General features: G+C 47.2%; 1 protein-coding gene and 1 long non-coding RNA gene across 4 annotated transcripts; one reads left to right on the forward strand and one right to left on the reverse strand.

Moving 5' to 3' along the window:
* The first annotated feature begins 10707 nt into the window (after positions 1 to 10707).
* Positions 10708 to 120065, forward strand: LOC142006900 (uncharacterized). Of its 3 annotated transcripts, none has more exons than XR_012643851.1 (4): positions 10708 to 10767; positions 107713 to 107839; positions 111898 to 112014; positions 119399 to 120065. It is a non-coding gene; the product is annotated as an uncharacterized LOC142006900 (long non-coding RNA). The 3 variants fall into 3 exon arrangements; XR_012643852.1 differs by having other exon boundaries at positions 111929 to 112014; XR_012643853.1 differs by lacking the exon at positions 107713 to 107839 and having other exon boundaries at positions 10725 to 10767.
* CRYAA (crystallin alpha A) lies at positions 95726 to 98556 on the reverse strand. Its single transcript, XM_074983407.1, has 3 exons — positions 98368 to 98556; positions 97076 to 97198; positions 95726 to 95935 (listed from the first exon to the last, which is right to left on the reverse strand). The coding sequence occupies exons 1-3, from the start codon at positions 98554 to 98556 to the stop codon at positions 95726 to 95728; spliced, it is 522 nt and encodes a 173-aa protein (XP_074839508.1).
* Positions 120066 to 121896: the final 1831 nt, after the last annotated feature.

Here is a 121896-nt window from a genome sequence, read left to right on the forward strand (position 1 = left end):
TTGGCAGGATAGCTCATAGGACAAATTTTGTTTCTTAGTGGGATACCCACCACCAAAGCTAGCAATGCAAAGCAAGAGCACCTGCTCCCAAATAACTTTCTCTAAATTTAACTCAGCTGTCTATTGTTCAGCCAGATCTTCTTTTTCAGAAGAATCTTTGGAAATAGATCCCTAACTGGTCAGTCATGGTGTTCACCTCCTTCAAATCCCTGTACATTGTTGGTGATATTTCCTACGGAAATGAAAACAGAGACTGAGCTGCACATTGCAACCCGGTTGAACACAAGAAGGTCAGCAAAATAGTGAAACTCTAGAACTTTATTCATGCAATATCCACCATTATATCATGCATTGGTGAACGGAAAAATGGCTTGCACATGAGAAAATTCCAGAAGAAATAGGCTGGGCACGACTTACCAGTGGGGAAACATGGGAAGAGGTGAAGGTAAAGCAGAGGTATGAGTCTTGTGTTGTAACACAGAGACAGGAAATCCAGGGTAAAAATCTGTACAAGCAAATGCTGAGCCACTCAGTCTGCACCCTGACCAGTAATGCTCAGACTTTTGAAAACTGAACACTCCTTCAGGAAAAAGAAACCAACCAGGCTCACCCAGTAATCCTGTTATTTGGCTTTAAAGGCCAACACCTGTTAATTTATACAACATGCATGCCTCTCTCCCTGAATAGTCCTTCATGCTCTCACCCCAGTGTTAAGAAACCAAAGACCCATAGAAGGCTAGGGTTGGAAGAGAGACTCAGGAGGTCATCTAGTAGGTCCCCTGCTCAAAACAGGACCAACCCCAAATAAATCATTCTGTATTGGGTCTTGTCAAGTTTAAAAAGCCTCTCAGGATGGCTATTTCACCAATCCCTTGGCAATCCATTCCTATTAAATAGTTTTTCCTAATAGAACTCCCACACTGCAATTTGAGAGCATTGCTTCTTGTTCTGTCATCTGCCACCACTGGAAATAGCCTGGCTCCATCATCTTTGGGACCCTCCCTCTTCATTCAGTGGTTGAAGGCTGCAATCAACTCCTCTCCCCTACTCCTTCATTCTTCTCTTCTGCAGAGCTTGTTCTCTTTTCATAAGTCATGTACCTCAACCACCCAATCATTTTCATTTCCCATCGCTGGGCTCCCTCATTCTTGTGTTGATCTTCATAATGCTATTCTGGCAAGAGTTAGTAGGTGATGCCAGTACAGATAGTCTTGCAACTTCTTTGTCTTAGCATCTGATCAGGTTACAGACTTTGAGGAACTGCTGCTTTGTTAGTTTTGTGATGCATTTTTTTCTGGGGGAATCAACTGCAAAGAGAAAGTGGCTTGCTTTCTTCCTTTAAGTCTCTAATTAACATCAATTGTTGGGGCAGATGTGCTTTTAGGGAATTGAACACTAGAGCAGAGATTTCTGAGAGAAGTGTTTGCCTGCATGCTGTTGTGATCGTCTCTGTTCGAGGGCTGTTACTTATAGTACAAATTAATAAAATACACTAAGAAACATTGATTTCTCTTCCTACTGGAAACTGACTTCTACTGAAACTATTGAAATCAGCTGCCACTCAGAAGAGGGTAAACAATTAATAGTTGCTCTTCTGTCTTACATACTTTGATGAGCAGAGGAATGATAAACCACAGTACCACTTAAAGTATCCTCAGGGGCATCTTTGTTAGCAAGTATGAAAATGAATGAGAAAGTACACGCCTCACAGCTCTTGTTTTGGGCTCTCTGAAAATTCAGACTGAGGTCTCCATTTAATTTTATACTCTGAAGATTTGCTCCACAAGGATAACAGCTATAGACTTAGGGATTGTCTGTATGGGAAAATTGGCAGGCACAGCTACTCTGGAATAATTGTTCTACTGAAGTTATTCTGTAACTTCTCATGAGGATACATTACTCTGAAAAAGTGACTTTATGCCAGCAGGGTGTATGCACCAGGAAGAGTTATACAAGACTAGCAAAATTATAGAGCACTAGTGGAATATTTATACTAGTCAGTTTCCCCCATGTAGACAATGCCATGGGGCCTGATTCTTATTTACACTGGAGACATTTTACATCACTTTGGCAGGGTAAAGGGACCTCAGAGTAGATGTTACAATAATTCTTCACTCACTCTTTAAGGCTGCTTTGCCATGCCAGAGTGGTCATTAGTGCTAAGATTCAAGCCACACTTAAAAAGAGAACAACAAAAGCAGTCAAGTAGCACTTTAAAAACTGACAAAATAATTTATTAGGTGAGCTTTCGTGGGACAGACCCACTTCTTCAGACCATAGCCAGACCAGAACAGACTCAATATTTAAGGCACAGAGAACCAAAAATTAATCAAGGTTGACAAATCAGAAAAAATTTATCATGGTGAGCAAATCAGAAGGTAGAGGGGCGGGGTGGGGGGAGTCAAGAATTAGATTAAACCAAGTATGCAAAAGACCCCTATAATGACCCAGAAAATTCACATCTTCGTTCAAACAACATGTTAATGTGTCGAATTTGAATATAAAAGAGAATTCAGAAGCCTCTCTTTGCAGACTGTTGTGAAAATTCCTCTTCATTAAAATGCAGACTTTTAAGTCATTAACAGAATGACCCACTCTACTAAAATGTTGCAAAGTAACAGAGAGGAAGCCGTGCTAGTCTATACACTATCAAAACAAAAAGCAGTCAAGTAGCACTTTAAAGACTAGCAAAAGAGTTTATTGGACGAGCTTTCATGGGACGGACCCACTTCTTCAGACCATAGGCAGACCAGAACAGACTCAATATTTAAGGCACAGAGAACCAAAAACAGTAAGCAAGGAGTAGTAGTAGTAGACATCCTTCAGTCTCCATAGACTGTGGATCGCGCCCTTTATAGTTTCAACTGAGGACTTCATTTACAGCGTCTACTGTGACTATGAAGACCCACACGAGAGTGACAGTCCTTGCTGCATCTCTTGCAGATGTGGTGGGTGTCTGGCAAGTCCTTACTGTGCTTTCTGTGCGCTCGCTTCTCCTCTGCTAGCTGTCTGATCCTCATCTCACCCTTCTGAAGGCCCTTGTGTAACCCCTGCCTCCATCTGCTGCGGTCGTCTGCTAGTTCTTCCCAGTTGTCCAGCTCGATGTCTACCTCTCTGAGGTCTCTCTTGCAGACATCTTTGTAGCGCAACTGGGGGCATCCGGGAGGTCTTTTGCCAGAGGCTAGCTCACCATAAAGGATGTCTTTTGGAATCCTTCCATCATTCATCCTGTGGACGTGGCCAAGCCAGCAGAGCCGACGCTGCCTGAGGAGGGTGTGCATGGTTGGGATTCCAGCTTGCTCGAGGACGGCTGTGTTGGTCACTCTGTCCTTCCATGATATTCCAAGGATGCGCCTGAGGCAGCGCAAGTGGAAGACGTTCAGCCTCTTTTCCTGGCAGTCATACAGGGTCCAAGTCTCGCTGCCATAAAGGAGGGTGCTGAGGATGCAGGCTCTGTAGACTTGCATTTTGGTGTGAACGTACAGCTTGTTGCTATTCCTCACTCTCTTGCTGAGTCTGGACAGAGTTGTGGCCGCTTTTCCGATCCTCCTATTTAGTTCAGTGTCCAATGACAGGGTGTCAGTGATGGTGGACCCGAGGTAAACGAACTCGTGGAAGACCTCTAACATATAGTTGTCAATGCTGATTGATGGGGATTCAGCAACATCCTGACCGAGTACGTTTGTCTTCTTTAGGCTGATGGTAAGCCCAAAGTCCTTGCACGCTTTGGAGAACTGATCCAGCAGTTTTTGAAGCTGGTCCAAGGAGGACAAATCAGAAAAAGATAATCAAGGTGAGCAAATCAGAGAGTGGAGGGGTGCGGGGGAAGTCAAGAATTAGATAAACACAAGTATGCAGACGAGCCCCTATAGTGACTCAGAAAGTTCCCATCCCGGTTTAAACCATGTGTTAATGTGCTGAATTTGAATATAAAAGCCAGCTCGGCTGCTTCCCTTTGAAGAATGGTGCAAAAGTTCTTTTTCAGTAACACACATACCTTTAGGTCATTGACAGAATGCCCCATTCCATTGAAATGTTGACTAACTGGTTTGTGGATCTGGAGTGTTTTGATGTCTGTTTTGTGCCCACTAACCCTTTGTCTAAGGGAGTTAGAAGTCTGTCCAATATATAAAGCATCTGGGCATTGTTGGCACATGATGGCGTATACGATGTTAGCTGAGGAACATGAGAAAGTTCCCGTGATTCTGTGAATAACCTGGTTAGGTCCAGTGATGGTATCCCCAGAATAGATATGTGGATAAAGCTGGCAACGGACTTTGTTGCAAGGAAAAGTTCCAGGACTGGTGCTCCTGCGGTATAGACTGTGGTTGTGGGTGAGAATCCTTATAAGGTTGGGAGGTTGTTTAAAAAGAGAGCGAGAGAGCGAGCGCAAGAGAGAGAGAGACTCTGGACAATGACTGACAGGCCTGTCCATGCCCTTCTGACTAGTACATAGGGGGTACACCCTCCATTTGAACAAACCTTGTCCTATACAGTTTTCTGTACAATGTCTCTTTGGAAGTGGGCTAGTAGCTTCTGAAGCTGATGGGGCAGCTGTCACTTGTAGTCATGCCATTGATAAGACTGAAGAGCAAGTGGCTTCAGTGCTTTGACAGCATAGGTACATGTCCCCTTCCACCAGGCAGTGGAACCACACCAGACCACATGCTGCCTGTGCAACTTCATCTGTGCATTTCCTAAGTTCTTCCAAACAGATTCCCTCACTCCACCACCACCCCTGCTGCCACTAGTTAAATCGATTCTTTTTGTATTCCATGAGTTTGGCTAACTGTAATACAAGTTGAACCTCTCTAGTCCAGCATCCTTGTGATCTGACTGGTACCAAACCAGAGAATTTGCTGAAAGATGGAAGGTCATATTTCTTAGCACATTACCAACACTTCCACTGCTTATTGGGCTCTTAGAAGACATTTAAGGTAAATTACATCTAGATAACAGCACAGAACACTGAGAGCCAGGACTGGTGGCTGTGAACAAACTTTATGGGAGATGGGAAACTTGCCCACCTCCGTGATAAGTGGTCATCCAGACAACTAAAATCGTGCTGGATGATGTATTTTGCTGGATGAGAGAGTGCTGGACTAGAGAGGTTCAACCTGTATTTCATTTCTTTTTTCTCCTTGCATAGGATATTTTTTCCCCGAAGGAGGGAAAGTTGTATCCCAAAGGGGATATTTAAAATGAAAAGCCAGTGTTTGTGCCAGGAGAGAGATTATGCAGCACAGCCATGTCTTTTCATGAAAAGATGGCCTGAGACAAGGTGTCCATTCTTTGAAAGGCCATAGAAAAGCAGAGCTAATTACAGTTCCGCTAATTTGTTTCATTTTGCAAAGAATGGAAGCCATCTGAAGCTGTTAGTTTTTCTTAGTTTCCTGAAATATGGCAGGCAGCCTCCAAATGAAAACCCCGCTTCTGAGACTGTTCTCAAATAGTAAGCATCAAAACAGAATGCCTGTAAGGATGCTGAAAAAATGTGTTACGTCATAGGCAGGCCCAGCCCATGCAAGTTTTCCACAAGAATCACATTTTACCATAGAGCCTTTGTGGTCATGATTTTTAAAAATATCCCTGTAACAGGGTAGCAAGTCCTTGGGCCAGAGAGCCTGAGTTTCAGCCAGCTCTGACAACATAATGAAATCAATCATTGCTAAGTAAAAAGGCAGCAAGAAAGGCTGCGGGTGTGACTGAGACTACCAGAAGTGGGTAAAAGCTCTCCAGGCAAAGAGGCTTGTGAGAGACTGAGGCCAGCCCCTCAGGGAGGGGGTGGGTCTTCACAGCTGAAACTGGAGCAAAGAATGTAGATGTTTCTGTTTTGTTTTCAGAGACTTGGTACCAAACTCCTGGGACAGAGATGCTGAACTAGTGCTGGGGGCTGGAGGGTCCAAGAGAAACTGAGGAGTAAATAAACAGGAGCCCTTCTGGGGATAATTTGGTGAATGGTGAGTTTTTAAGGGGCCCCTGCAGAGACAGACTGGTCATGGAGGTAGCGTACCAAACAGCAACAATGTTCCCTCTAATTTTTTTCCTCCATGGGCAGAATACGTTGTGTTATGTGCACCGAGGCATGTGGGGTTGTGCATACCCAGGAGAAACACATGCTGCCCGCTGTGGGTGCTCTGCTAATCAGCTGGGCAGCATTTGAATCTCTCCTGGGTGGAGCGCCCAAGTGCCCAGCTTGCAGGGAACACTGTATAGCAACCTCTGTTCCCAAGAGGGCATTTTAGAGGCAGCAAGTGGCCTGGCCACTATAACCCGCAGCAGATCTTTTCCTCTCTTTCTCCCCATTCATTTTAATATATCCTACTAGGGAAAGCAAATTCTATCCATAAAAAATGAAAGACAGGTGCTTAGTCACTGGTTCATTAACCACTCCTGACACGCAAATTTCCCTTTTTTTCTTTTCTTCACCTTCATTACTGTTTTTAAGTCGTTTCCATATGAACTCATTAACATCACTTTCCATCTGACCCACTTAGAGATCTGCGTCACTAGTGATGTCTGTACAGTAAGCAATCTCCCTGCATTGTCCTGCTTTTATGAAGGGGCTTGGTGCATGTGTGTTTGGCTGTGCTGCAAGCATGTGCGTGTGTGTGTGTGCTTAGCCCTGCAGGAGTTGTCTAAAATTAACTGCACAGCATTTTTTGTCATCACCTAATAGGTCCTTTCCATCTCCAAAGTCTGTGATTTGGTGAATCTATAGCAATTCCCTCCCTGCACAGTTTAACAACGAGGCTTTTTTTAGACTGACAACCTGTAATACTGGTGGTGCTGTAGAGAAATGATAAAGGTAACGTTTCACTTTGCCAGTCAGAAACTGCCTCTCAGGATAACTTAGGGTGGGGGGAGGGAGAAAAGAAAGAAAAACACAAAGCAGAATGCGCAATTGTTAGTAGTGATGACGTCCATAGTCACATAATCTCTCCTGAGCTATGTTTCAAGTAGGAGTGGATGACAGGGTTTGAGAAAAATAAGAACCAGCCCTGGAAAGATGTCAAAATCCTAGTAATATAGTCCATCAGTCCTCCTCGTCTTCAGAACTTTCACTATATTTCAAATCCCTCAAAGCCAAAGTACTATTGTACGAATTGCAAAAAACTATTAAAATATTTTGCAGCACTGACAAGCAGCAAAAAATGACAGTTGGATATGTAGTTTTATTTGTGATGATGGCATCATGAAGTCGTACACAGATTGTGTCTGAATGATTTCCAAATGTAATTGGTTTGCTGCAAGTCTAAAAAATGGGGGAGAGAAGGTTTTCTTTTGCTGATAGCTCTGTAAACTCACCCGAGGCTCTGACAGGCAAATTGAGATCATTCTATTTTTTACATGAAAACCCCCAATGATTGATCTACAGACCAAATTAACTCTCAAGGACATCCACACCAGCATAGTATCTTCCAGTTATGTCTTCCATTGTATTTGTATAAACCCACAGGATGTTACTGAGGTTACCCTGGTGTGACTGAGAGATTTTTCAGGGCTGGTAACTATATAAGAAAATATATTGTCGTATTTTTTAACTTGTAAACTAAACATATTTGCTATGGAAACTATGAATTGGTAAATAAACAAAACTCTCCTGTGCAATACTCCAGGTAGAAACCCACCCTAAAGGTCTCAGCCATTCCTTATCTGAGTAAGCCTAGGGTTCATTGAAACAGCTTGTGTCAGGAAGAGGCTCTCAAGTCATAGAGATATTACATTATAAAAGGTTTCTGAGTACTTTTTATTATTGCTGTAAAATGAACAATGTACTGTAAATGCTGATGAAACTATAAGCAAGAGGACAAGCTGTCAGGTAGGGCATTTTAAAAGACCAGTTTAAATACTGCATTTGTATCTTGTATTGGAGGGGCAGCCGAGTTAGTCTGTATCTTCAAAAACAGCAAGAAGTCCTGTGGCACCTTATAAACTAACAGATATTTTGGAGCATAAGTTTTCAGCGGCAAAGACCCACTTCATGCATCTGACGAAGTGGGTCTTTGCCCACGGAAGTTTATGCTCCAAAATATCTGGTAGTCTACAAGGTGCCACAGGACTTCTTGCTGTTTTTGTGTCTTGTGTCACTCTGAGACGGTTGTACAAACTCACTCTGCACTGGAAGGCCATTGCTTGATGCTCGTCTGGCCCTTTCCGGTGCTAGTGGCTTGCAAAGCACTGATCCTTCTGCTTGTGGCTCAGGTGTAAAAGTGCCATTGCACAGGCTGGCTGTTGTTTCTGAATGAACATGATATTTGATCTGCTAGTGGACAGCTGAAGTGGTTTCTCAGGGCAGGCAGAAGAGGCATTTTGAGTGAGGTGTAATGTGCCCTTTACCTGTGCTATAAATTGACCCTTGGTGGCCCCTTAAGTCTCTACTTACTCTACTTACTTTCAGACATCATCTGTCTCTACTACTGGGCAAAAGGGCAAAACTCAGTGGAAGATCTGGAAATACATTGGCTTTTCACATCTGGTAGACTTTCCATGTGCTTTGTGCTTTCTTTCTGGCTAGATTTCAGTTCTTTGTGTTATAAATATTTCTTAGAATCATAAAATCCTAGAGCTGGAAGGGGCCTCGAGAGGTCATTGAGTCCAGCCCCTTGTCTAAAACAGAATCAACCACAAATGAATCATCCCAGCCAGGATTTTGCCAAGTCAAGACTTAAAAACCTCGAGGGATGGAGAATCCACCAGCTCTCTAGGCGATGAATTCCAGTGCTTCACCACCCTCTTGGTAAAATAGTTGTTTCCTAATATCCAGCCTTCACCTCTCCCTCTGTAACTTCAGACCATTGCTCCTTGTTCTGCCATTTGTTACCAATGAGAACAGTCTCCATCCTCTTAAGAGCCCTCTCTTAGAACGTTGAAGACTGCTATCAAATCTCCTCTCAGTCTTCTCTTCTGCAAGCTAAATAATCCCAAATCTCTCAGTCTCTCCTCATAGGCCAGGTTCTTTTCTGCTACACTGCTACTTAGCCAGTCGGTCCCCAGCCTGTAACAGTGCTTGGGATTCTTTCATCCCAAGTCCTGGACTCTGCACTTCTCCTTGTTGAACCTCTTCATATTTCTTTTGACCCATCCCTCCAATTTGTCTGAGTCACTCTGGGCCCTATCCTTTGTCTCCAAAGTATCTACCTGACCCCCAGCTTAGCGTCATCTGCAAATTTGCTGAGGATGCAATCCACCCCGTCATCCAGATCATTAATAAATATGTTGAACAATACTGGCCCTACAACCAATCCTTGGGGCACTTCACTTGAAACTGACTGCCAAACAGACATTGAGCAATTGATCACTACCTGTTGGGCCTGTCTGTCAGGTCAGCTTTCTATCCATCTTACAGTCCATGTATCTAATCCATACTTCCTCTATTTATGGGCAAGAATGTTGTGGGAGACTGTATCAAAAGCTTTGCTAAGATCAAGATACATCACATCCACTGACTTCCCCATGTCCACAGAACCAGTTACCTCACCACAAAAGCTAATCAGATTGGTCAGGCATGACTTGCTATTGGTGAATCCATGTTGACTACTCTTGATGACTTTCCCCTCTTCCAAGTGCTCCAAAATGGATTCCTTGAGGATCCCCTCCATTTTTCTGGGGCTGAGGTAAGATTTGTTTGCAGTGAGACTGCACCTGGTTGCAAATCAACTTCTCCTAATTTATTCTAGCACAGAGCAGTTCAAGTACAATTTTTATGGCCCACAAATACTCTTCAAAAGGTCAGTTCTATAATAGAGATATTTTGCGTAGGTTACGATATGCATGACAGGCTTTGCAATCCTAGTGTTATGTATAAAAAAAAGAACAATAACATGAGCATTACCCCTCCATCAGTAAAACGAGGCTCTCAGTCCTGCATAACCAGAGATGCATTGGATACACGTGAGGTAGCTTGGTGCTATATGACATGTCAGTCAGACTCAGGCCTTCAGTTGAGCTGAATCAAGTGCATGGGTATAGCATTCCCTATCTACTGGTAACCGTGGAGGGTGGGTGCACCTTCTGTTTAGGGAGGCAGTAGCGCACCAGCCTGCCTCTTGTTCCAATGGTCATGCCCGAGTCGCACCCCTGTCCACTGTCTCTCTCTTTCTCCTCTCGGTACTTACCCCCTCCAGACAAATCTCTGAGCCCAAGCAAAGGCTATTTGGGTGGGACGAAAAAGAAGAAAACTCCAACGCTCTTTCTAAAGAAAACGGAGAATGTTTTCCAGTGTGTGCGAGATGGTGTTTGGGACGACTGGATATGCAGAAGATACCTAATTAAAAGCACTGAATTTGGGAACAAAAAATGGCAGTCGGATGTCTCCCTGGATATCTGAGACCTGTGGCCATTAATAAACCCCAGCTCTGCTTTCAAACACCAAGCCATGCGTCTTCCCTTAAATAGTAAATCCTCCGGTTACATGGGGGTTGTATTCCTGCAATCCCCACATAACTCACATTTTTGCACAAGTTGAGGGGTTCCCTTCTCTCCGTCACGTACAGGACCTGGAACACTGACCGGGAAATCGCTCCTGTCAGAGGTGTAAGAGTCAGGTTGCCGCCACTGACAGGAGCAGTTTCCCATTCCTGTCAGGGGCAGCAGTTGTGTTGGTTGCGCATATCTCCAGGGTTACCTAATTTTACTCTCCATTTCCCTTATCTGTAAAAAGAATGAGTCTCTTTGAAGGGACTCGTACGTCATTGCTGAACAGGGTGCGCATGCAGGAGCGTTGTATTTGTGGCACAGTAGAGCTCATAGAAGAAACATCCAACTGTGAGTTCAACGATTTCAAAGTGGGACTGTGGGAAGAGTGTCTGGGGAGGAGAAGAGAACCCAGAGCATTGGGCTTTGCAGCAGCTGGGCTGGGAGAAGGAAACCAAACCCACCCCCACCCCCCACACTAGCAAGTGAGGGGACTGGGGAGAGGTTGGGCAGGGAGAAGGCAAGGGGAGCGCTCAGCAGAATCTGGGCTGGGGCAATTGAGGGCAGTCCAGCCGGGGAGGGAGGGGAGATGGAACTCCGCAGAGGCCAACAAGGCAGGCTCAACGCAGCAGGATAGAGAACTCTCCGGAGCCAGCTGAGCAGGGAGAGGGCAAAGGGGGAGAGGACAGCAAGGAGGAATCCGCTTTGCCCACCCGGGGCTGAGGTGCAGGGAGGAGGAGGAGACGGGGTGAGGCTTCAAGCAGGGAGTCAGGGAGAAACCGGTCAGCAAACAGCAGCAGGACAGCGAGCTGAGTGGGGTGGTCTCTTGAGAGCAGGGCTGGCCCCCCTTTTGGAGAAGGAGCGTTGAACAAACCTGAACCTGAAGGCCGTGGGGGTGGGGGTGGGAGGGAGGGAGGCCTGCGGGACTGTAAGTCAAGCCCTGCGTAAGTTTCATGCAGGTTCAGGGGGCAAGCAGCTGAGGAGGCTGCCTGCTGCGTTGCCTTCCCAAACGCCCTGCCCCATCTATAAGAAACACATTCCACGGCACCACCTCAGAGAGAGGAGTGATAGCGCCAGCACAGGCCCGGTGTTCCCCTGCACGTCGGTGGCTTCTGTGTGGGAAGGCAGAGCCTTCCCCTGCCTGACTGAGGAGCCACCCATGCTAGTAACTGAGTAACAGCACAGTCAGAGATTCACAATTTGCAACCCGCAGAATGAACATCCGACAGGAAAAGCAAGGGACTCTTGTGGTAAACGGAGTGTTCGCATGACATGGGGGGGGAGAATTTCTACTCCTTGAAAGCGATGGAAAGCTGCTATGTCTTGTGTATCTACAAACTGTTGCTGTGGTGAAAGAATATAATATTAGGCAGCATTATGAGACAATGCGCAGCACACAGTATCCTCAGTATGTAGGGAAATCATGGACGGATATTTTGATGGACCTAAAAAGCTATCAGGAACAAAAGGAAGCGGTGTTTAAGTGTGGAAAGCCTCACACTGCAAGCCTTACATCTTATGAATAGTAACAGAGGTAGCTGTGTTAGTCTGTATTCTAATACAAGAAAACAGCAGTCATGTAGCACTTTAAAGACTAACAAAATGATTTATGAGGTAATGAGCTTTCCTGGGACAGATCCACTTTGAAGTGGGTCTGTCCCACGAAAGCTCATCACTTCATAAATCATGTTGTTGGTCTTTATAGTGCCACATGACTGCTGGTTTGCTTTGCATCGTATGAAGTTGCTTTGATGCTTGTGAAAAAAAAGAATAAGTTATTTTGGCTACATTTAGACAGCAGTTGTATCTTGAAATAACGTATGAAATTTTTGCAATGTAAATTGCATGAATTATTTCAAAATAAGGGCTTATTTCAAAGGTTCTGTTGCCCCTCGCACAACGACGGGTAGCAGAACTGGAATACCAGACTTGAAATAGCGCTCCTATTTTGAGCATGGGGAAAAGCCACAGAGTTCCTATTTTGGGATACAAAAGTATCCCGAAACAGCAACCACAGTCTAAATGTTGCCTTAGAGATGGAGAATTGATAAAGAAATGTGCAGTGAAGGTGGCACAAGCGTTTGAGGAGGATAAAGTGGCCAGAAAATTTTAAAGTGTGTCTTTGTCTCAGATGGTTGCATGAAGGGTAAGTGAACTTAATGAGCATGTTTCTTTCAAACTGAAAGGTATAATGAAGGAATGTAAATACTTTCCAAGGGCTTTGGCTGAAAGCAGAGACATCAGTGACATAAGCCACATGCTCATATTCACATGTACTGTAAATGAGGATTTTGTGGTACATGAAGAGCTAATCAGAATGCAACCCTGGGACGGTAATTCAAAACATTCACGCATTTGTGCAGCTGTTGATTCTGCTGTTGGTGAATATGGAGGGTTTCAAAAGTATTTCTCTATTGTAACTGGCGGCACAAGAGCCATGGCTGGTAGTGAAGTGTTGTTAGTTGGTTTGCTGAAGGAAAATGGAGTGGATTGAATCACACTACAATGCATTATTCACCAACAGGTGTTATGTGGCAAGATCTTATAGATGAGTGATGTCATGCACAGTGTTGTAAGCGTATTGAACTCAGTTAGAAGCAGCAACATGTTTCAGAAACATAGGAAATTCATCTCTTTCCTTGAAGAACTGAATGCAGAATTTAGTGACCTACCATTGCACTCAAATATCAGGTGGCTGAGTGCTCGGAAGAGTCTTCAGCCTTTCTCTGCTCTTTGGAAAGAGATCCTTTTCTTTCTTCAAACTGAGCAACTTGGCAACACACGTGAATATCAAAATCAAATGCAAGATGAAGATTTTGTTTCCTCCGTAGCAGACTTGGCAACTCGCTTGGATGTACTGAACCTGAGCTTACAAGGTAGTCAACAGAATGTTTCCCAGCTCATTGAACACATTGAAGCTTTCCACAAGAAGCTTCAGCTGTTCAGCGTGTGTTTATGGAAGAATGATCTTGCATACTTTTGCTTCTTGCCATGAACTGATAGCAGATGACATCGTGGCAGATTTTTCAAGCTTTGCAGAAAAAATTGAAACTCTGTCTGGTGAGTTGGACAAGAATTTTTCAGACTTTGACAAATCGAAGCCCATTCTCCATTATTTAATAATCCGAGGGAAGCTACAGTGGAGATAAAGTCACCAGCTCTTCGGTTTGAATTGTGTGAACTGTTACTGTTGCTACTGTTGAATAGTAACAGTGAGGTAGCCATATTAGTCTGTAAAGACTAACAAAATAATTTATTAGGTGATGAGTTTTCTTGGGGCAGACCCACTTCTTCAGAGCTGGAGACAGTGCTGTTTTTCTATTTGTATTCATTCCATATAGTTATCAGATTTTTTTTCATGCATTTTTCATGGATCTTTGGAGGAAATAAATTTATATATTCCCCCACTCCCATCCCTTACCCTGCCAAAAATGGTATTAATAAAATTATTCATTGCATAAGAAAGCTGCTCTGTTACAGCCCTATGATATCCACAAAAAGTATTAGTGGCAAATCTTTCAGGCTTCATAAGGTAAGAATCTTTACATACCATTACCATCATCTAGTCTTACAAGGTCTTACAAAATAAAATTCTTATGTTTGGCCTGCAACCTTTAGATCTTGTGTCCGTGTGGCCCGCAATGTTGTCTTAGTCTGCTCTGGAAGGAGAGGGGATGGCTCATTCACCTGGGCTGCCTAGGTTCCTGAGCTGCCATCCCTCCTTCAAGAGCAGAGAGTCACTTCTGGGGAATTGTTGTTTTGTACTTGAGTGGTCCAAAACTCAGCTGAAAATGGCTTTAAACCCAAATAATAGCTTTTGTGGAACCCAGGGCAATTTAGGTTAAAAGTTAGTATAATGAAGGGCCTTAGTTATATGCGGTAGGCCCTGATCCTGCACCAGGATCCATTCAGACAGATTTCCCCTCGCTCAGCCTATGGTTACACTAGCAAGTTTTGCCAGCAAAATCCCAGTTTTGTCAACAAAACTCGTGGCACGTGCACACACAAAATGCATTTTGTTGACAGAATCTGTACAATATACAGCACTTTTGCCGGCAGTGTTCTGCCTCAAAGCTTTGAGGCAGAACGCTGCTGTCGACAGACTCTATCAACAAAAAGCTGTGCGGCCACTCTTGAGGGGACCTTCTTTCCACAGACAGGGCATCCACAACAGTGGGCAGCCCCGTGCCTGTTTTGTCAAGAGCCCAGGAGCTTTCTCCACAGAGCTGAGCGCTCTCCCAATGAGCTTGTGTGTGTGGCTGCACTCTGTCGACAGAAGTTTTATTGGGAAAACTCTCCCAACAGTGAGCTCTGTTGACAGAGCACTGTAGTGTAACTGTAGCCATACAGAGACTAGCACTCTTACAGATTCAGCTGTCCACAACTGTTAATCCAGTAACAGGATCGCAGTCTTCAGATGTAAGCCTCCTGGGTCCAGATCTGTCTTTTCTTTTTCATTCCAGTGCCAGGCACATTGACCTCACAGTAAATGTAAAAAATAATAATCCTGCACATTAATGCCACGGTTGCTTTTGTAACGCTGGCTAGCAGGATGCCTTCAGGGTATTTTTCATATCCTTTACAATAATTCTTTGGTCAGTGTTCTGAACATCATAATAATTCTTCTGACAGCTGAAAATAAACAAAATCTGTTATCCATTTCTTTCCTTGAATGCACTGGTTTATTTGTAAGTGCTGGCTTATTCCCTCCGCTGTGCATTGCCCCCAAAATTTATTGAAGCAAATTTAATGAGGATGAAAGGTGCCATAATGCCATTTTAGGAATCCTCTGTTTACCCAGAGACTGGGTCAAGGGACAGTGCAAGTTTTCCTACATTCATCTTCCCTTCGTACTTTTCCCTGGGCAAGAAGGAAGGCAGAAGAGAGTGTAACTCACTCTCCCTGACCATTTGTGGTAGATCACAGCTAGAGGAAAGACGTGTGATAGCTAGCACGTTGTACAGTCCTAACATAGATGGGCAACAGATGTGCTAATTCTACCTCAGTTTAGCTAGTTCAGGGGAACTGCAGGCAATCAGCTCATTGGAGGTAAAATTACAACTTGCCCTGTCTACGCTTAGAAGGCTTTTTCCAGTATAGTTATAGCTGTACACTATGGCTAGGTCTACACAGGCTTTTTCTGGCAAAACCAAGCTTTTGTGCAGGGTGTCTACATGCAAAATGAGCTTTGTCAGCAGTTTGTCAGCAAAACATGGCACGTCTACTGGCAGCATGATACCCCTCCCTGCTCAGGTATAACACCTCTCTCTACAGTGGGTCTGTCAAAAAAACAGCTTGGTAGATGCTCCATGGGCCCTTTTGTCAACAGAGCGGTCCTCCATGGCACTGGCCAGCTGGAGCTGGGAGGCGGCCTGCCCACTGCAATCATAGCTCTATGGTCTGTGCCTCTGGACACTTTTAAAGGCACAGGAAGCCCCAGAATCCCTGTGCAGGAAGGGGGAGGCATGTCTGCAGAGTGCCAGCACCACACCCCAGCAGCCACTGCCTACAAACAAAAACATGTCCCAAGCTGCCTGAGACCCGCTCCCCAGCCCCTCACAAGACACTGGTGAGGGGTCTCAGGCATCACCCTGGTGCACCAGAAAGCAGGCCCTCTCCTGGTCTGGCTTCAAGCTCCAGAACCTGCTGTCCCTACTGGGTGATGAACTGGTCCTGCTGGACCCCACCCCAAAGCACCACAATGCCCCGGGCTACGCCCGCCTCGCTGAAGCTCTGTCAGACCACGGCCACCCTGCCCACATCCTGGAGCAGGCGCAGGCCAAGGTGAGTGAGCTCCGCCAGGGCTACATGCATGCCTGGGATGCACGGCAGAGGTGAGGGATGGCCCCTGCCCCAATTATGAGGAGCTGGATCACCTCCACGGGGGCGATGACGGTGCACCCAGGCAGGAGACAGTGGACGTCATGGAGGAGGCCTCCCCAATGCAGGTGGTGCCCCAGGACCCAGGAACTCCACCGGACCCATCCCAGGACTTGCCCTTGGACTCTGAATCCAGCCTGGGGACCCTAACTATCACCCTGGAGTTGGGCCCCTCCAGTGACAAGACTTGGTACAGGCTTCTCCAGGCCTGTTTGTGGGACATCCAGTAAGTACCCCACAGTCACACACCCCTGCGCTGGCGGTGGGTAGGCAGGGCATGCCACAGGCCTCACCAGGACGGCTCAGCCAGGAACCCACGTCATGCCCCAGTGACCATGGCAGCACATCCCACCCGGACCCAGCAGGCAGCCCCAGGCACAAGGGCTGGCCTGTTGTCAGCCACACAGGGGGCTGCATGAACAGCCTTCCCCTGCCATGCCTGGGAACGGACGAGCCACGTACATCACCAGGAAGTGCAGTTCTCCACTCATAGGCTTGCCCACCGGCGACAGGCAGCACCCACCCTTATGGACATGCATGTGGGTGGGCCCCAGGGAGGGCCAGGTTGTGCCAGGCTCTTCCACCATCCAAGCAAGGGCTTCTCCGTTGCTGCCCCCTCCCCTGAACCACTAGTCTGTCAGGCTGAGTGGGGCTGCCATCAGGCCAGTCCTTGTGACACGACAGGGCCCGCTGTGCATGGGGCATGGGCATGCACACCCAGGACAGCCCCGTCTCATGGCCTGGGGGTGGGGGGCTGCTACTTGTGGGGGGTGGGGGTGGGGCCTCGGGGGCTGTGCTGTGGAAGGACTCACCATCCCCCTCCCTCCTTACAGCTGCACTGTCTGAGGCCAGACCAGCCCCCCTGTGCAGCCCGGCAGCCCCAGGGAGGAGCTGGAGCTGGTGGAACCAGGTGTGGTGCCCCCAAGAGCTGGCACCCCACCCCCACCTCAGCCTCCTCACAGCCAGAGGGGCCATTGCTGCCCCGACGACGACAGCCTTTGGGCCTACACAGTCACCCTCCGGCGGCAAAATGACGTTGTGGAGTAGTGTCTGCGGCAGGAAGAGGAGCGGCAGCGGGCACAGGCCTCAGACCAGCGGCTGCTCCAGGTGGAGCGCCTCCTGGACATCCTAGAGGCCTGGGTGGCCCAGGTCACCATTCCCATGGCTCTCGCCACTCCCCTTCCCCCTGCCATTGCACCCCCTTCCACCCCACCCCTCCTGCCCCTGCTCCCCCGACTCCATGCCCCAAGTGTTGCTGCAGGCCCTGCAGTGGGCAATGGCCATGGCCAGCACTCCTGCCCCCACAGGCACCTCCTGCCCTCCTTGCCCCCCCCCCAAGCCCACCCTGCTCCCCCTGCTGAGCCCAAACCCACCAAACCCCTCCCACCACTGCACCTCCCCATGATCCCAGCACCAGTCGGGACCCCGAACCCGGGACAGGAGGGGATTCTGCAGCCAACATGGCTCACGGCTCTCTACCCCCTCCCTGGAGTAATACCCCCGCCCAGCTGAGCTGCTTCTCACACCCTGTCCCAAGCTCCCCTCCCCCCAACTGTAGACAGACATGCAAGTTGCATATTGTAAATAGTTCTGTCTCAAAAGTTTATTTTTTTACACAGCTCTATTTTGTTGAGTAAAAGGGTCGTTTTAAGCACCAGCCTGCATCCCTCCTTGGGGAGGTGGGCAAAGGGAGGGGTGGTGATAGGGAATGGGGAGGGCTGCAGGCCCAGGGCGCTCCCTGGGGTGCCCTGGGGAGGGTCATTGGGGGCCATGTGAAGCTCTCCCACAGGGCCTCCCAGATGCACACCCCCTTCCTGCGCAATCCTGGAGGAAGTCCTGCCCTTTCAGCTCCACCAGGTCATGGAAGGTTCAACAGAGGCAGCCACAATATGGGGGACATTCTGCTCCCCCACGTCCAGCTGGCTCAGGAAGGTGCACTCACATTGGCTCCATGCCTGGCTGAGGTGGATATTGAACAGTTCCTGGGTGGGGTCCAGGTGCCTGGTGTATGGCCTCATCAGCCCTGGCATAAGTGGGTTGGCCGCATCCCCCACCATGCACAAAGGCATCTGTGTGTCCCCAACAGCCAGCTCCTGGCAGGGGACACAAGTTCCCGCCTTCATCCTCTGGAACAGGATGGAGCTCCTGAACACCCTGGCATTGTGGGTCTGGCCCAACCATCCAACATGCGTGTCCAGGCATTGTCTAGGATGGTCCACCAGGGCCTGCATGACCATGGAGTGAAAGCCCTTCCTATTAATGTGGCATGTGGTGCTGTGTTCTGTGTCCCAGATGGTGATGTGTGTCCCATCCAGCGCCCTGAAAAAACTGGAGAAACTGAGGGCATCGAAGCCAGCCAGGAGGGCATTCACGTCAGTGGTGTGGACAAGCATCCAGAGCAGGATCATGTTGGTGGCCCCCACCACCTATGAAGAGAGGAGACCAGACACACCCATGAGAGACTAGGGAGATAGGGCCCCTGGGCCCCAGTGAGCTCCACAGTCCCCTCCCATCTTCCCATTTCCCCCTCTCCCCCTGTTGGGGGTGGCCAGCTTCCACCAGGCAACAGCAACCTGCTTCTTGAGGGGGATGGCGGGCTGCATGCTGGTGTCCTGTCGTTGGAGGGCAGGGGCAAGCCAGGTGAGCAACTCGAGAAAGGTCTCCTTGCACACCTGGAAGTTCTGTGTCCACAGGAGGTCTTCCCCTTGCCCTGCACCCACGGGGTGATGGTGGGCGGGGCACTGAGGCACCCTGGGCATGCTCCATGGGCTGCCTATTGGGGTCATCCCCCCACATTCAGTGAAACACACCCATTGGGACCAGCGGCAGGGCCAGCAGCAGCTGAGCCTCAGTTCAATGCAAGCCCAGGGGCTCCTCTGGCATGGTAACAATCTGGGAAGAAATGCTTCTCACATAAATGGCAAGGGAATCCTGCAAGGGCTTTGCTTTCCCTCAACGAAGTTTGCAAGCCTCAGCATGGACAGGAAGCGTGGGTCTGGGGGGGCCTTTAAGGGTACAGGGGGCCAGTGGTCCAGGAAGGTCTTGCCCTCCATGTGAGCCTCTCTTCTGGGGTTTTGGGGCTGGTTCTTTCGACAGAGCAGCCAGAGCATGTAGCCACATTCTGTCAATAGAGCGGATCAAAAGAGCAATTCGCTTTTATGTTGAGACACAATCTGTTGACAGAAATTTTGCCAGGGAATCCCTTGTGACAGTGATCTCGACAGATATAGGCTTCTTATGTAGACGTAGCCTATGGCTTATAATATTAGCTATTAAGTTGTAGAAAGATCCTTTTTTTCTTAGACGGTGTCTACACTGCCATGTTTGTTGATCAAGGACGTGATAAAACACACCCCCAACTGACATAAGATTCACGAGCAAAAGTTTTGGGGTGGATGTTGGCAGGAAAGGTTCTCTCATCTACACAATTAATGCCATTTGCTGGAGGTGGCTTAATTAGACTGGCAAGAGAGCTCTCTAACTGGCAAACGGCAGCTATGCAGGAGACCTTATAGTGGTACAGTTGTGCCGCTCCAAGGACCATAGCGTAGATACAGCCCTATTGTAGACACAACTGTAAACCTTTGAGACTTCCAAATAAAAATAATTAATAATTAATTCATTATAATTAATGCTTTTGCCAGTGGCTGTTTTGTTGTGTACACTGGCATCCTAAGGAACTCTCTTGAGAACCGTGAATTGTTTTTCATAGCCCCATAAATAATTGTTTGCAAGGAATTTCACCCACTACTTGCCTGAGGTGAAGTTGAGTTAGTAACTTTTTAGATGAAAGACTGTACAGGCAATGTCCAGTCTCCTGAGCCATCCAGTCCCTGCCTCCCTCCTTATTTTGGAAAGGTGGAGGTGGGGAAGAGGAACAACTGCACAGACCAGCCTTTAAAAACAGGAGTAGGATGGGGAGGAAATAGGATTGTAGTTCAAAGTCTGGCTTTGTGCTCTATAACTGTGGCCCCTGATGAGTCATCTCACTTCAGACACAAAAGAATGGACTATGCTAGTGGCAAGGTTGGAGTCTCTGGAGAACTGTGAATAAAAAAGTAAATGCTGTCTATGTAAGTGAACAAACAAGTGAGTAATTTGCATAATTACGAAGACACTATTAAATTAATTGTCTTAGTGAAAATAGCTGACTTGAAAAAGAACCTACTATGGCATCCTGATAGATTTTTTTCCCCTCGTCAGCAGTGATGCTCTTCTACGATCTGCAGAAGTTTGGCAGAGGTTTCTTTTCAAATTGAATTTCTCTTGCCCCCTTGTTTTGAATGTTACGGCCATGTACCCTCGCAAACACAGAGGAGGGTCATTTATTTTTAAAATGGTTCTGAGTGGTTCGACTTTACTTTGCCACTCAGATGAAACTTCCCTTGATTCTCAATTGCCTGAGCAAGGAGCTTAAAATGAAGAGCTGGGTAAAGCTATGGGTTCGTGCAAAAGTGTGGATCACCTGAATGTCACCCCTTTCTACGGCTCCACACAGGACTGGGTTCTGCAGAGGATCTGTAGGAGGCTTGGGTCAGAGAAGCTGGGCCTGAGGAGGGAAGGAAACAGTAGGTGGGAGCAGGGTGTATCATGCTCCTTACCTGGTGTAAGAGGCAGCTGTATGGCAGTGGTTAGGAACTGCAGCACTGCCCAGCCCACTGCCCACTCAGGTCCAGCCGCTCCATACAATGTGGCAGTGGGGGGCAGAGGGCAGTCAAAATTGAACACGTGGCCTTATAACCTGGTGCACAGTGCTCAGGCAGGAGTGCCGAAACCCCGACATGCCTTCCACTAAGCAGTGCTACAACACCCTTTCCTTCAACAGCTGCTTACAGAGACTCACCTCCCCTTTGTGACAAACCCCCGCAGTGCAGTTGTGTGCCGGGGGGCAGGCAGCTGCTGTATTTTCAACACTTGTGATCTTATTTAAATGGCAGGAGTGGAGACACGGCCACATCCTACATTGGACACAGAAAGTTTTAATGCTCGATATCCCAGTGTATTGGCAAAATAGTGCAAATATTTAGCCCCGTGTCAGGAGATTAAATTATTTTTCTAACAACTAGCAAATCCATACAACAACTGGCCAGGCCAGCCTACCACTGGCCCAGTAGTAATCTTATGCTCAGGTCATGACAGAGGGGTGATGGAATCAAACCTGAGAAGGCCTGATACCTTCACTCCCCCCTGCATCAGGTCATGCCATTTGCTCAGTTTTGACCCTTCCTCCAACTGGCAACCTTCTCCTCCTCCATGGTGGAGAAGCCACTGAATCAAACCTGATTGGGCAGTGGGTCTGCCAACACTGCTCCTCCTCACAGCTGCCCTGTCACTGCCAGGGACTGGGCAGTCAGACCTGGTAGTCAGGGCTGGTGCCAAAGTCCAATGGCTTAGGCTGGGTGTCTGAAATGGGGCTGTGCGTTCACAGGCTCAGGAACCGAGTCAGAATTCAAAGGGCAAAGCCAGGGTCTGAAGCCAGAGACAGAGTTCAAGTGCCCAAGCTGGAATCAGAGCCCAGGAACAAAAACCTGGGATCAGAAGCTGGAGTCAGAGGCCCAGTACTGAAGTCACTAGGGTGGGCCTGGAGTCAGAGGTCGAGGGTGGGAGCAGGCCAAGATGCAGGTCTGCCATGCTGAATGGTAAGGGGCCCTCCTCATTGCACAGGCACTTCTGGAGCTCCTCCTGGGCTTAAATAGATTTCCTGGACCAATCAGAGGCCATGAAGTAAGCTTATAAGTCTGGCCTTCTGAGGCAGTACTCTCTGTGGTGTTTGTCTCCGCACCATCTGCGTTGTAATGCCTACATCTCGCCTGCGGCTGCTGGTAGACACTGGAGTGGAGCCACTGGCCGCCTCACAGAACCAGGTTCGAGTCACAACACTGCAGATCCTTACACTGCTGTTGAACCAGTTCTAGTGCTGCCAATATTATGGACTGAACATGGGGCTGTGGGTGATACAGACACAAAAATTCCATGTTGTTGCTTAATACTTGATTAGGGGTGGGACCAGACTAGAACATCTGATCTCAACTTGTCTGAATTTTTGGAAGGTTCACATCCAGATACAGATCTAAATACTAGATTCCCTGACACCTGGGGCGGTGCAGTATAAATAGACTAAATAGCTACTTTTGATGCTAACTTCTAACATTATGGCAGAGAAAATAAACTCTAGCGATAGAACTTTAAAAAAAAATCTACTGTTTATCACCAACCAGTTACAAGCATTAGTTATAGCCATTTCGTGGGGAATGGGCAAATGACTTCCTTAATTTGGAAATTTGGTGAAGACCTCTGATTTACAGAGGTTGACAAACTACTATCAGATGAAATACCCGGTAGACTTAGGTAAAAGTTTTTAGTGAACAGCAAGTTCACTAAAAAATGCATTCTTCAGGGCACTGAAATGATGAGCAAATTTTGGTCAAATCTGGCAAATAGTTGCAACTGAAAAAAATAGGAAAAATGGAAATGTATTTCAATATTTAAAGATAAAATTTTTCAACAAACTAACTTTTCAACAAAAAAGTTAGTTTGACCATTTCAAAATAAAACGTTTTTACCTTCAGTTTTAAAAAACAGCTTTAATTGAAATGTGTTAATTTCAGAAAGAGGGTTAAAAAATCCAACAAACAACCCGAAATGAAACCAAAAAAACATGTACTTTTGTTTCAAGTTCGATGTTTTCTTAGACTCAAAACTTGTTGGGTGTTTTTTTTATGAGGGAAGACAAATTATACTGCAATTTCAATTTGAACTGAACAGATTTTTATTTTTCACATTTCCCAGTTTCCCAAAGCAAACAATCTTTTATTGCCTCAGTTTAAATCGTGCCACTAACAAGAAACATCACCGCAGTAGTAATCCTGCTATATCTGCGGTAGAGTTAAGTGCTAATGATTAATTCCAGGAGCCTTTTACTGGTTTTGAAGGATGTAACAGATGCTTTGTTTCTTACCTGATTATCTTTCTGAAATGGAATACATGTATGTGCATATTAAGGGACCATACATTGAACAAATACACTGAAAAGAGTGTTCCGTAGTGAATTATTCTGGGCAGTATATAGCAAAAATGTCACATCAAAATATAGGCTGACAGTAAGCAGTGGGGAAGTTGCCTGTAATAGCATATTAAAGATTTCACAGTATTAAGCATTGAGGGCTCTAAGGGGCTTGCACAGATATTGCCATGAAAGCAATGTAGTGCCCTATGTTTTCAACACTGAATAATTAGAATGGATCAGAACACTAAATAATTCAGTGAAACAGGAAAACTCCTTGCGAAGTTTTGCCATGTGCATGTCAGTTAAGGGAACAGCATGTCACACATGCTTTTTGACTGTGATAAATCACCTGGGAGGTCAAACCTGTAATCAGTCAGACTATGTTGCACAATGCATCTCAAAAGCACATCACATAAAGGCACGAAACCCCTTATGATGTTCTATGGGACTGGGTGTTGCTGGAGAAGAGATATGACACTGCAGAGGTCTGTTCTGATACGGTATTTTTTATTTGTATCCAATACAGAATGCGGTCAGAGGTCCCCATGAGCTCACCTTATTTATTGTCCGTCTGCACTAGGGAGTTGTGTAGACAAAACTGGGGTTGTGTAGACAAAATTTGTGGAGCGGCTACACAGAAAATGCGTTTTGTCGACAGAAATGGTGGACAAAAAAACTGTGTAGACGCTCCAGGGGGCCCTTTTGTCAAGAGAGTGGACCTCATTGGGTACAGAACTGCTAATCTGTGCAACTCCCACTCCTTGCTTTAGCAGAGGCTGAGCGCATAGCAGAGGTTGTTCCACTTTTGTAACACACTCTACTGGCTAATGAGTACAGTGGTACCTTGGCAGATGGAGTCCTGGCAACTCTGTGGAAAGCGGTGAAGGTAAGTGTGTTCTTGTTGGGCAAGAAAAGCCAGGGAAAGGGGTGGGACACAAAGGGAAAATGGGGAAGAAAATATTTTTGGCTCTGTTTTACGCAACTAGTTTTGTAATTATGGGCCTGTTGTTCCAACTGTTAGTACAGACCTAGCTTCAGGGCTGCAGATCAAGCTGTTTACTTATCCCTTTGCTCTTACTGCCAGTCCTGAGACCAGCAATTGCGTCTCGTGAGTGACTATATTGGTAGCATGTGGAGAGGCTGAGTTGGAGGGTGTAGCAGAGACAGCAAATATCTCTTAACTTTTCTAGCATGAAGTTCCTTTTCTTCTGCTTCGTCTCACTTCTTCCCATACCCTCCAGTCCCCTCCCACACTGTTTTCTTTTCCTGCAGTTCTGACATATACCACAGCCTAGCTGTCACTCGCATAAAGCAGCAAAGCTAAAATATGATAGAAAGGTCATAACACTCACAGCCTCACCAAACATCTCTTTTAAGTCACCCTAAAGGAGAACCTCCTTCAGATAACGTGCCTCATCGCCAGAATGTAAGGCATAAATGGGGTGCCCAGAACCAGGAAGGGTAAATTTCAGGAGCAGTTTGTTACTCAAGCCTCAAGTGATGTAGATGAATCTTCAGTTCTGTCTGGCATTCAGACCCCCCAGTACCTAAAGACTTCAATGGGGGGAGTCAACATTCAAGAGGCAGCTCTGAGGGTGGAGCTTGTAACTAGTAACTTTTCCATCTGTCTCCATGAGAATTAGAGACTGTGATTGATTATTTTGGAAATGCCATTCCCTTGTGATTGTGGTACACATTATGCAAAACACAAGCACTCAGGATGTTGTGCTGAGCTCTTGATGAAGATACTCCTGCAGAATGACCTACCATGTCCAAACCCTGTTGGCTGAACAGCGCTTAAAATCTCTAGTCTGGCGTGTTCTTGCCCGGTTGGCAGAGAGTGTCTACCACTACTTGATGCACTGAAAAAATTCATTGTAGTCGATTATTTCAGGCTACGGCCAGGTTTATTATGAGGCTCAGAATCAGATGGCCACCAGTGGAATAGAATTAAATAAGTCTTGTAAATCGAATTGGACTTTCCCATGGAACTAGAGTTTGGTCCCTGGCAACTCGCTCCACCTGCTCTGATTGTGCTGCTCTCCTCTCTCTTAAAATACAAGTGTCTGAAACATCATGGACGGGAAGCTTTGTAGAATTTGTGGGGTGCCCAGAACCAGAGAGGGTAAATTTCAGGAGCTGTTGCTCAAGCCTAGAGTGGTCTAGATGGTGTTGCTAGGACACCAGGAGCATTGACTTCTCCACTGTTTGCGTGTCAGTGAGAGGACTGGCAGGGAAGAGCGTGGCTGCTGAGAAAGGCTGCAGCTGAGATGGCTTTGATGCCTGGCAGGAGCTTTGGAATGCTGATCGCTTGAGGGTGCGGGAGACCGGCAGCAAAGTGACTCCCACTCTATCACCCCCTTGTCACTAGAGGGGAGGATTTGGGGACACATGGCGGACAGCCTGTTCCAGGAGGCCTGTGAGAGCCGTGGAGCTAGGACAGCAGGGAGAGACAGAGGGATTCTGACTGCAAGGATGTGCCACTTGGAGCTGGTGGATGAGTAGCAATTTTGGCACTAGACAGGCAGGGTCAGGTTGAGAGGACATTGGTGAGTTTTGCTCTTGTCTTTCTCCTACCCCACTAGCCCTGCAGTCTTAGGACCTTGACTCTTTCTTGCCCTGCCCAGTGCATCATTTTCCCTGTTATAAACTTGAAGTCCAGCTGGATTTGGCTTCTGGATAAGATGCTGATGAGCTCTATAGAAATGGGTTTTAATAAATGTGTGCTGGGCCCCAGTTCGGCCAGAGGATTGTTTGGCCTCTTGACAGATAATGGACTCTTGGGCACTCTGGAGTCACATCTCATGCACGTGGCTTGGCAGCCACAGGATTTCAAAGGGAAGATGCCACAGAGATGTATGCGAGGCCCAGCTTTGGTGGGGGCTTTTGACAGGGATATAGATAGCTGGGGGTGGGGGCTGGGGGAGGGGAATGACCAACACTGAAAGAAAATGGAACAATTCAATTATTTTATAGTTTTGCTGGGACAAACAAGGACATTTACAGTAAAGTAATACCTCACTTTGCACCAGTGGATATCAAAGCACTTTGCAAAGTATTTCAGTATCAGGGTCCACATTTTATTTGTGGAGAAACCGAGGCATGGAGAGGGGCAGTGATTCACCCACGTTCAAGCAGCAGGCCAGTAGCAGAGCTGGGAATAGAGGCCGGGCCTCCTGAGTTCCACTCCCATGCTTCAGACCACTGTGTCTTCCCTGTGCAAATCCTGTCTCCGTTTTCCTTTTTATCTAAATAAAACAAGCACAGCCCTAAAACCATGGACCCTAAACAGTTCCCTTGTCTGTGCCCCGCAAAGCTTTTGCACCATCTGTAAATGATGAGCTCTGGGACTTTCCACCAATCAGTCTTGCAAAATCCATTTCTGCAAACTATTTGGATACTAAATAATAAACCAACATATATTTGTCTGTCCTGTCTTTCTGCCTCAATGAACTGGAAAAATGCATGCTTCCTTTTCTAACAAACAACAAGCACTGTAAGAAATGTGAGATTACGTCCAGACTGGGGTTCTCTTCTTTGTTTCAATTTACATTTTGCCACCCAAATTGGGTCTATTCAAAAATGTTCCACTTTTCAGTAATAGCATGGTCCTTTTTTCAGTGTGTTATTGGCACTTGTATTTTTTGGTGCTCATTGCAAAGAACTGCAAGATAAAGGCTTTTAAACACACACACACACAGAGATTGTTAATGTAGACTGAATGATTCAAGAACACTGCCTTTGCAGGGCCTTACTGACGTAACTGTCAGGAGAAAATTACAGAGACACCTGCTGAGGGCCAGAAGTGACTTAATTCTCATCAGCCAAGTCCTAGCTCCTGAAGGAGCTGATGATGAGGCATTGGGTTAAAATAGACCTGGGAAAAGCTGTACATGAATGACAGATTTTTTTTAAGTACTCCTTGCAGCCTGAGATTTGTGTGTGCCTTTGTACAAATAAAAATGAAGCAGACAGACTGTAATTGGAATCCTTTTGTTAGTGTTTATCAGTCCAAAACAGCCTCTTCCTAAAGGTTTGCAGTACTCTGGAGGCACAGATGTTACCTAACTAGATGACTTCCTAAGAACACTGTGTGTTCTTTTCGGTTCTTATTGTATGGGCAGTGTAGAACCAGCAGTACAGTCCTCTGGAGGATCAGAGTGTTGCTAAAAGAGATCCCGCTGATATTTTTTGTGTTTTAAGTCAAAAGTTGTCATGCCTGTAATTTGTGATTTTCTGATCCTCATTCAGCCATTTTCTTTCAGAAGATCTAAGTGGCTGTAGAATTCTTGCCGAGAATTCTGGTTTGAAGCAAAGCATAACTGAAATCCACACAATGAGATCATATTTAAATCAGTTTTATGTTTCCAGTAAATAGTTCCACTCGTAGCCTGAATAATAAAATCATGTTGTAATTATTAGTAGCTGTGAGCTTGACCTGTGTACTAGCTCAGGAAAATTACTCAGCGAAACCAGTGGGGAGTTTGGCCCGTATCGAGAATGCAGAATCTAGTCTTTTGTTACACAGGTAACATGATATATAAGGCAGTGCAACCCTGAATTACCCCTTGACTCAAGTCCATAGGAAATGCTACAGTCTTACTCTTCAGCCCTCTCCTTGGCCCTTTTTTATGCAGCAGTCCAGGTGGAAATCAAAGCTTCTCCCCCTCACTCCCCCCACACAGAGGATTTTACTCTAAAAGAAGGAGCTGATCCTTATTTCACATGGCAAGTGACGTCAGAGTGTGGATAGGCAAAGCTGACACCCAAAGGCCATTCCAAGTTACAGAAACAGGAAAAGCCCTCTGTACGTCTGAGCAGAGCTTCCTCCTTACCAGCCTGCGAAGTGCCATTGCACAAAGCCTTTAGCAGGGAACTTGAATTGTGATTATGGCTGAGATTGAATTGAATTGCTACATTTTTTTTAAAAGAACCCATGGGCCCTGTCCTCTGAGGAGGTAAATCATCTTAGTTTTGCATGTGGCTGTGAGGGGAGACATTTGGGCAGTGCTAAGGACTGACTGCCCTAGGCCTTACCCCTTCCTCTGTTGGCCCCACCGCTTCCAGGGGCACTGAGGCAGGCCACCTTCCTACCTTGCTCAGGGGCCCATGGAGGCTGTAAGCCCCACTGGTCTCACCCCTTGTGGGGGTGGGGGAGGTCTGATTGGGGATACACAGAGTGAGTAGGAGCTATTCGTAACAATGCCCTTATGCAATAGAGAAATACCCAGCACTGAAACCAGATAACTGCACCGTAGGAGCAGGCACTACTTAAGAAGTCTGGTCTGTCACTTCGTTGGCGCCTTTTACTGCGCATAAGGATGGGGCACCTTGTGATGACTGCTGGTGGCCAGAGAGCCCCATGGTTCCTGGGGCTTGCAGAACCTCTTCAGGAACCCTATGAGCATGGTACACGGAGAGAATCTCAGCTCGGCTGTAAGCCTGGTGCCCGGTAGGAAGTGTGTCCTGAACTGGGCCAACATTTTTGAAAGTAAATTAGTGTGTGGCGTGTGACAGCTACTCTCTTTCCTGTGAGAGAGGAATCACCCCATGATGGCCAGAGTACTAACACTGACTTAGCTGGAAAAAAATGTACTACCCAAGACATCTTTACATTTTCCAGAACACTTTGATACAGTTATCAGAATGCGTCTGAAAATTGCATAGGTTACAGCAGCGCCGTATAGATTTTGCTGCACTTACTTGTCCTTACAACAATAAATCTAAGAGTTCCTTAGGGAATCACCTTTATAGGAGGATATTCTGGGTCCGTATAATTCCTGGTATTGGACTAACCCTTGATCTCGACTCTGCTGACTCATAACTGACTACAGGGCTTTGCAGACATAGTATCCTACGTTTTTCTTGGGGGACTTCGTTGGCACATTTTAGTGCTTAGTCAAGTGAAGAAATGACCATACTGGCATGGCATACCCATTCAGGCACGGGTGGGCATAGGACAGCAGTTGATGCAATATCACATGACCTTTTTATCAGTAAATTAAGAAAATGGAATGTAGGTGGGGCTACTATCAGGTGGGTGCGTAACTGGCTGCATAAACATTCTCAGAGTGTAGTTATTAATGGTTCACAGCCACGCTGGAAGGGAGTAACAAGTGAGGTTCCACAGGGGTCTGTTTTGGGACTGGTTCCGATCAATATTTTCGTTGGGGATTCAGATAATGGCATAGAGATACGCTTTGTAGATGGTACCAAGCTGGGAAGGGTTTCAAGTGCTTTGGAAAATAGGGTCAGAATTCAAAATGAACCGGGCAATCTGGAGAAATGCTCTGTGGCAAGTAGGATGATGTTCAATAAGGACTCGCGCAAAGTGCTCGACTGAGAGAGGAATAATCAGTTTCACACGTACAAAATGGCGAGTGACTCTCTGGGAAGGAGTACTGCAGCAAGGGATCTACGGATCACAGTGGACTACACGCCAACTATGAGTCAACAGCGTGACGCTCATAGCAAACATGATCCTGGGATGCATTAACAGGAATCTTGTGAGCAAGATGCGAGAAGTGGGTCTTCTGCTCTACTCTGTGCTGATTAGGCTTCAACTGTAGCATTGTGTCCAGTTCTGGGCCCCACATTAGGAAAGATGTGGAGACAATGGAAAGAATCCAGAGAAGAGCAACTAAAATGATTAAAGGTCCAGAAAATATGACCTATGAGACACGATTAAAAGAAGTGTGTTTGTTTAGTTGGACAAAGAGAAGGCTGAGAGGGGACATGAGAGCAGCTTTTAATTAATTATCTGAAAGGGTGTTACAAGGAGGAGGGAGAAAAAATATTCGCAGCCTCTAATGATAGGACAAAAAGCAATGGGTTTAAATTACAGCAAGAGAGGTTTAGATTGGACATTAGGAAAATGTCAAGGTGATTTAAGTACTGGAATAAATTGCTCAGGGTGGTTGTAGAATCTCCATCTTTGGAGATATTTAAGAACAGGTTGGATAAACATCTAACAAGGATGATATAGATGGTGCTTGGTCCTGCCATGAGGGCAGAGAACTGGACTTGATGCCCTCTCAAGGTCCCTTCCAGTTCTAGTATTTTATGATTCTGTGATTGTGCAGGATTTTTTCCACAATTCTATGTAACCCTTCTGTTAACACCAGATGCCTGCCAGAAGGGCCGGGTTCAACTCTTGTGGGGTTTTCCTATCAAGGATACAATCAACCGGCTCGAGCCCCCACCCAAGCTGTGTCTACACGTGCACGCTACTTCGAAGTAGCGGCACTAACTTCGAAATAGCGCCCGTCGCGGCTACACGCGTCGGGCGCTATTTTGAAGTTAACTTCGACGTTAGGCGGCGAGACGTCGAAGTCGCTAACCTCATGAGGGGATCGGAATAGCGCCCTACTTCGACGTTCAACATCGAAGTAGGGACCGTGTAGACGATCCGCGTCCCGCAACATCGAAATTGCCGGGTCCTCCATGGCGGCCATCAGCTGGGGGGTTGAGAGATGCTCTCTCTCCAGCCCCTGCGGGGCTTTATGGTCACCGTGGGCAGCAGCCCTTAGCCCAGGGCTTCTGGCTGCTGCTGCGGCAGCTGGGGATCCATGCTGCAGGCACGGGGTCTGCAACCAGTTGTTGGCTCTGTGTATCTTGTGTTGTTTAGTGCAACTGTGTCTGGAAGGGGCCCTTTAAGGGAGCGGCTTGCTGTTGAGTCCGCCCTGTGACCTTGTCTGCAGCTGTGCCTGGCACCCTTATTTCGATGTGTGCTACTTTGGCGTGTAGACGTTCCCTCGCAGCGCCTATTTCGATGTGGTGCCGCGCAACATTGAAGTTGAACATCGACGTTGCCAGCCCTGGAGGACGTGTAGACGTTATTCATCGAAATAGCCTATTTCGATGTTGCTACGTCGAAATAAGCTATTTCGATGTTGGCTTCACGTGTAGACGTAGCCCCAGTGGCCTGGGACAATTTCACCCCCGTGCTGGGTGCCTGTAAGGCGGTTCTCCCCCCCCTCGCAAGCACAGAGTCTGAGATAGAAATGGCTTGTTTAATGACCGTAACCTACCCCAAGGTTACAGTGACAGATGCAGTATATCTCAGCACAGAAGAGACAAAACCCCTTTTACCCAGATACCATCCCCATATGCAGTAGAGCCCAGTCTCTTGCTGGGGCTCTTGGCCCGTTTCCACACACACACAGTTACAGGGTGTACCCTCTGCGGTGCAGTCCCAAACTCAAAGCCCACAGATACATCACCAGGGCAATACTAGCTGTCCACTTGTCTGTAGCCTCCCCTTGCTGTCACCAGCCATCTGCCAGTCGCTGTCACCTACGGCCGCCACCGCCGCTCCTACCAGCCGCCCGCCAGTGTCTACCACCGCCGCCGCCACCCCTACCGGCCGCCCGCTGGTCCTGCTGTTGTCCGCCAGTCCTAACCCCACTGCTTGGGACTGCCCTAAGGCAGAACCCAGTGATTTCAGCTCTGTGTGGCCTCAGCTGCCACTCTGTGATTTCAGCTCTTGGTATCTCTAGTGTGGGGTTTCACAAACACCCTAGTATCCAGCTCTATCTTTTAACAGGTGGGGAGGGTTAGTCAAGCCAGGCTTATAGCTAAGGCATAGGGAGGGCCAAGGCACTCAGCAAGCTGGCTCAACCCATACCCCTCCCCTTGCTCTCTCACAATGCTTTAAACCAGGGAGCCCTGTGTAATCAATGTCTTACACAGCTAAGGCGACTGCCCTGTCCCCCACAACAACCCAGAGCATTGGTGAGATCTCACAACTCCCACCTTAAGTGTCAGCTTAAATTGTGATTTTACAACTACATGTTTACAATAGACCAAATCTCATGGCTTACTTGCTACCCATTAGGCTTTGCCTGAAAAGGTATCATACATGCACACCTTTTGCATTCTCATGCAGATGACCTCTGGGAGACTCATTCCTCCCAGCCTTCAGCAGCACTGCATTCCTTCTGCCACATTCCCTACATCTATATTAATAGTTGTGATTATCAGTAATTCTCCATGCTTTCCTTGAGACTCTCCAGTGCAAAGAGCAAGTAAGAGTGGTGATATTGTGATGGGAACAAATATACACTAAGGAAAAGTCTGTGGGTTCATCTACACCCCAAAATATGATGCAGTTTTAGTGGGTGTAGTTAGACTCGCATTAACTGTAATCTAGGTAACTGTAGAAATGAATATGTAGCATCATACATTAGTAACCTGAGTATGAAAGTTCAGAGGAGAGCAACAAAAATGATTAAAGATGTAGAAAACATGACCTATGAGGGAAGATTTTTTAAAAAATGGATTGGTTTTGCCTAGAAAAGAGAAGACAGAAGGGACATAACAGTTTTCAAGTGCATAAAAGGTTGTTACAAGGAGGAGGGTGAAAATTGTTCTTCTTAACCTCTGAATACAGAACAAGAAGCACCTGGATAACCAGTACCTTGAATTAACCGGCATGTCGTGGCCAGCTGACAAGCCATGGCAGCTGACTAGCTGGTGGAAGTGAGACTGGTGGCCTTGCTCCAATATATGGCACATTTGGTTATCCAGATCCCCTCAGTTCCTGGGGCTGCCAGATAATAGAACTTTTACTTTACTGGAATTTCACTTTATGGAGAAATAAGATCTGCTTTGGAACAACCCAATAAAAAGAGGAAATTCTCCATTAAATGGGCATCTGGGGAGAAAACTTCAGAAAAAAATCAGAATTTCATTCTGGTAATTTTGAAGTAAAACTTGGCCTGGTAGGCTGAAGCTTCAAAATCTTGTCCTAGCTGGGAGTGTCGGGCCTCTTGGAGCCAGCACTCCCAGCAGGTCCAGGTTCCCAGTTCCCCTTCAGTGCATCGGGTGGGCTCCCCCCTAGGCAAAGGATGCAGAAAACCCTGGATCCCCAACTTCAGCAGTCTGCCAGGCAAGCTCTGGCAGAGGCAAAGACCCAGCAGTGCTGGGTCCCTACTTCACAGGCAGTAGCCCCGGACCTTGGAAGCCCTCATGTCTCCAGAGGCACGGAGTATGAAAGTCTCGGTATCCCTGCCCATAGGCAGCTTGCATGGTGTGTGTGATGGGGTTTGGCATCCCCAAACTCTGCACCCTGTCCTTAGGCAGGAGTGACTCTCACTTAGCAGGAGAACAGCGGGTTTATTAGCCAACAGGGCACAGAGTTGTTCAGAGGTGTCAGCAATCAGAGACAGCCAGTCCAATCCATGTTGGGGATAGGAGGCTGCAAGGGGCCCCCGGAGCTGGGGCCTTGCCCCCTCCTTTATCTCTCTCTCTCCCAGCCCAGACTAACTGCTTTCCAACTCCCAGTTCCAATTCAACACCCTCTGGCTCCAACTCCCCCTTTGTCTGCAGTCCAGAGGTGTCATCTGGTTGCATACATTACCTTCAGCAGCCACACACATACACACACCTATCCCCCACTACATCACAGTGGGCTGTCTTGGAACCATTGATTTTGGAACTCCTTTGAAATGGATGGGACCACTTATGAAGATGGGTCTATTCAACTTGTGTAAACTTGTCAGAGTCTGGCCCATAGGCTGTATGTGTCAGTGTTCTTCAACCAGTAGTACCAGTACCCTTGGGAGTACACCAAGGTCTTCCAGGGAGTACATCAACTCATCTAGATATTTGCCTAGTTTTACAACAGGCTCCATAAAAACACTAGTAAAGTCAGTACAATCTAAAAGTTCATTTTGAAAATGACTGGCTTCTAGTGCTTCATATGCCTTACTCTGAAATGTAAGTGCAATATTTCTATTCCAATTCCTTTATTTGACAATAAGATGGTAGAGAGTCAGCAAGTTTTCAGTAGCAGTCATTTGTGATATTTTTGCATGTTTTTGAAAGTCAGCGGTTTTTAAGTGCGATGTAGCTTGGCGGTAGACAAAACAAACCTGACTGCTGAAGAGAGTACAGTAATCCGGAAAGGCTGAGTGGTACTTGTTTCGAGACCTTAGATTACCTGAGGACCACGTCTCTCAAGTGGTGGTATGCAGTGGGGAGGGTATGCTGATGTAGAAGCACAGTGCACAATAGTTCAATGGCCTGTCCATCTGCAGATCAAAAGTTTGTGATAGGGCCCCAGAACACAGTGGGGTGGGTATTTTTAAGAATTTATTTAAAAAGCTATGACTGAAAAGCCAAGCATTTAAGGCTAAAGCTGAATACTCAGATTTTGCATCTAAATAATGATGCAAGGAGTTTTTAGAGATGTGATTTTACAGGAGTCAGCCACAAACTAAAGAAATAATTTAAAGCAAATTTTAGACTAACGTCCTGTAGACATTGTAAAGCCCAGCTGGTTTTGCCAGTAAATTCCGGGTTGGCATATGTCTGTTAAATGGTTTTAATTAATGGTTTTAATCCCTGAAGGGTATGCGAGAGAAGTGTGGGGGTGCTTAAAGGGGGTACTTCATAAAAAAAGGATGACAGACACTGGCATGTATAACAAGTTATTTCCTGCTTTGGCCCAACTGCTAGCATTCTCCCCACTTGCAAGGCAGCCGGTCCTCCCTCCTTAAGCTCCAGGGAGCAACTGAAACTTCTCTGCTCTGCAGCCCTTCCTATATGGGCCGCCCTATATAACAGGCACTAACTGACTACTCCTTGCAGCCGCTGTCTAATTGGCTGCCTTCTGCACAGCCTTCTCCTTTAGGCTCTATTAACCCTTTATGGGCCAGCACAAGTCAGACACCCGCCCAAGACACATACCAAGTCCTGATTTAATCCATGGCCATTGCGGCATAGTGCCCACGGTAGCACCCACCACGGGCTAGGTCCTGCCCACAGCAGAGAGTGGCACTGTCACCTCTGCCTGCAGAACACCTGGAGCTTTGTGCAGACTTATGAGCTTTAAAGTAAGACAATAAGAAAATGTGAGTGAGAAAGGACAAAAGTGATAGAAAGGAGGAGCGGGAAGAGAAACAGATAGAGGAGAAGTGAACCAAGCAGGATGCTGACCAAAATCCTCCCAAGTTCCTTTTTCTCTGAGTCTACAAACACAGAGTGGCTTTGTGCCTGCACCTGAAGGTTGGGTCGATTCTCTCTTTCCTGATTACTCAGAGGAGATTACTCCGGAGAGGCTCACAATGCACAACCATGGTCTCCTCCCTCCTTCCTTACAGTCAGTGATGAACTGACATTTGCCAGGCTGCTCCTGGCGTCACAGTGAGAGCTCATTAAGGGGAACACTGACGCAGGGAGGACAAGAGCTGCAACCTTCTGCTCTTACCCAGCTCCTGATGTGACACTGCCTTTGGGATATGGACCTCTCCCACCCCTCTTTGTCTTCTCTTTATTTTGTGGTATAACAAATCCCAAACTGAATCCCTGGGCTGAAATCATTCAGTGTAAGGTGCTGAAAAGCCCAGGACAATGGGCAGGATGATGAAGAAGTTAGCAGTGTTTCCCCTCCTGTGCTGCCCTGACCGGTATTGTACATCCGCATTCTTTAGGGTCAGGCTTAATCCTGCAAGTGTATTAAGTGCTGCTTTCAGGGATCAGTTGACTCAAGTGGCAGCTCAGTCACTGCTCTCCCTCTGTCTCACTCTCTCTGACCAAACCCAATCAAGCACGTAGCCGGTCTCTAGACAATGAAGATGAAAAACCCAGTCCTGGCTAATGTGTTTGTGACTGAAAACATTGCTTGGCCTCTGCTTCCCAGATGCACAGAGCTGTTGTTATGCAGATAAGATGGCTGAACAGCAACTTATCAGGTTAACATTTTGACCCCACCAGGAAGAGCAGATAGGGCTTGAGTGGATAAGTTCCAGAAAATCAGGGACAGAGGGTGGGGAGCAGAGACACAAAGCATAAAGGATCTTTGTAAGAGACATGCTTTCCAAGAGGCTCAGTCAAATATATCGATCTCCAGTTAAACAAATACCTGAGTACACTGAAGTGGGAGTGGTTCCTGTTTACTCCCCTCACCCCCACAAGATGCCTGGTGCTAAGAGTAGGAGTCTAACCCCGAAGGTAACCTTTCTAACTGTTGATTGAAGTAAAGGTACCTGGTGGCATTTCTAAATCACTGCTGGTCCCACAGTCCTTTTAGAACCTAACCTGTGTAACCTTTAAGGCTCTCAGTCCAGGGACACTCGCACACAAATGTACAGACTCGAGCAGTCTATTTGACTTCAGTGGGACTCCCTGTGTGAGGAAAGTTAAGCCTGTGTGTGTTCGCAACATGTGGCTTTCACAGTCTGGGAGTGTGGCTTCTCCTAAAGATTCCTTCTCCTAAAGATTCCTAGATAACATTTGTGGAAGGCCCCACATTCCAAATCCATATAAAGATGAAACCATCTTTAAGGTGTGTCACGAGCGAGTAGGGAAGGGATTAATCTCTTCCTGAGGTAACGTGAGCCCAGGTGAGCCAATGGAAGTGGAGTGACTTTTTTGAACTGAGAACAATTTCAGTTTATGGGGCTTTTTGTCTCCCAGGCGATTGGAATAAATATCATAAAAATCCCAACTGTCTCTAGATCAGCCATAGAGATGTAAGTAAAAGGGAAATGTCTAGTTAACACGATCAGGTTATGGTTATTTAGAATTTGGTGGGACTGGCTACTGCTGTTCGCTTGTTACTTTGTTTTTGTTATTTACTGCTCTGTTTCTTTTGGTGGTGTTGCTGCTGTTGTTGTTGTTTGACTTGAGATTTTCCCTGTAACTTTTAAGGTGAATCCCAGGGAAATATTTTTCTTTGCTTGCAACCCATGATTTAGTTTCTCTTATTTTGTCACTAAATCACAGTTTTTTAAGCAATTGATCTGATACCTGTGTCATGAGAAAAGCCTGTGTATGTTCATGCCTTAGACTGAAAGGTCAGCTACAAAATTACAGTGTTTGTGTCTGAGCTGTTTCCAGAGGGAGGGTTAAAACCTTAGGGTGTCCCTAGAAAGATAAGTTGAGGTTTATCTTCCTGGGTTAGGGGCTTTTGTCTTACCTGGGTGGTGGCAGCATCCCTTCCAGGGTCCATGGGATCTGTGACCTTGGGAAGTTTTCAAGTAAAGCCTGTGTATAGGCAAGATGTTTTAAATTTTGTAGGCCCTCACTTTCTGCACTCACAGGCCGTTTCTACACAGGCCACTTTCTTCAAAAGTGGCATGGTAATACACGGCCCGAAATATCCTAATAAGATGCGGATGCAAATTCCCTGCGCCTCATTAGCATAAGGTCACATCATTTGGAGTCCAGAAGACCATTCTTCCGGACTCCAAAACGCCGTTTAGAAGCGCGGCTCCTGGGGGGGTCTTCCAGAAGGAAGTCCTTCTTCCAGAGGCCCCTTCTTCCCAAAAATTTTCGGGAAGAAGGGGCCTCCGGAAGAAGGACTGCCTTCTGGAAGCTCCCCGGGGGCCCCGCTTCTACACTGTGTTTTGGAGTCCAGAAGGAGGGTCTTCCGGACTCCAAATCACGTGACCATATGCTAATGAGGCACGGGGAATTTTCATCTGTGCCTCATTAGCATATTTCGGGCCGTGTATTACCATGCCACTTTCGAAGAAAGTGACCTGTGTAGAAACGGCCACAGTGCCAGTGGGGAAGGAGCCCTGATAAGGTGGAACAAATGATGACCTTGATCTGGTCAGAACTCTGCCTAAGCATAGTGGGGAACCACACCTGGGGCTCCTGACAGAATTGGGGTCTTCATCACATAGGCTGCATCTACACTACAGCAATCCTTCAACATAAGTTCTTCCAGAAGATATCTTCTGAAAAAAACCTCCTTTTGAAAGATCTCATCCACACACAAAAAAGCAGATTGAAAGATTGATCCACTCTTTCAACAGGGACATCCACACAGCCCCGGCTCTCATGGATCGATAAATCTGATACCATAAGGATTGCTCTTTTGAAAGACGGACCTGCAGGGCATCTACACTTTTTTTTTTTTAATTGAAAGAATCTTTCAGAAAAAGGCATTCTTCCTCATCTGGGAGAGGAAGCGGGCTGCCAGAAAAAGGGCCACATGCTTTCAATTTCAGATCAAAAGAGCACATTTTGTGTGTAGATGCTCTGCAGAGTTTTCCAAAACAGGCCCAGCTTTTCTGAAAAAAAGTTGCAAGTGTAGACACAACCGTAAAGAAAAGAACAGGTTTGGAAGTTGTTGTAGCAATACAAGCTGCTGTTATTGCTTTGTTTAAAACTGGAATTACATGTCTTTGCCTCCCAGGCAGTTGTTGTGAGTCTGAAGTAATTCTCAATCCCTGTATGCCATCCTTTCAGATCATTACTTAAAACTGATTTAGAAAAGTTAGATGTCTTCAAATAATCAGGGCCTGATCAAATGCATCCTAAAATACTCAAGGAGCTGAGAGAGGAGTTATATGAGCTGTTAGCTACCTATCTCCTTTGAAAAATCATGGAAGATGGGAGAGATTCCAGAAGAGTGAAAAAGAGCAGATGTAGTAGCCATCTTTAATAGGGGAAATAAGGACAAGCCAGGAAACTACAGGCCACTCTGCCAGGTAGGCAGGTTCAAAATGCAGGGGACCATCATCTCTGAAGGTAATTGACCACTGGACAAGTTGCCTGGGGACCTGGTGGGTTTTCCATTACTTGCAGTCTTCAAATCAAGATTGAATACGTTCGAAAAAATTCTGCTTCTGTTCAAACAGAAGTTATCGGCTTCTTATAAAAACTACCGGGTGAAGTTCTATGACCTGTTGTACAGGAGGTCAGATTAGATGGTTATGGCAGTTCCTTCTGTCCTTAAAATCTATGACTATACCAGAGGGACAGAGAAATGCTTGTACAGCCACTTCCTTAGAAAAAGAGTTCCAAGAGCATCTCTGCCCTTCAAGGAGGTTGCAATATAAACTTCTTACAGAACCGGATCATTTGTACTATGCTGCTCCATGCCAGAGGCTGCAAATACAGGAGCTGTTACTAGAGGAAACCAAACTGTAAAGACTTCTGATATCAAAGATCAGCTTTATTTGCACAGGGAAAAACCCTACACCTATTAATAACATGAGAGCAACCATGCTAGGTGAAGCCAATGGTTCCCCTAGCCCAGGCTCTGCAGTGGCCAGTACCAGACCTTCAGAGGCGTGTGTAGATCAGGTCAGCTTTGGAAAGCTCCACTCTTGTATTCTTCCAGAGCTGGGACTTGGGTTGTCAAAGGACTTGGACTGTCAAATTATATGCAATTTTTGTATCTTTCAGACAAATTATATTTTGCAAATAAGCTCAAAATCCCCTCTTCCAAGCTTATTTTTAATCCTTTTAGAGCACAGAACTCTGCAGCATATCAGGAGCAAAGAGAAGAGGCTGGAGTGTCTCCTCTCAGTTCAAAGAGCCCCCACTGACTACCCATAAATAACACTCTATGCAAATCTTAATTTGGTGAATGAGCTGCTCAATCAAGTTGAGCATGAGCTTCCAATTGTCACTCCATGTAATGATTGCCGCGAAGGGGGAGAATCTCTGTGAAATGGCAACACCATGGAGTCAGTCTTCAACAAGATGTGCAGGAATTTAGCCATGCAACTGTCATTTGCATTAATGGGAGTCATGCAGCTAAATCACTGTGCTAGAGACTCCCCCGCGGCAGCATCCCAGTCTGAACAAAAAAATAAAACGGAGGAATATGAACAAAAGGTTCTGTTCTCCTCCTTCCTGAGGCCAAGAGAAGACCCGTAGCTGGGAAGAAATGTCACTCGCTGCTCACTAATCATTGTGTAGGACAGCAGGGAATAGGCATTCAAGAAGCAGGGAGAAGGCCAGCAGCCCTTTGTGCATCTGTTACTGTAAGTTCTAAATTAGAGCCTCCATTGTGACGCAAAGCACAAAACCCAGCTGCCCGTGGGGGGGGCCAGCTTGCCTGCAGAGAAGAGCGTCAATTATTTAGCGTTTTCTAAAGGACTCCACTTTCTGCAACAGTGCTGAAAGAGGAGTGAAAGGCTTCCAGGTCAGGTAAATGTGTGGGGTGCAGAGATCTGTTGGCGTCAGACAGAAAGGTCACCTGTAGCAATAAGAACCGTAGGCCGGGAGTAAGGTCTCCTCAATTCTGTTATGGATTTTTGCCTTGGACGGACTTGTTGTGACACAGAGCAAGTCACTTCAGCAAGTATTTTCAAAAGCATCATTTTATAAATTTGGGAGCCTGCCTGAGCATACTTTCAGCAGATTGGAGTGCCCACAACTCCCATTAACTTTACTTGGTGTTTCAGGTGTCTCTGAAATCAGGCCAACAGGGGTCTTGCATTGGCCACCTAAAATTCTTGGAGGGCTTTGAACATTTCTGCTTTAAATTTCTCTATTTCTCTTCCTCCCATGCGTAAATCAAGGACAGTCATGCTGATCCCAGGTTAGTTAGCTAGGGGCACGTTCTGATCCCACGCCAGTGTAAACCTGGAATAATTTCCACTGAAGACAGTGGAGTTACTCCTGATTTCTTGAGCTGAATGAGATGCATAGTACCATGGATGAACTGTGCTAGGTAAGAGAATGACTGGCTATATTTCTAATAACTGTTACTCCGTAAGCCTTCTATGTCTCTGACAGGAGAGCTGGCAGGAAGGGGTTATGTTTTCCAGGAAAGTTACATTCACACTCCTCTTCACAGCAAATCAGTTCTGCTGTTGAGAAAGCATCCACGTGGAACTCAGCAAGCATAGTGGGATCAATAATCCACGAATTCACTCCTCTCCTCCTTTCCCAACCCTTGGACAAAACACAAGCAATATGGGGGAAATATATCCAGTTACTGTTAACAACATCCAATAGGCATATCATCAGCTAGTCTAAGTCCACATAGCTCCAAATGCAGATTTATACCATATGAGAATCTGATCTCCATTTTCAAGGAAACAAAGGAGGTGAGTACTAATTATACTGGTCCCAGAAAGTCTGAAATTCCTTTAGCTGGCAGGAATTAACATAGAAACTTGCCTTTCTGTACTTTGTAGCAAATTTTAAACATATTTTAATGCATGAAAAAAACTCAATGCTTGAAGAAGACCTTATGGCCAGGGATGTGATGGTCCTGCACTCAATAGACTTAAACGGGGAACATAAACACTGCTTTGTGTGGACAAGTCTTCAGCACATTTTTAGCAGGACATTCAGAGGCCGGATCTTCCTCTTACTCACACTGAAATCAGTGAAGCTTCCCCAGGGTAAAACTTGTGTGACAACCATATTTTTGAAATATTTGTGTCTTTATCTGTGCTGTAAATGCTACCATAGAGTCTGAAAACTTAAAATATTTGTAGATGCCATGTGCTTTTTACTGTTTGTGTGGCTGTTTTTAATATATTTGTTTATTTATTTGCTGTTTTTATTGAACAATGAACATAAATTTATTTTATTTAGTTCTATTCTGGTAGAACCTGGAGGCATGTAGTCAGTGTTCTCTTCCAAGGCTCCTACATTAGCCCATAAGTGCTATAATCTATGTACCTATGCAGAGGAGCCTGCAGCCATACGTGTGTTACACAGTCACAGGGCTGTCCAGAGATGTGGTTGCAAAAGAGGCAGTTTGCCTCTGGTCCCCATTTGAGAGGGGCCCCAAGCCAAATGGCATTGCAGCCTGGCATGCCAAGTTGCAAGACCACGCGCTGAAATTTGGCCTTTTGACCCTGCCAGGTGTTGCTGGCCCAAAGCTGAGTGGTGCTATGCTAAGTTAAAATGAGAATGTTTCCGTTGTGCATACCATGTGAAAAATTTCTGGAGAACCCCAGTGCTTGTCCGTTCTGGTTGTTGTATTTTTTCTGATCCCCGGAGCTGCTTTGGTAGTTGGGTTACAAATACTACAGAGGAATGTTTGTGTTTTGCAAACTGTATGTGATAGAATATCAGGGGAACATTTATATTGGGACTGATTTTTAAAATACTCATCTTTTAAGAAGAGTGTGAATTGAAACCAAATTTGGTCCGGGAGTTCCGTTCCTGCTGTTAGCCTGTGGGCTGGAGCTGCACATGGAATTATCCATCACTTGAATCAGTCTCATCATGGCCTTCTATCTTTAGGTGTCTGAGCAGCCACAGTACCTCATAAGCACCAGCGGTGGCTTAATCACACACTCCCCATGAGGTTCAATCACACTGAGTAAGTCACTGTGCCCATGACTCATGTCACTGGTGGGCTTAACGGTGATTCAAACATGAAGTGCTATGTCAGTTCCAGCCTTATGGGTTTGAAGGCACTGTTAACGGAGGAGAACGAATTCAAAAGAAATACTCCTGAGATCGAGAGAACAATCTCTTTTTCTGCCTAATTCTTCACACTGCAACATAGGTAGCAAACCACAGGGCAAAAGCAGTCTCTCTGACGTGGGGAACAGAAGGATTCATCTCTGATTTCTTCCCCACAAACTAACTCCCCAACAACCCAGCCCCAGTTATTTAGATGGGGAACTTTGGGAAACATTTGTCTATATCGGGGTGGGAGGGAGCTTTATCTGTAAAGAAAGAGCCATTATTGCTCGTGTCTGGATAAGCGGAGGAGAAGAAACATGCATTTGTAAAATAATAGTTAGAAACTTCTTTGCCACAATGTCAGCAGCCTCTGTACTGTGTCATTTGCAATGACAGACATGTGTGAATGGCACTCAGCTGTTGGTATCAATGAATCATTATTCTGAGCTGTATTCAATTGTCTGAGGTCTGTATGCTCCTGAAATGCCCTGTATAAAGACGCTAATTATCAGCTTCCCAAAGCGTAATAATTGTGCCTAATGACATACTTCTGCAAGAAAGCCAATCCCTTGGCTCTGTGTGCAGTGCAGAAGTTACAGATGCACAAACCCATAAACACTAGAAACTTGAGGCTGGCAGTGAAACAATTGGCTTTGTGCAGCACGTGTGCTGAGGCCAGACTGTTTTGCTTTCTTCGCTCTTCTCCCAAAACGTACTTCTTACAAAAAAATTTTGCACTGGAGAGTCACAGCTGAAGGGAAATAAGGAGAAGAAAAGGCTCATCTGCACATTTTGGTGGTAAAGAAACCTAATTGTTGTTGAGTTTCCAGCCTGCAGTAGAACGCTTTCATCTCTCTGTCCATCTGGCCTGTAGGGCTGGAAACATTTTCTACCCATGTTAGGTCTGAAATGTTAGCCAAAATGAACTGTATGGTTATTTCTAATGAGAGGCAGATAATATCATGCTCCAGCACAGGCTCGCTGGGGGCTTCAGAATAATGGATGACTAATGGCCTCTTCTGCAACAGAACAAACAGGACTTAAGTAAATCATTTACCACGGTGGGTGTGTACGGAAGTACGTGCGGAACAGTATATACGTATATTTTAAAAATCATGGTGGGGAGGGGTGATAGCCCTGGGGTGAGAGTGAGAGCTCTGTGATATACTGCAGAACTGCCTGACATACCGATTTCATGGGTGTAATCCTGACCTCCCTAAAGTCAAAGGAAGCTTTGTCACTGATTTCAGTGGAGCCGCTTTTTCACCCCCTGACTTCACCGTTCAATATCTTGTACCATTAGGAAGTGGGAATTCGCAGCTCCTCTGATAGACCCAGCACTCACTTCTAGCCGTGGGAGGGCCCTACTTCATGAGACTTAAGGACGTTATATTTGTTATACAACATTTTTTATTGAAGGTCATTTATACAACCTTTTACAGCTTCCTCTAAGCCTGGAACGTTTGGAATTCATGGTATCAAAGGCTCCTGGCTTGACAAGCAATTCAGTCTGAAAAAATAGCCCCCTGTTGCAAAATAAATAAATAAACTTTCCTACAAATGGTTTTGCTGCATCACATGTGGCACATAGAGACCACACAACATTCTGTTATGTTGATAAGCCCTTGGGATGGGTCTACACCCGCTGTGGACGATCGAACCACTTAGGTTTGATCTTCTGGGGTGCCCTTCTGTGCACGTGCAAACCGGTGTGTTCTGGGGTCAATGTTGACCCCGGAATGCCTTGTGAGCCACAAGGATTAAGGAACGCCGTCAGAAGGCGCTCGCCTGTTGGCATTCTGCAGTGAGAACAGGGACGAATATTGACAGCTGCAAAATGGATTTTTGGTACGCAATCGGCGTAACTATTGATGGCATAGCAGCCATCAATATTCAAGGTAAGTGGAGACCCAGTTTTGTTTGGGATGAGCTACATTGTTGATTAGGACTTTGTCATTTGTGAGTAATGCTCCTATCCAAAATTCACAGTAGCCCTCCGTCGAGTGCTTTAGTTAACATGAATCCAACTGTACAAAGCTCAGAGGGAGAGCTGTTAACACTGAACAAATATAAACCACTTCCAAGATGAAGCCAGGTTACCCTTTCCTTTCATGACAATGTTACACATCTTTGAAAGATGGCTATCATGAGCCCTTCCAGGTCTATTGCTGGGTCCTTGGGTGCTCTGTCTCCCCTTCCACATCGGCTGTATCTACACTACACTCCCCTTTTGGAGGAAGAATGCAAATGAGGGAGATCAAATATGCAAACGAAGTACTGATTTACTAATCTTGTGTGTCATTTCCATAATGTCACAAGATTGTGTTTCTGGAAAAGAATTTTCCAATGTTTTTGCTTTTAGAAAAGTCTCTTCTGGAAATGGGATCTTGCAAGATTATGCAAATGAGGCATGAGATCTGTAATTCAGTGCTTCATTTGCATTTTCGATCTCCCTTATTTGCATTCCTCCTCCAAAAGAGGAAAGTCGTGTAGATGGAGGCAATGTATAATGCTCCTTTTAATCTATCGAGGTCATAAGGTATCTCACATACCTTAAACCCAGGACATAGCTATGTCTAGACAAGTTATCTCAGAAATTAGAATAAATCCCTATCACAGGGGTGAGCAAACTTTTTACGTGGGGCCCCACTTTTCATCCCTGCAGTTAGCAGTGCCCCTCAACCTGTCTAATGTAACATTTTGTCTGGTCCCCTTCTCCTCACTATTCAGGTTGCACATTGTACATGAAGCCAGGGCAAGGTGCTTCATTTGATCTGCTGTGCTAAAAATGCAATGAAAACACCTGTGTTTTGACAAGCAAATTCAGCGAGTGTGACAAGAAAATCATCCCAAGACATGATTAATATAAAAGAGTTAATATTCAGCCACAGGACGAGCCTAGCAGTAAAAACGTAACGAACGCCAGTCCCTTTCTTTTGTGCTAGTTTTCACCTCCACCACTTACTGAAGTACTCCTCATCTTTTGCCAATCAGACGGAGAGCCTTGGCAAGTACAGTAAGCCTGTTTTTCAAGAAGAAAATGAATTCTTGGAAAATTAGCAGCAATCACTCGTGCCAGGTGCAGCTCTGAGAGGGGTTAGATGACAAAATATCAAAAATCCTTTAGCTATCAACATTCCCCTATCATCCTCCATTGCAGGTTTTTTCTTTTGCTCTCATAAACATAGCATGTAAGCACCCATCAGCTCGGAATACCAACATAAGACTTGTGCTATGACAGTCTGTGAAATGCTAAATAAACAAGGGCCCGATCATGTACAAACCTTACTCATGGGCATCAATTCTTAATGACAAGTGGAGCCTCATGGATTTGAGTAGGAAATCAATGTGAGATCAGTCAGCTTTAACTTTCCTGTTCCTTTTGCTCCACAGGCAGTGGGGATGACAGCTACAATGGACCCTGGGGCAAGGTGGGAGCGGGGGCTGGCTCTGCATCCCAGAGTGCCCCCGGAAGTGTGGTGCTGGGCTCCCCACCTACCCCGCCCCCAGAGCAGCTGTGTGGCACTGCCCCGGCACTTCAAAGGGGCCTGAAGCTCCAGCCACCACCGCCTTCAGGGTAGTAGTGGCATCGGCCGGAGCTCTGGCCCACTTTGAAACATTGGGCCCCAGGGGAACTGCCCGCTTTGTCAGCAGGCCTGTCCACAGCTAAAGCAGAGGACAAGGTAAAAGGGTCAGCAAATCATAAAACCATGGAAAGAGGGACATTGTCTCCTTTCATGCATGGTGTAGAGCTGAGTACACTGTCAGCTCATAACAAATAATGAATATCAATGAGGCAGAATTGGTCAAAAGTCACTAATTAGTGAAAAGTCACAAAATATTTTTGTTCTGACAATTTGGCCATGACTTTCCCTGTCACTGTTCCACTTCTGTTCACTCCCAAACTTTTGAGCTTGCTTGATCTAAACGAAGAGGGCTGGTACTTTGCTCTTGGTTCATTTTATTTCAGCAGTTATCATTCTCTTGCATAATAGCCTTACTTCATCATTTAAATTATTCCTCTGTCATAATTCATGGAAGCTTATTTACCAGAATGAATAATGGATTTCCCTCCCCCCCCCTTGTCAAAATTCACATATTATTTTCAAAGCAGCTGTGACTCACACCCAAAGAGAATGGGGAATAAGGCATCCTGGAAGAGCAACAGCTACTTTATTGCTTGAAGCATTAAGGTGGAGGGTTTTGTTATTGATTGATAAATACACAGGAGATTGTGCAACGTTTGACTTTCCCCTGCTCAATATTGACTTCCATTTTCTTCTTACGGTAACAGTTAGGAAATCAGGGTCTGCTTTCTCTCTGAGATGGCTTTTCTGTCAATAGACCCTGGTTCCTTTTGTCGCCTGTTCCCTCATTTTTTACAAATTAGCTTCTCACTGAAACTTCAACTAATGTTGGCAAAGCCAAGTGTCGTACCCAGAGGTACTGAGACCTCATCTGGGGTGAGTGAAGTCACTACTCTACAGCCTCAGCTGAGAGCCAGCTGGCCTTTAGCTCACATGGTAGAGTGCAGAGCTTTAGACCCTAAGCTTGCAGGCTCTATTCCTCAGGCCAACAACCCGTGTCTGTTGACCTTACACAAGGTTGACAGGAAGTGACACTTGGCAGAAAGAAGACGACCAGAAGAAGGAAAGCTAAGAGGAGAAGGCAGAAGATACACCCTTTCCCAGAAAGAAACCCCACAGGAAGAAAAACAAATTCATGGAGTAGGATTTGCCATCAAAAATGAACCGAAAAAGATCCTATCTGAAGTTCCTGTCGACAGAATCTACACTCATTGCACCGTCTTCTACTGGAGGTTCAGCTGATGAATTGACATAGCGGTAAGGCCACTGGCCACACATCTGCTGTTAAGTAAAAGCAGTGATTCTGTGTCCCCCCTGCGTGGGTTCCCTGCATCATCTTGGGAATGGGCAGAGGACATACAGTGATTCCATTTTCTGTTGGGACTTCCCAATAAGTGGGTTTGGATTGAACTTGTGCTTTAGCTTGTAGGAGATGTGCTAAAATGAAAGCAGTTCGTTGGGTATCTCTACACTGCTCATTAAACCTAGGGGATCTAGGGGAACTTGACTTGTGGGCTTGGTGTTTCCAAGTCAGGATGTAAGAGCATCCACACGCCATTGTAAAGCTGGGTTTTCAGTTGCATCCATAGGGCATCGCCCAGACTGTCTTATTTGAACCTGAGTCACAGCAGGATTCGAGGTCAACCCAACTCCAACAGCAGGGTGCTAGGACCGGAGTCCTCAGTGCTTGCCGAGCCAAGTCAGACTCAGTTGTGTGTGGACTGACAGGGGGCTTGGGCTGAAACCCATCTCAGAGCCTGGTCATCATGTGCCAAGCATACATTCCCAAAAGTGCACAAAAATCACAAAGGAAAGCTCTTCTGGTAAGGTGGTGGTGAATTCAGGGGGTTCCCTTTTATCCACCCTACATAAAACATTAAATCTTAGTATGGAATTGCCTGGAATCCTTGATAATCCAAAGATCATTTATTTTTGTGGAGCTTAAGAATTTCTGATACATTATAATAACAAAAAAATGTGGCAAGAGCAGATTCTTTGATTCACAGGACAATTCCTGGAGGATGCACACCTATTTAAGGGGCAAGATTGTTTTCTTCTTGTCCTGCATTAAAGCATAACCAGAGTAAACAACAAGCATCGCAAGAATACAGAGATGCATAGATGAGTGGTGTATAAGGGAAAAAAAGAATTAAAAACTGCTTTACCAGCATCCCTGTATAAATGGGAAAGGTGGCATTTGGATATGTAATCTTGCTTAAAAGATGTTTGACTCTCAAGAAATTATGAGCTAATGAATACCAAGTCAAGACAGGCCCTCTAGGTAACCTCCCCACAACCAAAAAAAAATGGAATTATATTACAGGTTGAAACTCCCTCAACCAGGACACTTTTGTCCGGCAACATCCTTCATCCAGCAGGACAATGGATGCTCCTGGACCAGAGATCATCTGACGGTCCCCAGCCTGGGGAACCCCAGCAGGCCCGTGGCTAGGAGCTGGCTGGCGCATGGAGCCTCACCAGCAGCCCCAGGTGCAGGTACTCATGCTGGGAGCAGGGAAATCTTAGCAGCCCTGAGGCTGAGAGCCGACTGGGGCATGGAACCCAGCTGGCAGAACCACAGCTGTGGGGACCCCTGTTGGATAGGGCGAACTCTGGCAGCCCTGAAGGGGAGACCCACGGGAGTAAAGGTCCCTTCTCCAGGCAGCAGGGCTGACCTATCCTCCTCAGGCAAATGCCCTCACCTGGGACCACTCAGGTCTCAAGGGTGCTGGAGGAGGGAGGTATAACCTGTATATGCTAATCAATACAATTCATGTTTTACCAGGAACTTTCTCTATTACAGGACAATGTTACAGTTCAAGTGAACCATTAACATTAACTATGCATTAACAAAATAAACATTCGACTTTCTTTTGAAAGGCTTAACAAGTGACCATCTCAATGTGAAGTGCAATGCAAGTGAAGAATAAATCTACTTTCATTCATGTAGAGTCATTTTCATCTTTAACATTTTTTTCTTTTGACATCAACTGTTTTCCGACTAGTCTCTTTTATTCACAAAAAATCCATCAACATATTCCCTTTGAATCATGTTATGAAATACATATTTTGACCCATATGTTGAAGGGTGCTTATTGAAACATGACTAGCACCAGGAATAAAAGGCGAAGGCAAAAGGCTCCATTGCTAGGTAATTTCCTCTAACTCCAGCGTTCAGTGTATTACCCTGACCAAACAGCTCTCAGTTGAGGAGCACAGTCCTACCTTCTGCAGAGAATACATGCAGGATTTTCTACCCCGAAATGAAACTGTGTTGACCTAGGGAAGCCATTTTACTAAACAGCAGTTGTGAATTGACGGGGCCTGTATGATATTATACACAGACTGAAAGCAATTTAAACACACTAAAAGAAAAATGTGGAAATAATTTTTGGCAAGAAAAGAGGCACAAAGTATGTAAATTAATGTTTGTCGGGCTGCCAAAGCTTCTGCAGTGGAAAGTGTTCTCTTTTTTTTATCTGTACTGATAGAAATAGCAACCACAAATGTGCTCCAGTCCCAAGGCATTGAAAATGAGCAATCATTGGGGTTTGAGCTGCGCTCTCTCCATCCACGTAAAGTGTGACCCAGGGAGATTTTGCCGTGTGTGCGAGGGCATGTGTATGCTCCCTTGCTTGAGTACGTTTTTTTTTTTTCCCCTGGGATCCTTTGCACCCTTCATTTTTGCTATATTTTCACATTCACAGAACACACCCGTGCGCTCCGGCAGCATGACGTCTTTTGACGTCTTTTGGAGGCTCAGCGGAACAACACAAAGAGAGAAATGCTGTAAAGGTCCCATGAGAGAGCACGGTGTGCCTATTTCCTCTCCACAGGCTGCCGCAACAATGAGAACCAGGAGTGAGGAGCTGGTGTCAGTGATGACTGAGAGTCCTGGGGTTTCTTTTCCTCTGCCGTGTGTGTGTGTGTGTTCATTTAAACCTGAACGAAATGGGTGTGAAACGCACCTAACTCCAAATGGCAGCACTGCTGTGAATGACCACACAAAATGAAACACAGCATCTGGCTTGTGGATGTGACAGACACAACATTTCACTCTTGGCTCTAGCCCTTGCCCTCCTTACTGCCTTTTGCCTGCAGGCTGCCCTTTGATCTCGTAGCCCTCTCCCTTGGCTACCTTTTCTCATCAATCAGAGAGGTCGCCGTGTTAGTCTGTAGCTTCGAGAACAACAAGAAGTCCTGTGGCACCTTAGAGACTAACAGATATTTTGGAGCATAAGCTTTCGTGGGCAAAGACCCACTTCATCAGATGCATGAGTGGGGGTGTGTTTCAGAGGGTTATTTAAAGAGTGGAATCCCAGTAAGAGGGAGGGTCATAGCTGACAAGGTCCATTCAGCAAGGTGGAAATGGCCCAGTATCATCAGTACTTACCAAAAGAGGAAAAAACAAGTCAGATCAGACAGCGGGATGTGAGCCTTTGTCAGAGTCTAATGGGGAGATATTAGCACCCAGAGCAGAGAAACTGCCTTTGTAAGCTGTGAGCCACTCCCAGTCTCTGTTTAATCCTTGGTTAATGAAGTCAAATTTGCAAATAAATTGCAGCTCAGAGATTTCTCTCTCCATTTGATTTCTGAAATTTTTTTGTTTCAGGACTGCCACCCTTAAATCTGCCACTGAGTGTCCAGGGAGATTGAAGTGTTCCCCCACAGGCTTCTGTACATTACCGTTCCTGATGTCTGATTTATGTCCATTAATTCTTTTACGGAGAGACTGTCCAGTTTGGCCAATGTAAATGGCAGCGGGGCATTGCTGGCACATGATGGCCTATATTATATTAGTAGATGTGAAGGTAAAGGAGCCCCTGATGGTATGGTTGATGTTAGGTCCTGTGATGATGTCACTGGTATAGATATGTGAGCAGAGTTGGCAGCAGGGATTGTTGAAGGGGCTGGTTCCAGGCCTAGAGTCACTGGTTTGTGATTTGTAGTGGCTGGTGAGGATTTGTTTAAGGTTGGCAGGCTGTCTGTAGGCGAGGACAGGCCTGCCTCCCAAGGTCTGTGAGAGTGAGGGATCATTATTCAGGATGGGTTGCAGATTGCTGATGATGCGTTGGAGATGCCTTAGGTGGGGGCTGTATGTGATGGCCAGTGGTGTTCTCTTGTTTTCCTTGCGAGGTCTGTCTTGTAGCAGGTGGCTTCTGGGTACCCGTCTGGCTCTGTCAGCCTGTTTCTTCACTTCCTTAGGTGGGTGTTGTAGTTTGAGGAAAGCTTGGTAAAGGCCTTGTAGGCCTTGCACTGCAGTTCTGGCACATGGAATCATGTGCAAGGTAGTGTGTGCCACCTGCAGCCAGCAGACAGACCCAGGGCACAGGCACTAGTCTGCTGCCAGCCTCATGGGAGGCTGGATGAGCCCCAGGCCCCCTGGGGGAGGCCCTGCCAGCACCTGCCACTGCTGGAAGTGGGCTGGTCACAAGGGTGCCAGCCTGACCCCCGGCACCCTGAGGAGTGAGGCACCCACCATAAGGGCATGCCTGCAGGTGAGAGGCAGCACCTGCTCCTGTAGACAGCCCTGAGAGACGCAGGTGTGTACGGGAGCACCAGCGAAGGCCAGGCTGCTCCTGACTCACCTGCCACCTATGAGGGGACCCCTCCATGGCTGGATACCCCCCTTCGCCACTAGCCCATTGAGTGGGTGGTGGCCACTGCAGTCAGCCCAGTTCCAGAGGCCCTGCAGAGCCCCCCTTGTGGCAGATGCCCATTGTGAAGGCCACATATGGCTATGCTCCCAGGACACTCCCATCCCTTGGTCTGGGGGTAGCTTTTGGGGGTGGTGAGCTTACATAGGGTGACTGCAACCCACTTCTCTGGGGGATGGAAAGCTGCAGCTGGATGTCCTGTCTCCAGAGGCAGGGGTGAGTCAGGCACAGAGCTTCAGGACGGCATCCTTCCACATTTGGAGGTTCTGGAGCCATTCCTGGTGATCCCACTGTCCCAGAACCAGCTGGTCCCACCAGTCAGAGCTGGTACAGTGCCTCCAGATCCACCTGTGCCCGCTGGGGTGGAGGGGGCAGGTGCAGGTATGACTGTCCTGCAGCCAAGGCGTAGTCCTCAAAGGTGGTTTCAGGCTCGCCCCCTGTGAAGTTGAGGAGGATGGCCATCAGGAGGTGCAGAACGTGCTAAAGCACCTCTGTGTGTGGCCAGCATAAGCTTGGGGGCAGCTCTGGCACCATGGCTCCCTGGAATGAGCTGTGTCTACCAGAAGGAGTTGAAGCCCTGCTCTGGCTGTGCTGTCACGTGAGGTGGTAGGCACACCTGCAGCATAGGCAAGGAATGGCTGCCTGGGGTGGTCCCTTTAAGGGAGCATATCATTGGTGCTCCCAGAAGGCAATGGTGACCTGTGACCCTGTCTGCTGTGGTTCCAGGTGGCCGTTTTGCCAGTAGAGCAGCTGGGCTGTCTGTTTTGCCGTCTGGATGTCGACAGAGGTTTTGGAGCAAAATATCTTCTGACAAAAACCTCTGTTGAGAAATTGCTCTAACCTAGACATAGCCTTTGCAGGTCACTGTTATGCATATATGGGATCCAAGACACCTTTGGCCTCCAGAGAAAAGTTATGAAGACATGTATTCCTGTTGCCTTTGTGTCCTACGTTAAAGTAGTTATAGCGTTCTAGTTCAGAATTTTGGTGTGTGCGAAATTATCCAATGGGAACGCACAGCTTTGTCACAAAATTTGCACCCATAATTTTGTGTGCTAATCGCCTGCAGTCACACATGCAAATGGCATTTGCACACACTTACCAGAGATAGTCATTGGGTACCTGGCTACTGAACCATGCAAGTCCAAACCCATCCTTGTGCATGTATAATCACATTTGCAAATTCAGAAACTATTCTTTAGCCGTGTCTACACGTGCACGCTACTTCGAAGTAGCAGCACTAACTTCGAAATAGCGCCCGTCACGGCTACACGTGTTGGGCGCTATTTCGATGTTAACATCGACGTTAGGCGGCGAGACGTCGAAGCCGCTCACCCCATGAGGGGATGGGAATAGCGCACTACTTCGACGTTCAATGTCAAAGTAGGGACCGTGTAGTCATTGCGCGTCCCGCAACTTCGAAATAGCGGGGTCCGCCACAGCGGCCATCAGCTGAGGGGTTGAGAGACGCTCTCTCTCCAGCCCCTGCGGGGCTCTATGGTCACCGTGTGCAGCAGCCCTTAGCCCAGGGCTTCTGGCTGCTGCTGCGGCAGCTGGGGATCCATGCTGCATGCATAGGGTCTGCAACCAGTTGTCAGCTCTGTGTATCTTGTGTTGTTTAGTGCAACCGTGTCTGGGAGTGGCCCTTTAAGGGAGCAGCTTGCTGTTGAGTCCACCCTGTGATCCTGTCTGCAGCTGTGCCTGGCACCCTTATTTCGACGTGTGCTACTTTGGCGTGTAGACGTTCCCTCGCAGCGCCTATTTCGATGTGGTGCTGCGCAACGTCGATGTTGAACATCAACGTTGCCAGCCCTGGAGGACGTGTAGACGTTATTCATCGAAATAGCCTATTTCGATGTCGCCACATCGAAATAGGCTACTTCGATGTAGGCTTCACGTGTAGACGTAGCCTTTGAGACACTGGTCCTGACTGATTTTTTTTTCCTTCAGGAGACCCTCACAAAAAATAAAATGTTTCTTAAGAATGAGAAAATGTTAACTAATTAGCAATCAACAAAGCTACACATCTAAAATCTTTTCCAATATCAAGTCTATTGGAGCACATGCAGTAGGTGATCTGAAGTATGTAATTGCTTGGGATAATATCCTGGACAGGGAGATTTCTTAATTTGTTTGTGAAAGAGTCTTCCAAGGAAGTGGTGAAAGTACCATGACTTGGTACATTTAAAACAAGATTGAAGAAAAAAATCCTCTTGTCTGTTATTCTGTGTCTGTCTAGCACGCAGCCTAATAGGGCTCACGCATGACTGGAACCACTCAAAGTGCTCTCATGATGCTGATAGTGACCGAGGTTTTCAAAGCATCTTATGTTTCTGAGCACCTCCATTTCTGCGTGCCCAGCTTTGGGGACCTTAAGTTGGCCTGATTTTCCAAAAGGACTGAGCATCTGCCCTTTGAAATCAGACCCCCCCTTTAAAATGTCTTGAGTTAGGCACCCAAAATTACAAGGTCAGCCCAATGCTTGGGCATAATAATACAAGTCATGATGTACTGTAGGGACAATTCAGGACTGATTGGGAAAAGAACTAGGGGCCTGATGCAAAGCATATTAAAGTCAGGCTTAGTCTATACTACAAAGGTGTGGGTTGGGGGAAAATTTGTTTTGTTTTTCTGTTTTTGCTGGCATCGATATGAAAACTAGAAATTTGGAAAAATAACATACCCCCTACCCATCATGGCTGTGCTGGTGAACCCCTCCCCCCCAGTGTAGATACAGCTGTGCCACTAGGCATGCTTCTGCCAGCGTAACTACTGTTGCTCTGGGAGGTGGTATTACTGAGCCAGCAGAAAAACTCTTCTGTTAGCATACACTGAATCTACGGGCCTCTGTTGGAATAGCTATATCAGCAAAGCATTCGTCGTGTAGACAGGCCCTCCATTAGACATGGATGACCTCTGAGGCCTGGTCTATTAACAATATTTGGGAAGGAAAATTAGCTCGTGTGTTACGTTAGCACTGGCTGCATGTGTGTGATGTGCTAATTATGCTTTGCAAACAACCCAAGACAAGTTTACAGAAAGCAGCCCCTTGCCCTTCAATTGCTTGAATTGAGATGCAGAAAAAGAGGCCTCTTGAGAAAACCATCTAAAATATTTTACCAATAAATATCAAGCCAATGTGCATTAAAATGAACAAATAGCCAGATAATCATTTCACAATAATTACAGCAGGCAGCTCCACAAAGCTACGTTTCCTGCTTCCAAGTACGACAAATGCTACTTGAGCCAAGAATGAGAACCACATGTTTGGCTTGAGGGATATTGGCCCAGGTGTTTGTTATGTGCCAGTGGAATCTCATTGACCGTTTCCTCCAGGAATGGCTCTGGTTACTGAGCCCTATGAGTGTGCTCTTTAATTTCAGAGTTACACGTGGAGCATTCTATTCCAAGCCCCCAAACCGCACTGGGCAAATCGATAAGACTCTGCATATTTTAAGAGACAATTGTGAAAAAACGGCCCTTGTCACTCAGTCGGTGAGATCTGTTCAACTAGAGCACGTTATTAATGATTAATGACGGGAAAGAGGAGACAGTGAGCAGGGGGTATGAAAATCTAGTGGTCTGCCAGGCAATCTCCCTCATCACTGGTAAAAAATCCCCTAGCAGACGTAGATTAGACAATGAATGAGTGTCTGCTTTCACCTCTTGAGACCTGGATCAAAATCTTGTTTTCAGTCAGGAGTGAAAGGAAGTTGGGTGGTCTCAACCCTGTCAGGCTTTGCTTATCCCACAAATGACCACACCGCTTGTCACAGTTCTGCCTACCTGACTGTCTCTACTCCAGCCTAGGGCAAGTGCTCTGTGAATTAATAGTACTTATTTTTTATTGCAACCAAGATTGAGGCCCTATTGTCCTAGACACTTGGTATAATGATACATCTAGGCTGGGTCTACACTACAGAGTTTTGTCGACAGAACGGGCCTGCTGTCGACATAACTCAGAGAGAGAGCGTCTACACACTTAAAGCGTTCTGTTGACAAAATCTCGACAGACCTCTGCATTTTCCTCGACAGTATTATCCATCAAAAATTTGAGGCATAACAATCTCTGGATATAGTACTGTCGACAGAGAGGGCTTCCGGTTGCCGGGCAGCCCTCTTTGCAGAGCTGCCATTCCACTTGCTGGCACCAGAAGGCAGTGCAATCTGGCACTTCTCTGTCAATAGAGTAAGTTGTGTGTAGATGCAATCTGTTGGCAGAGTAATGCCGAGATTTCCCTGTCGACCGTAACTTCTGTAGGCAGATGCTTCTAGTGTAGACATAGCCCTAGTGAGAGACTGTCCCAGTCCCAAAGAAGTAAATGTAGAAATGGGGTACCTCCTGGAAACTGGATAGCAAAGCTTACACAGCCCCTACTTATACAGCGCCTGGGCCATGACAATGACTGTAGTCTCTTTGTAATAGTTCAGCTGATGAAAGCAAGCAGTCAGTAGGATTTAACTGGATTCTCTAAACTAGTTCACTACAACAGCTCCACCCCATTTCTTTCTTCTCCTCCCTCACTTTCCACTCCTGAGCACCCCTATTGTTCTTCAGTAAGAATTGCCTTTTGCTATCCGGTTCTTACAGGCAGAGCCCATAGGTAGCGATTGCTCTGTGATGGGCATGGAATAGTTAAGTAGCAATATTACTGGTATGTAACCAAATTATTCAGACCAACTTTGTAACTAATAGTGGGATAGGGTAATGTCTATACACCTATACGGCTTCCATTCAGTAGTGGCCATTGCAAGGAGCTACAGAAAGGCAACACAAAGGCTCCTCACATAATAACAATTGGGCAGACACATGAAAGACAATGGGAGAAACCATTATCTTTGAGGAGCCTCTGCCCTCAGCCCAATGAAGATACAAGCCTTGCTTTGCCAGGCTGAGAAGGAAGGGGATCAAAAGACGACAGAGCAGCTTTAAAAGGAGATGCTTCCTGTAGCCAGAAGTACCAGAAAGGCAGGGGGAGAATGTTTTGTGAGTTAAGGAAACAAATTATGCCAGCAAAACTCAAGAAGGTAGGGGAGGGGATCTCTAGGCAGTGTACAGCTACCAGGATTCCTATGTGGAAGATAGACAAGCGCCTGGCAAACTAGACATAAGTATGTTTTCTTTACTGCTGTAAGATCTGTTTGTTTGTTTGTTTGTTTTCACTTTTGTTCATAACAGATAACACTTTGCTTTAAGGAAGCTGTCTGCTCCTTGTTTACCACTGTCATTGACCCCTGAAGGAATGGGCTGCAAGGTCAAAAACAAAGCCAGTCTGGAGTTCTGCAGCTCACAGCCAGGTCTGAGAGAGGAAGAATCCCATGATTCCATTCTGTGCCCTGGTCTGCTCTGCCCTGCCTCACTAACTACACAAGAGCCGCGTCTACACATGCCAGCTACTTTGAAGTAGCCACGCCAACTTCGAAATAGCACCTGCCACGTCTACACGTGGTGAGCGCTATTTCGAAGTTGACATCGACATAAGGCGGCGAGACGTCGAAGTCGCTATCCTCATGAGGAGATGGGAATAGCGCCCTACTTCGACGTTGAACGTCGAAGTAGGGCACGTGTAGCCGATCCGCGTCCCGCAACATCGAAATAGCAGGGTCCGCCATGGCGGCCATCAGCTGAGGGGTTGAGAGACGCTCTCTCCAGCCCCTGAGCTCTATGGTCGCCACATGCAGCGGCCCCTTAAAGGTCCCCGCCCCCTGCCTTCCTGTGCAGGAAGCTGAGAGAGCATGCAGGCGGCAGCACAGCCACGCAACCAGCCTGCACGCCCCTCTGCAGCCACACACACACACCCTGCTGCAATGGCCACCTGCCAGCCCCGCAAGCGCCCCCAGGGCACCCCCCCCAAGGGGAGCCAGGGCTCCCAGCCTGCCAGCCAGCCTGCTGGGGAAGAAGCAGCGGGGCCCCTTCTGGACGGAGGCTGAGATCCGGGACCTGCTGGGGCTCTGGAGCGAGGAGGAGGTGCTCCAGGTAATGGGGAGCAAGAGGCGGCAAGTGGATGCATTCACTCGGCTGGCCGAGGGCCTGGCCACCCGGGGTCACCCTGCCCGCACTCCTGACCATGTCAGGAGTAAGGTCAAGGAGCTGCGGCAGGGTTACGCCCGGGCCCGGGATGCGGCCAGCCGATCTGGGGCCGCCCCTGCCACTTGCCCCTTTTACAGGGAGCTCAGGGAAATCCTGGGCTCCCGGCACACCTCCTCCCCGCCGGCCACTCTTGACACCTTGGCCAACGAGCCCCAGCAGGCCCCGGAGGTGGAGTCCGCCCTGGAGGCAAGCCTCGCACCCCGGGGGCCCCCCCAGAAGCCCACCCCTGGGATGCCGGAGAAGGAGGAGGAGGGGGAATCCTCCTCCAGTGACGGGGTCTCCACATTGCGCTGCCATCCCAGAGCTCCAGAAGGGTGTCCGCCCACAGGGTGTCCCCCGACCATGGGAGCGGACCATCAGGTATGTACCACCCCTGGTGCACACCCCTGGGGTGGAGGGGCGGGGACAACAGACATGACCAGGGCCCTCCACATGCCCAGATGACCATGGCCCCCGAGCACAGCAGTGGCATGTCCCTCAGAAGAGTGCATCAGCCCCTGCCCCCCCAGCATGACAGTGCCATGCCCCATCCCTGGGGATGGGGGGAGTGGAACCTAGGGTTCCCCGGGGGGAGGGGGTGGGACACCCATCAGCAGCAGCAGCATCTCCCGGGGACGGGGATGGGGAACCAGCAGCAGAGGGGTGGGGGGACAAGGGCCACGGCTCGGGACCCACACTAACGGCTGTCTCCACTCTTCTTCCCCTGCCCCGTGTTCTGCAGCTGCACCATCGGAGGGCCCAGAGAGTGCCGGCGAGGTGTCACTGGTCCCGGAGAGCCCACTGGGGCCATCACTGCAGGCCAGCCCCTCGGCGGAGCACCAACCAGCCCCAGGGTGGGGCCAACGGCGGACCCAGCACCACCACCAGACGGTGACGGACCCCCAGCTGCTGGCGACCCTCCGGCGGCAGCTGGAGGTCTCGGAGCAGAGCCTGCGGGTGGACGAGCAGCGCCTCCAACTGCAGGAGCGGGTGCTGGCCTGGCGCCAGGAGGCATGGGGGGCCTTTATGCGCACTTTTGAGTGCATCGTGGACTACCTGGCCCCCCATGCCGCGCTGGCCACCGCTCTGCCCGCCCTGCCTGCTCCACCCGCCGCTCCACCCGCTGCTCCACCCGCCGTCCCCGCGCCGTCCGCCACCAAGGGGCCTTCCACCGAGGGGGACCTGGGGCCTGCTGACACCCGCCAGCCGTATCTGCCAGTTCGCCTGGCCCCCAGCCAGCCTCGGCCAGGGCTGAGGCTGAGGCTAGGGTCGCGCCCGCCAACCCCTGGACATTAGGGGGTGCAGGGCCCAGGACGTGGCCCCCCGACCTCCCCCTTTGTACATATCCCCATTATGTTGTATATAGTTTGTATTAGACCCCTGTTATTTTATGATACCTGCCCCCCCATGTAAATAGTTCTCCCCTTCCTTGTGTTCCACTGTTTGTTTATCATAGAATATATAATATATTTGTAGTAATAATATAATAAGAGAATTCACCGTTTTGTGGTTTCACGAACAACAGGTCTATTTTTATTTGCAAGAAAAGTGTGTGGGGGGTGCTCTTGGGTGCTCTGTGGTGTGGGTGTAGGGGCAGGGAGTGTTGTGGAGGTTGGGGGGTGTGCAGTGGGGGGCCTGCCAGCGTTCACCCCGCGGCCTGGTTGAAATGGACCCGCAGGGCCTCCCGGACCCAGGTCCCCTCGAGGGCCACCTGGTGACTGGGGGCAGCGGGTGGCTGCACGTAGGCCCTGCCAGCCTCCACAGCCCAGCCCTGAAAGAATGCCTCCCCCTTGCTCTCCACCAGGTTGTGGAGTACGCTGCATGCGCCCACAATCTGGGGGATGTTGGTGGGGCCCGCATCAAGGCGGGTGAGGAGACACCTCCAGTGCCCTTTGAGGTGGCCAAATGTGCGCTCCACCACCTGGCGCGCATGGTTCAGGTGCATGTTGAAGCGCTCCTGGCTGGCTGTGAGATGGCCTGTGTAAGGGTGCATGAGCCAGGACTGGAGGGGGTACGCCGCGTCTGCGACGACGCAGAGGGGCATGGTGATGTCCCCCACAGGGATCTCCCGCTGGGGGATGTAGGTCCCCGCCACCAGCCGGCGGCACAGGCCCGAATTCCTGAATACCCAGGCGTCGTGGGTGCTGCCAGGCCAGCCCACATAAATGTCCAGGAAGCAGCCCCGGCTGTCCACCAAGGCCTGGAGGACCACCGAATGGTAGCCCTTCCTGTTCAGGAAGCGTCCTCCGCTGTGCTCTGGAGCTTGGATGGGGATATGGGTCCCATCCAGAGCCCCGAAGCAATTTGGAAAACCCAGGGTGGCAAACCCCACGATGGCGGCATCCGGGTCCCCAAGCCACACGAGCCTGTGGAAGAGCAGGGCGTTGATGGCGCAGACGACCTGCAGGGGAAGGGCATGGGAGAGCACCAGTGAGGGGTGTGCAGGGTGTGTCTGGCCCTCCACCCCCAGGGCTCCTCTCCCCCCCCAGGGCTCCCCTCCCCTCCCCTCCCAGGGCTCCCCTCCACCCCCAGGGCTCCCCTCCACCCCCAGAGCTGCCTTCCCCTCCCCATGGGTCCTCTTACCTCCATGAGGACGGCCCCGACGGTGGCCTTGCTGACGCCAAACTGCTGCCCCAGGGATCAGTAGCTATCTGGAGTGGCCAGCTTCCAGACAGCGATGCCGACCTGTTTCTCCACGCTGAGGGCACGCCACATGGTGGTGTCCTGGTGCCTCAGTGCGGGGTTGAGCCACTGGCAGAGCTCCAGGAATGTCTGCTGGCTCATACGAAAGTTCTGGAGCCAGCAGTCATCGTCCCACTCGCCGAGCACCAGCCGCTCCCACCAGTCGGTGCTCGTGGGGTAGCTCCACAGCTGGCGGCGTGTGTGGCGGGGGTGGGGGCAGAGGACAGCAGGGTCTGGGGTTGCTTCCTTCTCCCCTGGGGGCAGCTCCTCTTCTATGACTAAAAGGTGATCAGCTGTCTCCTTCATGGCATGGAGCAGGGCGAGCACTGCTCCTGCAGGGGCGGCTGGATGGACCTCTGGCTGCTGCTGCTGCTGCTGCTGCTGCTGCTGCTGGGGATCCATAACTGCTTCGCCGAGGTGTGCGTGCCTATGGCTCTGCAAACCGCGTGCTGTGCAGGCTGAGTGTGTCTGGAAAGGGCCCTTTAAGGAAGCGGCTAGCTGTTGCCCCGAAAGTGCTAGTCTGCCCTGTGACCCTGTCTGCAGCTGTTCCTGGCACCCTTATTTCGATGTCTGCCGCTTTGGCGCGTAGACGCTCCCCTGCAGCGCCTGCTTCAATGTGGTGCTGCCCAACGTCAACGTTGAACGTCGACGGCACCAGCCCTGGAGGACGTGTAGACGTTATTCATCAAAATAGCTTATTTCGATGTAGCATTCACGTGTAGACGTAGATAATAAGTCACAAAGGGGCAGAAGTAAGATTACTCATGTAACTGTAAATCTGGCATTTGACAGATTCTGAGTGCTGGATGCTGCAGCCTAAATAAAATTTTTTTACCATAGTTTCTGTATATAATTTAACATCCCACCTGATGCAGTTTGAACAGATGACTGCATTGAGAGTTACGTTTTCCTCAGCCACCCCATTCTCCTAATTATCCTGCTTCGCTAATCAGTCAAACAACGTTAGTGCTGCTCTCCTCCTAGCAATCTCCGCCTTTGTGCAGCTTGCATGCTAATTCGTCAGAAAACTACTTGGTATTTGCACGGGGTTTTTTTTTTTTCCATCTAATTTGGTGTGACATAAATAAGGCAACTTGAGCAATCAGCCCAGGTATGGATTTGTGGATGGCATAAGAATTTGTTTGGAGTGCATTTTCTTGTCTATGCTTAACATTAATGTTAATTACTGGGGGAGGCTGAGAGGGTAAGAAGTTGAACAAATTGAAAATAGAAACTCCACGTGTTTGTTTAGCATTAGAATTTCCATGGGGTACCCCTGTATGTTAGAATTATTGTGAGTGTGCCTTTAAATGTGGGGATGTCTGTTGACCCACAGGAAAATTTCCCAAGGCCTGAGTAGGCAAGGTGCTGAACACCTCCTACAAGGCCCTGGACAGGAACTGAGAGCTCCCCAGAGGGAGTGGAACACACTTGGCTCCTCACATTGGGCCCGGAATTTGGCATCTGCCTTTTGTACTTAACTAAGACAATGTTATTTGGAGATGAGGAAATAGGAAGGAAGATCAGTGTAGATGGGATTAAACCAGAAAACACAGAGAAGTTCACATATCTGGGGAGCAATGTGATATATGATCTGGACTGTAAGAAGGAAAAGCAACTAGAATAGTGAAAGCAAGAGCAAGTTTAAAGGTGCTGGATAAGATCTGGAAAAGCAAAGTGATTAGCTTAGGAATGAAGCTGAGCATCCTGAAAATGTGTGTGTTCAGCAGCATGTTGCAGAGGATGTGAGACATGGGTGATAACGAAAGATTCGAAGAGAAGAATATTGGCATTCAAGGTGAGTTGTTATAGAAAGATCCCGGGAATAGGATGCATACAGAAGGTCACCAATGAGGAATTATACAGGAAGATACAGCTGAAAGAGAACCTGCTGCAGATGGTTATACAATGCAAGTTACAGCTATTTGAGCATATCTGCAGAATGAACGATGAACAGAATATCAAGACCCTGGTATTTGGCATAATGGCTGGTTCGAATAGGAGAGGCAGACCCCACAGAGAATGGATAGATGATGTAGTAGATTGGTGTGGAACTAGTCTACAGAAACTAAGCCACTCCGCACTGGATGGGGAGAGATAGAAGGAAATAGCGAGACAGGCATCAGACACCAATGGCTGCTGAACCCATGGTTGTTGTTGTTGTTGATGATGATGATGATGATGATGATGTAAACAGTATAAAGTTTTGCTGGCATAGCTATGTCGGTGAAGGGTCTGAAAAAATACACACCTTAGTGACCCAAAACAAAAAGCAGTCAAGTAGCACTTTAAAGACTAGCAAAATGGTTTATTAGGTGAGCTTTCGTGGGACAGACCCACTTCTTCAGACCATAGCCAGACCAGAACAGACTCAATATTTAAGGCACAGAGAACCAAAAACAGTAAGCAAGGAGGACAAATCAGAAAAGGCTAGTCAAGGTGAGCAAATCAGAGAGTGGAGGGGTGGGGGGGAAGGTCAAGAATTAGATTGAGCCAAGTATGCAGACGAGCCCCTATAGTGACTCAGAAAGTTCCCATCACGATTTAAACCATGTATTAATGTGCCGAATTTGAATATAAAAGCCAGCTCAGATGTTTCTCTTTCCAAAACGGTGCGATAATTCCTTTTCAGTAACCCACATACCTTGAGGTCATTGACAGAATGCCCCATTCCATTAAAATGTTGACTAACTGGTTTGTGGATCTGGAGTGTTTTGATGTCTGTTTTGTGCCCATTGACCCTTTGTCTAAGGGAGTTAGAAGTCTGTCCAATATACAAAGCATCTGGGCATTGTTGGCACATGATGGCATATATGATGTTAGTAGAGGAGCATGAGAAAGTGCCCGTGATTCTGTGAGTAACCTTAGTGACCCAGTGGAGCTGGCAAAATCTGCAGTGCAGTCACAGCTCTGCTACCATAAAGCAAATGCTATTCATGGACACTAGAAGTATGTTGTTGGCCAAAGAGCTAACAAATAGTATTCACGTGCACTGATTCTTAGTGAGGGGGTTGTGTTGTCACAGCCTTGGTGCTGGAAGCTAGGTAGTGTAAACATAGCCTAAGGCATTGTCTTCTTGTAGGATGATCACTAAAGGGCAACAATCCTGGCTGTTGTTTCTAAGATGGTCCTTTAACTTAAGTGCCAGAGAACCCTACAATGACACTGGCAGGTCCAGTTTCTAACCTTGGAGATGACCAGATAAAAGATCTTTTTCTAGCTTGAGAGAATTTGCATCTTCCTTATTTTTACCCCTTTCTTATTTCTGTCCTGCTGCTGCTGCTCACCCTTGATGAATTATTTAATCTGACAGAAGTATTACATGCAGACCCTACACTATATATATTTTCACTCCCTGTGAAGGCGAGTGTGCTGTTACCATAGGCTGAGTGCCCTAGGGTTCATGACCCACTCCGGTGTGCCACTCAATCCATTAGTAACACTGTCCCTCAAGCATTCAATGATGTCAGAGCTGTCAAGATAAATTAAAACCTGTTCAATCTTTACTTTCACATCAGCTGCTGGCACTTTTTCTCTCTTTCTTTCTTTCTTTGAGTAAACTTCCTGCTGGATTTACAGTGTTTAAACTGCCATCCAAGAGATATAGTGCTGAAGGTATTTATAAACAGGACTTCAGATTGCCCTTTGCAGAAGATGAGCTTTTCTGCCTGAGAGCACTGTTTTCTTATTCTGAACTTTTTATATTTTCATAGATACAAGGTATAAAGTGAGAAGGCATTTATGGGATTAAAAAATACCCGCTGAGCTCTTTGTCACCTAAATTTCTAAACATATGGATATAAATAACCTTGACTTTTTGCCCCTAGGGTATGGGTGTGTTTGAAGTCTGAAACGGGGATGGGAATCCAAGTTTTTCAGCTGGCTGTAATTCAGCAGCGGGGTGAATCAAATCCTAGATGTGAAGATCCCTGAAGTTTGATGGTGGTTAAAGAAGGAATAATTAGAAATCCAAACTGGGTCTGAAATTCATAATTTTTCTTTATAAGAACGACAAATTAAATCAAAATCCTGCATCAAAACATCAGCGAACTTTGGAAGTGTTGGGCATGCAGTTCCGGAAAAATCGAACATAACTGTGCTTCCCCAACAATCCTCCAGGATAGACTGCTAATCTTTTAATGTCTGTAAAATATTTCTGGTATCATATTGTTTGTTTCCCTTTTCCCCCACCCCCAGTAACTTGTGTGCCCTTTCTCCTTTTGGGAAGGAGAAGTAAAGCACCACGAAAAGACTGTCCTAACTAGATTTTTGGCTTGATTTGTCTGAGGAATAACTGAGCCTTTCATGCAGTTTCTTCTCTTTTCTGAAACTATGGAGCTAGTGAGCTATATCAGGGACCCCCTGTGTTCATAGAAGTTGAAGGAAAGGCTCCAGGCCTACGTTATTTAGCTCTGCAAAGCAATTTGGGCTACAGTTTGGCTGAAAGACTTTTACCAAAATGGACTTGTGTTGCATTGTATGCTCTGTGGTTGCTTGGGCTGTAGTCCAGTGACATACCAAGATAAATCTTCATTGATTTAAATTTTCTTCCACTGCAAACATTTCCTTGAATTAATTGTTTTCCAACAATAGATAATCAAAACCCTTGTCTGTATTTTATTTTTAAATAAACCAGGTGAGGGTCAAGAGCAGTGATTAATGAATGTTTTTTAACTATCAGCAGATGGAAAATTAATTAATTTTCCGTACAATGATATTGTTTTGATTAATACTTCACGAGGCTTCACATAAATCCTCTAAATGAATCCCAGTCCCAGTCGAAAGTACAGAGGGCTGGGAGGCTGTAAGAAAGTTTGCCACCAGCAGACGAGTTTTGCAACAGGCTCCATGGGGGGAGGAGAAAGGACGGGTGACATGACAAGCAGTTGAAGTGAAGCAGAAGATCTGGAGGTTTTTCAACTACCGTATTTAAATAAGAGGAAAAATCCTTCATATGAATATGAGTTAAAGGCATATCTCTACAGCACAAATATGAGATCCTGATGGTCAGTCTTTATTCAAGCAAAAGCCCCAGGTTGACGTCAGTGGAAGGTTTGCCATTGCAAACATTGTGCAGAAACTGAGTAGGAGCCCCAGGATCTGGAACTATAGGTTTTGAGATTTAAAAAAGATTCCCGATTGTTCCATCCAAAGTTACAGCAGTCAAAATTTCCATTAAAAGAGGCCGTCCAGCACAAAATGTATAGTCTCAACTTTGTAATAAGTCCTGCTCTGCCTTTTCCCAACTTTAGCTCGAAAAAAAAAAAAAAAGCAGCCCTGTAGCACTTTAAAGACTAGCAAAATGATTTATTAGGTGATGAGTGTTCATCGGGCAGACCCACTGCTTCAGACCTGGAAATTCTGATAAAAGTAAACTGGCACGATGAGAATTTAACAGAAAGATAGAAAAAAATTTCAATGAAAATTGATGAATCAGCCACTCATGACAGAAGTCAGCAGGGTGCTTCAGGACTGCTTGCTTTGTTTTGCGAAGATATAGACTAACACAGCTACTTCTCTGAGACTAAAGGATAAGGAGTTTTGTCAAAAGCACTAACCCAAAGGCCACGTCTACATGGTCCTTTAGCACAGCACTGCTGCTGTCAGTGCTATGCTAATGACGGTTCTAGAAATTGCAAATAGAGGTTTGTTTGCACACTCACATGGCTAATTAGCATAACTGCACAAGATTTCGCTGGTGGCAGAGGAGGTGCCGGCAGTAGAGAGTCCATGTGAACATGGTCAGGGATAAGAAACTGGTGACAGATGGGAGTTTAGCCAGCAGAGGTACGTCCCCATGGCCTCTGTACTGCCGGCACCCCCCTGCTGACAGCGGAATCATGAGCAGCTTGGCTAATTAGCTGCGTGAGTTTGCAAATGGTCCTCCGTTTGCAATTTCTTGAACTGTCATTAGCAGAGTGCTGCCAGCAGCAGCACTAAGCTAAACAGCTGTGTAGACATGGCCAAACTGAGGTATTGTGGTCCAGGATTTTAACCCACACAATTGCCTGGATTCTTCCAAGCAATAACCGCAAGAATGTGCTTATGATAATCTGTGCCCTATTGGTACACGTAAAACCAATGAACTCAGACATGGATTACTTAACATACACCAGCTGTCAAGCACTACGCCACTTTACAGGCAAGACGTAATGCTAGATGAGTAGATGTTACATATGCCACTACATCTAGATGTGGCTGCGCTAGTATAATGTAACTTTACTATTACAAATCATAAATAATCTTGAGCAACAACTGTGCAGTTTTATCGTACTTCACCGCCCATTTGCCTCTGCCCTGGTCCAGAGATGACGAGTTCATCCTTCATTCAGGCAGCTTTTAAATTGTGGTGAAGGTTTTGTGATTGGATATGTATCCATTTCATATGGGCTACTGAGCAGCCACCAAATATTGACAACATTTAGCCACTGCTTACCTGAGCTGAATTAAACTCTTGACCAAGTGGGACAGTGTTTTTTTCCTCTGGTTTGGGGATTCTTGTTTTCCTTTTTTAAAAAGATGTTTGTAGGATTTTGATAAATTCTCCCAGCTGTTAGGATTTGGTGACACAAGAACTGCATTTTTTTAAAAAAGTCAACACAAAGTTTTCTTAATATTTATGCTCTTGCAAGTATTCACAGGCCCTTCAGCACAAAGAAAGAAATGAAAACTCATCTCAGCTCTGGCAATGTATGTGTTTACGAGTGCGACATAAAAGCATTTGCTCTGGGTTAAAGCCTGAGCAAACGGCTTGGAACGCAAAGGAGAAATTTTGTTTTTCTAAAACACTTCCCAGATCCCTTTGGCCATTCTCAATTATACCAATAGAAAAAAATGGTTTTTTAAAAGATGACCTTGTATGGCCAAAGCTGTATAAAACATTGGGGGAAGGGATCACTGAAATTTTATATGGATTCATGTTCCCTACAGCTTACTTTGAAATCACACACAAAAGCAGTTACGTGTGCGTGAATTAAAATAATAACTCTTTCCAACGATCCTGTGGATTTCACTAAAATTCAGCCCAGACTCACTCAGTTCTTGCTGCAGGTTTGCTCAGCAATTTGGCATTAAACCTTTTGGTGAACCTGGGCCAAGCCTTGCATGTATAACTGTGCCTGGAACTATGAGAGTTTGTCATAGCATGGCTCACGAGAAACTCAGGGTGCTCAACTCAAATGTGATACCAGGACATAGTCCGCAGTGTAGAATTCTATTGAGGGTCTAGATTGAAATCTTCCAAGAAGTGAAACCACAATATGAACTAATTACCTCTTCTGCTCGGAAATTTTAAAAGACCCAAGAATGAATTTATTGTGAACTATTAGATTACTGTACAAGAAGGATTTTTTCCCCTGCCAGTTAAAAGCATCCCATAGATTATGTTAGTATGCAGACTTACCACGCAAAAGGAGTCTGAAAGTAACAGGGTCACTACGTCTGAGCTAAAAAGCTTCTTGTAGTGGCAATGGTACCCCAAGAAACACTTGTTGTAGGTTTGCATTAGCAGCATCCTCTCTGGTCTATGATCCATATAATACAGTCTCCAAGCGTGCTAAAGCGTGCAGCCTCTAACTCCAACAAAGCTGATGTGATGGTAGCCTGACATGACAACAGTTCATATTTTAATAGTTCCCCGTTATAAACAAATTGTGCCTTTGCTTGCACACATGCATCAGAGGACAAAATGGGGCCCCAGGTACCTGCCACTAGCAGTATAATCCACGTTTACCTTTCCTGGCTATCTCTTTAATCAACGTTTGCACTGCTTTATTTGCACCCCCTGCTCTGGCAAGGGCCCACAGCTGGGCAATTCAGTTCCCAAGGCATGCGCTTCCAGTTGCGAAGGATGCATGCCCCTAGTTATCCAGTGAACACACTGGATAAGTTCATGCTCAGCCTCTGTAAACAAAGCGCTATAGACTCCGTCTCAGTAATTCACTTAAAGTTGCCATCTGTACATGTAACACCCGTCCGACTCCAAAAGGGGAGTGATGGCCCAATGCTTCCTATCCTTCCTTGGTACAAATTGTCCCTAGAAGCCAAAGCCCCACTGGCACAGCAAGATGCAAAATGGTTTTGGTTCAGATGCCCTATATGTTTCTTTGCAGGCAACTACAGTTGGTGTAATTTGACTTAATAACTCATCTCTCTCTAAACACCTGTGGGTTTTGCTTCATATTAAGACCAGATCCATTCAAACTCAGCCCAGAACTGCACAGAAAGTTGGGAGCAAAACCTACTGGCCATGTCTACACTTAGGAAAAACTTTGAAATGGCCATGTTAATGGCCAAATCGAAGAATACTGACGAGGCGCTGAAATGAATATTCAGTGCCTCATTAGCATGCTGCTGGCTGCAGCACTTCGAAACTGCCACATTTTGCTTGCGTCCTGATCGTCTACACGGGTCCTTTTTGGAAGGACCCTGCAAACAACAAAATCCCCTTATTCCTATCAGCTATATACTGATAGGAATAAGGAGATTTCGTTGTTTGCAGGGTCCTTTCCAAAAGGACCCCGTGTAGACAAGCTGTGTGTGAGCATAACATGGCACTCGGCCAGCAGCATGCTAATGAGGGGCTGAATATTCATTTCAGCCCCCATCAGTATTTTCTGATTTGGCCATTAGCATGGCCATTTCGAAGTTTTTCCTAAGTGTAGACGTAGCCACTCTGTTTAAGGGAAGTGCATTTGCTGTGGGGCTCTGATTTAAATTTGCAAGCAAAAGAAAATTAATAGAAAATGCTGCAAATCAGAGGCCAGATTCTCTGTTACTCCCCATTCCCCATGACATTATCAACGCCAATGCAGCATGGCTATAAAATGCTACCACATCAGCATGGGAATGTTTTGCACTCACTCTTCCAAACTTTTTGGCATAAATGACTAACACAAGGTTCAAATCAACAATGAATTGTTCGGACCTTATTATAAACCTGCAATGCAGGCCAGACAAACCCAGAGATTCCCTGAGTTTCACAAACCTTCCAATGAATTCAAGCCACCTTTCAAGGAAACCTGGGCCAGTGAATCTCCCTGGAAAGCTAGACTCCATAGCTGAAATGAAAAACTCAGTAGGCTTGTAAACTCAATCAGCCCATTTCCTCTAGCCCCCGTTCAGAGCCAGAACACAGAAGCTGGGTCTACACTTCAAATGAAGTCAATGTAGCGGTGGCACTCAGCAGTCTGAAAAATCCCAGTGCCCCTCTTCTTCCACTCTGCATGTGGCTCCAGTCCCCCAGTGCAGGCTGGGGCTGTATCAGTCATCCTCCTGAGGGTCTGGGGCTGCATTCCACCCACCCTCCCAGCCCTCTGAGGTAAGGAGAGCAAGCCTGGAGAGGAGTTGGCTACAGTGAGGGAGGCTCTGGGCTCTGGCAGAGTTTGGGGCAGAAGTGGTGTGGGGGGGGAGGTAGGTGGTTCACACACCAACCATGAGCTGTATCTATATTACATGGTAATGTCAGCAAAGCTACATTGCTGTAGCTAGCCAGCTTGGGTTCCTGTAACATAAATCACCTCAGTTTTCCCATTGCTCTTCCTGAAAGCGTGACTCGTCTCAAATTGCACAAAGAAGGGGGAGATGCTCTCAGGGCAGGGTTCTGAGTGCATCTTGTGCAAATGCAGCCACAGGACAGATCTCCAACTTAGCTGCCAACCTGTCTATTTCCCCTGTTATACCCAAATAACTTCTGATTTTACTTCTGGCCTACAGACTGCCTGAAGTGTCAAATGACTGCTAACAGCCTTTAAAAATGAGACTCAATGCTGCCAGGCTCAGTAGAACAATCTCCACGTGGGTAAATGAGTAACTAGGGTCTCTAATAAGAGAATCCTGAACAGAAGCCAGAGTATTATTGACAGCCATAACTTTGCAGGGTCAGGAAGGATATCATCTGGAATCATGCAGAAGACCTTGGGAGAGGGAGAGAGGGTGCGTGTGTGCGTGAGAGAGAAAGAGAGGATGAGAAAGAGAAATATATGGAATAGTCTTTGCTGCTTATTCTCTTTAGAATACTGTTCTCCATGGCTACGTCTACACGTGCACGCTACATCGAAATAGCTAATTTCGAAGTAGCGACATCGAAATAGGCTATTTCGATGAATAACGTCTACACGTCCTCCAGGGCTGGCAACGTCGATGTTCAACTTCGACGTTGCGCAGCCCAACATCGAAATAGGCGCAGCGAGGGAACGTCTACACGGCAAAGTAGCACACATCGAAATAAGGGAGCCAGGCACAGCTGCAGACAGGGTCACGGGGCGGACTCAACAGCAAGTCGCTCCCTTAAAGGGCCCCTCCCAGACACACTTTCATTAAACAGTGCAAGATACACAGAGCCAACAACTAGTTGCAGACCCTGTATATGCAGCACGGACCCCCAGCTGCAGCAGCAGCAGCCAGAAGCCCTGGGCTAAGGGCTGCTGCCCACGGTGACCACAGAGCCCCGCAAGGGCTGGAGAGAGAGTATCTCTCAACCCCCCAGCTGATGGCCGCCATGGAGGACCCCGCTATTTCGATGTTGCGGGACGCGGATCGTCTACACGTCCCTACTTCGATGTTGAACGTCGAAGTAGGGCGCTATTCCCATCCGCTCATGGGGTTAGCGACTTCGACGTCTCGCCGCCTAACGTCGATTTCAACTTCGAAATAGCGCCTAACACGTGTAGACATGACGGGCGCTATTTCGAAGTTACTGCCGCTACTTCGAAGTAGCGTGCACGTGTAGACGCAGCTCATATGCTCATAATACACAACCCTGTTTGTTCATATACCACAAACACACAAAGAATTCTACCAGAGTTTTTGGAAGCCCAGTTTGGTTTTTAGCAGTAGATTTGAACTAGAGGAGGGATGTTCTGACTGTAGGCCCTGGCATTTCACAAGGCTTAGCTGCATTGTTTGTGCCTGCTGATTTCTGCAATCCTCTCAGCATGGCGGTGTCACTTCATCCCCATGAACGTGGGTAAAGTGATAGGTTGATTAATGTCAGAAGCACAGCACTGTTGAAGGTACACTCAGTGCTTTTTCCTTGGCTGTAAAACAAAACAAAGCTTGTCATTTTCCAAAATAAGGACTGGGAACAACCTGAGCACCAGCAGAGCACAGGTTGACAGTAAAGAAAAGAGGAGAAAGAAGGTGGCTTATGGTTTAAATAGGAGGGATAATGAGCCAGGAAAGGGGAGACCTGGGTTCTGTATTAGATTATATTTAATGGCAAAGACCACTTCATTCATATGTTGAACCTCTCTACTCTGGCACCCTCAGGACCTGACCAGGGCCAGATGAGAGAATTTGCCAGACCACAGGAGGTCAATATTGTCTAACAGCATTACCAAGACTTCCACTGCTTACTGGGCTCTTAGAAGACATTTAAGGGAAAATTACAGCTAAATAGCAGCACAGAACACTGAAAGCTGTAAGCAAACTCTCTGGGACCACAGGAAACTTGGCCACACCCATGATAAGTGGTCCTCTGGCTAACGAAAATCACACCAGATTACGGATGGTGCAGAATGAGAGAGTTCCAGATTAGAAGGGTTCAGTGGCTACGTCTACACTTACCTAGAGGGTCAATGGCTGAGACGCAATTTTAGGTAAGCCAATTGCGTACCAAAAATTGACTTTGCCGCCGTCGCCTTCCGTGGCTGTCTTCATGGCAGAAGGTCAACAGGAGTACTCCTCCCATCGACCTGTCTTAATCTTCACAGCTCATGAGGAGTTCCAGGGTCAACATTGACCCCGGAATATGCCGTTTTGTGTATGTGTGAAACAGTGCCCCAAAAGATCGAACTTCAGTAGTCAATCTTCCGGAGTTAGTGTAGATATATCAAAATGACCTTCTAGGAAATTACCAAATAAGTAAATGCTTTCCACAAGAAATTCAGTTCTTGATTTCTTTTACAGTAAGCTTAGTCTGAACATCTCTGCTGTAACCAGGGGTTCTAATAATTGACATTGTGGTTTAAAGCAAGTTTTTGGTTTGATTTACTTTGCCAGAATATTCTTTCAATCCTGCTTAGGTTTTTTTTTCTTTTGAATCACTCTGGCACCAATCCATTTCCAGTTCTCTCTAGGGAGGAGAATACCCAACAATCCCATGATGGCACCTTCTAGTCGGTGGCTTGAACAAATATCCCACAGAGAAGGTGGCATTTGGCAGGGTATGGTGAAGGTCTGTGGCTTTGCTGGTGTGTGGGAGATGCTTCACAGAGGATCAAGGGCATAGACACAATGTTTTCATTTTCTCCGGAGGATTTACATTTCATGGGACCCAAACTTGCAAGATGATTCACATTTTCTGGAATTACTCAGTATCTTGCCAGACTGGGTCCATAGTCGACACTGGTTCTAGCCACAAATTCAATACAATGAGCTGTGTGCATGAGTATGGAAAGATGCATCTTTATATTTGGCAGTATTTCTTCAGTATTCGGGACGTGCTTAGAGCTTTGTTTCAGTCTTCACTGAGAAGTCTGAAGAAGGAATGCGTAACATAGTGAATGCTAGTGGGAAAGGGGTAGGGTTAGAAGATAAAATAAAAAAAAAAAACAAGTTAAAAATCACTTAGGAATGTTAGATGCCTGCAAGTCACCAGGGTCTGATAAATTGCATCCTAGAATACTCAAGGAGCTGATGGAGGAGGTTTCTGAGACATTAGCTATCATCTTTGGGAAATCATGGGAGACAGGACAGATTCCAGAAGACTGGAAAAAGGCAAATATAGAACCCATCTATAAAAAGGGGAATAAGAACAATGCAGGAAACTACAGACTGGTCAGTTTAACTTCTGTGCCAGGAAAGATAATGGAACACGTAATTAAGGAAATCATCTGCACACACTTGGAAGGTGGTAAACTGATAGGGAACAGCCAGCATGAACTTGCAAAAAACAAATCATGTCAAATCAAACTGATAGCTGTCTTTGATTGGATAATGAGCCTTGTGGATAGGGGAGAAGCGGTGGATGTGGTATACCTAGATTTTAGTAAGGCATTTGATATGGTCTCACATGATATTCTTATCAATAAACTCGGCAAATACAACTTAGATGGGGCTACTATAAGGTGGGTGCAAAACTGGCTGGATAACCATACCCAGAGAGTAGTTATTAATGGTTCTCAATCCTGCTGGAAAGGTATAACAAGTGGGGTTCTGCAGGGGTCTGTATTGGGACCAGTTCTGTTCAATATCTTCATCAACGATTTAGATATTGGCATAGACAGTATGCTTATTAAGTTTGCAGATGATACCAAGCTAGGAGGGGTTGCAACTGCTTTGGACGATAGGGTCAAAATTCAAAATGATTTGGACAAATTGGAGAAATGGTGTGAAGGAAACAGGATGAAGTTTAATAAAGACAAATTCAAAGTGCTCCACTTAGGAAGGAACAATCAGTTTCACACATACAGAATGGGAAGTGACTGTCTAGGAAGGAGTATGGCAGAAAGGGATCTAGAGGTTATAGTGGACCACAAGTTAAATATGAGTCAACAGTGTGATGTTGTTGCAAAACAAGCAAACATGATCCTGGGATGCATTAACAGATGTGTTGTGAACAAGACATGAGAAGTCATTCTTCCTTTCTACTCTGTGCTGGTTAAGCCTCAGCTGGAGTATTGTGTCCAGTTCTGGGCACTGCATTTCAAGAAAGATGGGGAGAAATTGGAAAGGGTCCAGAAAAGAGCAACAAGAATGATCAAAGGACTAGAGAACATGACCTATGAAGAAAGGCTGAAAGAACTGGGCTTATTTAATTTGGAAAAACAAAGACTAAGGGGGGACATGATAGTGGTTTTCAGGTATCTAGAAGGGTGTCATAAGGAGGAGGGAGAAAATTTGTTCTTCTTGGCCTCTGAGGATAGAACAAGAAGCAATGGGCTTAAACTGCAGCAAGGGAGGTTTAAGTTGGACATTAGGAAAAAGTTCCTAACTGTCAGGGTGGTCAAACACTGGAATAAGTTGCGTAGGGAGGTTGTGGAATCTCCATCTCTGGATATTTAAGAACAGGTTAGATAAATGTCTATCACGGATGGTCTAGACCATGGGTGTCCAAACTTTTGGCTTGCCTGGGCCGCACTGAGTGAAGATAGTCTTGGGCCACGTACAAAATATATAATATAGTTAATGTATATAAACCACATAATAATGTTAAAAGTTTACGATCTTGTGGGGCTGCATTACTAGCTGTCCAGGGCCTCATGCGGCCCGTGGGCCGTAGGTTGGACACGCCTGGTCTAGACAGTACTTGGTCCTGCCATAAGGGCAGGGGGCTGGACTCGATGACCTCTCAAGGTCCCTTCCAGTCCTAGCATTCTATGATTCTATGATTATAGTGTATTACACACTGTATACTTCACAGATGTGTTTGTATACGTATCACAAACATTACATATGTATATATTCATTACATATATAATGAATGTAAAAGACTTGTTGAAGACACAGCCTTAAGGCTAGGTTAGGTCTATCCAGCAAAGCTTCAAAAGGAGCTCCTGGTGCTCCTGCTGCTTCCTTGGCTGCAGAACTTGTGTTCCGCCAGGGGAAAAGCTGCCCCCCCAACTTACACAAAATTCCAGTTACACGAGGGTGCGTGGGAATGGAACCCTCACGTAACTCAAGGCACTAGTGTATGTTGATTTCAGCTATGTGATTGCCGTAACTAGAATTATGTATCTGCAGTCAACTTTATTAGCCTAATGTAACATAGCCTAAGTGGGGGGAATTCTTGGTGTTATTGTATAGGGCCAGTGCTGGTTTTCTGACTGTGCAGAAGGATTTGAATGGAGCAGGGAAGGTTTTCCATCCCCCACCCACCCTAAAGACACCCCTGTGATGCAGACAGTCTCACTCTTGGCAACTTTAGTCTCCTACATTAGCAGCATCCTCGCAATAAAAATCTGTCTGGCTCTTGCGGGGAAAACAAACTATTGGAAGCTTCTCAACACAGAAGTTGTCTCTGGTGCATTGTACATTGACTGAACTGCACAGTGGCCTCTAGGGAAAGTCTCCCTAGCTGAAAAGAAATCAGGATATTCACCACGCTGAGAGCTAAATGCCGTGTCAGTTTCCTTGAGTCCCTGAGTTTCAAAACTGCAATGTTTCCTCATTTTCCTGCACTCCAGTGACGGAACAGCTGTTCCTAATCTATTCCTCCAACCACAGTTGTTGGATTGTCTTGGCAAGCACTAACTTAAAACTTGGCCCCATTTCAGTCTATATAAAAAAGAAGCATCTGACAGGTTCTCTTGTTTGCCTGTTTGCTTGATCATATTGTGATCTTGTGTGTCCTTCCACTGGCTCCCTAACAGTTAGCATGTCATATTTAAGTTTATTGTCACCATCTGTAGAGCTCTGTATAATTTTGCCTCAACCTACTTGTCCTCCTTTATCTTTCCTGTACCTCTGCCCCTTCTCTCCAGCAGTATTCCCAGCATTCTCCACTCATATGCCCCATTTTCATGAAATAACTTCCCTGCCTCCCTCCATCACCACCCCCATATGATAGAATGTCCCTGAGCAATCCTGCTAAAGCTCTGCGCAATGATAAATTTCTTCTAAAATCCCCACTTCTCTCCCTAAATGTGGAATTTCAGGGAATTTTTTAAACCAGCCATCATACTTTGTCAGACTTTTTTTTAAGATTGCGTGTTTATCTTAATATTTCATGATATGGAAGAAGGTTGTGGTTCACCCACAGCTCATTGTGTCATAAATTGAGGTTGCCTCTAACAACAGGATAGTGTTCCCAAACATTAACTGCTTTTATTTCTCTATTTAGAGACTTCTGAACAGAGAAGTTTCATTCAGCTTCTGAATCCATTTCTTTTTGGCCCAAGCTAGCCTGATGTACCCTGGTCACTTTCTTTGGAGTGCCCCTATGAACTTTAAAACATGTGGGCTATGGTGACACTGCCAAGTTATTTTGAGATAGCAGCTGTTTTTTCAAAATAACTTTGCTGTCATCTACACTAGGCGGATTCTATTTCAAAATAAATTTGAAGCAGCACATGCATTATTCTGAAATCTGCAAACCTCATTGCAGGAGGAAAAGTACCTATTTGAAATAATTGCTTCAAAATAGGTGCTGCTAAGATGCAGGATAGTGTTTATTTCAAAATAGCAACAGTTATTTTGAAATAGGAGTTATTTCAAAATGAACACTATGGCTGTGTCTACTTTTGCATTCCTCTTTCGAAAGAGGAATGCAAATGAGGGAAATCAAAAATGCAAATGAGGCACATATTTATATATCTCGTGCTTCATTTGCATAATCTCTTTTTGGAAGAGATTCTTTCAAAAGAAAAAAGGCAACATAGACAGGGCTTTTCAAAAATAAACCCCATCTTTGAAAGAACCCTTCTTCCTATATCGGAATAACTACTCCAGAATAGCTCATTTTGGACTAGGGCTCCTGTGCAGACGTAACTTTAAGGAGCTTCCTTAGTTTCATGTGCTTTTCTCTGTTGATCAGGACTTTCAAAAATATTATTTTTTAATTATTTCACACTAGCTGTTTTCAGTCTCTTCAAGAGCCTCTTTTCATGACGTGAAATTTAGTGCAGATATGAGCTAAGGATTAAAAGAAATGGTTAGAGACTTGATTTTTTTATTTTGCAGTAGAAGAGAGAGCCTCCATCTTTCCTGCCAGCTAATTAACAGTTATATTTTGCTTGAGTGCAAATAGAGTCTGAGACTCCCCGGGTACTGGACGTATTTCTTCCAGCAATGTAGATATGGTATCTAAATGTCTGTTTTGGTTGAGGTAATGGAAACATTGCTTCTCCACAGTTTCACAAGTGTGGATTGACATCTGCCTAATTGACAGGCTTCACTCTGCAGGACACGTGTGTGTTGAATAAATCTGCTAGCCTCAATGGTGCAGGGGCTGCATGCCAGGAGCTGGGGGGGAATGCTAGCTTTGCAGTGGTATAATTAATAAATATCAGTTGAGTCCCTGCTTCCGAAGTTTCCTTGAAGCCTTCTAATAATAACTGGTAATTAAAGGCTTTTGCAAATGCAATCACTGATTCTTTTGAAATGCCTTTTCTTAATGTTGGTACATGATGAGTAAAGCACATTTGTCTTGCTTCAAAATTACAGATAAAATATCCTCAGCCAGAAGATATTTTTCATCAGTTGGTTAAAAGAATGCTTTTCCATTGTACTATTACTGTACACAGTGCAAAGCACAACTGTTCAGTGGCACTCTGCAGTCGGTTAGCTATAAATTTGAATAAGTAATTTTACTGTTAAAACCCTTCACTTCAGTACTTAAAGTATGTGATCTCCAAGTGTAGGTTATATTCTAGTCCAGTAACCAAATTATAATTTATTGATTCTGCTGCATTCTTCTAGAGAACAATATTTCAAATACTAGTACATATTTTCTGTATGCTATTTTACCAGATAAACCAGATGCATGGACACCCTTTGGTTATCTCAAGTTTACTGCTGCTCTCAAACCATAAACAGCTTTGATCTCTGTTCATTATATTACCTGGCTGTGCTGTGTCAAAGTGGTCGGTCTGCTTGAGGGTGGAAAAAGTGGGTGTCCATTTTCTTTTTGTTCTGTACCAGATTTTGTTCCTGTCTTGCCTGTTATGCAGTGCCCCAAATCATCACAGTTAATCAGAAAAAAATGTCATGAAGGCAGTAGAATTACATTAGCCCTCGAGTGGAAAGCAAGTTTATGGTCCTTATCGTAATTTCTAGTCTTTATTGCTAGTATAAAATCTTCTCTATTAAGCAATTGGATCTCTTTATAGAGAATCTTTGCACAAAATTCCATTGAATCATTCTGTCCTCAGTAGTTAAGCTCATTGAATTCATTTTTATAGGTTTCTAATAATTAAATGTAAGCTTGTGATATGGGATTTTATTTGGCCAATAATCAGGATTTCCCTACAAGTTAACTTGTAGGAAATTTAATTCTAATGATGACAGCTACCTTGCTAAATAATTGTACCAAAATTAACATGTTGTCATCTGGTTTTTAATTTTTAACTGTTTGTAGAGGAGAGATTTTCAGGGGTGGGGGAAATTAAATGGGGGTGGCTCTTTTTGTATGTACAATAATAAATGAACACTGCATTGGAATAAAAAAATTTTAAAACATTAAAAAATTGCATCCAAGCATAGAGAGGGAACTGGCAGATGTCATTGAAGAGCCTTTGGCCATTATCTTTGAAAACTCATGGAGATCAGGAGAGACCCTGGATGACTGGAAGAAGGCAAACGTAGTGCCCATTTTTAAAAAAGGAAAGACGTACAACCCAGGGAGCTACAGACCAGTCAGCCTTACCTCAGTCCCAGGAAAAATCATGGAAGAGATCCTCAAGGAATCCATTCTGGAGCACTTGGAAGAGGGGAAAGTGATCAAGAGCAGTCAACCTGGATTCACCAAAGGCAAGACAAGTCTGACCGATCTGATTAGCTTCTGCGATGAGGTAACTGGCTCTGTGGACATGGGGAAGTCAGTGGATGTGATACCTTGACTTTAGCAAAGCTTTTGATACAGTCTCCCACAACATTCTTGCCTATAAGTTAAGGAAGTATGGATTGGATAAATGGACTATAAGGTAGATAGAAAGACGGCTTGATGGCAGGGCCCAACAGGTAGTGATCAATGGCTCAATGTCTGGTTGGCAGTCAGTTTCAAGTGAAGTGCCCCAAGGATTGGTTCTATGCCAGTACTGTGCAAATCTTCATTAATTACCTGGATGAGGGGACAGGTTGCACCCTCAGCAAATTTGCAGATGACACTAAGGTAGGGAAGGGGTCAAGTAGATATATTGGAGGGTAGGAATAGGGTCCAGAATGACCTAGACAAATTGGAGGATTAGGCCAAAAGAAATTTGAATTCAACAAGGACAAGTGCAGAGTCCTGCTCTTGGGACAGAAGAATCCCAAGCACTGTTAAAGGCTGGGGACCAACTGGTTAAGAAGCAGCACGGCAGAAAAGGACCTGGGGATTACAGTGGCTGAGAGGCTGGATATAAGTCAACAGCAGACCCTTGTAGCCAAGAAGGCTAATGGCATATTGGAGTGCATTAGGAGAAGCATTTCCAGCAAATCTAGAGAAGTTACTATTTCTCTCTACTTGGCACTAGTGAGGCCACATCTAGAGTATTACATCCCATTCTGGGCCTCCCAGTATAGGAAGGATGTGGCCACATTGGAGAGGGTTCAGCAGAGGGCAATGAAAATGATTAAGGGGCTGGAGCACATGACCTATGAGGAGAGGTTGAGAGATTTGGGTTTATTTAGTTTGCAGAAGAGAAGACTGTAGGGCGATTTGATAGAAGCCTTCAACTTCCTGAAAGGGGGTTCTAAAGAGGATAGAGAGAGACTGTTCTCAATGGTGACAGATGGCAGAACAAGGAGCAATGGTCTGAAGTTACAGAGGGAGTGGTGTTCGTTGGATATTCACCAGGCGGGTGGTGAAGCAGTGGAATACATTGCCTAGAGAGGTGGTGGATTCTCCATCCCTCGGGGTTTTTAAGTCCTGGCTTGACAAGGTCCTGGCATGGGTGACTTAGTGGGGGTTGATCCTGCTTGAAGCAGGAGGCTGGACTAGATGACCTCCTGAGGTCCCTTCCAGCCCTAGAGTTATATGATTCTGTGATTCCATGAAATATGTAATAAGGTATTTATCTTAAGTTAAAATCAGTGGATACATTGAAATGGCCTGTCTCACATCAGTACAACATGCTGCTGAATACACACATTTTCAAGACGCTCAGCTTCGTTCTTCAGCTAATTGCTTTGCTTTTCCAGATGACTTGCACTATACACCCCTGACTAAATCTTGAGAAGTGGATGCGGGGGATGCCGCAAGTGGCCTGGGGGAACCGTGGATGCTGGAGAAGAGATTGGCAGGGCTGGCAGATGCCCTACCAGGCTCCAGGCCTCCCTGGAAGTGGTGATGCTCCTCTCCCTCAGCTTCTAGGTGGATGCATGACAAGCAGCTCTGCATGTTTCCTCTGTCTCCGCCACTGGCTCCACATTTCCCATTCTGCCGGCTGCTGCAGAAGCCACAGTGGTCCAAGAAAGTCATGGAATCCATGATTTCCATCACCTTCATGCCAAACTTGCAGCCTTAATCCCAATGGAAGTGGGGTTTGTACCCTGCTTCTGAGCAGTCTATCCTGAGGTCACCCTGATGACCCCCTGCAGGACAGCTTGCAGAAGCATGAAAAGGACACAAGGTCAATTTTTTGAGAAGTCCTTTGTGGCTCACCTTTAAGCACCAGCATGGAATGCTTGATCAACTACTACCTTAATATAGATATTAACTGAGCCAAATATCATCCTGGCATGTGCATGCAGAGCTCCATCAGGACTTGAACGGAGTGGTTTGAATAGAAGCAGATCCAATGCGAGGGTTGTGAACACAGCAAAAAAAAACCCTTTGTCTGCAGCCCCTCAGCAGTGCTGTGGCATGGAGCGCTGGCTGCACACTGCTGTTTTTAAACAGGAAGATGAAATGGGAGAAAGCAGGTGGAACCTCGATGGGGAGATGGTTGAGCTGGGAGTAGTTTTCTCAGTCTTTAAGAGATATATGAGTGGCATCTTGGGGCATCTGAAGCTATGAGCACATCCCTTGGGTGGCAGATGGGAGAATGTCCACACGTGGGCAGCTCCAGTAGATTAATAAGAAGCCATGGTTGTGCATAGGATTGATATCACCTAAAGTGAACCTAGTACAAAAACAAAATCTTGGGACCATGCTGGTGTGCAGCAGGTTCCAACAGGAGGTAAGCAAGAAAAGACCAGTAAACGACAGAAATATGTGATGGAAACTGGAAGATGCCCTGTACTCACAGCAGAGGGAAAGAAAGAAAGAAACCCACACTGTGAGGCATCATTTGCTTCTTTCCTCAGAAGCATATTTCAAGGAGCAGCTCTTTTGATTAGTGGTAATATGCTCAGCACTGTAGTCCTTCTCCACTGATGGGAATGTCCCCTCCCCGCCCCAAGAGAAAGCTGACACGTTTACTCTCACCTCAGGATTATGAGGATGTTTTGGCGCTTTCTCCTTCTCTCCCATCAGCCAGCCATAAAATGTGCTAATGTTTTGACACCATCTCTGTCCCTTTCTGTAGGTGGTTTCCAGGCTTCCTGTGTGGCAATGGTCTGTCACACCAGCTCAGATTTATGGTTCTGAGCATACCACACATGCATGTTGCATATTGTGCCTTCCATTTTTATCCTGGAGTGGTGGAGTTGGATGAGCAAGTAAGAAAGTGGGTTTGAAAGCTCGGGCTGATACTTGGAGAGACTTTTTCAGTGAAAAAATGTAAATTGTAATTAGCAATTTGGAGGGCAAACTCACCACATTAATTCCTGTGGTGAATGGCCAATGGCATCCTGAGTGGGTGGAAAATACTATACAGAGTGGACAATAATGCTGCCCAGCTTCCTTTTGAATACGTCATGAAAGGAAAGGAAAACTAAAATAATGATTGCTGAAGAAAAAACATGAGTGAAAAGAGCATATAGTCAGCATTCTGCAAAATGGAAAGTGACCTTTTAATGTCTATATTGCCTTTAAACTGCAGGGTCTGTTAAATCCCAATGACGTGTCACTGCTGCCATCTATTAGCAAGCATTAGAACCACCACATCTAATAGTAGCATTACTAACAGTGAAGACAAGGGAGGACTTGAAACACTTTCAGGCTTTCAAAGCTGCAGCAGCTCTGGTGGAAGGTGGAAAGGACAGGAATTCATCAGCTGAGAGACTGGAATTCAAAAGTGACGTTAAAAAGTAAAGAAAAAGCTGGGTTCTTTCTTTCTTTCTTCCACCCGTCAGTTGATCTCCAGACAAATCACAAAGGAGAATTAATCAATATTATGCCTTGCATATGTATTTCATTGATGTCTCAAAAATGTTTTATGATCAGAGATGATATATGCAGTGAGTTGCATGTCTCGTGCATATCATCTTCATACAAGGCTAACGATGCAGACAACTGACTGCATTTTCAATTCTCCCTTACAAAGCATATGAGTACTGCAAATGCAGGAAAGAAAATGGCTGCTGTCAATGAGTATCCATAGCTTGCCATGTGCTTAACTCTCCCAAGGGTATTAGTTTGCACCTGCCCTGTGGCACGCATCCTGGAGGAGGCAAGTTCTCAAGATATCACAGCCAAACCTCACCAGTTTAGTCAGTTGGTGATTCTCCAGCTCTCCAATGTTATCCCTGAAAGAATACCTCACTTGGAACTCATTTTGGAAATAATCCAATTAAATAATGAGGCACCATTTCCGTAAGGTAAATACTGGTTTACGTAGAAATGTACCAGCACTATGACTCATGGTCTGCTGAACAGCGCACACCTCAGGCCTCCATTTGAAACAAATTTCTTCAGGGAAAAGGCAGTATACATCTAGTCCTTCAGGATATTCATTTTCCTCCCTAAGAATCCCTGATAGGTACATTCATCAACAGCCAATAATTATTTATTTCAATTTATATATACTACCTCTTTAAAATATTATCATTTCTTGTACAAAGCCATAAATGTACAGAGCATTTTACATAAATGACATCCCAAAGAACTTACATTCTAAGGCCCAGGTCATCTCCTGTGCCGTCCTATAAGTAGACTCAAATAAGTACACCTGGCACAGGAGTATTCCACAGGGTGGGGAGAGCACCTCTCCACTGGGCATTCTGTGGATGTCACTGCTGTTGCCTTTGAAGTCACTATACCAAGAGGAACGAGAAGTCCCGTGGAACCTTATAGACTAATGGATTTATTGGCACGTAGGCTTTCATGGGCAAAGAGCCACTTCGTCAGATGCATGGAGTGGTACACCAAGAGGGTATACACGACTCCCATTCATTCAGCTTGCCTCCTTATCCCCACCCTCCCCAGCCCATCTCTGCTGCTGAAGATAGTGTACCTAGCTGGGGAATTCAGGAGAGTCTTATCCACTCTTTGAGAACAAGAAGTTTTGTGGCACCTTCTAGACTAACAGATATTTTGGAGCATGAGCTTTTGTGGGCACAGACCCACTTCATCAGATGCGTGAGTGGGGTGGTGGTTTCAGAAGGCTATTTAAAGAGTGGGATCCCAGTAAGAGTGAGGGTCAGAGCTGACAAGGTCTATTCAGTCAGGTGGAAATGGCCCGGTATCAACAGTACTTGTCAAAAGAGGAGGAAACAAGTCAGATTAGACAGGGGGATGTGAGCATTTGTCAGAGTCTAATGGGGATTAGTCTAATGGGGATTAGGCTCTGATAAAGGCTCACATCCCCCTGGTCTGATCTGACTTGTTTTTTCCTCTTTTGATAAGTGCTGTTAATACTGGGCCATTTCCACCTTGCTGAATAGACCTCCCTCTTACTGGGACCCCACTCTTTAAATACCCCTCTGAAATCACCACCCCCACTCACACATCCGATGAAGCAGGTCTTTGCCCATGAAAGCTTATGTTCCAAAATATCTGTTAGTCTATAAGTTGCCACAAGACTTCTTGTTGTTCTCGAAGCTACAGACTAACACAGCTACCCGTCTGATACTGATCCACTCTTGTGTTCTCCATAGCCCCCCCATCACAATGTAACCCCCCAGTACCAGTGCAATCTGGTCCACACACGTCTGCAGAGGGGTGGCAGGTGGGGGCCTAAAAAGACACCAACAGGTGGAAAATAGTGGCAAACGATAACGTGATGCATAGCTGTATATAGGGTGTTTTGTGGAATGGATGGTCTTCATGGAATAATATTCATCAATAAAAATATTAAAGGGGGAGGCAAAATGTACATAGGTTGCCTCATACTAGTCAGTCTAACAGCTCTTCAAACTGTTATTCAGAAGAGCTCTAGGACCTCCACGGTTTGCGACATTTGGCAAGAAATTAAGCCTGAGATCAGGGGAGTGCCTTTTCCTGGCTCCCAGCAAGTCTGTTCAGATTTGACCAAATTACACCACTTTAGCACTGAGCACTCTGCACAGAGCAGACTCTCCCCCAGCCTCCTGCTATTGCTGCCCTTGAGTAAATGACTAACTTTGGTGCTGTGGGGAAAAAATCTTTTGTAGTGCCTTGGTTGACATTAAAAAAGGTGAATTGGCAATCATTTAACCTGAACTACAGTAGTCCTACACACTCTTTTGTAGACATATCCTATACACGTATGTATGGACCAAAGCCATTTCCCCATCAAAATACACTTTGGCCACAGGGAAGGCACAGGACTGGAAACAAGGCCTTCTAGATTCACCAATTCTTCTACCTGATGTTAATTCTGCGCCTTTTATAACCCAATCCTAGTGTAAGGCTACACAAGACAGGAGAATCCCAGCTTTCTATTATGACAGGCCTAAGTGTCGTCCACTTAGCCACAGACTTTCAGAAAGAATCTTCTACATCTATGCGTTCAGTATGCTCTCAAGAAAGTGGATCCAAGCATGCTTATGGAGCCAGCGATTGAACTGTCTAGTGGCTAATCCACAGAAGGTAACAGCTTTCTGCTGCTGCTGCTAGCTAACATAGTTAGACCACTAGCTCAAATAGCAGAGAGTTGTGCAGCAGTGAACTTTGCTAGAACTCCACAGATGATGCAAGAGGAGGATGATTGTTGCATTCGTACATAATAGTTTTTTGGTTTTTTTTAAATGAGGGCGCACTATACAAAAACTCCCACAGCTGTGTTATATGAGTTGTAAAGTAAAACAGTCACCTTGAGAAATGCCAATCCCTTGTTGTCTATGTACTGTGATGCAGTTTTCAAGCCCCCACCCGTGCCCTCTTGAGCTTATTGCAAAAATTGATGTTTCCAGCAACACTTTTCTGAGGGATTTCTAACAACACCACAGCTGATTTGCTGGAAATATGGGAAAGGCTGACATCTTGTGGAACGAGTCACTTCTTCACATGACATGGTTGCTGGGGTGTGACGGAAATTCGGAATAAGCCTTTGTGAAAGAAACATCCAGTAAGTGCTTGAGAGGCCCGGCTGCTTAGACCACATCTGCTCAATGTGCAGAGGTGATCAGAAAAGAAAACAGAGTGCAGAAAAGATGTGGTAGAAGTTAATAGCCACAATATTATGGTGCCGCTATGGGAGCAACCTGGAGTATTGTTCAGTTCTAGTCCCTTCACCCGCAAAAAGGTCTTAGCAAAGTAAATACAGACATTCAATTTTAAAAGGGTTACAATTAAGACCTAATGGCCATTTGGAATTCAAATGAATTTTTACAAGAACACTCTACCACAGCAAAATGTAACACGCTGTCATGGCTGGCAACTGCAGCTAGATATATTCAGACTGGAAATCGGGTAGATTTTTAATAGAGAAAGTCCCTAATCATTGCAACAATTTATGAAGGGTCAGTGTGGTTTGGCCATGACTGACCGTTGGTAAATTGAGAGTGGGTGTTTTCTAAATGGTCTGCTCTATTATTTTGAGGACGTTTCGGTGGCCTGTGCAATACAGGTGGACAAGCAAGAGGATCACTATGGTCCTTTCTGGTCTTGGAATAGATGATCAAATTTTTGCAGCCCCTGAGCAGCTGTGCTCCCACAGTGGAGAAAGGAGAGGCCCAAGTCTCTCTGTCCTGCTGCTTCCCTGCCCGTGTAAGACTCACCTGTAGCACAGGGATTTCCAGAGCTACGTAATAGACAGTAGTACTGCTACTCGAAAATAAAGTCTCCTGAGGGAGGGGTGGAACCTGCTTCCAAAGCCAATGAATGCTCCCTCGCATATCCCAAAAGCCTGTATCATGAAATGTCTTTGCCAAACCTAAAGAAAAGTGCTCTAGATAAAGAGTTCTTGTGAGGAAAAAACCAGCCATGGCTGTAAAAATTCTAACCCACGCTGGCCAAGAGCAAAGATCCCACTGGTAGACTGGCCTTCTTAAAGCCCTGCCCTGTAACATGCTCAGTGGCGATACAGACTCTTCACTTGAGCTGTCATATTACTACATGAGAAAGCTCAAATGTTGGAAAACTAAATGTGATCACAAACGCTAACAGTTCTCACAACCTTGGAGAGTCGTTTAGTCAAAGGAATGTTGAAAGTGATTGCACCCAGGGCATGAATTTAAAGCTCCAGTGACTTCCTTGGAAGGAAAGTAAAACTATTTATACCAAATAGGCAAGTAAGTCTCTGAATGGAAATTACAGTGCACTCTTAAAAGGTGGTTAGAAAAGCACTGCAACAGGATGAATTAAAACCCATTCCAAATAAAAACACTTGCTCACAGCTATTTATTCCTAGAACAGAAACTTCAAATGTTGGAAAAAACTAGATGTGATCAGAAATCCAACCAATCGCCTGAGGATAAAGGCCCTAAATCTTTCTCTTCGTGAAAAAAATCCTGGCTCAGTTACTAAACTTAAACTTTGAAGATCTACTATAGCTTCAGACTGTCATAGAATCTCTCTTAACAAATGAATTTCATGAATAACTCTGGGGGAACTACAATAGTTTCCAACATTAGAGACAGTGTCAGAGTCCTCTGTGAGAGAAGAGCTAATAAAAGAATGAGGGTTGTCAGGCAAACAAAAATATTAATCGCAATTAATCACACAATTAAAAATTAATCATTCTTCACTGCACAATTAATTGAATTGTTCAACAATAATAGAATACCGTTTTTAAATATATTTGAATGTTTTTTACATTTTAAATATGTTGCTTTCAGTTAGAACACAGAACACAAAGTAAACTGTCCACTTTGATTACAAATATTTGTACTGTAATAGACAATAGAAATAGTGCTTTTCCATTCCCCTAATACAAGTACTGTGCTCGCTGTATATAAACGTTGGTTTCCCAATATTTGCATTCTAAAAACAAAAGGAAGAGTATCTTTCACTTCACCTAATGCAGAAAAACCCTGACTCTCTGACCTCCAGTTATCCAACATTCTGTTCGAATCCATGCTGCCTGGGGCAGTGTGGGATAAAATGAAATGCTGGACAACCAGGAGTCAGATAATCTCCCTGAGCCCCACGCAGCTGGCAGTCCGCCTGGTGGCCAGCCGGCCCCAGGCATTCCCCAGGGTGCCAGGCTGCAGCAGCTGGCAGCCAAGGGCCAGCAGCAGCTGTCCATCAGGGCCAACTGAGACTCCAAGCTGGCTGCTGGTGATCCCCGCCTGGGGCAGGCTGGAACTCTGGCCCTGTGACCAGCAGCAGCTCCTGGTTTCAAGGCGGGCCGGGGCTCTGGCTGAAGAACTAGCCATGGCTCAACACCCTGGGGCCAGCCTGCCCAGGGAGCCAGCTGTGCTGCAGCCAGCAATCCACTGTAAAGAGCAGGCAGCCAGCTCCATTGCAGCCGGCAGCTGCCCTGTGGCAGCCCACCCCAGGGAGCCTGGTGCCTGCCTTGCAGAAGGGGCCCCTGCAGGCCCCCCCTCCTTCCCTTCTCCCTCGCACAACTCCCCCACCCTACCCCATTATCTGACATTTTAGGTTCGGTCCTGATTATATTGGATAATATTGCAATATGCTGCCAGACCACCAGTCCTGGAACTTCTCCTTGTAACAAGGCCTGTTGCCAACTTTGTCCACATATCTATCCTGGAGATATCATCACTGGACCTAACCAGGTTATTCACAGAATCATCGGCACATTCTCATGTTCCTCAACTAACATCATATATGCCATCATGTGCCAACAATGCCCACATGCCTTGTATATTGGACAGACTTCTAACTCTCATAGACAAAGAATTAATATGCACGAAACAGACATGAAAACACTCCTGATTCACAAACCTGTCAGCCAGCACTTTAGTAGAGTGGGCCATTCTGTTAATGACCGGAAAGTCTGCGGTTTACTGAAGAGGAATTTTGACAACAGTTTGGAAAGAGAGGCTGCTGAACTCTCTTTTATATTCAAATTCAACACTTAACACGTGGTTTGAACTGGGATGGGAATTTTCTAGCTTGTTATAGGGGCTCTTTTGTATACTTGGCTTTATCTAATTCTTGACTCCCCCCGCCCTTCCGTCTGCCCCTCTGCTCTCTGATTTGCTCACCTTGATAATATTTTTCTGATTTGTCTACCTTGATTACTATTTTTGGTTCTCTGTGCCTAAAATATTGAGTTTGTTCTGGTATGGCTATGGTCTGATGAAGTGGGTCTGTCCCACTAAAGCTCATCACCTAATAAATTATTTTGTTAGTCTTTAAAGTGCTACTGGACTGCTTTTTTATTCCAAATTAGAGTAGTCTCAGTTCTGGCAAGAGTGGCTCCCTATAAGTCACTCTAATGTAGGCCTCGTGGTGTTTTAAGATTGTTTTTTCTGGGAAATGTTCACTCATGTCTTCCTCCCTCAAGCAGAAAATTCTGAAAACTCCTAGGTAAAAAAAAAGGAAAGAAAAAACTTAGAATCTCTCAGAATATCTTGAAATAAAAAAAAAACAAGTGAGTAAAAGTGAAGGACTTGGCACCCCATCACCTATGAATTACAGACCATTCACACCTCTGCCTCAACTTTTGTTTGCCCCCTTATCACCTCTGCCTGCTTTCCCCACACCCCAGCACCTACATGTCTCAGTTGAAATACAGTGGAGAGGAAGGATTTGGTGGTATCCTTTCTCTCTGGCAAAGAAGACTGATCTTACTAGCAGGAACAGAAGCATCATCTTCCCAGAGGAACAAAAAGCAGTCAAGTAGCACTTTAAAGACTAGCAAAATAATTTATTAGGTGAGCTTTCGTGGGACAGACCCACTTCTTCAGACCATAGCCAGACCAGAACAGACTCAATATTTAAGTCACAGAAAACCAAAAACAGTAATCAAGGAGGACAAATCAGAAAAAAATGATCAAGGGCTACGTCTACACGTGCACGCTACTTCGAAGTAGCCTATTTCGATGAATAGCATCTACACGTCCTCCAGGGCCGGCAACGTCGATGTTCAACTTCGACGTTGCGCAGCCCAGCATCGAAATAGGCGCAGCGAGGGAACGTCTACACGCCCAAGTAGCACGCATCGAAATAGGGATGCCAGGCACAGCTGCAGACAGGGTCACAGGGCGGACTAGCGCTTCCGGGGCAACAGATAGCCGCTCCCTTAAAGGGCCCCTCCCAGACACACTCAGCCTGCACAGCACGCGGTCTGAGGAGCCATAGGCACACAGACCCCGGGCGCCGCAGGCATGGACCACCAGCAGCAGCAGCAGCAGCAGCTAGAGGTCCACCCAGCCCTCCCGGCAGGAGCAGGGCTTGCCCTGCTCTGTGCCATGCGGGAGGCAGCTGAGCACCTCCTTGCCCCAGGGGAGGAGATGCCCCTAGGGCAGCAGGGCTCAACCCCTACCCCTGCAGCACCCCGCCCCACCCCCCGCCTCACACGCCGGCGGCTGTGGAGCTACCCCACCAGCACCGACTGGTGGGAGCGGCTGGTGCTTGGGGAGTGGGACGACGACCACTGGCTCAGGAACTTCAGGATGACCCGGCAGACATTCCTGGAGCTGTGCCAGTGGCTCACCCCTGCACTCAGGCACCAGGACACTGCCATGCGGCGTGCCCTCACAGTGCAGAAACGGGTCGGCATCACTGTCTGTCTGGCCACTCCAGACAGCTACCGATCCGTGGGCCAGCAGTTTGGTGTCGGCAAGGCCACTGTCGGGGCTGTCTTCATGGAGGTAAGCGAACCAACGGGGGGAGGGCAGGGCAGGGGAGAGGAGGCCAGGGCAGGGCAGGGCAGGGGGGCCAGAGCAGGGCAGCGCAGGGCAGGGCAGGGGGGCCAGAGCAGGGCAGGGCAGGGCAGGGCAGGGCCACGCACACCCTGCTCACCCCTCATTGGTGCTGTCTCATGTGCTTTCTCTGCAGGTTGTGCGTGCCATCAACGCCATGCTCCTGCACAGGCTCGTGAGGCTGGGGGACCCAGATGCCACCATCGCCGCCTTTGCCACCCTGGGCTTCCCCAACTGCTTCGGGGCTCTGGATGGGACTCACATCCCCATCCGTGCCCCGCATCACAGTGGAGGACGATACCTCAATCGAAAGGGCTACCATTCTGTCATCCTCCAGGCCGTGGTGGACAGCCGGGGACGTTTCCAGGACATTTACGTGGGCTGGCCTGGCAGCACCCACGAAGCCCGGGTTTTCCGGAACTCGGGCCTGTGCCGCCGGCTGGAGGCAGGGACCTACATCCCCCAGCGGGAGATCCCTCTGGGGGACACCACCATGCCCTTCTGCGTCATCGCAGATGCGGCCTACCCCCTCCGGCCATGGCTCATGCACCCCTACACAGGCCATCTCTCCGCTAGCCAGGAGCGCTTCAACGAGCGCCTGAACCATGCGCGCCAGGTGGTGGAGCGCTCATTTGGCCGCCTGAAGGGACGCTGGAGATGTCTCCTGACCTGCCTGGATGCGGGCCCCAACAACATCCCCCAGATTGTGGGTGCCTGCTGTGCCCTGCACAATTTGGTCGAGAGCAAGGGGGAGACCTTTTTCCAGGGCTGGGCTGCGGAGGCCGCCAGGGCACACGTCCAGCCACCTGCTGCCCCCAGTCGGCAGGTGGACCCCGAGGGGACCCGGGTCCGGGAGGCCCTGCGGGCCCACTTCGATGAACAGGCTGCGGGGTGAACTCTGCCCAGGCCCCCTACTGCCCACCCCTTCCTCCCCCACACTCCTGCCCCAACGCCCACACCATGGAGCACCCCACCGCCCCCGCCCCACTTGTCCTGGACAAATGACAGCACGCACTTGTGGCTGAACGTAAACTTTTTTTTTTCTTTCCGAAACTTTTTTTTTTATATAAATAAATGTGTGAACCACAAACCAAAAACTAGGTACAAACGTTCAACAAAAGCAATATGTACAAAAATAAAACAATACAAAGAAACAACTGTCCGCCATAAAAAAAAGAAAACCAGGGAGGATAAAGGGGAGAACTATTTACATGGGGGGGGTGGGGCAAACGGGGGGCCGAAAACAACAGGGTCCAACTATATACGGGGGGGGGGCCACGTCCCGGGCCCCTCGCCCCTATAGCCCGGCACTGGGCGTTGCCGGCCGGGAGCCCCGCTGCACTCGCAGCCTGGTCCGTGGCTGGGTGGGAGCGGGCTGGACCGGAAGGTATCAGTGCCGGCGAGTCTCAGGTGGCTCCAGGAGTCCCTCGGCGCTCCTGCCCTCGCCGGTGGGTGGCGGGGCGACGGCGGACAGGACGGCAATGGGCGGAGCAGCTGGTGGTGGGGCTGCAGGAGCAGGCAGGGCGGGTGATGTTGCGGCTGGCGCGGCATGGGGGGCCAGGTAGTCCACCAGGCGATTAAATGTGTCCATGTAGGCCCCCCATGCCTCCTGGCGCCAGGCCAGCGCCCACTCCTGCAGCTGGAGGTGCTGCTCCGCGACCTCCAGCTGCCGACGGTGGATGGACAGCAGCTGGGGGTCCGTCGCCGTCGGCGGTTGGAGGCGCGGGGTCTGCCGTCTAGCCCGCCTTGGGGCCAGTCGGTCCTCTGCCGAGGGGCTGCCCTGGAGCGATGGTCCCGGAGGGCTCTCCGGGACGACTAACGCCTCGCCGGTGCTCTCTTCCGGTCCTTCTGATGGTGCAGGTGCAGGACACAGGAGAGGAGGGGGGGAAGAAGAATGGAGACAGGCGTTAGTGTGGGCCCCGAGCTGTGGCCTTTGTCCCCCCAGCCCTGTGCTGCAGGTTCCCCATCCCCATCCCCGGGAGATGCTGCTGTGATGGATGGGGTTCAGGGGTCCCCCTGCCCTGCACCCCGTCCCCTGGTGGGAGCGACTCTCACTTCACCCTGCAGGGTCTGAGAGCAGGACAGGTTTCTTAGGCCACAGATGCCCAGTTTATGCCAGGAGTGACAGCACCAGCTGTCGGAAGAGACAGTCCTTCCAGCCCGTCGTGGGGAGAAGACCCCAAGGGGTGCCCCTCTGGGATGCAGCTTTCCCCCTCCTCAGGCTGGCTGCCTTCCAGCTCTCCCTTCCCCTAGCCTCTACCTGTGGCCCCCGCCCTCGCCCCCCAAGTCCAAGCCAGCTCGGCTCCTCCCTCCTGTTTGTTCAGGGCAGAGGTGTCACCTGCCAGCTGTAGCCCCAGGATCCTCCTTTGCCCCTGGGAGCTATTCGGCTCTTGTTGCTCATATGTAGCCTGAGTCTCCCTTTGGCACTCCCCCCACTCCATCACATGCTGCTGCTGCGGGGTGTCCCACCCCCTCCTCCCGGGGGCCCCTCGAGGTTCCGCTCCCCCCTGGCCCGGGGATGGGGCATGGCACTGTCATGCGGGGTGGGCGGGGGCAGGGGCTGATGGATGCAGTGCTGTGAGGGCCATGGCCGTGGTGTCCTTGGGGCCATGGCCATGTGAGCATGTGGGGGGCCCTGGACACATATCTGTTACCCCCGCCCCTCAAGCCCAGGGGTATCCACCAGAGGGGGGTATCTACCTGTCAGTCCGCTCCCACGGTCTGGAGATCCCCGGGGGGCGGAGGCCCAGCTGCTGCTCCGGGATGGCAGGAGGAGGATCTGCAGGCTGGATTCTGTGGAGGAGGAGCCCCCCTCCTCCTCCTCCTCCTGCCGCGATGTCCCGGGGGTGGCCTCCGGGGGGGGCCCCCGGGGTGCGGGGCTTGCCTCCGGGGCGGACTCCGTCTGCAGGGCCTGCTGGGGCTCGTCAGCCGAGGTGTCAAGGGTGGCCGGAGGGGAGGAGGTGTGCCGGGGGCCCAGGATGTCCCTGAGCTCCCTGTAAAAGGGGCAAGTGACGGGGGCAGCCCCAGATCGGCTGTCCGCATCCCGGGCCCGGGAGTAACCCTGCCGCAGCTCCTTGACCTTACTCCTGACGTGGTCAGGAGTGCGGGCAGGGTGACCCTGGGCAGCCAGGCCATTGGCCAGCCAAGCGAACGCATCTGCGTTCCGCCTCTTGCTCCCCATTACCTGGAGCACCTCCTCCTCGCTCCAGAGCCCCAGCAGGTCCCGCAGCTCGGCCTCCGTCCAGGAGGGGCCCTGCTGCCGCTTCCCAGCCTGGCTGCCCTTCTGGCTGGGCTGGCTGCCCTGGCTCCCCTTGGGGGGGGTCCCCTGGGGGCGCTGGGGGGGCTGCCGGGCAGCCATCGCAGCTCTGTGGGGCTGAGGGTGGTGCAGGCTGGCCGCGTGTGCAGGCTGCAGCCTGCACGTTCCCTCAGCTTCCTGCAGAGGAAGGGAGGGGGAGGGGACCTTTAAGGGGCCGCTCCACGTGGCCACCAGTGAGCTGAGGGGCTGGAGAGAGCGTCTCTCAACCCCCCAGCTGATGGCCGCCATGGAGGACCCGGCAATTTCGACGTTGCGGGATGCGGATCGTCTACACGGTCCCTACTTCGACGTTGAACGTCGAAGTAGGGCGCTATTCCGATCCCCTCATGAGGTTAGGGACTTCGACGTCTCGCCGCCTAACGTCGAAGTTAACTTCAAAATAGCGCCCGACGCGTGTAGCCGCGACGGGCGCTATTTCGAAGTTAGTGCCACTACTTCGAAGTAGCGTGCACGTGTAGACACAGCTGAGGTGAGCAAATCAGAGAGTAGAGGGGTAGAAGTGGGGGAGGTGAAGAATTAGATTAAGCCAAGTATGCAAACGAGCCCCTCTAGTGACTCAGAAAATTCCCATCCTGGTTCAAATCACGTGTTAATGTGCCAAATTTGAATATAAAAGCCAGCTCGGCTGTTTCTCTTTGAATAGTGGTGTGAAAATTTTTTTTTTCAGTAGCACGCATACGCTGAAGTCAAGTTAAGTTAAGTTCTGGTCTGGCTATGGTCTGAAGAAGTGGGTCTGTCCCACGAAAGCTCATCACCTAATAAACTATTTTTCTAGTCTTTAAAGTGCTACTGGACTGCTTTTTGTTTTGATAGTATATAGACTAGCATGGCTACCTCTCTGCTACTTCCCAGAGGAGTGTGCGTGTGATGTGCTTGTGAACTTGTTTTGTTGCGTGTATATCTCTGAGTATCAGCATCAGGCATTAATAGAATAAATATTTGGATTAAACAGGACAGACTTTTGACGCTACTGTCTCTAGTTAGGAGGCACTTGCCTCTACAGATGAGCAAAATTGTTCCTGATTTTTTTCAGTAAAAAAATTCTGCTGATGCTGCAGATCTCAGACTTTCAGACTCAGTGTGTCACATCTAAAATCTCAAAGTACTTAGCACACTAATTTGTGATTTTAATACTTAACAATTTTCAATTTTTATCCTGATATTGTATTTAAAAAAAAACATTCCAACTGATTGCAACCTGCATTCCACTAGGTATATGTACGCTGACCGGGGAACAGCTGACCTAATGCATTTTAATTGTGGAGAGGGTGAAAAGGGAATGTATCTATGTTTGCTCACAACAATATTTAATGAAAGCTTTGAAATAAACAAGGGCTTCATTATCTTATCTATTGAGCTAACTGAATTAAATGTCTCAAGGTTTGGATAGAGAAAAACAGGAGAGTGTAAGAACTGGTCTCTTTTTGAATTTCTGTTTGGAGTGAACGCATATGCTGAGCAGAGGTAGACAGTGTGTGGCATTTTAACTACAATGACCTTGGAAGGAAATAAATAAGTGAAATGACAATTGCTTGTTTCACATTTTTTTATTGACTGACTGCCACTGACTGAGTTCTCAGATTGCGTGTCAGATATCATCAGAAGAGTTGGAGCTACATTAGAATACAGCAAGACTAAGAAAGATGGTGCACTACATTCAGGCTGGAGAGAGCTCAGTAGGGATTTGAAGCCTCTGTACATTGATTGACCCCCTCTCCCAAAGGGTCAACAAAGATATCAGAGAGACGCCCTCCTTCTTGCATTGGTTGTCACTAAAGGAAGATGCTGCTGTTGTGGTGTGAACACATACACTTAAAAACTCTGCTGAAAAAATGTTGGAAACACCGCCCCCCCCCCCAGTAACATGCTGTTACTCTCTCTTTTGTTCAAAGAAACTCATGGTACGTTAATGGCAAGTGCACAGTACTTCAGGGTTTTCTCACGGTAATCAGTTCAACTCTGACTTTAATTTCTTTAGGCTAGAGCAGGTGTGCTGGGTTTTTCATCACACAAGCCTTGTGTTAATGCTGGGTGTGTTGGGAGCTAAATTAACTGTGCACTCGTTCATATTTGGTGGACATTACCAAATCCAATACAGTTTAAAGCCCTTTTCAGAAAATACACCAGTTTTGCAGCACTCGTGTTTCATGTCATCCTGACATCACAATGGGTTGGCTTAAGCTTCAAAGTCCACTACCTACTCATCCAGCCCTTCATTCATCCAAGAATTTTTTTAAAACAAAGATACTTCCCCTAGATATTCATTGATGTCTATGCAACAACTCTGCGAATGATGTATGACAACAGCCTGGATCTTTCATCACCAGGATCAGCTTAAGAAGAAGGCGCCGAGGTAAGCTTCTCCTCATGGGATACAGGAATGGGTCTCTCACTATAGTTGGTGTCCATATGGGACCGGACCTTGGGGCCAGAGAAAGTCAGCATGCCATCAGCAGACAGAGAGCAAGTGATGGAGGATTGGTCCACACTGGAAGGCAGGCGGTATCTGCGGTGGAATTCACGGGAAATGTAGCCATGGTCATCCTGACAACAGACAAAGGGAACAGGTGGCTGAGTCAGAAACAGGGCATGGTGTGCAACTTAAGGCACACCCCATAGCATGTGTTAACCTACCTCACGAGAGGAAGACTCCATATTCACATTAAATTCCAAGCAATTATTTCAAAAGCCACTCTTGGCTCACAATAATATCATTGTCTCCTGTATGGCTATGATTATACATCCATTTTATTCTACCCTTCACTTTATTAGAGACAAATTCTGCCCTAGCTGACATCCTGCACACCACTCAGGTCAACTGAGCTACACAGTGTGTCAATCGGAGCAGAATTTGACACTTAACAATAGGATGGCTGTGACAGCAGTGTTAAGTGCCTGCTGCTCCCATTGACTTCAGATGAAGTTGTAGATGCTCAGCACTCTGAAAATCCGATCTTTCAGTATGCTGGAAGCATCATGAAATGAAACAAGAGGCCATAATGCTGGCTCCTCTGATGCTGTTGGCTGAAAGACTGAGAACTGAAAAGAAAGATCAACACTGAAGTGCCTTTTTAATCCCTTTATGGTAAATTAGCCACAAAAAATTGCATCACAAATATTGATTGGGATCTGAAATTTTGTTTTCCCAACAACTGTCTTTATGGGTGAGAAGAGTTTTCACGTGCTCCACTCCCCCTCCTCTGGTGTTATTCACACTTTAATCCTTGCTTGACTTTCCATGTCACATGTGGCCAGTTCCAAGACTGAGGCCCTTAGTTGTTTTGGTTTTGTTTGTTTTACACTTCTTGTCCAACCCAGCATATGAAAACTTGGCTTTCCAAAGGTAATCCTGCATTATGCAAACTCAGTCATTCTTTGACAGCTTCAAATAACACTCATTTTCTAATCAGAGGTTATAATTGAACAGAGCGCACTGTTATCCAACTGTTGTGAAGTGTGATGGCTGAAAATAAAGAAAAGGCAAATGAAATCAGGTTTGGTCTTTGCCAGAGCTGGGAACCTACCTTTAGTGCCTCTGGTTTAACCTTTGGAAAATAATTCTGGAAAAAAATAAAGAAAACAATCCTTCCCCCTTGTGTTTCCCCAGCTGAAGAACACCTTAAAGTCAGAAAGAGAAAATAGCAGGATCATTCCTTTCCCAAGTTGCAAGCTTTTTCTGCTGACCTGTCTTTCACTGTGCTTGCCTTTGATTTCCACAAAGTCATCAATGATCTTCACACTCAGATCTTCAGGAGAGAAATGTTTTACATCCAGGAAGATGGTAAATTTGTCCCGGTCAGATCTCACCTGAAATTAACATTGTAAAAAAATAAAATATCAGGTTGATGCCAATAATCTGCTGACTCAGAAAAAAGAAAAAAAAGGTAGTTCTCAGACTCTCTTTGCATGTGATTGTCTCTGAAGTAATTTAAGAAGGCTAGAGAATGACTATGGGCCTGAGCCAAAGCCCACTGAACTCAAAAGGGCTCTCCATTAAAGTAAATAGACTTTGGCTGAGGCCCTGTGACTGCAAGACTGGTAGAATTCTTGCAGTCACAGAGCCTCAGCCAAACTCCCTGAGTTTGTCTCACATTGCTCTCACTGTGTCACTCTACCTCTCAGTTATTTTTCAGAATCTATCGCTGGAGATTTATTGGACATTTAGGCTGTGATCAGGCTCTAGAGATGAGATTGTATCAGGCATCTAGCTTCATCTGTTTTGTTAATCTAGTACTTTTGCTTTTTACTCTTTTAAACCTCACTTTGGCTGTGAAGCTCAGAAGGAAAGGGTGATCTGCAGCTTTGTGGCCTGGGTTGTGCTGTGTTCTTGGTACTCTGAGCTCTGCTGGACCTCTGCTCCATTTTGGGAAGAAACCTGGGGAAGGTTAGAAGAATGCAGAAAGCGCAAACATCTGCACTCTATTTAAAACTTCAGATTTGACTGTTCTGAATGTAACCTAAGGTACAAAATGTTCATTCTGCACATAATCTTTGGAGAATTGTTCTTAGGATTCCCTGTGTGGCATTGAGAGCAATAGAGCGGGCATGAGAGAAAGACAATGGGGATGGGGAAGGAAGAAGAAATGAGAATGCTTATTCTGAAAATTGAATTTCTACCTGTGTTCCCACCCCCAACAAAACTGAGCTAAATATGAATGATCTTGGAACAGAGGAAGTTTTGTTTCCCCCCAGCAGACAGCAAACTGCTGTCAGTCGTAAAGTGATCATTTTTTTTCAGTATTGCAAAAATACGGTAGGCCAAATCTATTTCTTAAAGGGACAAAATGATTTCCTGTGAAAATTTTCTTTGCTGGTCAGATGGACTTAGTATTTTGCAGGAAACTTGCTAATATTCCTGCACCTGTTCACATCAGAGCCAAATTATATTGACTAATTGAATCAAGAAAGTAGCAGGTGAGTGTCACTATTAATGAATTGGCAGCAGAGGTAAAAGGTATTCAGTAAAGGAGTCTTACCTCTGAAATGCCTGATTCCAGGATGGTGCGGAACAGAGAGCTCCTGTAATAGGGGCTGATGGTGGAAGAGAACAAAGGCAGGAGATCGTAATCGAGGAGACCCTCTCCAAAATACTGGTCAAACAAACGGCTTGGAAATAAGGACCCAAGCGCTCGTTTGAACCAGGGGTGCTGGATGGTAATGTCCATGTTTTCTGCTTCTGCAAATTCGATGGCAGAATGAAGACAGTGCAGTCTCTCTGGACAGTGATGTCTTTGCTGGACTGAACAGAGGAGGCTCAGAAAGTCTCCCTCTATATATACCATTTTCACAGAACAAGGGCATTAGTGGGATTTCTCTGGAAAGACATGACCTCATGAGGAAAGCAATCTGGTCAGCAGAAATGCAGAGGCTGGCCTGAGGATGACAGTCTGGTTAGAATCCGTGCCAGATTATCTGCCGACAGGAGCTGCTCTCCAATGTGTTAAGCTATGTGGGGCTACTGCTGCTTAAAGAGAAAACCAGTTCCAACCGTTAGCACAGACAGCTTTCTTCTAAATTGAATGTCTAACGGTGTCTGTTTTGTGAAGCTCTGTGACCTTTGCCAGCCTCTTCCACGTTGATTTGTTGATGTTTCTTTCCTCTCCTGAAACCAAGAGGGAAAGCTCCTTTGCAAAGAATGCTGCAAGAGGACAAAGATGATTGAGTTAGGATGACATAGGTTGAAAGAAATCACTTTTGTTGACATGCTGTTATGTGTCTTAAACTCTCTGGTCAGTGAGAGGTTCTGTGCAGCCATTGACACTGTCAGGGAGGATGTTCAGGATCCTAATAAAAGAAATACTAAAGTATGTTTAAAGTAAGAACAATGGGATTTCATTTAATCAAAAGAGCAAGAGAATCTTGGATATTTTTGCCAGGTTAAAAAGAGAAGAAAAGTTATTATCCATTATGACAGTACCAAAAGGGCTCTTTGAAACCTTCCTAATTTCATTTTTAGACAGTGGATCTAAATCCTTTTAATCTTCTAGCTGGAAGCATATTTTTCAAGTTCAAACACATTTTTGCTGTATTTTCCTGCATTACTGTAGCAGTGGCACTGGCCAGAGCCCTGGTCCCCTTTGAATTTTCAGAGGTACGCCACACAGTGAAGCTCTGGGTGTTGGGGAAGACACACCATGATCTGGGTGGTGCTAAGGGCTGAGTCCCTGAGGTCCTGCCCCTTCTACCTGAGGCCCCGCTCATTCCAGGGGTTCAGAGATGGTGTCCCCCACCACACCTTGCCCTCAGGCCGATGGTGGCTGTCAGCCCTGCTAAGTATGAGCTTAAGTTCTAGTATCACTGAAAATGAAGTGGCTAAATCACCTTTGAAAATAATAATTAGTTTTCTATGAGCCACATTTTAAAGATATTTGAGTGCCTAAACATAGAGATAGGCATTAGCAGGCTTTTTAAAAGCATGTAGGCAATTTTCTGCATTATCTTTTGGAGATATTATTGAATTAATTTTAATTATCCTTGGAGTCCATTAAATGCAAAGATTAAATGCAAAGATTACGTATTACAGTGGGCCTGGATGACCAAAAGATTACATTAAGCAATGTGATAGATAAGAATGAAATTCTGGAACAATATAGGTGAAGTAGATTTTTTGTGACATATCTGGTAGGAAGTGAGGGAAAAGTCCCTCCCCCAACACACTCCAAATATGCAAAAGCACATCCCTTTGAAGCGATGTCCTGAAGAGGGGGCGAACCCCTGCTGATTACCTGTTCCCAGGGGATCCCGAGGTCAAAGGTTCACAATATATATGGGAATGACTCGCAAATGTTGCTGTGAGATAACAGCTGTTAGGCACTTCTTACCACAGAACGCCATGTTGGAGTTGGGGGGCGTTACCTTAGGAAGACTTATGAGCACATGTGTAGGTTTTTAATATATTTTCTCTGTAATGTTTTCACCTTAAGAATAACTGGGCTTGCTTAGAAAAGGCTGTGTGGTAACTTTTAACTGTGGACTGTTATGCTAGTTATAGCCTCTGAGGAGAAAGCTGAGCAGGCCTACAGAGAAACCCAAAGTGTAGGAGCTTGGAAAATGTCTGATCAGGAGGAAGAGACATGGATCTCTATACGAAAAAGATGATGGTTTAAGAACCAGAAACCTGAAGAGGGCACCCTTGCTGGACCACAAGGGGTTAATACTGGTGCCATTGCCCTGAAAGTCACAAATGTGGTGGCAGCACGTGTGGATTTACAGCAGGCTGAAGGGCTGTGAAAACAAGTATGAGACATGGATAGTGACATCAACATCCATGGATGCGGATACCAGCAGCTATAAAGTGGATATCTCTGGTTTTGCAGTCTCTGCCTGTGAGATAGCAAAGTCAAGCACCTCCCCTTTGCCTCTTATCATTCTGCTTGGTACACTATCAGCTCTTATCTCAACAGAACAGGGCACCTGTAACAAAACCTTATCCACAACTAATTCCACTTCACAACGGTAGGACTGTAGGAAGATTGGCTGGGAAGTTCTAAAGCCATGTCTATACATCAATAGCGAGAGTCACAGCTAGGCTGTGTCTACACGTGCCCCAAACTTCAAAATGGCCATGCAAATGGCCATTTCGAAGTTTACTAATGAAGCGCTGAAATGCATATTCAGCGCTTCATTAGCATGCGGGCGGCAGCGGCGCTTCGAAATTGACGCGCCTTGCCGCCGCGTGTCTCGTCCAGACGGGGCTCCTTTTCGAAAGGACCCCGCCTACTTTGAAGTCCCCTTATTCCCATGGTTGACAAAACCCTCTAGTGTAGACATAGCTAGAGGCAGTAGCTAGATCAGTGGAATGATTCTTCTGTGGATCCATTTGCACCTACAGTGGCAATGTAGCTACGTAGAGCTAATTTCTAGGTGCAGACCAGGCCATATATCCAGATTCACAAAGGTGTTTAGGTTCTTAATACTCAGTGAAATCAGTGTTGCATGCAATATAGTTATAGACATGTTTGTTCAGGATATTAGAGAGATAAGGAAGTTAATGTCATATCTTTTATTGGGCTGAGTTCTGTTGGTCCAGTACAAGATATTCATAGACTCCTAGGGCTGAAAGAGACCTCAGGAAGTCATCTAGTCCAGGCACCTGCCCAAAGCAGTACCCAATTAAATCATCCCAGCCAGGACGTTGTCAAGCCAGAGCTAAAAACCTTTAGGGATGGAGATTCCACCACCTCTCTAGGTAAAGCATTCCAGTGCTTCACCACCCTCCTGATGAAATAGTTTTTCCTAATATCTAACCTACACCTGCCCCTCTGTAACTTGAAACCATTGCTCCTTGTTCTGCCATCTGGCACCACTGAGAACAGCCTCTCTCTATCCTCTCTGTACCCACTCCTTCAGGAAGTTGAAGGCTACTATCAAATCACCCCTCAGTCTTCTCTTCTGCAAACTAAATAAGCCCAAATCCCTCAGCGTCTCCTCATAGGTCATGTGCTCCAGCCCCCTAACCATTTTGGTTACCCTCTGCTGGACCCTCTTGTCTGAGATGAATTCAATGGAAGTTAGGAGCCTAAATACTTCTGAGGATCTGAAGAAAGACTGGAAAATCATTTCAGTTATTCATGCCCTGTGCTTGACTCCTGTCCCTTAGCATTGACCAGGGGTCAGCAACCTGCAGTTCCGGAGCTGCACACAGCTTTCCATGGAGCCACTCGCAGCTCCAGGTGTTGCTGCCACTTAAACAACGCCCACTGTTAAAAGGGAATTTAATTTTTTATTTAAGAGGCATCAGCCTCTGGAGCCGCATGTGGAGTCAGCTGCAGCAGGGAGCCCCGGAAGAAGAAGCTGGCAGGGCGCCCCTGCCAGAGCCCTGATGAGAAGCAGGAGGTGCGGGGGTGAAGGCAGCTGCAGGAGCAGAGCAGGAACCCGGTTCCACCCACAGCATGCTGCTCACCAGCCACCACCAGATGCTGCAGATGGGCATCCCTGACCATATCAGGGAAATGGGAGAAGAAAGCAGCCAGCTCACCCCTGGCCATGGCCAGCACCACTTCCTCCACTCCCAGCCCGCACGGGCCTCATCCTCCACTCCCAGCCCCCGCGGGCCTCATCCTCAGGCTGCCACCCTGCTCCCGCCTGGCCGACTGGTGCTGCTCGACTGGTGCAGCCTGCTCCATGTACTGTGCTCAGTGGTGGCAGCCAAGGAGAGAAGGGCGGCTCTGCTCCAGCCATGGTGAGGAGCCACAGCCAAAGGGGGAAAAGAGGTGGCTGCTCTTCCACCAACTGTTTGCTTCCCCCTTCCCTGCTGCCACCAACAACACCAGCTTGGAAGCACCCACCCGCAGCACCCGGCATTAGTGTCACCGCTGCCCGGATCGTACCATCCACCTGCACTGCGAGGGGGGCAGAGTGAGCACCAGCTCCAGTCTGCCTCCTTGTACCTGAGCAGCCGGGGGAGGTAGGCAGCGCACAGAAGCAGGTAAATCCTGGGGGTCGGGGGGGGCAGGTTTGCAGGACGGGGGGTAAAACTTGGAGATAAAGGGTCGGATTTGGGTGTTGAGGCAAGTAAAGTCTGGAGATGGGGGTAACAATTTTCTAACTGGTATAAATATTGGGTGTGTGGCTCTTAATATAGGGGCTACAAAAAGGTATGGTTTGACTATTTATTAAGGACTGTCTCATATTCACGTGCACTGTGGCTCTGGAAAAATTCATTTTGTAACCGAATTTGAAAAAATGGCTCTTTTTGCTATTTCGGTTGAAGACCCCTGGCATAGACACATTCCTACTCCTGGAGCCTCTTCCTCCTTATTTTACATGCATGGAGTTATTTTTATTGTACAGCTCTCTGTGCATTTTCAACCCATTTCACAATTCAGCTGTACACTGGAAAAGCTAAATATCGGCTCCCCTCACACACAAAAACAGCGTTTTTTTTTTAATCTAAAGAATTTAGATAATGTCAACAGTCTGCCTCAGTGCAGCCAAAGAGGCTTTAAAAATTACTAACAATTCCTTTTTTCCACCTCAGAGCCCGTGTCCTGAACACTAAATAAATCCCATCAGTGTTTGGGACGTATAATGTCATTGTTGTTGAATCACTGATGAATTTACACATTGTTAATCCCTGGCATTTATTCAAACCAGCTCAGCAACTTTCAGCAGCACAATGCATTTAATGTTTCCATCAGTGAGTTTGCACAGCAAACGAGAGGCTATGGTCTCTGAACTTCAGCTTGCAGGATTGCCAGCTGGTCAATATAGTGGGAAGGCAGTGGAACAAGCCTGAGAGAAAGGGGGAATAAAAGCACATGCATGTTTGGAATTGTATAGCAGTGCTACGTAACAGTAATACCCAATTGTCTTAATCCACAGATATCAAAACATTTTATAAAGGAAGCTGGTATAATTATCACCACTTCTCTGGGGCTGTGTCTACACAGTGAAGTGATTTCAGAATAATGACCATTATTCCAAAATAACTTTGTGAGTGTCTACACAGCAAAACTACTATTTCAATATAATTTTGAAATAGCGGATGGTTTATTTTGAGTTCTGTAAACCTCATTCTACGAGGAATAGTGCCCTATTTTGGAATAGGGGCTGTAAAGGCAGGGAATAGGGGTTATAGCCACAAAAACTAAGATAAAGAAAGTCCTCATTAGGGAAGTAGTAACAGAGAAGTGGGTCTGTCCCACGAAAGCTCACCTAATAAACTATTTTGCTAGTCTTTAAAGTGCTACTTGACTGCTCTTTGCAGATGATGCAGCTCTTGTCACTCACAGTGAAAACACATTATAGTCACTGATGGATTCCCTAGCCAAAGCCTGCAAGTTGTTTTCCCTTGACATAAGCATGAAGAAAACTGTTGTATTCACTCAAGGTATACCTCAGCGACCCAATGTCATTCTGAATAACAGCCCATTAGATGTGGTTCAACAATTCTGTTACCTTGGATCTACTGTCACCACAAACCTATCCATGGGCAAAGAGCTGAACATCAGAAAGGGGAAGGCAGCTATGATTTTTGGCAGACTTACGAAACAAGCATGGGACAATCCTAAACTGACAGTGAAAACAAAGATGCTAATCAACCAGGCATGTGTATTGAGTATCCTGCTATATGGTTCTGAGGCATGGACCACATACTTGAACCAGGAGAAAAAACTGAACAGCTTCCATCAACTGGCAAGATAAAGTTTCAAATGCAGATGTCCTGTCAAGATCTGGCATACCCAGCTTCATATCAGTCCTCAACAGCAGAAGACTAGGATAGCTTGGTCATGTGAGACGAATGGGTGACAAACGTCTTCCCAAAGCAATCCTCTACGGTGAACTGCCATGTGGGTCGAGGACAAGAGGAAGATGAAAGCTGAGATTCAAGGATACATGCAAAAACACCGTGAAAAAGTTCAACATCAATCCAAAATTCTGGGAATCTACATCATCAGATTGAAATACCTGGCGACAATTGCTAACACAGGGCACATCATCCTTTGGTAGTATATGTGCAAACCATGCAAAAGAACTTTGTCTTAGAAGGAAAAACTCTCAGACTCCAGAATTCAGAAATAGACTGATATGCGGGTATTACAATTGACCGCGCAAATCAAATATTGGACAGATAAGCCACCAGCGAAACTGCAGACTCAAACACTGCCCATAGATCCTCACCGCTGCTGTTAACCATGGTCTCTCAAGATGAAAAGGGGCTGTATAGGGGCTATTTTGAAATAGGGGGCCTCCAGCCCACCCAAAATGCCCTGCAGCCAATCAGTGTAGAGGATCTATTTTGAAATAGCTGAGTGGTATTTCCATATGCATTTTGTGCGTAGACATGCTATTTAGAAATAAACTACTCTGGAAAATCTCTTCCAGAATAGCTTATTCCTAAATAATGCTGCTGTGTGGACATAGCCTGGGGCTAAGTCTATACTAGGGAAATAAGGCAATTTCAGATACACAATTCTAACTATGGCATTTGCATAGCTAGAATCAACATATTGGAATCGACTTATTTCCCGAGTAAAGACTTACCCCAGGCTCATACAGACCTAGCCTTTGTACTCTCCTGTTGATCTCCCTTACTCAACACAATAGCTTGGAATACAGGGGTTGACTGCAGACCCCAGAGAGATCGCTTTAGAGCATCTTTACCAGACACGCCAAACTGAACTCTGAAAGTACAGACAAGCCTTCGGAGAACAGCTAGGGGAAGTGAGGTGTTAAAAGTCACTCAGCAGACCACATGCAGTGTCAGGATTAGAAGTCCATTCTCCTGGTCTCTGTAAAGTGCCCCATGTAAATGTAACCCTTCTGTTAACGCCAGATGCCTGCCAGAAGGGCCGGGTTCAACTCTTGTGGGGTTTTCCTGTCAAGGATACAACCAACCAGCTCGAGCCCCCACCCAGTGGCCTGGGACAATTTCACCCCCGTGCTGAGTGCCTGTAAGGCGGTTCTCCGCCCCCCTCCTCACAAGCACAGAGTCTGAGATAGAAATGGCTTATTTAATGATCATAACCTACCCCAAGGTTACAGTGACAGATGCAGTATATCTCAGCACAGAAGAGACAAACCCCCTTTACCCAGATACCATCCCCATATGCAGTAGAGCCCAGTCTCTTGCTTGGGCTCTTGGCCATTTACCCCACACACAGTGACAGGGTGTACCCTCTGCGGTGCAGTCCCAAAACCCCGCAAATACATCACCAGGGTAGTACTAGGTATCTACTTGTCTGCAGCCTCCCCTTGCTGCCACCGCCACTCCTACCAGCCACCTACTTGTTGTTGTCAGTGTCACTCCCACCCCCACTGCTTGGGATCACCCTAAGGCAGAACCCTGTGATTTCAGCTCTTGGTACTTTTAATAGTGGGTTTTACAAACACCCTAGTATTCAGTTCTATCTTTCAACAGGTGGAGAGGATTAGTCAAGCCAGGCTTATAGCTATAGGGACAAGGCATAAGCAGGACCATGATACTCAGCAAGCTAGCTCTACCAACACCCCTTCCTTCCTCCCTTACAGTGCTTTAAACCAGGGAGCCCTGCATAATCAATGTCTTACACAGCTATGGCGACTGCCCTGTCCCCCACAACAACTCAGAGCATTGGTGAGATCTCACAACTCCCACATTAAGTGTCAGCTTAAATTGTGATTTTACAACTACATGTTTACAATAGACAAAAATCTCATGGCTTACTTGCTACCCATTAGGCTTTGCCTGAAAAGGTATCACACCTGCACACCTTTGCATTCTCATGCAAATGATCTCTGGGAGACAGATTCCTCCCAGCCTTCAGCAGCATTGCCTTTCTTCTGCCACATTCCCTACATCAACAATGTGGTTTTTAGTAACAGAGAGGAAGCCTGCTAGTCTATACACTATCAAAACAAAAAGCAGTCAAGTAGCACTTTAAAGACTAGCAACCATTTGCTAGTCTTTAAAGTGCTACTTGACTGCTTTTTGTTTTGATAATGTGGTTTTTGTGTGATTGGTTGCTTGGTTTTTGGTATGAATCTCTTGCTAAAAAGAAAGCGGATTGTAGGCAGTGTTCCCTGTAAGCAGAGTGCTTAGGCAGCTGCCCAGGAGAGATTTAGGTGGCGCCCAAATGATTAGCAGAGCATCGCCAGCCAGCCACAGCCAGCAACATGAATTTCTATTAGTGGTGCACATAACAAAAGTTATTCCACACATGGAAGGAAACAATTAGCAGGAACACTGGTTGTAGGCCATGTCAAAAATAACTTTTCTGAAGTGACTGCAGGGTTCTTTTATGTAAAACCAGACAAATAAATAATGTTCTTCTGAGCCCTTTAGGGAGTGATAGATTCTGCAAGTGTAGTCCCTGTGCAGACAGAATCCCCAGCATCCTTTAGGGGAGTTGGAAGTGGGACGTGGTTACCGTAGGAAGAGGGTGATTGTAGTAAGGGGAGCTGCAAGGGATGTTAAAGCCGAGAAAAGGGCAGTAGGGAAAAGCTGTCAGGAGACGGGACTAGACATGGCATTTGGAAGAAGCAGAAGCTGCAGGAGGAGGCATTCAGGGAAAAGGGCTTTCTCTGGTGTTCAGGGGGAAGGGATGGAGCGAGGAGAGGCAGAGAACAAAGGTGTTTGTTTGCTAGTGACTCAGAGATGATTTGGGAGGCTGCTGTATGGGGAATGGGAGAGGAAGAGGAGGTATTACAGAAGGAAGGTCCTTAGCCCAAAGGATGAAGGGAAGAGGCAAGCACACTGCAGCTGTGTGACAGTTTTGCACCTAAGTGTTCAATCGTTCTTGAGTCTGCATCAGATTGGATCAGATGCCAAGTATGAATGCTGTTGTGAAAACCCCTTTATCTCCCCACCCCTAAAAGCATGATGAATTGTTTAATCCCAGATGATTAAACTGGCAAGGACTTAACTGCTGATAAATCTGAGATGAAGTGGATCGCAAGTGGAGCCGCAAGCCAGTGATGACTTGGAAGCAAGGTGACCTCCCAGATGCATTTGAGAGAAGAATGGAGGTTTGTCTACACTTGAAATGCTACACCATTGCACTGCTTCAGTGTTGGCTTGCACTAAAGCAACGGGAAGGGTTCTCCCATTACTTAGTTAATCCACCTCTCCTACAAGCAACATCTAAGGTCAACAGAAGATTTCTTCTGTCAATCAAAAAAACTCTGTCAACCTAGTGCTGTCTGCACTGGAGGTTAGGTTGACTTAACTGCTTCATTCAAGGGTGTGGATTTCTTGCACCCCAAGCTAGGTAGCTGGGTTAGCTTAACTTGTGAGTGTAGACCTGGCCTGGGTCTGGAAGAGGGCGGCCAGGTCACAATGCAATGCCAGACAAGAGGGGAAGCAGGGGTATTGGACGGAGGAGGGTAGTTTATCTGGCAGCTCATAGTGATGTCTCAGGTTAGGAAGAGGACAATATAGTCCACTGCCTAGTATGCTTTTGGTACTACAAAGAGATTATATGTATTCGTAGTTATTTGTGTATTACATTCTAAGTTTTCCCTAAGCTGTGTGACCACACAGACATGGCATCCCCTAAAGCCCAACGCAGTTGCTTAGGGCTGCAGTGGGAAGAGATCTCGCCTTAAGCCCTGAAGCTGGGGTGGGGTGGGGGGGCAGGGGTGGAGAGGAACTGTACAGATACACAAACCACAAACCACAAACCAGTTAGTCAACATTTTAATGGAATGGGGCATCTGTCAATGACCTCAAGGTATGTGTGTTACTGAAGAGACATTATCGCACCGTTTTAGAGAGAGAAGTGGACGAGCTGACTTTTATATTCAAATTCGGCACATTAACACATGGTTTAAATCGTGATGGGAACTTTCTGAGTCACTATAGGGGCTCGTCTGCATACTTGGCTCAGTCTAATTCTTGATCTTCCCCCCCACCCCACCACTCTCTGATTTGCTCACCTTGATTATCTTTTTCTGATTTGTCCTCCTTGCTTACTGTTTTTGGTTCTCTGTGTCTTAAATATTGAGTCTGTTCTGGTCTGGCTATGGTCTGAAGAAGTGGGTCTGTCCCACGAAAGCTCACCTAATAAACCATTTTGCTAGTCTTAAAAGTGCTACTTGACTGCTTTTTGTTTTGTACAGATACAGATTACCTGCATGAACAAGGAACCAACAGAGGGAATGCATACTGTAATTTTGTAAAGCATGAAAGAAGTCTAGCACCTTTCCCTGAGCAAACAAGCCCAGCACCATGAAATCTGGGCTTTCATTTTCCCAGGGTGATTCCCAGAGCCTGGGAACATTCTGAAAGAGGTTTGCATGTGCCAGTAAAATCACAGTCTTTGAAATGCTATGCTGGGAGTTTTCTTCCCATAGAAGAAAAGAGCAATTGCCCTGAATAAAGTGCCCTGTCATTGTTATCTTCTGCTGTGAATGGTGTTCCAAGGCTTTTGACAAGGCTGTGCCAAACACAGGACCACAGACTTCATGTGGCAACTCCTTTCTTTTATAAAACAAAGTAGCAGAAATGTAGCACTTTAAAGATCAACAAAATGATTTATTCGATTATTAGTTTTTGTGGGACAGTTCCACTTCTTCAGATCGGAAGAAGTGGGTCTGTCCCATGAAAGCTCATCACCAAATAAATCATTTTGTTAGTCTTTAAAGTGCTACATTTCTGCTGCTTTGTCTTGTTGGAGTACAGACTAACACGGCTACTTCTCTGTTCCTTTATTTTATGATCACTGTAGTGCAGGCAATTTTTCCAGTGTGCACACAGCAGATCAGGAATAATGTGCAGTCTTCCGCTGAAATCATGGTGTGTTCCCCACACATCTCATGTATCTTGTGGCAGATGACAGTGCTGCCCTAGCACAGAACCGGCTTTCCCTCTTGTGAAGCCCTAAGTGTCATTGTCCCCCTAAGCTTTATGAAAAAAGGCTTATGAATATGCATTACTCAAAGATGCTTTAGACAAAAAGCCTAATGTAACATACTAATTTTAATGTTAGAATCTGCTGAATGTGTATATCCAATTTCTATGCATGTGTCATTCTTGTGTGTGAAGTTAGAAATATGACGCGTGACTCTGGTTTTAATTCTAAATGTGCTAACGTGGGCCATTACTGATGCTCTGGAAACTGAATGGCTTGGAGATCTAATCAGTAAGCCACGAAAAGTCTTGTGGCTTTTGTAATAAAAGAGGAGCCGGTACTCAGCCAGCTCCACCTCCTCAGCCAATCCTGCAGCTGGGTCTGCCGAGGCTCCAGTACTCAGTACCAGCACAAAAAAAGCACTGGTCTTGTTTGTCCTGTAAGCCCAAACTGTAGTGGGTCCTAAAAACACATATGGCCAGGCCACCTGATTCTGAAACCCATTTTGGATTTGATGCTCTTCCACCCAAAGGGAGAAAAATTAGAACTGAGCAAAACAGAATGTCTACCTAGGGCAAAAGGGTTGGGAAGTGGGAGGAGAGGACATACAATAGGAGCAGTTGCCAGCCTCCAGGAGACACCCCTCTTCCCCCCTCCCACTTATTACCTAAGGTGCCTGTCCCCCTCATCCAGCAAAAGGGGAGGAAGGGCAGCAGCACTGTCTGGAGACTTTATCCCACCACTCTGATTTGGCCGAGAAGCAGAGGGCAGTGCCTAGGTGTGGATGGGCAAGGGCGCATCATGAGGGTGCTGCATGGGTAAGCTGCACCCCCTCACCTAGATCCCTTGCCCCTGGCTTGCTCCTGCTCCCCCTTCTCACCCAGACCCCCTCCTGCAGCCTCCCTCCCACCCAGACTCCCCACCTTGCTCCTGCCCCTCTCTACCAGACTCCATGCCCTCCTGCTCCCTTCCTGTCACCCAAATTCACACCCCAGCCCACTTCTGCACCCCTTGCCTGCCCAGACCCCAGTCCATCTCCTACACTCCTTCCTGGTCAGACCTCCCACTGCCAGACTGCTCCAGAACCCCATTCCCACCCAGATTGCCCACTCCTAGTCCATCCCTGGACCCACTGCTGCCCAGACCCCCAGTTCCCAGGCTGCATCTGTACACTCCTTCCTGCCCAGATCCCACACTCCAAGCCCAGTTCCTTGTAGTTCCCTCTCCTCCCACACTGAACCACCATTTTCTCTCCACTCCAGAGCCTAGAGGGCCCTAGGCTCTGGTGTGCAAGGGGAATGAGGGATGAAGGAGTGTCTTTAATCGGTTTTTGGTTTGTTTGTTTTTTTTTCTCACTTCTAACTTATGTGGCCCCCAATGGATTTTTCTGTGGGCCTGTGACCCCCACTCCAAAAAATATTCCCCACCCCTGCCTTATGGAATGGGGCAGCTGCTACTCCACCACATGTCTACAGTGTAGCCTGTATCACAGAGGAAGCCATGTTGGTCTGTATCTTTGAGAACAAGATGATGTCCTGGGGCGCCTTATAGACTAAAAGATATTTTGGAGCATAAGCTTCTGTGGGCAAAGACCTGCTCCATGAGATGTTGCGGCATCTGATGAAGTGGGTCTTTGCCCACGAAAGCTTGTGCTCCAAAATAGCTGTTAGTCTATAAGGTGCCACAGGACTCAGTGTAACCTGTGTATCAATGGCCTGGCTTGCATGCATTCAGCAGCCGAGCCTGCCTCCAAGTGGCCACATTGTAGAGTTGCACACAACTCATATCTGTCTCCAGCGAGGCCCAGCTATTACACAGGTGTTTGGCATTAGGATTTCTGGGAGCACATCCGGAAGTCCTAAGTGCCTCGCCAACTAAAGCTGCTTGAGGAAATGGTTCATGGGGTACTGTGAAGAATGTGCCTGTCATTCCCGCGTTCTTACTCCATCAACATATTTACTTGAAGCACTTTCAGTTCCGTATTGTCCTCACTTCTTTCCAGTCTAGACCAAACCATGGATCCAGTGTGGGCCTCCTTATCTTCTACTGTTTGGGCCATGAAATAGTATTCTGACATCAGAACTTGTAGCAAAAGAAGGTTTAATTACACAATGAGCAGGTGCAGGATAGTGGTAGATGTTGCATTTGGTGGACTGCAGGCAAGAAGGTACTCCTTAGAGAACTGTATAGATGCCAGCGTGGGCAGCATTCTTCATTTGATTGTGTCTTTAACAGCATCTGAAAGGACCAGGTTACAATTTTTCAGATGGCGTGGGCTCAAGACACTGCTGGTTTGCCGGTACGAGATGGACAATCCAAAAGCACACCAGTCACTCCAGGGGTTGGATCCAGGCAAGTAAGGGAAATAAGTGACTTCTTGCATGACCACATCCTTGCACTGCAGAGTGATGTAGATGAAGAAATAAGATGCTGTGATGGGGGAGGGGTTGTTATGCTCTGTGCTTGCTACGCCTAGCAGTTTATGTGGCTATTGCTGGTTTGCTGTTGGTTTCATGAGAGTGTTTGATAGCTTTGGATGCAACTTACTGTCTCTTCCTGCTTTTCTGAGTCTTCACAACTTACCATCTTGTACAGCCCACCCAATTTCTTAACACAACTAAAAGTATTCTACTAACCTGAATTATCATGGAAATCTTAGCAGGCATGCCAAGTGTCTGTACACAAATGCTACTTAGAAGTGTGAAACATGAAATAAGTGCAAGTGTCCACAGCAGTGCCATTAACTGAAGTCCAAGCTCCACAGACTCACTAGCAGTGGAACTCAATGTCAGAGATGTGCTTTCTAGTCTCCTTCTCTTTGGTGACACATGTTGCCAAGGTTGTATATGATTGTACCTTGTGCACTCCAGCCCTGCACATGTGCGTATTCCAATGCGTAGTCTCATTCGTATTATCCAGTGGCTGCATGAAGTGGTAGCATGGAGGAGAGTCCTCAAGCATTGGTGCTGGAGCTCCTGTGAGGTATACCGCCTGGTGGCTACTAGGGTGATCAGCTGCTCTAGCAGTGCTTGGTCCTGCATGCTTTCCCTCTGGTTAGTTTCAGGAAATTGGCAACAAATTTCTTCTGATGCTTCCTGTCCTCCTCCTTTACTTTCTGGTATTCCAGGTACTCTCCTGCCCTGTGTCCCATGTCATATAACAGGTTATCTCTGACACTCCGTTTTCACTTGGTTGAAGGTCCTATCCCTGTGAGTCCTGGGTTTCTCTCCTTGGTGCATCTGACCTGGAAATACCAGTCAAGGAAAAAAAGAACATTTTTATGGGGAAAAAAGGGAAAACTGCATCCTTCCTTTACATCTGCATCAAAACAAAGCAACTCTTTGACATCTTAACAACCTGGAATAATTTTACTCCACCTTTATACATTGACTTATCCAGAACAGCCTTCTAGCAAAATTTACACAAATCTACAGCAGCTAGGAATAGCTCCTCCTTTCCGTTAGTTTCTGGTTGCAAAGCTCTATGTTATCTTCCCACTCTGCTGCCCCCATGAGAATGAGGGGGGCCTTGTGGTTAAGGCACTGTTGTAGAATTCCTGGGTTCAGTTCCCAGCTTGGACACTTCTCCCATGATCTTGGGTAAGTCACTCTATCCCTATGGGTACATCTACACTAGGAAATTAGGCTGATTTTCTAGCACCTGATTTTGTAAAGTTGAGAGTGCATGTTTACACTGGCACATGAAGTCAATGGAAAGTGTCCCCATTAGGATGAGCAGCTTTGACTTAGTCAGCAATGCAATGTGAGTGCCTATCCCACAGTTCCTGCTGCACCCTTGCATTGTGGGTTAAGCTCCCAGTGTCTGATGGGACAAAAAAGTGCCTTGGTTGATTCTGAGTGTGTCATCAGCCTTCCACAGGGCACTTATCTTCTCTCCCTCCCTTTGGAAAGCAACAACAAAAAGCATTCTTGCACGCTTTTTCATAACCGTGCAGATATCATTACAAGGCTAGCATGGAATCTGTCCAAATTCCAACTGTTGTGGCAAGTACTATGAGCACCTCGTGCATTGTGCTGCAGTATGTGCAGAGCCTAAGCAGCTGTCAGAGTGATGAAGACTCTGAGGAGGACACGGCATACCCAAATGTGAAACCCTGGAGAAGAAAAATGGGGAGATGCCGGCCGCGCTCACTGCTCTGCATGCAGTGGAGAGCCAGCTCTGGTGCTGTGAAACAAGCTCAGACTGTTGGGACCACATTGTTCTGCAGGTATGGGATGATCAGCAGTGTCTACAAAACTTTTGCATGCGTAAGGCCACTTCCATGGAACTTTGTAAATTGCTCTCCCCTGCTCTTTAGAGCAGGGTACAGCATGGTACATGGTACAGCAATACCAAAATGAGATCACAGAATCACAGGATCACAGGGCTGGAAGGGACCTCAGGAGGTCACCTAGTCCAGCCCCCTGCTTCAAGCAGGATCATCCTCCACTAAGTCATCCCAGCCAGGACCTTGTCAAGCCGGGACTTAAAAACCTCAGGGGATGGAGAATCCACCACCTCTCTAGGCAACACATTCCAATGCTTCACTACCCGCCTGGTGAAGTCGTTTTTCCTAATATCCAACCTACACCTCTTCCTCTTCAACTTCAGACCATTACTCCTTGTTCTGCCATCTGACACCACTGAGAACAGTTTCTCACTCTCCTCTTTAGAGCTCCCCTTCAGTAAGTTGAGGGCAGTTATTAAATCACCCCTAAGTCTTCTCTTCTGTAAACTAAACACGCCCAAATCCCTCAGCCTCTCCTCATAGGTCTTGTGCTCCATTCCCTTAATCATTTTTGTTGCCCTCTGCTGAACCTGCTCCAGCAAATCCACATCCTTTTTATACTGGGGGGGGCCAAAACTGGATACAATATTCAAGATGTGGCCTCACCAGTGCCAAATAGAGGGAAATAACTCCTTCTCTAGATCTGCTGGAAATGCTCCTCTTAATGCACCTTCGTATGCTGTTAGCCTTACTGGCTACAAGGGCACACTGTTTACTCATATCCAGCCTTTCATCCACCATAACCCCTAGGTCCCTTTCCATCATACTGCTGCTGAGCCAGTTGGTCCCCAGCCTATAACAGTGCTTGGGATTCTTCCACCCCAGGTACAGGACTCTACACTTCTCTGTGCGCTGACCATTCAAAAGTGAGTGTCAATAGCTTTTTAGAAGCTTGCAATGCCAGACAACTACTGGTCGGTGGGCAATCAATTTGGAATATCTGTATCTTGAGTGGGGGCTGCTGTGATTCACGTAACCAAGGCAATTGATACACTTCTGCTATGAAAGACAGTGCCTCTGGGAAATGTGCAGGGCATAGTGGATGGCTTTGCCACAGCTGGATTCCCTAACTGCAAAAGGGCAATAGATGGAATATACAACTCTGCTTTGGCACTAGGCCACCTTGCCACAGAGTACATAAACCGCAAAGGATACTTCTGCATGCCGTTGCAGGCATTGGTGGATCACAGGGGTTGTTTCACCGACATCAGCATGGGATGGTTGGGAAAGGTGCATGGACACGCACATCTTTAGGAACACTGGTCTGTTCAGAAAGCTGAAGAATGGAACTTTCTTCTCGAACCAGAAAATTACCATTGGAGACATGGAGATGCCAATTATGATCCCGCAAGTTCCAGCTTACCCCTTGCTCCCTTGATTCATGAAGCCATACACAAGCACCCTGGACTATAATAAGGAGCAGTTCAACTACAAGCTATGCAAATGCAGAATGATAGTAGAATGTGCATTTGGCCATTTAAAGGCCAGGTTCAGGAGGCTGCTGACCCAGTTAGCAGACTGCCACCAAGAGGGGAATGTTGCTTTTGCTGAAGTCTGTGTGCTCCATAACTTGTGTGAGAGTAAGGGGAAAGATTTCATGCCAGTCTGCAAGACTGAGGCACATCACCCGACCACAAATTTTGAGCAGCCCAACACCAAAGCAATAAGGAGCACAGTAAGGAGCACTGCTAATCAGGAAGGCTTTGCAAAACAGCTTTATGAATGACAAGTGACATGGCAGTTGTATCCATTGCTATTAAGGAGAAGCCCCATGTAGGATTTGTGCTGGCCTGTAAATCTCTCTCTCTCTCACACACACACACACACCCTGTGCAACCCAAGCAATAAAGAAACTGTTTTCATTAGCTTAATTGCTTTGATTCAGGGGACTATAAAGGAGTTCATGGCAGGGGCTTCAGGAGTGGGTAAGCAAGGGCAACAGGTTTTTTGTCATTACAGGTGGTGTTAGGTAGGGAATCTAATTTGGACTGGATAAGGCTGTGCTGCGACCCCTAACAAAGACAGGCCTCTAGCCCATGTCACCATCTGTCATCTGGTTAACCATTATTCCAACCAATAAAGAGAGAGAACAACAGTTATGTAAGCCGAACATAAGACAGTTTATTAAGAAGAGATAGTTTACAGTGAACAGACAGAGAGAAAACTAATCAAATAACATGAACACCCTAATCATAACAATCAGTCCCAAATCAATACCTACATAAGTTTATAATTACCCTTCTTCAAAGTTCCAGACAGTTGCCCAGGATGTTGTACTGTTGGACTAGTTTAAGGTCCATTGGAAGGAGCAGTAGAGCAGTCCTTCGATGGTGAGTAGATGGTACAGTGATCTTGAGTCCTTGATGTTGCAAGTGGCAATGTCTCCTGTGGCAATGAGCACTGGATCTTGCTGGGAGTCTTGTGATGTCTGGCATTCGTTGTTGGTGGAAGCCCACGCCACTCTGCCACTTGGACGGGCAGCATCACGAAAGGCTCAGTGCTGGCCTTATATTGTCCTTGTGGCGGGAAAACTTATGTAATCGAGCCCCTGCAGGGAAACCCCTTAGGAGGTTCTGAAGTAAATCAGAAAAGGCGGGAAGAATCTGCCATGTCAGAATGACTCAGCAAAACTCAGCCCTCCATTTTGGGACTCCCTGTAAAATAAGGGCTCTATCTGGGACATGTGACTGTCCTCCATTTTGAGGCATGAACAACTTGAATATTTTGGGTTTCTCTCCCAAAAGTGGGGGGAATGTCAGCCTTATGCTCCCAGAAGCATCTCTGGGAGAGGAAGAAAAGACTGCCCTTGTTTCCCTTTCACCCCTGCATTCTGGGGTGCAAATGAGCAGAGGGTACAGAACATGCTGAGGGCATGTGGTTCATCATGGTCTACAGTGGGGCTGTGTGCTCCTGTACCAGGCACCTCAGATCTGTTTGCTGCCTCATCAGCTTCAACTTCTCCTCCTCTGTCTGGACTTCACACTCTCTGAGCCCCCTCCTCTCCTCCAGTGTGTATTCCTCCAGGCATTTAACCCTGTCCCTGTGGGTGGCTTGCATGTGCTCTAGGAACATAGCTTCCCACGTTCATTTTCTCCTTTGGATCTGTGCCTGTCTAACAGCTGGAAGGTGGAAGTGGGTGAAGTGGTGGTCTATGAGTCCACTGTTGAGCACACTGCAACTAAATGTAAGTGAAGACTAGACATTGGGGAGATATATTTACTGTAGGTAAGTTTTACAACACACAAACAGATTTCGTGAAAGAGCCTCTGTGGCAAACACTAGGGATTTACTATGTACAAGGACAAATTTTGGCTTTGAAGCATCCTCTGTACAACAGGTGCTACACAGAGATCTTAAGGGACCTGCTTGGTTCAGTTTGCTTCCTGTCTCAGTAAGGCAGAGATTGGAGCACACTTTCAAGCCTGTGATTCCAAAACAGTTTGTGCGGCTGTGCATGCGACAAGCAGGGTGGGAGAGGTCCGTAGTGACTTTCAGAGCTGTGGAAGTGGCGGTAATCATTTGCTGGCTCCGCTTTGCTGAGGCATTAAGAAGTTCCCTTCTCACCGGAGCCCAGGCAAAGGAGAAAGGAGGTAGGCATTGAACTACAGCTTGTGCTATCGGGGCTGTCTTTTTCTCTCCTGGTTGCTGTGTGCTTCCCTCCAACGCTTGGCTGGGACATTAAAAGCTTCCCTTCCCCCAGGACTCCAGGGCAGCAGGCACAGCAATGAAGCATGTGCTTTCCTCCTCGGGGCTGTGCGTGTGGCTCTCATGGTTGCTGTGTACTCCCTACCACCTTGGCTGGGACAGATGTGCTGCTGAGGTGTTCTGCCTGCTCTGCTCGCCATCCTGGCCAAACAGAAAATGAAATTCAGACTTTCCCAGGCTGTTTCCTGAACACCTGGAGAACAGCGGAGCTGAAATGGGTGACCAGAGTGGTCACATATGGACACTGTGGGACACCTCCAGGAAGCGGAGAACACTGAATTTCACAATGCACTGTCTACACTACCCTAAAGGCAACCATGCAAGGTCGATTTGGATGATACTCTTTAGCTGCCTCTACGCTAGGCAATTCTTTCAAAAGAGCAGGCCCCAGTTCGAAGTAACGTGCAGCACGTCTGCACACGCCACATGCTCTTTTAAACATGAAATCGACAGTGGGTGGCACAGGAATCAAAACTGCTGTTCCAAACAGAAAATAGGAAGAGGCCGCCCTTTTTGAAAAAGGACAGGTGTCGATGCTCCGCATCCCACTTTTCCGAAAGAGCAGGGTCTGCCATGGCGGCGATCAGCTGTTAGACAGAGACATGCTGCCCAGACCCTGTGGGGCTCTATGGTCCGTGCGTACAGCAGCTCTTAAAGCCACAAAGACCCGGAAACCCCATTGCAGGAAGCTGAGAGCATGCAGGCAGCAGCCATTGCACGTGATGCCCCTGCACGCCTCAGCCAGACTCCCAGTGGCTACCGGAGAGGCATGGCCACTGGTCAGCCACACGAGGACTCCCAGGGCACCCCCCTGCTGAGCACACCCAGGGCTCCCTAGGGTCCAGTTGGGGAGGGGAAGCACACCCCCAACTGGATGGATAACGGGCTCCAGGACCAGCTGGGGCTCTGACAGGAGGAGGAGGTGCTCCAGGTCATGGGCAGGAAGTGGCAGAATGCAGCCACTTGCGCACGGCTGGCTGAGGGCCTGAGTACCGGGGGTCACACTGCCTGCACTCTGGACCAAGTCAGGAGTAAGGTCAAGGAGCTGTGGCAGGTTATACCCAGGCTTGAGACTCAGCCAGCTGGTCGGGGGGCTGCTCCTGCTTCATGTCCTTTCTACTGGGAGCTCAGGACCATCCTGGGCCCCCGGGACACCTCCTCCCCCGCTGCCATCCTGGACACCTCGGCCAAGGAGCCCCAGCCAGGAGACGAGCAGGAGCTGGGCTCATTGGCCAGCCCCGCGCCACCAGGGCTGGAGACGAAGCCACGTGCAGCAACAGACTGGTCCAGCGAGGAGGGGGACAGGGTCATAGATCTCCCCTCCTGCACCTCCAGCTGGGCATCGGGCAGACAGCCATCCCCCGACCTCAGCGGTGGACCCTCAGGAATGTACATGACAGGGCACATACCCTGGGTCAGGGAGCAGGGGCACCATACACAACTGGGGTCCCCACCAACCCTCCCCCCCCGCAGAGCCTGGCCCACCAGGGCCCAGCCAGACCATAGCCCCAGGATGGCGGCATGGCTGCCAGTGTCCATCAGCACCCACTCCTGCAGACAGTGCCATGCTCTGCCCCCCAGGGGGAGAGGTTGGGGGGCAGACCGCACAAAGGGGACACTCACAGGGCCACCACACCCACAGATGGGGGACAGGACTGGGACCCTCCACCCATGGGGGGGCGTGAGCCATGGAGCAGGTGTCGGTACTCATGGCCTGTTCCTCTTTCCCTTCTGTTTCTGCAGCTGCACCATCCAAGGGCCAGGAGAGCCTTGCCCCATCAGTGGTCCCTGGAGGCAAGGGACAGTGACCGGCCAGAGCCAGCCCCAGCACCAGGATGGAACCAGTCGCAGCAGAGCCAAAGGCAGCCAGTGGAAGACCCTTACCTCGCTGCCTCCATCCAGTGCCAGGTGAAGCTGGCACAGAGTCAGCTGCGTTTCAAGGAGGGGGAGGCAGCCTGGGGGGAGTTCCTCGCCCCGTTTAGGGATGTAGTGGCCATGTACCGGGACTTGCTGGCCCAGCTGCCCCCTCCTGCCACACACCCACCACTGTGCCCCCTGTTGCCCCTCCCACCATGGTTCCACCTGCCAGCCCCCCAAGAGAGGGCCTCGCTGGCCCAGACCGCCGGCCCAAGGCCAATCTCCAGGCCTACCTCCCCTTACTCCCTGCTCCCTCCCAGCCCCTCCAAGGACCCCAGATGAGATGGGGACATAGAACCTGGGGCTGGCCCAGGTCATGCCCCTCCACCCGTTCCCCGGAGTGATAGCCAACCGGGCTGGCCATCTAGGTCCTCCTCCTCCTGTAAACAGTTAGCCCCCCCCACCCACCCATAAATAGTTGGATGTTCTGTTATGTTTAACGCATAGTATTATCCCACACGTTTGTTAAATTGCAAAATATACTGATTTATATTCCCAAAACCTCGTGTGCTGTGTGCTCAGTGGGGGTGTGTGTGTAGGGGGTGCAGACATGGGGTGCACAGGATGGGGGGAGTGCAGATGGGGGGTGCACAGGGTGGAAGGAGGAGGGTGCGGGAGGCCCACCTGGGGTGGCTGGGGCAGCACTCACTGGGGCCCCTGCTTGAAGTACCAGCATAGGGCCTCCCAGCTGCAGATCCCATCCTGGTGGGCCTGGCAGCAAGGGGTGACAGCTGGCTGGGGTTAGCCCATACTGGCCTCAGGTGCCCATCCCACGTGAAGGCCTCCCCCTTACTTTTCACAATGTTGTGGAGCGTGCAGAAGGCACCCACCACCTGCGGAATGTTCAGGACCCCCACCTCCAGGCAGGCCAGGAGGCAGAGCTACTGCCCCTTCAAGTGGCCAAAGGTGCACTCAGCCACCTGGTGGGCGTGGTGGAGCTGGCCATTGAAGCGCTCCTGGCTGGGGGTGAGTGGCCCATATAGGGCCACATGAGCCAGCGCTGGAGTGGGCATGCTGCATCAGCCACCAGGCAGGTGGCACAGCAGTGTCTCTCAGCAGGATCTCCCTCTGGGAGATGTAGGTCCCTGCCTCCAGCTGGTGGCACAGGCCCAAGTTCTGAAACACCCGCACATCGTGGGTGCAGCTGGGCCAGCCCACATACACATCCTGGAACCGACCCCAGCTGTCCACCATGGCCTGCAGGACAACTGAATGGAGAGTGCAGCAGGGGCCCACGACCTGGGAGACATTCAGGAGGTCCAGCTCCAGGCATGCCAGAAGACAGCGCCACTCGCCCTTCAACTACCCATAGGCACACTCCACCACATTTCAAGTGTGGTTTAGCTGGGTGTTAAAGCGCTTCTGGTTAGGGCTGGGGTGGCCCGTATAGGGCTGCATGAGCCAGGCCTGGAGGAGATAAGTGGCATCCACCACCATGCACACGGGCACCATGGTGTCCCCAAATGATACCTCCCTCTGGGGGATGTAAGTCCCTGCTTCCATGCAGCGGCAGAGCCCAGAGTTTCTAAATACCCGTGCATCACGGGTGCAGCCAGGCCAGCCCACATAAATGTCCTAGAACCAGCCCCTGCTGTCCACCAGGGCCTGGAGCACCACAGAGTGGTAGCCCTTTCTGTTTATATAGTGGTACTCACTGTATTCTGGGATGCAAATTGGAATATGGGACCTGTCCAGGGCGCTGAAACAGTTCAGGAACCTTAGCACTGCAAAGCCGGTGATGGCCGTGTCCAGGTCCACCACACAGATCACCCTCTGCAGGAGCATGGTGTTCATCGCCCAGATCACCTGCCTGAGATGGACATACGCATGCACGAGGGCATGTGGGGCGTGCCAGGCTCTCTGCCCCCTAGACCCTTCTTGGTCTCCCACACCCCAGGCCCATTCTGGCTCCCAGTGCCCAACGGACCCCCTTTCCTGGGATCTGCCCCTCTGGTGGGTGTGTGGCCTGAGCTTGCCTTACCTCCATGAAGACGGCCCTGACTGTGGCCTTGCCAACACCAGACTGATGGCCCACAGAGCAGTAGCCATCTGTCATGGCCAGTTTCCAGACAGCTATTGTGACCCTCTTTTTGACAGGGAGGGTGTCCAATGGAGGAACTAACCACTGGCAGAGCTCCAGGAACATCTGCTGCCCAACTGAAAATTCTGGAGCCATCTGTCATCGTCCCATTCCCCATGACCAAGTGCTCCCACCACTTAGAGCTACTGGGGTAGCCCCAGAGTCAGCAGAGAACTCAGGGGTGGGGGGGCACCAGAGGAGTCATAGGTCCAGGGGTTCCACAGCCGTGCTGGGGGGGCAGGCC

Source organism: Carettochelys insculpta, chromosome 1 (assembly GCF_033958435.1).
Source record: "Carettochelys insculpta isolate YL-2023 chromosome 1, ASM3395843v1, whole genome shotgun sequence".
Lineage (NCBI taxonomy): Eukaryota > Metazoa > Chordata > Testudines > Carettochelyidae > Carettochelys > Carettochelys insculpta.

Coding starts and splice junctions, on each gene's coding strand:
- CRYAA (XM_074983407.1), bottom strand. CDS start 98,556: ATGGACATTACCATCCAGCACCCCTGGTTCAAACGAGCGCTTGGGTCC. Junction 97,199..98,367: donor TGGAATCAGGCATTTCAGAG/GTAAGACTCCTT, acceptor TGTTAATTTCAG/GTGAGATCTGACCGGGACAA. Junction 95,936..97,075: donor GCAAGCACAGTGAAAGACAG/GTCAGCAGAAAA, acceptor GTCTGTTGTCAG/GATGACCATGGCTACATTTC.